We start from the raw sequence: 144,179 nt of genomic DNA, 5'->3' as shown, positions 1-144,179 counted from the left end.
ACAAAGGGGCCATCGAACTACTTAAGAAGTTGTACAACAAACCGCCAAACGAGATTCATGCTCGGCACCTTCCATTTTGTAAAGGCCCGGAATCTGCCCTACTCTGTAGAGGATGTCAGGTCAATAACTCGAAGCTGCCAGGTATGTGCTGAATGCAAGCCGCACTTCTACCGACCTGACAGGGCACATCTCATTAAGGCCACTCGCCCTTTTGAACGACTGAGTATTGATTTCAAGGGCCCCCTTCATTCGACAGATCGGAATGTGTACTTCCTCAACGTGGTTGACGAGTACTCCCGATTCCCTTTTGCCATTCTCTGTTCAGACATGACCGCTGCCACGGTTATCAAAGCCTTGCGGGATCTTTTCACCCTGTTCGGTTACCCCAGTTATATCCACAGTGATAGGGGTTCGTCGTTTATGAGTGACGACTTGAGGCAATACCTGCTCTCTAAAGGGATTGCCTCAAGTAGGACTACGAGTTACAACCCCAGGGGTAACGGGCAGGTCGAAAGAGAAAACGCTACAGTCTGGAAGACTGTTTTACTGGCGTTGAGGTCTAAGGGTCTTCCAGTCTCCCATTGGCAAGAGGTACTTTCTGATGCGCTCCATTCAATCCGGTCCCTCCTGTGTACGGCAACCAATGCTACCCCACATGAGCAGATGTTTACCTTCCCTAGGAAGTCTTCCTCTGGGACCTCACTGCCGTCTTGGTTGACGTACTCAGGACCTGTCCTCCTGCGGTGGCATGTTAGGGCCCGCAAGTCCGACCCTTTGGTTGAACAGGTCCATCTCCTCCGCGCCAACCCTCAATATGCCTATGTAGCATATCCTGATGGGCGAGAGGACACGGTCTCTATCCGAGATCTGGCGCCTGCAGGGGACCTGGAAACCCCCCGTCGCTCCCGCACCCCTGGTTAGGGACCCCTTGCCCTTTATCTCCCCTCCTGACACGGCGCGGGCAGTATCAGGACCACCACTTAATCCTCGTACTCCTGTGTACAGCTTGCTTGAGTCCAGGAGATTGTCGCCACCTCGGGGCGTTCCCGAGTCTAGGAGATTGTCGCCACCTCGTGGTCCACCCGTCCGCGAGGAACTGGAGGAGTCACTGGACACCACCTTGGAGAGAGGGTCATCACGGTCACCAGAACCGGCGCTACCGCCAGTGTTGAGGAGGTCGCAGAGACGGTGCGGACCTCCGATACGACTGAACTTGTGAATATATGGACAGTTCGTACTGTTTTTTTTTGCCCCACTGGCCTTTGTTTTTAAAGGAGGGGTGAATGTGGTGAACCATAGATGGTTACCACTATGGGTACTTGTACATATGTTACTCTTGTTACTGTTGGGGTTAGGGTTGGGGTGTTCCACCTGTTGGTATTGTTCTGTGGTACACTCTGGTTGGCTCCGCCTTCCTATAGGAGTATAAAGGTCACTGCTACTTCCTAGTGACCCTTTAGTCTGGGATTGTATTGTTAAGCAGTATGCTCCATTCTTGTTGCTAATAAAAGCCTTTATTTCCCGGGTACGATCCAGCCTCCCGAGTGAATTAATCGCGCATCACACCCCTCTCTATATTGAAATGATTCTCAGACACTCTTCTTAATATTACAGGGAGCTGGGGAGAATTTGATTTTGAGAGTTTGATACAAACACTGTGAGAGATTCGGGCTGAAAATGGCCATCCCCCCGGTCCTGAATCACAGTTGGTGTTGTGTGTGTGATGTCCACCCTCTGTGTATCAGTTGGGAAGAATCAGCTCACTCAGACACTGAGCCAGCAGTGACTCTCTGTGTCATGTTTACCTGTCCAAAGGCTGATCACAAACATCATCCCCAAAGCCCATTCACTAATCCTGCAAACTCACTGCCACTGATCCGGAACATTCCTCGATTCACTCAGAACTGGGCAAGGAAATGAAGAACCCTTGGCTTGTGTGAAAGCAGCACTGAACAGCAGAGGTTGCAGAGCGGGAACGCAGAAACTCCAGTGGAACTCAGGAGAATGGGGAAGGATTTGGGGCCTGGAGACTGATAAATGTCTGAGTGAGTTTCAGTTTCCCATTCCCTGTCACAGAATGTGAAACAGAGACAGAGCACGGTGGATATTACTGGGCTAGTAATCCAGGGGGTTACAGTAGTGTAGTGGTTATATTACTGGATTAGTAATCCAGGGGGATAGAGGAGTGTAGTGGTTATATTACTGGATTAGTAATCCAGGGGGATAGAGGAGTGTAGTGGTTATATTACTGGGCTAGTAATCCAGGGGGTTACAGTAGTGTAGTGGTTATATTACTGGATTAGTAATCCAGGGGGTTAGAGGAGTGTAGTGGTTATATTACTGGATTAGTAATCCAGGGGGATAGAGGAGTGTAGTGGTTATATTACTGGGCTAGTAATCCAGGGGGATAGAGGAGTGTAGTGGTTATATTACTGGATTAGTAATCCAGGGGGATAGAGGAGTGTAGTGGTTATATTACTGGATTAGTAATCCAGGGGGATACAGTAGTGTAGTGGTTATATTATTGGATTTGGAATCCAGGGGGTTAGAGGAGTGTAGTGGTTATATTACTGGATTAGTAATCCAGGGGGATAGAGGAGTGTAGTGGTTATATTACTGGATTAGTAATCCAGGGGGATAGAGGAGTGTAGTGGTTATATTACTGGATTAGTAATGCAGGGGGATAGAGGAGTGTAGTGGTTATATTACTGGATTAGTAATCCAGGGGGATAGAGGAGTGTAGTGGTTATATTACTGGATTAGTAATCCAGGGGGATACAGTAGTGTAGTGGTTATATTATTGGATTTGGAATCCAGGGGGTTAGAGGAGTGTAGTGGTTATATTACTGGATTAGTAATCCAGGGGGATAGAGGAGTGTAGTGGTTATATTACTGGATTAGTAATCCAGGGGGATACAGTAGTGTAGTGGTTATATTATTGGATTTGGAATCCAGGGGGTTAGAGGAGTGTAGTGGTTATATTACTGGATTAGTAATCCAGGGGGATAGAGGAGTGTAGTGGTTATATTACTGGATTAGTAATCCAGGGGGATAGAGGAGTGCAGTGGTTATATTACTGGATTAGTAATCCAGGGGGATAGAGGAGTGTAGTGGTTATATTACTGGGTTAGTAATCCAGGGGGATAGAGGAGTGTTTGTCATTGTACGAGCCATTTCAATCCATGTTAGTTTTGAAATTGCGATCAGATGATTAATTCAGAGTCTGTGTTAAATGTCATTGAGGTGTTCGGCAATTGAATTCAGCTTTAAACTCATTCATTACAATTCAGGGCAGAAACTGTCCAGTTCGGCCTGTCACCGGAATCCTAGCCGGCAGGACAGAAAAATTGGCTGAGCATTTAAAGGTCCGTGGAGCTCGGGTGGGAATTTCCGGTTTCAGGGCCTGAACGAGGGGGAAAGCCGTCCTTGGTCTCTGCGAAATTATAATGTGGAGATGCTGGCGTTGGACTGGGGTAAACACAGTAAGAAGTCTCACAACACCAGGTTAAAGTCCAACACATTTATTTGGTAGCAAAAGCCACTAGCTTTCGGAGGTAAGTGTCTGGTAAGTGGGAGTTCTGTTCACAAACAGGGCATATAAAGACACAAAATCAATTGACAAGATAAATGGTTGGAATGTGAGTCTTTACAGGTAATCAAGTCTTAAAGGTACAGACAATGTGAGTGGAGAGAGGGTTAAGCACAGGTTAAAGAGATGTGTATTGTCTCCAGCCAGGACAGTTAGTGAGATTTTGCAAGCCCAGGCAAGTTGTGGGGGGTTACAGATAGTGTGACATGAACCCAAGATCCCGGTTGAGGCTGTCCTCATGTGTGCAGAACTTGGCTATCAGTCTCTGCTCAGTGACTCTGCGCTGTCATGTGTCGTGAAGACCGCCTTGGAGAACAGTTACCCGAAGGTCAGAGGCCGAATGCCCTTGACCGCTGAAGTGTCCCCCACCAGAAAGAGAACACTCTTGCCTGGTGATTGTCGAGCGGTGTTCATTCATCCGTTGTTGTAGCGTCTGCATGGTTTCCCCAATGTACCATTGCCTCGGGTCATCCTTTCCTGCAGCGTATCAGGTAGACAACATTGGCCGAGTTGCAAGTGTATGTACCGTGTACCTGGTGGATGGTGTTCTCACGTGAGATGATGGTATCCATGTCGATGATCCGGCACGTCTTGCAGAGGTTGTTGTGGCAGGGTTGTGTGGTGTCGTGGTCACTGTTCTCCTGAAGGCTGGGTAGTTTGCTGCGGACAATGGTCTGTTTGAGGTTGTGCGGTCGTTTGAAGGCAGGAAGTGGGGGTGTGGGGATGGCCTTGGCGAGATGTTCGTCTTCATCGATGACATGTTGAAGGCTCCGGAGAAGATGTCGTAGCTTCTCCGCTCCGGGGAAGTACTGGACGATGAAGGGTACTCTGTCCGCCGTGACCCGTGTTTGTCTTCTGAGGAGGTCGGTGCGGTTTTTCGCTGTGGCGCGTCGGAACTGTTGATCAATGAGTCGAGCGCCACATCCTGTTCTTATGAGGGCATCTTTCAGCGTCTGGAGGTGCCTGTTGCGATCCTCTTCATCCGAGCAGATCCTGTGCATTCGGAGGGCTTGTCCGTAGGGGATGGCTTCTTTAACGTGTTTAGGGTGGAAGCTGGAGAAGTGGAGCATCGTGAGGTTATCCGTGGGCTTGCGGTACAGTGAGGTGCTGAGGTGGCCGTCCTTAATGGAGATGCGTGTGTCCAAGAATGCAACCGATTCCGGAGAGTAGTCCATGGTGAGTCTGATAGTGGAATCGAACTAGTTGATGTCATCATAGAGTTGTTTCAGTGATTGTTCACCATGAGTCCAAAGGAAGAAAATGTCATCGATGTATCTAGTGTATAGCATCGGTTGAAGGTCCTGCGCGGTAAAGAGGTCTTGATCGAACCTGTGCATGAAGGTGTTGACAGATTGAGATGCGAATTTGTTCCTCATGGCTGTTTCGTGTGTCTGGACTCATCGATCGACAGTATCATCATCGTACCCATGTAACTATCTAAATGCTTTTTAAAAGATAAAATTGTACCCGCCTCTACTACTACCTCTGGCAGCTTGTTCCAGACACTCACCACCCTCTGTGTGAAAAAATTGCCCCTCTGGACACTTTTGTATCTCTCCCCTCTCACCTTAAACCTATGCCCTCTAGTTTTAGACTCCCCTACCTTTAGGAAAAGATATTGACTATCTACCTTGTCTATGCCCCTCATTATTTTATAGACCTCTATAAGGTCACCCCTCAGCCTCCTACGCTCCAGAGAAAAAGGTCTCAGTCTATCCAGCCTCTCATAACTCAAACCATCAAGTCCCGGTAGCATCCTCGTAAATCTTTTCTGCACTCTTTCTAGTTTAACAATATCCTTTCTATAATAGGGTGACCAGAATTGCACACAATATTCCAAGTGTGGCCTTACCAATGTCTTGTACAACTTCAACAAGACATTCTAACTCCTTTATTCAATGTTCTGACCGATGAAACCAAGCATGCCGAATGCCTTCTTCACCACTCTGTCCACCTGTGATTCCACTTTCAAGGAGCTATGGACATGTACTCCTCGATCTCTTTGTTCTGTAACTCTCCCCAACGCCCTACCATTAACTGAGTAAGTCCTGCCCTGGTTCAATCTACCAAAATGCATCACCTCGCATTTGTCTAAATTAACCTCCATCTGCCATTCGTCAGCCCACTGACCATAGTAGAGCTAATTACTCGCTTTTGCACTGTCGCATTGTTCATCCCACAGGCCAGTCTATCTCACAACATATCATTCAGGGGTAGCCTGTATTCACAGTGTTCTGCCAAAGTTTGTATCCTGGTCAGAAATCCGATGACAGATTCCCCAGGAGTTCGCCCTGCCGTATTCAACCAGTATCGCTGGAGTATTATGGAAGGTTTTGGCACCAGGGGGATCCAGGTAGGTCAGCCTTTTTATTACACTAAATGTTGGGACCCTGCATACCATCAACAGGACAATAGGGTCTATCCAGTCTATCCAGCCTCTCCTTATAACTCAATCCATCAAGTCCCGGCAGCATCCTCGTAAATCTTTTCTGCACTCTTTCTGGTTTAATAATATCCTTTCTATGCACTTTCTGCATCTCGTCCTCCTCAATAATGTTGGCCCAAAAAAAGTAATCCACGCACTCTGGGTATTGGGCCCAGTCTTCTATTGCTCGCATCGTAGGCTTCAGGTTTTCCCCAAAAAGAGGTATTTTTTCTACTGGAGGATTACTTCATAAGTTCATGAGATATAGGAGCAGAATTAGGCCATTCGGCCCATCGAGTCCGCTCCATCTTTCGATCATGGCTGATATGCTCCTCATCCCCATTTTCCTGCCTTCTCCCCATAACCCTTCAACCCCATTACCAATTAAAAATCTGTCCAACTCCTCCTTAAATTTACTCACTGTCCCAGCACCCACCGCACTTTGGGGTAGCGAATTCCACAGATTCACAACCCTTTGGGAGAATAGTTTCTCCGCAACTTTGTTTTAAATTTGCTACCCCTTATCCTAAGACCTCTCGTCCTAGAATGTCCCACAAGAGGAAGCATCCACTCCACGTCTACTTTATCCATGCCTTTTATCATCTTGTACACCTCAATTTGATCTCCCCTCAGCCTTCTAAATTCCAGAGAGTATCGGCCTAAACTGTTCAATCTCTCTTCATACGACAAACCCCCTCATCCCTGGAATCAATCTAGTGAACCTCCTCTGAACTGCCTCCAATGCCACTGCATCTTTCCTCAAATACGGGGACCAAAACTGTGCACAATACTCCAGGTGCGGCCTCACCAATGCCTTGTATAGTTGCAACAATACTTCCTTAACTTTATATTCTATTCCTTTCGCTATAAATGCCAACATTCCATTCACTTTCTTTATTATCTGCTGTACCTGCATGCTAGTTTTCTGTGACTCATGAACGAGGACACCCAGATCCCTCTGCACCGGAGCACCCCAAAGTCTCCCCATTTAGATAATAAGTTGCCTTCCCATTTTTCCAACCAGAATGCATGACCTCACACCTATCCACGTTAAACTCCATCTGCAACATTATGGCCACTCTCCTAACCTATCAATATCCATTTGTAAGTTTCTTATTTCCTCATTACAACTTACTGTCCCGCCTATTTTTGTGTCATCTGCAAATTTGGCTGTAGAGCCTCTATCCCTGTATCCAAGTCATTAATATAGATTGTAAATCGCTGGGGCACAAGGACCGAACCCTGTGGCACCCTCACTAGTTACTTCCTGCCATCCAGAAAAAAAACCATTTATCCCAACCCTCTGTCTTCTGTCCATCAACCAGTCACCCATCCAAGCTAATAAATGACCCCAAATCCCATATGATCTAACCTTGTGAATTAACCTTTTGTGTGGCACCTTATCAAATGCCTTCTGGAAGTCCAGATATACGACATCCCTATTATTCACTTTGCTTGTTGCATCCTCGAAGAACTCTAGCAAGTTAGTCAAACATGATTTGCCTTTCATATAACCATGCTGCCTCTGATGGATTGCGTTTTGACTTTCCAAATGTCCTGATATTGCTTCCTTGATAATTGATTCTAACACTTTCCCAACAATAGATGTTAAACTAACTGGCCTATAATTTCCCACATTTTGCCTCCCTCCCTTTTTGAATAAGGCTGTTACATTAGCATTTTTCCAGTCCATTGGAACTTTGCCTGTGACCAGGGAATTTTGGAATATTATATGGAGATATGGATCCACTATCTCCGCCACCACTTCCTTTAATACCCTCTGGTGTCGGCCATCAGGCCTGGGGACTTGCATCGATAGTAGAGATGGTACAAAGGGAAGAGAAAAGCTCACTTAACTCCTCTTTGCCAATGGAATAATCTTACCGTCGCCAGTCTTTTGTCACCACCTACAGTGATATCTGAGCCATTCAATGGCTACAGAGTGCTAATCAGTCCCAAGTCTATCGACTGCCAGCCTGACTTGAGCCAGCTGGTTTTAAATCCCCCTACGGCTCCTTCCCTGTTGGGTGAGACTCCATTTGCCTAATAGCGGAGCTGGTATTCAGTGAGGGTCCCGGGAGATCTATTGATGATCCCCGTGGTCATCATAACAACAACCAACGATCTGGAACTTCATCCAAAATATCTCCCCATGATATAGAAGAGTGAAAACACGAAACTGTAGACCAATGAGCCTCACGCCGATACTGGGGGAAGTTGCTAGAATCTGTTAGCATGGATTTCATAACTCGGCAATTGGAAGGCAGTGGTATAATCAGACAAAGTCAGCACGGGTTTACAAAAGGGAAATCATGCTTGACAAATCTATTGATTTGATTTGATTGATTTATTATTTGATTTGATTTATTATTGTCACATGTATTGGTATACAGTAAAAAGCATTGTTCCTTGTGCGCTATACAGACAAAGCATACCGTTCATAGAGAAGGAAAGGAGAGAGTGCAGAATGTAGTGTTACAGTCATAGGTAGGGTGTAGAGAAAGATCAACTTAATGCAAGGTAAGTCCATTCAAAAATCTGATGGCAGCAGGGAAGAAGCTGTTCTTGAGTCGGTTGGCACATGACCTCAGACATTTGTATACTTTTCCCGAAGGAAGAAGGCGGAAAAGAGAATGTCCGGAGTGCGTGGGGTCCTTAATTATGCTGGCTGCTTTGCCGAGGAAGCGGGAAGTGTAAACAGAGTCAATGGTTGGGCGACTGGTTTGTGTGATGGACTGGGCTACATTCACAACCTTTTGTAGTTTCTTGCAGTCTTGGACAGAGCAGGAGCCATACCAAGCTGTGATACAAGCAGAAAGAATGCTTTCTTTGGTGCATCTGTAAAAGTTAGTGAGATTTGCAGCTGACATGCCAAATTTCCTTAATCTTCTGAGAAAGTAGACGCGTTGGTGGGCTTTTTTAACTATAGTATCAGCATGGGGGGACCAGGACAGGTTGTTGCTGACCTGAACATCTAAAAACTTGAAACTCTCGACCCTTTCTACTTCATCCCCGTTGAAGTAAACATGGGCATGTTCTCCTCTACGCTTCCTGAAGTCAATGACAATCTCGTTCTTTTTGTTGACATTGAGGGAGAGATTATTGTTGCCGCACCAGTTCACCAGATTCTCTATCTCATTCCTGTACTCTCTCATCATTGTTTGAGATCCGACCCACTACGGTGGTGTAGCCAGCAAACTTGAAAATCGAATTGGAGGAGAATTTGGTCACACCGTCATTGGGGGATTTTTTGATGGTGTAACTAATAGAGTTGACCGAGGAGAACCAGTGGATGTGGTTTATTTAGACTTTCAGAAGGCTTTCGACAAGGTCTCACATAACAGACTACTATGTAAAGTTAAAGCACATGGGATTGTGGGTCATGTCTTGAGATGGACAGAAAGTTGGTTCGCAGATAGGAAGCAAAGAGTTGGCATAAATGGGTCTTTTTCTGATTGGCAGTCAGTGACTAGTGGGGTTCCACAGGGATCTGTGCTGGGACCCCAACTGTTCACATTATATATTAATGATTTGGAAGAGGGAACTGAATATATTATCTCCAAATTTGCAGATGATACAAAGTTGGATGGGAGGGTGAGCTGTGAGGAGGATGCAGAGATGCTTCAGTGTGATTTGGACAGGTTGAGTGTGTGAGCATCTGCATGGCAGATGCAGTATAATGTGGATAAATGTGAGGTTATCCACTTTGGTAGCAATAATAGTGATGCGCGATTGATTCACACGGGAGGCTAGGACGTACCCGGGAATAAAGGCTTTTATTCACGACAAAATAGGAGCACACTACATAACAATATTATCCCAGACGAAAGGCTACTAGGAAGTAGCAGTGACCTTTATACTCCTGTACGAAGGCGGAGCCGAACGGAGTGTTCCACATAAACAGTAATAACAGGTGGAACACCCGAACCCTAACCCCAACAGTAACAAGAGTAACATATGTACAAGTACCCATAGTGGTGACCATCTATGGTTCACCACATTCACCCCTCCTTTAAAAACAAAGGCCGGTGGGGTAAGGAGACAATACGAACTGTCCACATGTTCACAAGTTCAGCCGTATCGGGGGTCCGCACCGTCTCTGCGACCTCCGCAGCACTGGCTCCAGTGCCGGTTCTGGTGACCGTGGTGACGACCCTCTCTCCGAGGTGGTGTCCACTGACTCCTCCAGTTCCTCTCCCGCCAGCCGACCTCGAGATGGCGACAATCTCCTGGACTCAGGCAAGCTGTACATGGGAGTAAAAGGATTAAGTTGAGGTCCCGATGCTGCCCGTGCCGTGTCAGGAGGGGAGAGAATGGGCAAAGGAATCCTAACGAGGGGTGCGGGAGTGACGGGGGGTTTCCAGGTCCCCTGCAGGCGCCAGATCTCTGATAGAGACCGTGTCCTCTCGCCCATCAGGATATGACACATAGGCATATTGAGGGTTGGCGTGGAGGAGATGGACCTGTTCAACCAAAAGGTCGGACTTGCGGGCCCTAACATGCCGCCACAGGAGGACAGGTCCTGAGTACGTCAACCAAGACGGCAGTGAGGTCCCAGAGGAAGACTTCCTAGGGAAGGTAAACATCCGCTCATGTGGGGTAGTGTTGGTTGCCGTACACAGGAGGGACCGGATTGAATGGAGCGCATCAGAAAGTACCTCTTGCCAACGGGTGACTGGAAGATCCCTAGACCGTAGCGCCAGTAAAACAGCCTTCCAGACAGTAGCGTTTTCTCTCTCGACCTGTCCATTGCCCCTGCGGTTGTAACTTGTAGTCCTACTTGAGGCAATTCCCTTAGAGAGCAGGTATTGCCTCAAGTCGTCGCTCATAAACGACGAACCCCTATCACTGTGGATATAACTGGGGTAAAAAGACTCCGCAAGGCTTTGATGACCGTGGCAGAGGACATGTCAAAACAGGGGATGGCAAAGGGGAATCGGGAGTATTCGTCATCAACGTTGAGGAAATACACATTCCGATCCGTCGAAGGAAGGGGCCCCTTGAAGTCGACACTCAGTCGTTCAAAAGGGCGAGTGGCTTTAATGAGGTGTGCACTGTCAGGCTGGTAGAAGTGCGGCTTGCACTCTGCACAAACCTGGCAGCTTCGAGTTATAGACCTGACATCCTCTATGGAATAGGGTAGATTCCGGGCCTTTACAAAATGGAAGAGCCGAGTGATCCCCGGATGGCAGAGATCATTGTGGAGGGCCTGTAACCGGTCCTCCTGCACACTGGCACATGTTCCACGCGACAGGGCATCTGAGGGCTCATTGAGCTTCCCCGGACGGTACATGATATCATAGTTGTAGGTGGAGAGTTCGATTCTCCACCTCAAGATTTTATCATTCTTAATTTTTCCCTTTAACGTGTTGTTGAACATAAAGGCCACGGACCTCTGGTCCGTGAGCAGGGTAAACCGTTTGCCAGCCAAATAATGGCGCCAATGCTGTACGGCCTCCACAATGGCCTGAGCCTCTTTCTCCACACAGGAGTGCCGAATTTCAGGGCCTTGGAGGGTGCGAGAGAAAAAGGCGATGGGCCTGCCCACCTGGTTAAGTGTGGCGGCCAGGGCGAAATCAGATGCATCGCTCTCCACCTGAAAGGGGATGGACTCATCGACAGCGTGCATCGTGGCTTTGGCGATGTCGGCTTTTATCCCTGCAAAGGCTAGGCGAGCCTCTGCTGTCAGGGGAAAAGAGGTAGATTTTATGAGCGGACGGGCTTTGTCCGCGTAATTGGGGACCCACTGTGCATAGTACGAGAAAAAGCCTAAGCATCTTCTCAGTGCTTTGATGCTAGTGGGTAGGGGAAGTTCAAGGAGGGGACGCATACGGTCTGGATCGGGGCCGATGACCCCGTTTTCCACCACGTATCCGAGGATTGCTAGGCGGTGCTTGCTGAATACACACTTCTCCTTGTTATAGGTCAGGTTCAGGAGAGTCGCAGTGCGTAAAAACATCTGGAGGTTGGCGTTGTGGTCCTGCTGGTCATGGCCGCAGATAGTGACGTTGTCCAGGTACGGGAAGGTAGCCCGTAGCCCGTTCTGGTCCACTATTCGGTCCATCTCACGCTGGAAGACCGAGACCCCATTAGTGACGCCGAAAGGGACTCTTAAGAAGTGGTAGAGACGGCCATCCGCCTCAAAGGCCGTGTATTTTCGGTCCTCTGGGCGAATGGGGAGCTGGTGGTAAGCTGACTTCAAGTCGATGGTGGAGAACACCCGGTACTGCGCAATCTGGTTGACCATGTCAGATATGCGCGGGAGAGGGTACGCGTCCAGCTGCGTGTACCTATTAATGGTCTGACTATAGTCTATGACCATCCGGGGCTTGTCTCCAGTCTTGACCACCACGACTTGTCTGCCTGACAGTTTGCACACGGAGAGCGCACCGTTTTACTGTATCCGGATGGATGAAGCTCTCCGTGCTCCCGCTGTCAAACAGGCAATGCGCCAGGCGCCCGTTTACCTCTATGTCCATCATGGACTTGTCGAGTCTGTGAGGCTTGGCCTGGTCCAGGATGATTGACGCCACTGTTGGATCCCGAGCGTAACTGCAGGCAGCTGAGATAGCCGACAACGAGGACCCCTGCTGGTCTTCTGCGGCCGGTGTCGACCAAAGTGGCTGCGCCCATGAATCGCACACGGTCGAGGATGTTGAAAACGGCGGCACCCGCAGGTCACACGTGGCTTGCATCGTCATCATAGGAAATGGCGGCGTCCGTGGATCGCACGTGGCTGAAGACATCGACGAGGCCGGAGACGAGGAGATTGATCCTGGGGAGTCACACGCAGCACTGCTGGGCTTGGAAGGGGTCTTTGCTCCGCACACCTTAGCATAGTGCCCTTTCTTCCCACAGGCGGAGCAAAACACCGTCCTGGCCGGACATCTTTGGCGAGGATGCTTCGCCAAACCACAGAAATAGCTCCGTGGGCCTCCAGGAGCTGCCGCAGCCGTCAGGTCTGAAGTTGAGAGCATTATCACGCAGTTCCGAGGAGCCGCCGGGTACAGTTGAGGCGGTGGCTGTGCTTGCCACGATGTTCCCACGTGGTCGGTGGGGTAGGTTTCAAGACTTCTGGAGGCCGTTTCCATTGCGTTGGCCAATTCTACCGTCTTAGCCAGGTCCAGGTTACCCTTCTCTAGCAGCCGCAGGCGAATATAGGATGAGCCGATACCCGCCACGAGCGCGTCCTGAATAAGGTCGTTGGTGTATTGAGTAGCCGACACCTCCTTGCAGTTGCAGGCTCTGGCTAGCTGTTGAAGTTCGCGCAGGTACTGTCCCGTAGTTTCACCGGGCTGCCGCCGTCGAGTGGCTGATAGGTGACGAGCATGAATTTCGTTCGGCTGTTTATTATACAGCTTCTTGAGTAATTCGATAGCATCTTTATAATTTTGGGAATCGCGAATTGTTGCATACACAGTGTCGCTCACCCTGGCGTGGAGGACCCGCAATCTGTCGGCGTCGGACTGGACTGCTGTCGAAGCACTTCAACCAATGGTCAAAAGTGTTCGACGCCCCAGCGGCACGCGGATCCAAGGTTAGCCGATCGGGCTTTCGCATCTGCTCCATTTTTTTTTGTTCGAACAAAATTTTCAGTATTTTGTTGTGAATAAAATTGATGCACGATTGATTCACACGGGAGGCTAGGACGTACCCTGGAATAAAGGCTTTTATTCACAACAAAATAGGAGCACACTACTTAAGAATATTATCCCAGACTAAAGGCTACTAGGAAGTAGCAGTGACCTTTATACTCCTGTAAGAAGGCGGAGCCGAACGGAGTGTACCACATAAACAATAATAACAGGTGGAACACCCAAACCCTAACCCCAACAGTAACAAGAGTAACATATGTACAAGTACCCATAGTGGTAACCATCTATGGTTCACCACAAATAGGAAGACAGATTTTTGGGTGTAAATTGAGAGGGGTGGATACTCATTGAGGCCTTGGTGTCCTTGTGCATCGATCGCTGAAAGTAAGCGCGGAGGTACAGCAGGCAGTAAAGAAGGCAAATGGTATGTTGGCCTTCATAGTGAGAGGATTTGAGTATAGGGATGTTTTGCTGCAATTGTACAGGGCATTGGTGAGGCCACACCTGGAGTATTGTGTGCAGTTTGGTGTCCTTATCTGAGGAAGGATGTCCTTGCTATAGAGGGAGTGCAGCGAAGGTTTACCAGGCTGATTCCTGAGATGGCAGGTCTGTCATATGAGGAGAAACTAAATCGGTTAGGATTATATTCACTGGAGTTTAGAAGAGTGAGAGGGGATCTCATAGAAACTTATAACATTCTAACAGGGTTAGACAGGGTAGATTCAGAAAGAATGTTCCTGATGGTGCAGGAGTCAGAACTAAGGGTCATAGTTTGCGGATAAGGGGTAAACCCTTTAGAACTAAGGTGAGGAGAAATTTCTTCACCCAGAGGGTGGTGAATGTGTGGAATTCACTACCACAGAAAGTAGTTGAGGCCAAAACATTGTCTGAATTCAAGAAGAAATTAGATTTCGCTCTTGGGGCTAAAGGGATCAAGGGATCTGGGGGGAAGGGGGGAATCAGGATATTGAATTTGATGATCAGCCATGATCGTAATGAATGGCGGAGCAGGCTCAAAGGGCCGAATGGCCTCCTCCTGCTTCTAGTTTCTATGTTTCTGTGACTTGTAGATCTCGGAATGAAATTTAAACTCTAAATGATCATTTCAGTAAAGTACCATCTCAAGATTTTTGGATAACATTTATTTCTCGGTTTCCAATGTACTTAGCAATGATTTGAAATGATTTGTGGATTTAGTGAAATGTTTGTACAGTTTCACAGACGGGATTAGTGAGATGTGGGACTGTCACTTTGCTGTAACAGTTTTGTAATCTGGAGTTTGAAGATGAACGGAATTATGATACAGACGTTCCAATTCAATTGACCTTCAAAGGCACATTCTCTTGTTTATATAAAATTCCTCTAATCTTTAAAATCAATATTAAATACACGGTAATGAATTAAAGAAACATCTTATCATTTGGAGATGGCCACAGTTCATTTCAGAACAGATCCATCAGAGTTCAGTGATTTGGAAATTAACTTCTATTCTCCATTATCTTGATGCATCATGAAGATAAATCTGCCTTTTCACCTCTCAGAGATTGCTTCCTATTCTCTGTCTCAATGGCTCTCCAGGTTTTAGTACGCCTCATGTTTAAGCTGATCGTATCTCTCAGAAATGTCTGAAAACTACATTCTCAATATCTACAGTCAGTGCATTTCAGCGAAACAGGAAGTTTTCTCAATGTTTTTAAAGATTTATTTATCGGAGTGAGGACAGTTATTTCAGGCAGAACAAATAGCAGATACAGAATAAAATTCCCATCACCAAGGACTCACCGCTCTCTATCTCTGTAACTTCCTTCAGTCCCACAATCGTTCTGAGATCGTTGCGTTTCTCTAATTCTGGCTTCTTGTCCATTTCTGATTTTAATCTCTCTGCCAGTGGGGGGCCGTGCCGTCAGCTACCTGGGCCCTAAACTCTGGAATTACCTCCCTAACTCTTTCCTTCTCTTTACCAGTCTCACCTTCTTCAGGACATCCTTAGCACCTCCCTCTGTGACTGAGACTATAACCACCTGTCCTGAAACCTGCTCAGTGTTAATCTCATTTCTGATAACACTCCTGTCAAGCACATTGGGATGAGGCAGGTGCAATATAAATACAAGTTGTTGTTATACTGTCTCGTCAGGCACTCCCCTGGACAGGAAACCAACTTTAATCTCAACTCTCACCCCCAGTCCCATCACTAATTTACTCTGAACTCTAACCTCAGCACAAGCAGACATACTCTCTGTGTAAGGTCCATATTCCTCTCCTCTGATTTCCCTGCATTGGGCAGTTTGTGTGGAAAATGAGTTCACGGAATTTGTAACATTTCCAACTGAACCTTCAACTCTCCCAACCTCCAGGGAAATCCCGGAGAGTGGTGAGGGGTTGATCTGAAAATTTGCTGCTATCAGATGTTGCTTCCACCTCTCTGTTCAATATCGTTGCATTAGTTTCATTTCAGCTTGTTACAGATTGCTAATACAAAGTTTATTGTGTGGGGGATGTGATGTGTGGGACTCGGAGATTTCTGTGCTGTCAATAAAGAGTCCATCACATCGGAAACTCTGTGCATTTGGAATTACCTCCTCTGACCAATGTCTCAGTCACAAAGTGGAAATAGGTTTAAAAAACTGGCTATCCGGAGAGAGAAACTGTGAATCTGTTGATGGATGAGTGAGACTAAACCAATCCAACTATTGCAAGTGAGGAGAGAGTCATCGAAACATTTAATTGAATGACAGGAGCTGCGCTTGTGGCTGCTTCAGTATCAGGGAAGCAAAATCTTCCCCAGAACAAATAATCATTAACTGAGGAAAAATCGAGCATCTGTTCTCAGTGATCCGGTTAAACTGATCCTCCATTCCCAATCTGTTCCCAGTGATCCGGTTAAACTGATCCTCCATTTCCAATCTGTTCCCAGTGATCCGGTTAAACTGATCCTCCATTCCCAATCTGTTCCAGTGATCCGGTTAAACTGATCCTCCATTCCCAATCTGTTCCCAGGGATCCGGTTAAACTGATCCTCCATTCCCAATCTGTTCCCAGTGATCCAGTTAAATTGGTATTCCATTCCCCATTTGTTCCCAGTGATACGGTTTAACTGATCCTCCATTCCAAATCTGTTCCAGTGATCCGGTTAAATTGATATTCCATTCCCAATCTGTTCCCAGTGATCCCGGTTGTTAGTTTCAGGGTAATCCTCCATATTTTAAAAGGACTCAGGAGAAACCTGACAGTTTAAAAGTGGCCAACTCTGGCTGCTGGCTGATAAAAACCTCCCAGAAGGCTCGGCAGGACAAATATAACCTGCCTGTGGACTGTGCTCAGTAAAGGTGGGAGCCCCCTGAATACGCAAGTGGCCAGGTGCGGCAGAAAGGCAGACACACCAGTGATCTAATCATCAGAAGGACAAAGGGAGATGGAGACCAGCAGACGAACAGTAAACAGACCAGCAGGGAGACAATGGCCACGGAAATCGGCCCATCCACAGAAGACAAGAAGACCCATCCCACTAATGGGACACCGTTCAGGAAGCTCCGGAGGAGCATTAAGAAGACATTAAAATAACGACCCACGGGAGTCAAGGCAGTTCCAGCCTTTTGTGTTTGGACTTGACTCAATTAAACCGAGACTGCCGGCGATCCTTGAAAATCCATTGTCCTTGAAAATCACCTACGGGGGCAGGGAAGTTGGCTGTTAAATTAGGCTGAAGTTAAGATCAAGGGAGGCGGACAAGCCAAACCAAGCTCTCTTCCAGAATCGCAAGCTCATGTGCAGAGGTGAAGACCGACAGCAGCCCAGTTTCGACCCTGCACTGAGACATTCGAGCCCATCACAAAGGAACACCTTTTAGAATTGTGAGTATCCCAGCCAACCTTGTGGAGCTCCCAAGGATAGGATAGAGGTTGAGGCAAGGGGAGGGGTGGTGTATTGTAATTTTAAAGTTCAGTAATCTTGTTTTGAACTGTGTAAAGTAAGATTTTAAGTTGTACCCGTTCGCATTTCTCCCATAGTGATAGTATAAAGTATAAGTTTTATTCATGTGTGGTGGGGTATTGGAGAGGTTGATTCTATTGTTAAATAAATCACTGTCAGTTTTGAAACTCGTTTAGAGTCCGTCTTGCCTCTTGTTCTCTCATCAGTGCACTCTGACGAGGTCACAGTTTCAATATCCCTTCCCATAAATCCGGAGTCTGGAACCGAGGGTGATCTGAGCGATTCGAACCCACTCACTCAAGGGAGACTGCTGGTCAGAAGATAAAAAGGACTCTCTCTTGGAGACCTACTCGAGTGGAGTGGGTGCAGGGTGGCCGTTGTCCCACCGACAAGGGAGAGAACCACTCGGGCCTTGGTGGCGGTTCTGGGATGGCTGTGTGATATAAGTATCAGGTTACCGGTCAGGTATAAACGGTGAGCCTGGTTCAGCGCTCTCTCCTGCGGAGTTGCCCCAGTGCGGCATTCCCCGGCCTTTGAAATTTCAAGGCCTGTGAGAGAGAGACACTCGCAGCTATCGGCAGACCCCCAAATACCGGCCTGTAAGTGGAGTAAAGAGAAAGATCCCGCTACACGGTTAAACTGATCCTCCATTCCCAATCTGTTCCAGTGATCCGGTTAAACTGATATTCCATTCCCAATCTGTTCCAGTGATCCAGTTAAACTGATATTCCATTCCCAATCTGTTCCAGTGATCCAGTAAAACTGATATTCCATTCCCAATCTGTTCCCAGTGATCCCAGTTAAACTGGTTTTCCATTTCCAATCTGTTCCCAAAGCTCCGGTTAAACTAATCCTCCATTCCCAATCTGTTCCCAGTGATCCCAGTTAAACTGATATTCCATTCCCAATCTGTCCCAATGATCCCAGTTAAACTGATATTCCATTCCCAATCTGTCCCAATGATCCCAGACAAATTGATATTCCATTCCCAATCTGTTCCCAGTGATCCCGGTTAAACTGAGTTTCCGTTCCCAATCCGTCCCAGTGACCCTAGTTAAACTGATATTCTATTCCCAATCTGTTCCCAATGATCCCGATTAAACTGATATTCCATTCCCAATCTGTTCCCAGTGATCCGGTTAAACTGATCCTCCATTTCCAATCTGTCCCAGTGATCCCAGTTAAACTGATATTCCATTCCCAATCTGTCCCAATGATCCCAGATAAATTGATATTCCATTCCCAATCTGTTCCCAGTGATCCCGGTTAAACTGAGTTTCCGTTCCCAATCCGTCCCAGTGACCCTAGTTAAACTGATATTCTATTCCCAATCTGTTCCCAGTGATCCCGATTAAACTGATATTCCATTCCCAATCTGTTCCCAGTGATCCGGTTAAACTGATCCTCCATTCCCAATCTGTTCCAGTGATTCCAGTTAAACTGATATTCCATTCCCAATCTGTTCCCAGTGATCCGGTTAAACTGATATTCCATTCCCAATCTGTTCCCAGTGATTCCAGTTAACTGCCTCTGGTTAACATGCGGGTCCAGTCAGTAATTGGGAAGGTGAATGGAATCTTGTGCCGATTGCAGTGGGTGAGGAGAGGACTATCCACTGTCGGAAATCCCGCTACAACTGGACAGGACAATGATCGGACTGCAGCTGGCAGGAAGGAATTCCTTGTGTTGGAAACCGCTCAGAGAAGTTTCCCTCGGCTGAATCCTGGGATGTAAGGGTTTGTTTTCCGAGGAAAGTTTGAGTAGATTGAGTCAATACTCATTGGAGTTGAGGAAATTGAGAGGTGTTTCAATGAAACATACGGGATTGTGTGGAGGCTTGACAGGGTGGTTGGTGAAAGGATGTTTCATCTCAAACTGTGGGAAAAGTTTCGGAATGAGGGGTTGATGCGCGATTAAATCACTCGGGAGGCGAGATTGTACCCAGGAAATAAAGGCTTTTATTACTGACAAGAATGGAGCACACTATATACAATACAATCCCAGACTAAAGGGTCACCAGGCAGTGCAGTGACCTTTATACTTCCCCAGGTAGGCGGAGCCAACTGGAGTGTACCACAGAACAATATCAACAGGTAGAACAGCCCAACCCTAACCCCAACAGTGACAACAGTAACATATCTACGAACACCCATAGTGCTGACCATCCATGGCTCAGCACTCATAGTGGCAACCAACTATGGTTCACCACATTCACCCCTCCTTTAAAACAAAGGCCGGTGGGGCAAAAAAAAAACAGAACAACTGTTCATATATTCACAAGTTCAGTCGTATTGGAGGACCGCACCGTCTCTGCAACCTCCTCAACACTGGCGGTAACGCCGGTTCTGGTAACCGTGGTGACCTTCTCTCCAAGGCGGTGTCCAGTGACTCCTCCAGTTCCTCACGGACAGGTGGACCACGAGGTGGCGACAATCTGCTGGACTCGAGCACGCCTTGAGGTGGTGACAATCTCCTGGACTCAGGCAAGCTGTACACAGGAGTAAGAGGATTAAGTGGTGGTCCCGATACTGCCCGCGCCATGTCAGGAGGGGAGATAAAGTGCAAGGGGTCCCTAACCAGGGGTGCGGAAGCGACTGGGGTTTCCAAGTCCCCTGCAGGTGCCAGATCTCTAATAGAGACCGTGTCCTCTCGCCCGTCAGGATATGCCACATAGGCATATTGAGGGTTGGAGTGGAGGAGATGGACCTGTTCAACCAAAGGGTCGGACTTACGGGTCCTAACATGCCGCCGCAGGAGGACAGGTCCTGAGTGCGTCAACCAAGACGGTAATGAGGTCCCAGAGGAAGACTTCCTAGGGAAGGAAAACATCCTCTCATGTGGAGTAGTGTTGGTTGCCGTACACAGGAGTGAGCGGATAGAATGGAGCGCATCAGAGAGTACCTCTTGCCAACGGGAGACTGGAAGATCTTTAGACCTCAACGCCAGTAAGACAGCCTTCCAGACTGTAGCATTTTCTCGTTCAACCTGTCCGTTACCCCTCGGGTTGTAACTAGTAGTTCTACTTGAGGCAATCCCTTTTGAGAGCAGGTATTGCCTCAAGTCGTCACTCATAAATGACGAGCCCCTATCACTGTGGATATAGCTGGGGTAACCGAACAGGGTGAAAAGATCCCGTAATGCTTTGATAACCGTGGCAGTGGTTGTATCAGAACAGGGAATGACAAAAGGGAATCGTGAGTAATCGTCAATCACATTGAGGAAGTACACGTTCCGATCTGTCGAGGGAAGGGGGCCCTTGAAGTCCACACTTAGTCTTTCGAAAGGGCGAGTGGCTTTAATGAGGTGTGCCCTGTCAGGTCGGTAGAAGTGCGGTTTACATTCAGCACATACCTGGCAGCTTCGGGTTATGGACCTGACATCCTCCACTGAGTAGTGTAGATTCCGGGCCTTTACGAAATGGAAGAGCCGAGTGACCCCCGGATGGCAGAGATCATTGTGGAGGGCCTGTAATCGATTCGCCTGCACACTGGCACATGTTCCACGCAACAGGGCGTCTGAGGGCTCATTGAGCTTCCCCGGACGGTACATGATATCATAATTGTAGGTGGAGAGTTCGATTCTCCACCTCAAGATTTTATCATCTTTGATCTTACCCCGTAACGTGTTGTTGAACATGAACGCCACGGACTGCTGGTCCGTGAGCAGGGTGAATCGTTTTCCCGCCAAGTAATGGCGCCAATACCGAACGGCCTCCACAATGGCCTGGGCCTCCTTTTCCACCGCAGAGTGCCGAATTTTGGGGCCTTGGAGGGTGCGAGAGAAAAAGGCGACGGGCCTGCCTGCCTGGTTAAGTGTGGCGGCCAGGGCGAAATCAGATGCATCACTCTCCACCTAAAAGGGGATGGACTCATCGACAGCGTGCATCGTGGCTTTTGCGATATCGGCCTTTATCCCTTCAAAGGCTAAGCGAGCCTTTGTTGCTGGGGGAAAGGAGGTAGACTTGATGAGCGGACGGGCTTTGTCCGCATAATTGGGAACCCACTGTGCATAGTATGAGAAGAAGCCTAAGCATCTTCTCAGTGCTTTGGTGCTAGTGGGCAGGGGAAGTTCCAGGAGGGGACGCATACGGTCTGGATCAGGGCCAAGGACCCCGTTTTCCACCACGTATCCGAGAATTGCTAGGCGGCGCTTGCGAAATACACACTTCTCCCTGTTGTAGGTCAGATTCAGGCGAGACGCAGTGCGTAAAAATCTAAGGAGGTTGGCATCGTGGTCCTGCTGGTCATGGCCGCAGATAGTGACGTTATCCAGGTACGGGAAGGTAGCCCGCAGCCCGTTCTGGTCCACCATTCGGTCCATTGCACGCTGGAAGACCGAGACCCCATTCGTGACGCCAAAGGGAACCCTTAAAAAGTGATAAAGACAACCATCCGCCTCAAAGGCCGTGTATTTTCGGTCCTCTGGGCGAATGGGGAGCTGGTGGTAAGCTGACTTCAAGTCAATGGTGGCGGACACCCGGTACTGCGCAATCTGGTTGACCATGTCAGATATGCGCGGGAGAGGATACGCATCCAGCTGCGTATATCTATTAATGGTCTGACTATAGTCTATGACCATCCGGGGTTTGTTTCCAGTTTTAACCACCACTACTTGCGCTCTCCATGGACTAGAGCTAGGTTGGATGATCCCTTCCCTGAGGAGCCGCTGAACTTCAGATCGAATAAAGATCTGATCCTCAGCACTGTAACGCCTGCTCTTGGTTGCGATGGGCTTGCAGCCTGGCACGAGATTCTCGAATAAAGATGGTGGGGTAATTCTGAGTGTCGAGAGGCTACACGTGGAGCATGCTGGGCAATTTGGAGGCTGCTGTGCTCCCACTGAAAGTGGAGGGAGTGGCCTATCGTACTGCAGGGTTACACTCCTCAGGTGGACCATCTAGTCTAGTCCCAGGAGCATCGGAGCGCAAAGGTGCGGTAACACAAGGAGCCTGAAGTTCTCGTAAACTGTGCCCCGCACCGTCAGGTTGACCACGCAGCTCCCTAGCACGGTAACAGACCGGGACCTCGACGCCATCGAAATTGTCTGGCTGACAGTCCGTACTCGGAGACCGCACCGTTTCATGGTGTCAGGGTGAATGAAGCTCTCCGTGCTCCCGCTGTCAAACAAACAATGAATTTGGCGTCCATTTACCTCTATGTCCATCATAGACTTGTTGAGTCTGTGAGGCTTGGCCTGGTCCAGGATGATTGACGCCACCGTTGGGTCTTGGGTGCCACTGCAGGCAGCTGAGATGGTTGATGATGATGACCCCTGCTGGTCATCTGCGGTCGGTGCCGACCAAAATGGCTGCGCCCATGGATCGCACGTGGTCGGTGGCGGTAAAAGTGGCGGCCCTGCAGGTCGCACGTGTCTTGCGTCTCCGTCGTCAGGAATGGCGGCACTCTGGAATCGCACGTGGTGGAAGACCTCGAAGACGCTGGAGACAAGGAGACAGGCTCAGGAGAATCACACGCCGCGCTGCTATGCTTGGAGAGTGGTTTGGTCCTGCAGACTTTGGCATAATGCCCTTTCTTTCCACACGCGGAGCACAATACCATTCTAGCTGGACATCGCTGCCAAGGGTGTTTCACCAATCCACAGAAGTAACACCGCGGGCCTCCTGGAGCTGCTGCCGTCGTCAGGTCCGAGGTTGGAAACACAATCGCGCAGTTTTTCGGAGCCGCTGAATAAAGTAGAGTCGGTGGCTGTACTTGCCACGATGTTCCCACGTGGTCGGTGGGGTACGTTTCTAGACTTCTGGAGGCCGTCTCCATAGCGTCGGCCAATTCTACTGTCTTAGCGAGATCTAGATTACCTTGCTCTAGCAGCCGAAGGCGAATATACGACGAGCCGATTCCCACCACGAACGCATCGCGAATTAAGTCGTTCGTATACTGGGCTCTGGCTAGCTGCTGACATTCACACAGGTACTGTCCTGTCGTTTCGCTGGGCTGCCGCCGTCGAGTGGCTAGAAGGTGTCGAGCATGGATCTCGTTTGGCGGTTTGTTGTACCGTTTCTTAAGTAGTTCGATGGCCTCTTTGTAGTCTTGGGCATCGTGGATTGATGAGTATACGGTGTCGCTTACCCTCGCGTGGAGGACCCGCAGTCTATCGGCGTCGTTTTGAATGGCTGTTGAGGCATCGATGTAGTCTTGAAAACACTTTAACCAATGGTCGAAAGTGTTTGACGCTCCTGCCGCACGTGGATCTAGTTTAAGCCGCTCGGGTTTCAACATTTGCTCCATGGTTTTTCAAAATTTTGTCAGTTATAAAATTGATGCGCGATTAAATCACTCGGGAGGCTAGATTGTACCCGGGAAATAAAGGCTTTTATTACTGACAAGAATGGAGCACACTATATACAATACAATCCCAGACTAAAGGGTCACCAGGCAGTGCAGTGACCTTTATACTTCCCCTGGTAGGCGGAGCCAACTGGAGTGTACCACAGAACAATATCAACAGGTAGAACAGCCCAACCCTAACACCAACAGTGACAACAGTAACATATCTACAAACACCCATAGTGCTGACCATCCATGGCTCAGCACTCATAGTGGTAACCAACTATGGTTCACCACAGGGGTCTTCCATTTGAGATGGTGAGTAAGAGGAATTTCTCTCTGAGAGAGTTGATCGTCTGTGGAATTCTGTTCCACAGTGAGCGGGGGAGGCTGAGTGGTTGAATATATTCACAGCGGAGTTAGACAGGTTTCTGATCAGCAGAGTTAAGGGTGATGGGGACGGGGCAGACAGAAATCTGCAGCTTAGATCAGTTGTGATTTTATTGAATGGTCAAGCAGACTCGGGCCGAATGGCCTACACCTGCTCCTGTTTCTAATGTTCTTCTGTTCCTGTAACCAATCTCCTTACAGCTCTCGTTAGCTTTCTTCTCTGACAAATATCTCATGGGAACCTGGTTCATCTGCGCAAGTGATGAATCTCTGGAAAAGGTCAGGCAAGTCGAGAGGGCTGTTAAATAACACGTGGGATCCTAGACTTTACAAACTGAGGCTTAGAGAATAACAGAAAGGGAGTTCCGCTGATTCACTGCTCAGACCCAGCTGAAAGTGTATCCAATTCTGGACTGCAAACTTTAGGAAGGATTTCCAGCCCTAGAACATAGAACATAGAACATAGAACATTACAGCGCAGAACAGGCCCTTCGGCCCACGATGTTGCACCGACCAGTTAAAAAAAAAAACTGTGACCCTCCAACCTAAACCAATTTCTTTTCGTCCATGAACCTATCTACGGATCTCTTAAACGCCCCCAAACTAGGCGCATTTACAACTGATGCTGGCAGGGCATTCCAATCCCTCACCACCCTCTGGGTAAAGAACCTACCCCTGACATCGGTTCTATAACTACCCCCCCTCAATTTAAAGCCATGCCCCCTCGTGCTGGATTTCTCCATCAGAGGAAAAAGGCTATCACTATCCACCCTATCTAAACCTCTAATCATCTTATATGTTTCAATAAGATCCCCTCTTAGCCGCCGCCTTTCCAGCGAAAACAATCCCAAATCCCTCAGCCTCTCCTCATAGGATCTCCCCTCCATACCAGGCAACATCCTGGTAAACCTCCTCTGCACCCTAGGAGAGGGTGCGGAGGAGATTTATCAGAACGTTCCCAGGGATGAGGGACTTCAGTGAATGTGGAGAGATTAGAAACATAGAAGAGGGGAGCAAAAGAGGCCATTCAGCCCTTTGAGCCTGTACCACCATTCAGTATAACCATGGTTGATCATACACTGTCAGTATCCCACTCCCGCTTTCTCTCCAGACCCCCTGATCCCTTTCGCCACAGGGGCCACGTCCAGCTCCCTCTTGAACATATCTAACAAACCGGCCCCAACAGCCTTCTGTGGGAGAGAATTCCACAGGTTCACAACTCTCTGAGTGAAGAAGTTCTTCCTCATCTCAGTCCTGAATGGTTTACCCTGTATTCTTAGACTGTGACCCCCTGGTTCTGCACTTCCCCAACATCAGGAACATTCTTCCCACATCCAGCCTGTCCAGCCCCATCAGGATTTTATATTTTTCTATGAGATCCCCTCTCATTCTTCTAAATTCCAGTGAGTACAAGCCCAGTCGATCCAGTTTCTCTTCATATGTCAGTCCTGCCATTCCAGGAATCAGTCTGGTGAACCTTCGCTGGACTCACTCAATAGCAAGAATGTCCTTCCTCAGACTAGGAGACCAAAACTGCACACAATACTCAAGGTGTGGCCTCACTAAGGCCCTGTATAACTGCAGCAAAAAATCTTTACTCCTATCTCAAATCCTCTTGCTATGAAGGCCAGCATGCCATTAGCTTTCCTCACTGCCTGCTGTATCTGCATGCCAACCTTCAGCGACTGTTCCACCATGACACCCAGGTCATGTTGCACTTCCCCTTTTCCTAAACTGCCACCATTCAGATAATAATCTTCCTTCCTGTTTTTGCCACCAAAGTGGATAACCTCGCATTTATCCACATTATGTTGCATTTGCCAAGTATTTGCCCACTCAGCCAGCCTGTCCAAGTCACCCTGCAGCCTCTTAGCATCCTCCTCACAGCACACACTGCTATCCAGCTTAGTGTCATCTGCAAATTTGGAGATGTTGCGTTCAATTCCTTCATCTAAATCATTAATGTATATTGTGAATAACTGGAGTCCCAGCACTGAACCCTGCGGTACCCGATTAGCCACTGCCTGCCAGTCTGAAAAGGGCCTGTATATTCCCACTCTCTGCTTCCTGTCTGCCAACCAGTTTTCTATCCACATCAATACATTACCCCCAATATCATGAGCTTTAATTTTGCTCACTAATCTTTTGTGTGGGACCTTGTCAAAAGCCTTTTGAAAGTCCAGATACACAACATCCATTGGTTCACCCTTGTCCACTCTACTGGTCACATCCTCAAAAAATTCCAGAAGATTTGTCAAGCACGACTTCCCTTTAGTGAATCCATGCTGACTTGGACCAATCCTGTCACCGCTTTCCAAATGCTCACCATTTTCTCCACCGATGTCAGGCTAACCGGTCTATAATTCCCCGTTTTCTCTCTCCCTCCTTTTTTAAAAAGTGGAGTTACATTAGCTACCCTCCAATCTACTGGAGCTCTTACAGAGTCTATAGAATGCTGGAAACTGATCACCAATGCATCCACTATTTCTAGAGCCACTTCCTTGAATACTCTGGGATACAGAGCATCAGGCCCTGGGGACTTATCAGGTTTTAATCCCAGCAATTTCCCCAATACAATTTTCTGACTAATAAGGATTTCCTTCAGTTCCTTGTTCAAGCTAGACCCTCTGCCCCCAAGTAGTTCTGGGAGGTTATTTGCGTCCTCCTTAGTGAAGACAGATCCAAAGTATTTGTTCAGCTGGTCTGCCATCTCTTTTTTGCCCATTATGAATTCACCTGTTTCTAACTGAAAGGGACCTACATTTGTCTTTGCCAGTCTTTTTCTCTTCACATATCTATAGGACCCTCTGCAATCAGTTTTTATGTTTTCTGCAAGTTTACTCTGGTATTCTATTTTCCCTTCTGAATTAAATGCTTTGTCCGTCTCTGCTGGATTTTAAATTTCTCCCAGTCCTCAGGTTTGCTGCTTTTTTGGGCCAATTTATCTGCCTCCTCTTTGCCTCTAACACTATCCCTGATTTCCCTTGTTAGCCACGGATGAGCCGTGTTCCCCGTTTTACTCTTGCGCCAGACAGGGATGTACAGCTGTTGAAGTTCATCCAGGTGTTCTTTAAATGTCTGCCATTGCCTATCCACTGTCAACTCCTTAAGCATCCTTTGTCAGCTTATCCTAGCCAATGCACGTCTCATACCATCAAAGTTAGCTTTCCTCAAGTTCAGGACTCCAGCCTCAGACTTAATGGGGATTGTCCTCCATTCACTGGACAGATCGAGACAGTCGCTCGGCGACAAATATCAACTTTTAAATTCCTGGCGGTGTGTGGATTCTATCTGTCAGATGATGGGGTGGCACGGTGACACAGTGGCGAGCACTGCTGCCCCACAGCACCAGGGACTCAGGTTCAATTCCCAGCTGTGTGGAGTTTGCACGTTCTCCCCGTGTCTGTGTGGGTTTCCTCCGGGTGCTCTGGTTTCTTCCCACACTCCAAAGATGTGCGGGTTAGGTAGATTGGCCATGCTAAATTACCCCTTAGTGTCGGGGGGATTAGCTAGGGTAAATGCATGGGGTTATGGGGATAGAAGCTGGGTGGGATTGTGGTTGGTGCAGTCTCGATGGGCTGAATGGCCTCCTTTTGCACTGTAGGATTCTATGATTCTATGATGATGTGTGGCTTTGGTGAAGGATGGAAACGATCCATTCTGAAGCGTGAAGAGCAGGTCAGTGATGGGCAAACTAAACATCCAAACACACATTGCAATATTCAGCTTTTATCACAGACACTGGTGTGACAGAAGGAAAGAGCTCGCCTTTCGATAGAGTTTCACCACCACAGTTTATTAAAGCATTTCACCCAGAATGAAGTCGTTTTGAATTGGAATCATTGTGGGAATGAAGGAACCGTGCCTGCCAACGTGTCCACAGAAAGTCATGAGGGGTCATAGGTTCAAGGTGAGGGGCAGGAGGTTTCGGGGGGGTGTGAGGACAAACCATTTTACCCAGAGGGTGGTGAGGGTCTGGAATGCGCTGCCTGGGAGGGTGGTGGAGGCGGGATGCCTCACATCCTTTAAAAAGTATCTGGATGAGCACTTGGTACATCCTAACATTCAGGGCTATGGGCCAAGTGCTGGCAAGTGGGATTAGGTGGGAGTTCACGTGTTTCTAATGTGTTGGTGCAGACTCGATGGGCTGAAGGGCCTCTTCTGCACTCTATGATTCCATGGTTCTAAGATCCCGTAACGAGCAAAGACCATATAATCTGTAATATTGATGTTGGTTCTCAGAAAGAACCCTGCTGCTCTCCTTCAAACAGTTTCAGTGGTGGCGTGGCCCCTTTAAGGGGGTGTTCCCAAAGGTCGATGCGGTTGGCAGTGGCAAGATGAGAAGCTGTGCCAATCGAGGGTGAGGGGGCGTATCCCAGGGGTGGGTGGGGGAATCGTCATTGGAGTCAGGAAGGAGTAGCGTTCTGTCACACAGTTATTCTGTCTGACCCTGTTGTAAATACAGTTAACTTTCATTGGCAATAAGGCCTTTTGATCCTTAGCCGCATTGGGTCGACCACCATTCATTACAGTGACCCTGGGTTCATTTGTATACACCTGAGAGGACACATACTGACCCTCTGACAGTGCGGCACTCCCTCAGTGCTGACCCTCTGACAGTGCGACATTCCCTCAGCACTGACCCTCTGACAGTGCAGCACTCCCTCAGCACTGACCCTCTGACAGTGCGGCACTCCCTCAGTACTGACCCTCTGACAGTGCAGCACTCCCTCAGCACTGACCCTCTGACAGTGCAGCACTCCCTCAGTACTGACCCTCTGACAGTGCGGCACTCCCTCAGCACTGACCCTCTGAAAGTGCAGCACTCCGTCAGTACTGACCCTCTGACAGTGCAGCACTCCCTCAGTACTGACCCTCTGACAATGCAGCACTCCCTCAGCACTGACCCTCTGACAGTGCAGCACTCCCTCAGTACTGACCCTCTGACAGTGCGGCACTCCCTCAGTACTGACCCTCTGACAGTGCAGCACTCTCTCAGTACTGACCCTCTGACAGTGCGGCACTCCCTCAGTACTGACGCTCTGACAGTGCGGCACTCCCTCAGTACTGACCATCTGACAGTGCAGCACTCCCTCAGTACTGACCCTCTGACAGTACGGCACTCCCTCAGTACTGACCCTCTGACAGCGCGGCACTCCCTCAGTACTGACCATCTGAAAGTGCAGCACTCCCTGAGCACTCACCCTCTGACAGTGCGGCACTCCCTCAGTACTGATCCTCTAACTATGCGGCACTCCCTCAGTACTGGCCCTCTGACTGTGTGGCACACCCTCAGTACTGACCCTCTGACAGTGCAGCACTCCCTCAGTACTGACCCTCTGACAGTGCGGCACTCCCTCAGTACTGACCCTCTGACAGTGCAGCACTCCCTCAGTAATGATCCTCTGACAGTGCGGCACTCCCTCAGTACTGACCCTCTGGCAGTGCGGCACTCCCTCAGTACTGACCCTCTGACAGTGCAGCACTCCCTCAGTACTGACCCTCTGACAGTGCAGCACTCCCTCAGTAATGATCCTCTGGCAGTGCGGCACTCCCTCAGTACTGACCGTCTGACAGTGCAGCGCTCCCTCAGTACTGACCCTCTGACAGTGCAGCACGCCCTCAGTACTGACCCTCTGACAGTGCCGCACTCCCTCAGTAATGATCCTCTGACAGTGCGGCACTCCCTCAGTACTGACCCTGTGACAGTGCAGCACTCCCTGAGCCTCTGATTTATATCCACAATCTTCTTTCTCAGAGGTGAGCGTGTTACTCACTGACTTACAGCTGACACCTAAAGTTCAGCTTTCCTTTCAATAAATCTTTCTGATTTCTCTGAACCATCTTTGGACTGTGGGAGGAAACCAGAGCACCCGGAGGAAACCTACGCAGACACGAGGAGAATGTACAAACTTCACACAGACAGTGACCCGAGCCGGGAATCGAACCCAGGTCCCTGGAGCTGTGAAGCAGCAGTGCTATCCTCTGTGCCGCTTTGCCACCCGTCTTCAACCCCTCGAGGGTGGCATCCTCATTTTGAAGGTGTTCCTTTTCATCTCTTCCAGTGCCCAAGCGCTGTGAGGCAACAGTGCTAACCAGAGGGTCCAGATAGTACCAGTGTCTACTCAGGATTTGATTTGATTTATTATTGTCACAGGTATTAACTTACAATGAAAAGTATTGTTTCTTGCCCGCTATACAGACAAAGCATACCGTTCATTGAGAAGGAAATGAGAGAGTGAGAATGTAGTGTTACAATCATAGCTAGGGTGTCGAGAAAGATCTACTTCATGCAAGGTAGGTCCATTCAAAAGTCTGACAGCAGCAGGGAAGAAGCTGTTCTTGAGTCGGTTGGTACGTGACCTCAGACTTCTGTCTCTTTTTCCCGACAGAAGAAGTTGGAAGTGCAAATGTCTGGAGTGCGTGGGATCATTAATTATGCTGGTTGCTTTGCCAAGGCAGCGGGAAGTGTAGACAGAGTCAATGGATGGGAGGCTGGTTTGCGTGATGGATTGGGCTACATTCACGAACCTTTTGTAAGTTCTTGCAATCTTGGACAGAGCAGGAGCCATACCAAGCTGTGATACAACCAGAAAAAATGCTTTCAATGGTGCATCTGTAAAAGTTGGTGAGAATTGTCTCTGACCTGCCAAATTTCCTTAGTCTTCTGAGAAAGTAGAGGCGTTGGTGGGCTTTCTTATTTATTGTGTCAGCATGGGGGGACCAGGACAGGTTGTTGGTGATCTGGGCACCTAAAAACTTGAAGTTCTCGACCCTTTCTACATCATCCCCGTTGATGTAGACAGGGGCATGTTCTCCTTTACACTTCCTGAAGTCAATGACAATCTCCTTCGTTTTGTTGACATTGAGGGAGATCCATTGACCTTTGGAGTGGCACAGTGGCACAGTGGTTAGCACTGCTGCCTCACAGTGCCAGAAACCTGGCTTCAATTCCGACCTCGGGTCACTGTTTGTGTGAAGTTTGCACGCTCTCCCTGTGTCTGTGTGGGTTTGCTCCGGGTGCTCCACTTTCCTCCTACACTCCAAAGATGTGTAGGTTAGGTGGATTGCTGTGCTAAATTGCCCTTTAGTGTCAAGGGAATTAGCAGGGTAAATACGTGGGTTATGGGTGTGATCTTTGTTGGTGCATGCTTGATGGGCCGAATGGCCTCCTTTTGCACTTTTATTCTTTTTATTCATTTGTGGGACATGGGCGTCGCTGGCTGGCCAACATTTATTGCCCATCCCTAGTTGCCCCTTGAGAAGGTGGTGGTGAGCTGCCTTCTTTAATCGCTGCAGTCCTCGTGCTGTGGGTTGACCCACAATGCCGCTAGGGAGGGGATTCCAGGATTCTGATCCAGTGACTGCGAAGGAACGGAGATTTATTTCCAAGTCAGGACAGTGAGTGACTTGGAGGGGAACTTACAGGTGGTGATGTTCCCCATGCACTGTCGGGATTCTATGAAATAATGGAGGAGCTGAGGTGATACCAAACGGCAATCTTTGACACCAGAGCCAGCCTTTGTGTGTCACGGTTGTCAGAAGTTCCTGTGACTTCTTCTCCACATTTATCTGTGAGTGTGCCTGGCTCAGGTCAACTTGCTGAAATGTTGTCCTCCTGCCACCCCTGCCTAATAGATATGGTGCAGACTGTACCTTCAAACATTTTGCCTGGCTTCCAGCTTTTATTTTTGGTTTGATTGCAATGTCCTTCACGCTTCTCCTTCACCATCAGAAAACCACGAGGTCTGATTCTCCATTGGTCATCATCTTGACTTCAGCTCAGTTCAGTTGAATCTTCTCCAGCCGCGTACGGCCCATCGACGCCGGATAGTTCCCCTTCATGACGTGTAGAGGCAAGTCTGTTGTTTGTGCATTGAACTGTACAGCCACTTCCCTGTGGCCCTTCAGGGGAATCCCTTCTCCTGTGTACGTCTCTCGGGCACAATCCTTGATAGCCTGAAGGGAATGTGTCGGAGCTTTTCATTGTGGATAGTTTCTGACACCAGAGACACTGCTGTCCAAGTGTCAGCTCCCATCCTTGCTGGCTGTCCTTCCAGTGGAGTGGCCCAGTATCTATGTGTAGTGGTGGTGATGACCAGCACAGAGCACTGTGAGTGCCTGGACAATTTTGACTCTGTGTACAGCTTGGACATTGCTCCTTTCTATTTGTTTCGATTTTCTTTTGGTTTGTTCCAGCTTTTTATTTTTATTCACAGTTTGCTTTTTCTTCCTGCAAGCAAGGTCCATGTGTCCTTTGTTCCACAGCTTTAATATTCCATGTCTTTACACCGGCATTCAGCAGCAGAGTTTGCACATTGGTACCATACGGACTTCCAGATTCTGGGTGTCAATTCAGTGGATATTTTTGTGTATTCAAGGACACAAACCCAATTGCTGAGCTTCTTTAGCAGTCAGTTCCATCGAAACAGCAATTTTGAGGGCCTTTTACACAGTAAGATTACTCTCAGTTAACAAATGTTTTAGTGTTGCTTCACTCCATAGACCACAAACAAATCTGTCCCAAATAATGTCATTCAGCACATCTCCAAACTCACAATATTCAGTGAGAATACTCCCCCTCCTCTAGGCTTATTTTATGAAACCTAAAGTGTTTTGCAATTACCAGGGGAATTGATGAAGCATGAGTTTAAAGAATGTCCATGATCTGTTTGTTCATTTTAGTGCCGGGTTTGTCACTGCAGAGGAATTACAAGTTTATCGTGTAGCATGCTCAGGAAAGTGGGCATCATAATCATAGAATCATACAATGCAGAAGAGGCCCTTCAGCCCATCAAGTCCGCACCGACACATTAGAAACACCTGAATTCCCACCTAATCCCATCTGCCAGCACTTGGCCCAGAGCCCTGAATGTGATGATGTGTCAAGTGCTCATCCAGGTACTTTTTAAAGGATGTGAGGCAACCCGCCCCCACCACCCTCCCAGGCAGCGCATTCCAGACCATCACCACCCTCTGGGTAAAATGTTTTTCCTCACATTCTCCCCTAAACCTCCTGCCCCTCCCCTTGAACCTATGTCCCCTCGTGACTGACCCTTCAACTAAGGGGAATATCTGCTCCTTATCCACTCTGCCCATACCTCTCATAATCTTGTACACCTCGATCAGGTCGCCCCTCAGTCTTCTCTGCTCCAATGAAAACAACCCAAGCCTACCCAACCTCTCTTCATAACTTAAACGCTCCATCCCAGGCAGCATCCTGGTGAATCTCCTCTGCACCCCCTCCAGTGCAATCACATCCTTCCGATAATGTGGTGACCAGAACTGCACACAGTGCTCCAGCTGTGGCCTCACCAAAGTTCTATACAACTCCAACATGACTTCCCTGCATTTGTAATCTATACCTCGATTGATAAAGGCAAGTGTCCCAAATTCCTTTTTCACCGCTTTAACATGCACTTCCGCTTTCAGAGATCTGTGGACAAACACGCCAAGGTCCCTTTGTTCCACAGAACTTCCTAGTGTCCTACCATTCATTGAATACTTCCTTGTCAAATTACTCCTTCCAAAGTGTATCATCTCACACTTTTCAGGGTTAAATTCCATCTGCCACTTATCCACCCATTTGACCATTCCTTCCATATCTTCTTGAAGCCCAAGACACTCTGACTCACTGTAATCCACCCATCCAATCTTTGTATCATCCGCAAACTTACTAATCCTAACCCCCACATAGTCTGTAAGACCATAAGACATAGGAGCAGAATGAGGCCACTCAGCCCCTCGAGTCTGCTCCGCCATTCAATCATGGCTGATATTTTTCTCATCCCCATTCTCCTGCCATTTCCCCATAACCCTTTGCCCAGAGGCCTTTGACAAGGTCCCTCATGGCAGACTGGTGCAGAAGGTGAAGTTGCATGGGATCAGAGGTGAGCTGGCAAGGTGGATACAGAACTGGCTCAGTCAAAGAAGACAGAGGGTAGCAGTGGAAGGGTGCGTTTCTGAATGGAGGGCTGTGACAAGTGGTGTTCCTCAGGGATCAGTGCTGGGATCTTTGCTGTTTGTAATATATATAAATGATTTGGAGGAAAATGTAACTGGTTTGATTAGTAAGTTTGCAGACGACACAAAGGTTGGTGGATTTGTGGATAGCGATGAGGACCATCAGAGGATACAGCAGGATATAGATCAGTTGGAGACTTGGGCAGAGATGGGCCGGCGCACTGAGTTTAAAAATTGGCAAGTCATGTTGCAGCTTTATAGAACTTAAATTAGGCCGCACTTGGAATATAGTGTTCAATTCTGGTCGCCACACTACCAGAAGGATGTGGAGGCTTTGGAGAGGGTACAGAAAAGATTTACCAGGATGTTGCCTGGTATGGAGGGCATTAGCTATGAGGAGAGGTTGGAGAAACTTGGTTTATTCTCACTGGAGCGACGGAGGTTGAGGGGTGACCTGATAGAAGTCTACAAGATTATGAGAGGCATGGACAGAGTGGATAGTCAGAAGCTTTTTCCCAGTAGTATATCAGTCCTGGGTAATCTCGACAATGTCCAGTAATATATCAGTCCTGGGTAATCTCTACAATGTCCAGTAATATATCAGCCCTGGATAATCTTATCTCTGCCATGTTCAGTGATATATCAGTCCTGATTAAGCAGATTTGAGTTAAATAATCTCCAATTAGTGCCTCATAATTGTCTCAGTGCCGACACATTAGGAACAGATTCAGTCGAGTTATTTTGTGTGAATACAAATCACCTCAATGAACACTGGCTGAATGCTAATCAAAACCAACCTAAACACTGATGTACATTTTACTGACATCCCATAATGACCCAGCTCTCACTGTGTTACTGGACTATTTCCACCGCCTGTGAGTGAAGCCCACTGCAGGCGAACAGCCCAACAGGATTCAGCCTGGAAAGTGTGGCTGGAATCTGGAGCCTGGGATTGTGGGTGATACTAATTCCCTTTTTAAAGCCGGGACATTGAGAGGTTATTTATTCCGGAGTCAATCCCAGCTTAGCCATACTCTGCACTAACTGTGCCGGGGGGGGAGGGGGGTGGGGGGCGCGGGGTTTGACACCATAGAGAGGTGATCATTTCCAGCAGATGAAAGAACCTGAGTTTCAATCCCAATAAATTAACTTTGCATCAAATAATCTCCAGTAATGAGCTGCTGTGATTGACATCGATTGGAGCCAGCAGCTGAATTATTCATGCTGGGAAATTATATCCACACTTCTTAATTGGCAATAAAAACATCAATAGTTATTCCTTAATTTTAACAAATTTGTTCCATTAGAACTGGTGATGCCCAAAGAACAACACATCCTGATTATTGCCCCTCCGATCCCCACTATTACCATCCACACCCTGATTACTGTCCCTCTGAACCCCACTATTACCATCCACACCCTGATTACTGTCCCTCTGAACCCGACTATTACCATCCACACCCTGATTACTGTCCCTCTGAACCCCACTATTACCATCCACACCCTGATTACTGTCCCTCTGAACCCCACTATTACCATCCACACCCTGATTACTGTCCCTCTGAACCCCACTATTACCATCCACACCCTGATTACTGTCCCTCCGAACCCGACTATTACCATCCACACCCTGATTACTGTCCCTCCGAACCCCACTATTACCATCCACACCCTGATTACTGTCCCTCCGAACCCCACTATTACCATCCACACCCTGATTACTGTCCCTCCGAACCCCACTATTACCATCCACACCCTGATTACTGTCCCTCCGAACCCCACTATTACCATCCACACCCTGATTACTGTCCCTCCGAACCCCACTATTACCATCCACACCCTGATTACTGTCCCTCTGAACCCCACTATTACCATCCACACCCTGATTACTGTCCCTCTGAACCCCACTATTACCATCCACACCCTGATTACTAAGTTGACTATTACCTCCCGTGTCCTCTCTCTGTCACTCCCACTGTTACTCTGTGTATTTCTGCTGTTTTATAATTAAATCATTGTGATGTAGAAACAGCTCCAGCTCTGATATCCGTGATTTCAGGAGTTGGCACTGATTCTGGAGTTGACGTGACAGTAACTGACGGAAGGTGATTGGGAAGAATGTTTAGTGTAAGGATGGGTTTGAAGACTGTCAGTAATGAGGAAGGTGTTTTTATGGATAGTTATTATTGGGATTCCTGGACACAGGGACACTGTCACACCGCAATCTGCAATGTGCTCCCAACACTAACCACTCACTCCCTGTTCTGTCAATCTCCGGATGTGACCAAAATAAATTAAAATTCAGGAATCCCTCGAGGATAGAAATCCAATTTCTACAAACAATCCAGCAAATGGAAAAAAGATGCCTTTTAATTTGAAAGTGTTTCCAGTGACAGGAGGGTGGGTAACCAGAGGGACACAGATTGAAGAGAATCGGGAAAAGAACCAGAGGGGGAGATGAGGGGAGTTTATTTGATGCAGTGAGTTGTTGTGATCTGGAATGTGCTGCCTGAAAGGGCGGTGGAAGCAGATTCAATAATAACTTTCAAAAGGGAATTGGGGAGATGGTAAAGGGGGAAATTTGTAGAGAAACAGAGAAGGAGCCGGGGGAGTGGGACTAATTGGAGAGCTCGTTCATGGAGACAGCACAGATACAATGGGCCGAGTGGCCTCTTTCTGTTCAGGAAGGTTCTATATTGTGATGATATTTGAGGAGAGAGTTAAGAAGAGCCAGGAGGGTACATGAGAAGTCTTTGGCAGGTAGGATCAAGGAAAACCCTAACCCTACAATAAATGGCAGAGGCATCAGGAGTATAGAAACACAGAGGGACCTAGGTGTGCAAGTCCACAAATCCTTGAAGGTGGCAACACAGGTGGAGAAGGTGGTGAAGAAGGCATATGGTATGCTTGCCTTTATAGGACGGGGTATAGAGTATAAAAGCTGGAGTCTGATGATGCAGCTGTATAGAACGCTGGTTAGGCCACATTTGGAGTACTGCGTCCAGTTCTGGTCGCCGCACTACCAGAAGGACGTGGAGGCACTGGAGAGAGTGCAGAGAAGGTTTACCAGGATGTTGCCTGGTATGGAGGGTCTTAGCTATGAGGAGAGATTGGGTAGACTGGGGTTGTTCTCCTTGGAAAGACGTAGAATGAGGGGAGATCTAATAGAGGTATACAAGATTATGAAGGGTATAGATAGGGTGAACAGTGGGAAGCTTTTTCCCAGGTCGGAGGTGACGATCATGAGGAGTCACGGGCTCAAGCTGAGAGGGGTGAAGTATAACTCAGACATCAGAGGGACGTTTTTTACACAGAGGGTGGTGGGGGCCTGGAATGCGCTGCCAAGTAGGGTGGTGGAGGCAGGCACGCTGACATCATTTAAGACTTACCTGGATAGTCACATGAGCAGCCTGGGAATGGATGGATACAAACGATTGGTCTAGTTGGACCAAGGAGCGGCACAGGCTTGGAGGGCCGAAGGGCCTGTTTCCTGTGCTGTACTGTTCTTTGTTCTTTGTTCTTTGTTTTTCTATAGATATGTCAGGAATAAAAGAATGACTGGGGTAAGATTAGGGCCAGTCAAGGACAGTAGTGGAAAGTTGTGCGTGGAGCCTGAAGAGATAGGAGAGGCATTAAATGAATATTTTTCGTCAGTATTCACGCAGGAAAAAGACAATGTTGTCGAGGAGAATACTGAGATCCAGGCTATTGGACTAGACGGGATTGAGGTTCATAAGGAGGAGGTGTTAGCAATTCTGGAAAGTGTGAAAATAGATAAGTCCCCTGGGCCGGATGGGATTTATCCTGGGATTCTCTGGGAGGCTAGGGAGGAGATTGCAGAGCCTTTGGCTTTGATCTTTATGTCGTCATTGTCTACAGGAATAGTGCCAGAAGACTGGAGGATCGCAAATGTTGTCCCTTTGTTCAAGAAGGGGAGTAGGGACAACCCTGGTAATTATAGACCGGTGAGCCTTACTTCTGTTGTGGGCAAAGTTTTGGAAAGGATTATAAGAGATAGGATTTATAATCATCCAGAAAGGAATAATTTGATTAGGGATAGTCAACACGGTTTTGTGAAGGGTAGGTCGTGCCTCACAAACCTTATTGAGTTCTTTGAGAAGGTGACCAAAGAGGTGGATGAGGGTAAAGCAGTTGATGTGGTGTATATGGATTTCAGTAAAGCATTTGATAACGTTCCCCATGGTAAGCTATTGCAGAAAATATGGACGCATGGGATTGAGGGTGATTTAGCGGTTTGGATCAGGAATTGGCTAGCTGTAAGAAGACAGAGGGTGGTGGTTGATGGGAAATGTTCATCCTGGAGTTCAGTTACTAGTGGTGTACCGCAAGGATCTGTTTTGAGGCCACTGCTGTTTGTCATTTTTATAAATGACCTGGATGAGGGCGTAGTAGGATGGGGTAATAAATTTGCGGATCACATTGAAGTCGGTGGAGTTATGGACAGTGCGGAGGTTGTTGCAGGTTACAGAGGGACATAGATAAGCTGCAGAGCTGGGCTGAGAGGTGGCAAATGGAGTTTAATGCGGAAAAGTGTGAGGTGATTCACTTTTCAAGGGGTAACAGGATTGCAGAGTACTGGGCAAATGGTAAGATAATTGGTAGTGTGGATGAACAGAGAGATCTTGGTGTCCATGTGCATAGATCCCTGAAAGTTGGCACTCAGGTTGATAGGGTTGTTAAGAAGGCGTACGGAGTGTTCGCTTTTATTAGTCGAGGGATTGTGTTTTGGAGCCAGGAGGTCATGTTGCAGCTGTACAAATCTCTGGTGCGGCCGCACTTGGAGTATTGCGTACAGTTCTGGTCGCCGCATTGTAGGAAGGATGTGGAAGCATTGGAAAGGGTGCAGAGGAGATTTACCAGGATGTTGCCTGGTATGGTGGGAAGGTCTTATGAGGAAAGGCTGAGGGACTTGAGGTTGTTTTTGTTAGAGAGAAGAAGGTTAGGAGGTGACTTAATAGAGGCATACAAGATGATCAGAGGATTAGATAGGGTGGATAGTGAGAGCCTTTTTCCTCGGATGGTGATAGCTAGCACGAGGGGACATAGCTTTAAATTGAGGGGTGATAGATATAGGACAGATGTCAGATGTAGGTTCTTCACTCAGAGAGTAGTAAGGGTGTGGAATGCCCTGCCTGCAGCAGTAGTGGACTCGCCAACATTAAGGGCATTTAAATGGTCATTGGATAAACATATGGATGATAGTGGAATAGTGTAGGTTAGAGGGGCTTTAGATTGGTTTCACAGGTCAGCGCAACATCGAGGGCTGAAGGGCCTGTACTGCGCTGTAATGTTCTATGTTTTATGTTCTATGAGATGATGAGGGGGTTGTTCAGACACTGTCTGATTTGTCAATTGTTTCTATTGAATGTTGACCATCCAATCATTTGAAATTGAGGCATTATATTGTTCCATACGGTGTGGTCCAATCGCCTCAGCTCCTGGACACTCACTATATATCCCAGTCTGAGTGTGGAGGAGCTGTATGATTCAGTCCCTCTGTCCCTGGGACACTCTGGGACTGAGGGTTCATGAAGAGGGAACTCAGATTACACACACACTCGTCCCCAACAGCCCGAGGAACCTGGAAGATTGATGCAGTTTATTTTTAGACACAGACTAAATCTAACCGGTCCCGGGCTGATATTAAAAAGAAAGATTTCACACATTCCCATCACTGAGAATCACAGCCTTGAGTCCAGGGCATGGAAGCTGGGAGACAAATTGTCTTTTTATACTGGACTCCCCCTGTCAGCGTCTCACAGAACAGGGTGAGAAATCTTTAACCTCTGAAGGTGCAGAGCTGTCTGAGAATGGCCGCTGACACATTCACACTTAGCAGTAGATGCATTTCAGAGACAGATTCACCTGAGGTGTCAGCATGACTCAATGGACATCAGTCTGACTGCTGATTCTCCAAGGTTGTGGCTTCAAATCCCACTCCAGAAATTCAAGTGAAAATCCGAGGGCAGGTTTGAAAGATCAACCCTAATTCCAGTTTGGAAAGAGACAAGGTTACCTTGATAAGGAACCATTTCCTTTCAAGCTGACAGATAGATTTAATCCTGGGGTAAAGTTTCGAAACAAGCTTTCTAAAATATTAATCTCTAATCTCATCCTTCATTCTGATGCTAAAGGATTGGTTTGAAAATCACTGAATACTTTCCAGCGATTGGAGGATTTTGCTGAATATTTTCTCCAAATGTCTCCTGTTTATTAAGGATCTTGTTCGGTTCGATTGTAATGTTAGAATCACACTCGTTTTACATTACATCGACAGAACCTAAATTTAATCAAGACCACAGCACAATTGCAGTACAAGAACCATGAATAGGACAGGAAACGATATCGAAAACTGTCTGTGGATCGTCAACACAAGAGACATTGACCAAGAAATTAATCCTCTTAAAATAATTCAATCATCCTCCCCCTTCATAAATATCCATCATTTCTTGCAAATTAATTTAATTCCTTCTCCAAATTCCCGATCTAAGCCCTCCTCCAATATCTAATCCTCTCTGATATAAAAACCTGATCCACTTTCCCTGAATATGAAATCTCAGTAATCAGTTGTGTCTCAAAGTCCCCAATCTTTGCTCCTTCAGTTTCCTGTTTGGGTCCAGATGCCCAGATGTGTTTTCTGTTTGCAGATGTTGTAGGTTCCATGAATCACTGACCACAAGGGCCTTCAACAAGGTCATTTATGGGACAGCTCTCCCGCGCGCACGTGTGCGTGTGTGTGTGAGGGGTGTGGGTGTGTGTGTACATGTGGGTGTGTGTGTACATGTGGGTGTGTGTGTGTGGGGGGGGTCATGGGTGTGTGTGTGGGTGTGTGGGGGGGTGTGGGTATATGTATGTGTGTGTGAGTGTGTGTGTGTGTGTGTGTGTGTGGGTGTGTGGGTATGTGTGTGTGTGGGTGTGTGTGGGTGGGTGTGTGTGTGGGTATGTGTGTGTGTGTGGGTGTGGGTGTGTGGGTGTGTGTGTGTGGGTATGTGTGTGCGTGTGTGTATGTGGCTGTATGTGTGTGTTGTGGGTGTGTGTTGTGTGTGTGTGTGTGGGTATGTGTGTGCATGTGTGCGTGTGGGTATGTGGCTGTGTGTGTTGTGGGTGTGTGTGTGTGGTTGTTGGTATGTGTGTGCGTATGTGTGTGTGGGTATGTGGCTGAATGTGTGTGTGCGTGTGTGTTGTGGGTGTGTGTGTGTGTGTGTGTGTGTGGTTGGGGGGGCGCGTGGGGTGTGGGGGATGGGGGAGCGGTGATGCCGGGAGGCCTGTTGATAGTTTCCAGATAAATCTCAATGTTATAATGAGCTCCCCCCACCTCTCCCCCCGTGTGGACTGCATTCTCTTCAGCACAGCTCTCGGATTCACTCCATCATGTTGACATTGTGCTCCCTCTTTCCATCAGGCTCCGAAACATCAAGACATGAACTCACGATGAGCATTGCTCAAAACTGTATCGGAAATAACCCAATCTGATTGATTCACCGAGGTACACACACACACACACACACTCACATACCCACACAGCCCCCCACACACACACACTCACACACACACCCACACACACACACACTCACACACATACCCACACACACCCCCACACACACACACTCACACACACACCCACACACACACACACTCACACACACACTCACACACACACCCACACACACACATACCCATACACACACCCACACACACACACACACACTCACACACACACTCACACACACACCCACACACACACATTCATATACCCGCACACCCCCCACACACCCACACACACACCCATAACCCCCCCCCCCCACACACACACATCCCTAGGGTAAGGGGTTTGGATGGGGAGGAGTTTCTTAGGTGTGTTCAGGAGGGTTTCCTGACACAGCATGTGGATAAGCCGACAAGAGGAGAGGCTGTACTTGATCTGGTACTGGCTAATGAGCCTGGACAGGTGTTGGATCTCTCAGTGGGGGAGCATCTTGGGGATAGTGATCATAGCTCTATCTCCTTTATGCTAACATTGGAAAGAGATAGGATCAGGCAAGCTAGGAAAGTGTTTATCTGGAGTAAGGGGAAATATGAAGCCATCAGGCAGGAGATTAGAGGCGTAAATTGGAAGGAGGCATTCTCGAGGAAAAGTACCGAAGTAAGGTGGCAGATTTTCAAGGAATGTTTGTCTGGAGTTCTGCATGACAACGTTCAGATGCAGACACCCCCAGACGCTGAAAAATGCCCTCATAAGAACAGGATATGGCGCTCGACTCATCGATCGACAGTTCCGACGCGCCACAGCGGAAAACTGCACCAACCTCCTCAGAAGACAAACACGGGTCACGGTGGACAGAGTACCCTTCGTCGTCCAGTACTTCCCCGGAGCGGAGAAGCTACGGCATCTCCTCCGGAGCCTTCAACATGTCATTGATGAAGACGAACATCTCGCCAAGGCCATCCCCACACCCCCACTTCTTGCCTTCAAACAACCGCACAACCTCATCAGACCATTGTCTGAAGCAAACTACCCAGCCTTCAGGAGAATAGTGACCACGACACCACACAACCCTGCCACAGCAACCTCTGCAAGACGTGCCGGATCATCGACACGGATGCCATCAGCTCACGTGAGAACCAGGTGAGTACCATCCACCAGGTACATGGTACATACTCTTGCAACTCGGCCAATGTTGTCTACCTGATACGCTGCAGGAAAGGATGTCCCGAGGCATGGTACATTGGGGAAACCATGCAGACGCTATGACAACGGATGAATGAACACCGCTCGACAATCACCAGGCAAGACTGTTCTCTTCCTTTTGGGGAGCACTTCAGCGGTCACGGGCATTCGGCTTCTGATACTCGGGTAAGCATTCTCCAAGGCGGCCTTCACAACACAGAGTCGCTGAGCAGAGACTGATAGCCAGGTTCCGCACACATGAGGACGGCCTCAACCGGGATCTTGGGTTCATGTCACGCTACCTGTAACTCCCTCAACTTGCAAAGTCACACTGGAGACAATACACATCTCTTTAATCTGTGCTAATGCTCTCTCCACTCACATTGTCTGTGCCTTTAAGACTTGATTAGCTGTAAAGACTCGCATTCCAATCATTATTCATTATTCTGTAAATTGAGTTTGTGTCTTTATATGCCCTGTTTATGAACAGAACTCCCACTTACCTGACGAAGGAGCAGCGCTCCGAAAGCTAGTGGCTTTTGCTACCAAATAAACCTGTTGGACTTTAACCTGGTGTTGTTAGACTCCTTACTACGTTCCGATGAGATAGAGAGGTGTTGGTAGGTTACGGGAACCGTGGTGCACGAAAGCTGCGCTGAACCTAGTGAGAAAGAAAAGGAAAGCGTACAAAAGGTTCAGAGAGCGAGGCGATGATAGGGATCTAGATGAGTATACGGCTTGTAGGAAGGGACTTAAGAAAGAAATTAGGAGAGCCAGAAGGGGTCACGAGAAGGCCTTGGCAGGTATGATTAAGGAGAACCCTAAGGCGTTCTATAAATATGTGAAGAGTAAAAGGATGAGATGTGAAGGAATAGGACCTATAAAATGTGAAGGTGAGAAAGTCTGTACGGAACCTGAAGAAATAGCAGAGGTGCTTAATGAATATTTTACCTCGGAATTCACGGTGGAAAAAGACCTGGGTGGTTGTACTACAGGATTGAGGCGGACTGAAAAGATTGAGTATGTGGACATTAAGAAAGAGGATGTGTTGGAAATTTTGAATAGCATCAAGATAGATAAGTCGCCGGGACCAGATGGGATGTACCCCGGGTTACTGTGGGAGGCGAGGGAAGAGATTGCAGAGCCTCTGGCGATGATCTTTGCGTCGTCGATGGAGACGGGAGAGGTTCCCGGAGGATTGGAGGATTGCGGATGTGGTTCCTATATTCAAGAAAGGGAATAGGGACAGCCCAGGTAATTACCGGCAGGTGAGTCTAACTTCAGTGGTTGGTAAATTGCTGGAGAAGATCCTGAGGGACAGGATTCATGAACATTTAGAGAAGTTTAGTATGCTCAAAAGTAGTCAGCATAGCTTTGTCAAAGGCAAATCGTGCCTTACGAGCCTGGTGGAGTTCTTTGAAAATGTGACTAAACACATTGACGAAGGATAAGCGGTAGATGTGGTTTATATGGACTTCAGCAAGGCGCTCGATAAGCTCCCCCATGCAAGACTTCTCGAGAAAGTGAGAGGGCATGGGATCCAAGGGGCTGTTGCCTTGTGGATTCAGAACTGGCTTGCCTGCAGAAGGCAGAGAGTGGATGTAGATGGGTCTTTTTCTGAATGGAGGTCGGTCACCAGTGGAGTGCCCCAGGGATCTGTTCTGGGACCCTTGCTGTTTGTTATTTTCATAAATGACCTGGATGAGGAAGTTAAGGGATGGGTTGGTAAGTTTGCCGACGACACGAAGGTTGGTGGTGTTGTGGATAGGTTGGAGGGATGTCAGAAGCTGCAGCGTGACATAGATAGGATGCAAGACTGGGCAGAGAAGTGGCAGATGGACTTCAACCTGGATAAATGTGTAGTGTTCCATTTTGGCAGGTCAAATGGGATGAAAGAGTATAATATCAAGGGTAAGACTCTTAGCAGTGTAGAGGATCAGAAGGACATTGGGGTCCAGGTCCATAGGACTCTTAAATCGGCCTTGTAGGTAGAGGAGGTGGTTAAGAAGGTGTATGGTGTGCTGGCCTTCATCAATCGAGGAATTGAGTTTAGGAGTCGGGGGATAATGATGCAGCTTTATAAGACCCTCGCCAGACCCCACTTGGAGTACTGTGCTCAGTTCTGGTCGCCTCATTACAGGAGGGATGTGGAAATGATTGAAAGGGTGCAGAGAAGATTTACAAGGATGTTGCCTGGATTGGTTGGCATGCCTTATGAGGATAGGCTGAGGGAGCTCGGTCTTTTCTCCTTGGAGAGACGAAGGATGAGAGGTGACCTGACAGAGGTGTACAAGATGATGAGAGGTATAGATCGGGTGGATTCTCGGAGACTTTTTCCCAGGGCTGAAATGGCTGCTACGAGAAGACACAGGTTTAAGGTGCTGGGGAGTAGATACAGAGGAGATGTCAGGGGTAAGTTTTTCACTCAGAGGGTGGTGGGTGAGTGGAATCGGCTGCCGTCTGTGGTGGTGGAGGCAAACTAAATAGGGTCTTTTAAGAGACTTCTGGATGAGTACATGGGACTTAATAGGATTGAGGGTTATAGGTAAGCCTATATATAAGCCTAGGTAGGTAGGGACATGACCGGCGCAACTTGTGGGCCGAAGGGCCTGTTTGTGCTGTATCTTTTCTATGTTCTAAGTACTGCTCTGATAAACCATCCAGCACACACTCCAAACATTCACAATCTACAACATTGGCAATCATTACTTATAATGTGGAGATGCCGGTGTTGGACTGGGGTGAACACAGTAAGAGTTTTAACAACACCAGGTTAAAGTCCAACAGGTTTATTTGGTAGCAAATACCATTAGTTTTCGGAGCGCTGCTCCTCCGTCAGATGGAGTGGAAATCTGCTCTCAAACAGTGCAAACAGACACAAAATCAAGTTACAGAATACTGATTAGAATGCGAATCTCTACAGCCAACCAGATCTTAAAGATACAGACAATGTGAGTGGAGGGAGCATGCTCCCTCATACTGTGATTTACATTCCCACTGCAGTTTGCCCATGGACCCATCCAGATGCCTCTTAAATGTTGCTAATGTGCCTGCTTCCACCACCTCCTCTGGCAGCGCGTTCCAGGCACCCACCACCCTCCCCCGCACATCTCCCTTAAACTTTCCCCCTCTCACCTTGAACCTGTGCCCGTTGTAATTGACATTTCGACCCTGGTAAAAAGCCTCTGACTATCCACGCTGTCTGTGTCTCTCATCATTTTGTAACCTCTATCAGGTTTCCCCTCAGCCTCCGTCTTTACAGCGAAAACAATCGCAGTTTATCCAACCTCTCCTCATAGCCAACACCCTCAAGACCAGGCAACATCCTGGTGAACCTTCTTTGCACTCTCTCCAAAGCTTCCATGTTCTTCTGCTAGTGTGGCAACCAGAACTGCTCACAACACTCCAAATGCCGTCTAACCAAGGTTTTATATCGCTGCAACATGATTTGCCAATTCTTGTACTCAATGCCACAGCTGATGAAGGCAAGCATGCCGTATGCTTTCTTAATCACCTTGGCCACCTGTGTTGCCACTTTTAAGGAACTGTGGGCCTGCCGCCCAGATCCCTCTGTACGTTAATGTTCTTAAGGGTTTCGCCTCGTACAGTATAATCCACACTTAAATTTGATCCTCCAAAATGCATCACTTCCCATGTGTCCAGATTAAACTCCATCTGCCATTTCTGTGCCCAAGTCTCCAGTCTATCTGTATCCTGTTGTATCCCCTGACAATCCCCGGCACTGTCAGCAACTCCACCAATCTTTGTGTCATCCGCAAACTTACTAATCAGACCACTCACATTATCCTCCAGATCACTTATATATACTACAAACAGCAGAGGTCCCGGCACCGATCCCTGTGGAACACCACTAGCTACAGATCTCCATTCTGAAAAACACCCTTCCACCGCTACTCTCTGTCTTCTATAACCAAGCCAGTTCTGTATCCATCCAGCCAGCCCACCCCGAATCCCATGTGATTTTAGTTTTTGTACCAGTCTGCCATGTGGGACTTTGTCAAACGCCTTACTAAAGTCCATATAAACCACATCCACAGCCCTTCCCTCATCAATTATCTTTGCCACCTCTTCACAAAACTCAATCAAGTTGGTGAGACAAGACTCTCTCTGTACAAAACCATGCTGCCTGTCACTAAATAGCCCATTTTCTTCCAAATGTGCATATATCCTGTCTCTCAGTATCTTCTCCAAAAGCTTCACCACCAATGACGTCAGGCTCACTGGCCTATAATTCCCTGGATTATCCCTGCTTCCTTTCTTAAACAAGGGAACAATATTGGCTATTCTGGAACCTCGCCTGTGGTCAAAGATGATGTGAAGATATCTGTTAAGGCCCCGGATATTTCTCCCCTTGCCTCCCGCAGTAACCTGGGATCGATCCCATCCGGCCCTGGGGGTTTGTCGACCTTAATGCAATTTAGCATAGTCAACAATTCCTCCTTCGATATATTGACATTCTCTAGAGCGTTCACACACCTATCTCTGAACTCAACATCCGTCATGTCCTTCTCCTTGGTCAATACCAATACATAGTACTCATTAAGGATCTCACCCACTTCCTGTGGCTCCATGCACAACTTCCCTCCATTGTCCTTGAGTGGGCCTACTCTTTCTCTTGCTATCCTCTTGCTCCTAATATATACATAAAATGCCTTGGATTCTCCTGTTTGCTGAAGACATTTCATGGTGGGAAGATCCCCCAGAGGGAGGGGGAAGATTCTCTGGGGTGGGGCTCTTTGCTCGTGGGGCTGGTGTTCCCTGTGGGGTGTGGATGGAGTACCATATCCTTGGGGAGAGGAGGTTCCCCTTGGGAGGAGGGTGGGTGGTTCCCATATCCATGGGTGCGCTGTTCCCTGGGGGGTGATTCTGTATCCGTGGGGTCATTCTGTAAGTCAGGACGCCCCAGTTTCTTTGGAGCTGAAGTGCTGAAATAAAGAACAAAGAAAATTACAGCACAGGAACAGGCCCTTCAGCCCTCCAAGCCTGCACCGACCATGCTGCCCGACTGAACTAAAACCCCCTACCCTTCCGGGGACCATATCCCTCTATTCCCATCCTATTCATGTATTTGTCAAGACGCCCCTTAAAAGTCACTACCGTATCTGCTTCCACTACCTCCCCTGGCAGCGAGTTCCAGGCACCCACCACTCTCTGTGTAAAAAATCTGCCTCATGCATCTCCTTTAAAACTTGCCCCTCACACCTTAAACCTGTGCCCCCTCGTAATTTACTCTTCCACCCTGGGAAAACCTTCTGACTATCCACTCTGTCCATGGGACTTGTCTCCCAGTTTGTTTTCAAGCTGTTGTGAAATCCAGGGTGGCACAGTGGCACAGGGGGTGGCACTGCTGCTTCACAGCTCCAGGGACCTGGTTCGATTCCTGGCTTGGGTCACTGTCTGTGTGGAGTTTGCACATTCTCCTCGTGTCTGCGTGGGTTTCCTCCGGGTGCTCCAGTTTCCTCCCACAGTCCAAAGATGTGCGGGTTAGGTTGATTGGCCATGCTAAAATTGCCCCTTAATTTCCTGAGATGCGCAGGTTAGAGGGATTAGTGGGTAAAATATGTAGGGATATGGGGATAGGGCCTGGGTGGGATTGTGGTCAGTGCAGACTCGATGGGCTGAATGGCCTCTTTCTGTGCTGTAGGGTTTCTATGATTTCTATGAATTGTTGACGGCACATCTGGGGGCAGCCTTTCCCACTGAGTTAACACTCTGAAGAGAAAAGAGAACATTCTGCCCTGACTGTCTGTGCTTCAATGAATCCATCATTAGGTCATTGAAAGAAATGTGTGCGATGGACGCGGACAGCTGTAACTTTCCCGTGTATTCTCTGTGAGAACCTTTATTCAACGGGTTGCGAGTGGCAGCCTGGAGTGTAAATAAAAAACAGCCTGGACCTGCTGTGTCTGACAACAGCCCACAATTCACTCAGCAATATTTCACTCAGTTTGACAGGAATTACAGGTTTCAAACCTGCCCAGCTCCCCGAGGTATCCGCAATCTAACCACGAGATGGAAAGGGTCAACACTATTCAATCCCTCTTGAAGAGAAATTATGACTTTCCAACAGTGCTTTTGACATCTCGAACCAGCCACTGTAACGTGGATTAGCCCCATCAGAACTGCTGACAGATAGAAAACATCACCCTCAACTTATCATCTTGCTGAAGAAACCCCAGGCTGGGCAGCCAGACTCCGGAATGTTCTGCATCGAGACCTGTCGGACAGACAGTGTCAAGCTTCCATTTAGCATCAGAGGAAGCAGACTGCAACTCTGCCCCGGGGAAACCAGGGTTTGGATCAGGGACCGTGATAGAGAAGGGTCAGTGGGGGTGTGATGCGTGATATAACTCACGAGGCTAGAGGTACTCGGGGAAATAAAGGCTTTTATTGACTACAACAATAGAGCTACCATATATAATACACGATCCCAGACTAAAGGGCCCCAGACGGAGCAGTGACCTTTATACCTCTCCCAGGAGGCGGAGCCCGACTGGGATGTACCATAATAACTATATTACAGGTAGAACAGCCCAACCCTAACCCCAACAGTAACATATCTACAGACTCATAGTACTGGCCAGACCCTGGCTCAGCACTACCTGGTGGGAACCAACAATGGTTCACCACATTCACCCCTCCTTTGAAAACAAGGGCCGGCGGGGTACAAAACACAGAACAATTGTTCATCAGTCTATAAGTTCAGACGGTCTGGGGGACCGCACCGTCGTTGTGACCTCCTCAACACCGGCGATGACACCGGTGTAGGCACTCGCGGTGGCGTTCTCCCCAAGGCGGTGTCCAACGGCTCCTCCAATGTCTCACGGGCTGGTAGACCCCGAGGTGGTGACAATCCGCTGAACTCGGGCACGCTTTGAAGTGGCAACCATCTCCTGGACTCAGGCAAGCTGTACACGGGAGTAAAAGGGTTAAGTGATGGTCCCGATGCTGCCCGCGCCGTGTCAGGAGGGGAAACAATAGTTGGGGGGTCTCTAACAGGAGGTATGGGAGCGACAGGGGTTTCCAAGCCCCCTGCTGGCGCCAGGTCTCGAATCGAGACCGTGTCCTCTCGCCCGTCAGGGTATGCCACATAGGCATACTGAGGGTTGGCGTGGAGGAGATGGACCTGTTCAAACAAAGAGTCGGACTTGCGGGTCCTAACATGCCGCCGCAGGAGGACAGGTCCTGAGTACGTCAACCAAGACGGTAATGAGGTCCCAGAGGAAGACTTCCAAGGGAATGAAAACAGTCTCTCATGGGGAGTAGCGTTGGTTGCCGTACACAGGAGTGAGCGTATGGAGTGGAGCGCATCAGGGAGCACCTCTTGCCAACGGGAGACTGGAAGGCCTTAAGACTTCAACGCCAGTAAGACAGCCTTCCAGACTGTAGCATTCTCACGTTCAACCTGTCCGTTACCCCGAGGGTTGTAGCTCGTGTTTCTACTAGAGGCAATTCCGTATGAGAGCAGGAATTGCCTCAAGTCATCGCTCATGAACGACGAGCCCCTATCGCTATGGATGTAACAGGGGTACCCGAACAGGGTGAAAAGATCACGAAATGCCTTGATAACCGTGGCAGCGGTCATATCGGAACAAGGAATGACAAAGGGGAATCGTGAGTACTCATCAACCACATTGAGGAAGTACACGTTCCGATCTGTCGAGGGAAGGGGGCCCTTAAAATCTACACTCAGTCTTTCGAATGGACGAGTGGCCTTAACAAGTTGTGCCCTGTCAGGTCGGTAGAAGTGCAGTTTGCATTCCGCGCATACCCGGCAGCGTCTGGTTATAGACCTGACATCCTCCACCGAGTAGGGTAGATTCCGGGCTTTTATGAAGTAGAAGAGTCGAGTGACCCCCGGATGGCAGAGGTCATTGTGGAGAGCCTGCAATCGATTCTCCTGCATACTAGCGCATGTTCCACGCGACAGGGCATCCGAGGGCTCGTTGAGTTTCCCTGGACGATACATGATGTCGTAATTATAGGTGGAGAGTTCGATTCTCCACCTCAAGATCTTATCGTTTTTGATCTTGCCCCGTAACGTGTTGTTGAACATAAACGCCACGGACCGCTGGTCCGTGAGCAGGGTGAACCGTTTTCCCGCCAAGTAATGGCGCCAATGCCGGACGGCCTCCACAATGGCCTGGGCCTCCTTTTCCACCGCCGAATGTCGAATTTCGGGGCCTTGGAGGGTGCGAGAGAAAAAGGCGACGGGCCTGCCCGCCTGGTTAAGTGTGGCGGCCAGGGCGAAATCCGATGCATCACTCTCCACCTGGAAGGGGATGGACTCATCGATAGCGTGCATCGTGGCTTTCGCGATGTCGGCTTTTAGTTTTTCAAAGGCCAAACGAGCCTCTGGTGCTAGGGGAAAAGAGGTAGACTTGATGAGCGGACGGGCTTTGTCCGCGTAATTGGGAACCCACTGTGCATAGTAAGAGAAGAAGCCTAAGCATCTTCTCAGTGCTTTTACGCTAGTGGGCAGGGGAAGTTCAAGGAGGGGACGCATACGGTCTGGATCAGGGCTAATGACCCCGTTTTCCACCACGTATCCGAGGATAGCTAGGCGGCGCGTGCGAAATACACACTTCTCCCTGTTGTAGGTCAGATTCAGGCGAGATGAAATGCGTAGGAATCTAAGAAGATTGGCATCGGGGTCCTGCTGGTCATGGCCACAGATGGTGACGTTATCCAGGTACGGGAAGGTAGCCCGCAGTCCGTTATGGTCCACCATTCCGTCCATAGCACGCTGGAATACCGAGACCCCATTCGTGACACCAAAAGGAACCCTTAGAAAATGGTACAAGCGACCATCCGCCTCAAAAGCCGTGTATTGTCGGTTCTCTGGGCGAATGGGGAGTTGGTGGTAGGCAGACTTTAGGTCGATGGTGGAGAACACCCGGTACTGCGCAATCTGGTTGACCATGTCAGATATGCGCGGGAGGGGATACGCATCCAGCTGCGTGTATCTGTTAATGGTCTGACTGTAGTCAATGACCATCCGGGGTTTGTTCCCACTCTTGACCACCATGACCGGCGCTCTCCAAGGACCAGCGCTAGGTTATATGATCCCTTCCTTGAGGAGCCGCTGAACCTCAGATCGAATGAAGATCCGATCCTCAGCGCTGTAACGCCTGCTATTAGTCGCGATGGGCTTGCAGCCTGGCATGAGATTCTGGAATAAAGAGGGTGTGGTAATCTTAAGCGTCGAGAGGCTACAGATGGAGTGCGTTGGGCAATTTAGAGGCTGCGAGTCTCCCACTGAAAGCGGAGGGAGTGGCCCACCATACTGTAGGGTTACACTCTTCAAGTGGACCATGAAATTTAGTCCTCCGAGTATTGGCGCGCAAAGGTGCGGTAACACCAGGAGCTTGAAGCTCTCGTAAACCGTGCCCTGCACCGTCAGATTTACCACGCAACTCCCTAGCACGGTGACAGACCGGGACCTTGACACCATCGAAATTGTCTGCTTGACAGGCTGAATCCGGAGGCCACACCGCTTCACGGCGTCTGGGTGAATGAAGCTCTCCGTGCTCCCGCTGTCAAACAGACAATAAATCGTGCGTTTGTTTACCTGTATGTCCATCATGGACTTGTCGAGTCTGTGAGGCTTTGCCTGGTCCAGGATGATCGACGCCACCGTTGGTTCATGGGCGCCACTGCAGGCAGCTGAGATGGATGATGACGACCCCTGCTGGTCATTCGCGGTCGGTGCCGACCAAAATGGCTGCCCCCATAGGTCGCACGTGGGCGATGGCGCCAAAACCAGCGGCCCCTGGTGGTCGCGCGTCTCTTGCGACTCCGTCGTCTGGAATGGCGACGTCCTGGCCTCGCACGTGGAAGAAGCCCTTGACGATGCCGACGACGAGGAAACCGGCTCCGGGGAGTCGCAGGCCGCACTGCTGTTCCTGGATGTAAGTTTGGATCGGCATACCTTCGAATAATGCCCCTTCTTGCCGCAGGCGGAGCACAACACCGCTTTAGCGGGACATCGCTGCCGAGGGTGCTTCACTCCCCCACAGAAGTAACACCGCGGGCCGCCTGGAGCTGCTGCCGTCGTCAGGCCCGAGGGTGGGAACGCAATCACGCAGTTTTTCGGTCCCGCTGGATGAAGTGGGGTCTGTGACTGCCCCTGCCACACTGTCTCCACGTGGTCGTCGGGGTACATCGCCAGACTTTTGGAGGCAGTTTCTAGCGCATCCGCTAGCTCTATGGACTTAGTGAGATCGAGATTACCTTGCTCCAACAGCCGAAGGCGGATATAAGACGAGCCGATTCCCGCCACAAACGCATCTCGAGCGAGGTCGTTCATGTTCTGGTCTGCCGACACTGCTTTGCAGTTACAGCCCCTGGCTAGCTGTAGGAGCTCGCACGCGTACTGTTCCGTCGTTTCGCCGGGCTGCCGCCGTCGAGTGGCTAAGAGATATCGAGCATGCATCTCGTTCGGCGGTTTAATGTAGCACTTCTTAAGAAGCTCGAGGGCCCCTTTGTAGTTGGTGGTCCCACGGATCGCTAAATATACAGCGCGCCTACCCTCGCGTGGAGGACCCGGAGTCTGTCGGCGTCAGTGGTGACCGCTGCGGAGGCTTCGAGGTAATCCTGAAAGCATTTCAACCAGTGGTCGAAGGTGTTCGAGGCGCCCGCCGCACGTGGGTCCAACGTCAGCCGTTCGGGTTTAAGCATTTGCTCCATGTTCTCTGTGTCATTTTTTTTTCAACGAAGAGAGTTCAATTGTAGTCAATAAAATTGATGCGCGATATAACTCACGAGGCTAGAGGTACTCGGGGAAATAAAGGCTTTTATTGACTACAACAATAGAGCTACCATATATAATACACGATCCCAGACTAAAGGGTCCCAGACAGAGCAGTGACCTTTATACCTCTCTCAGGAGGCGGAGCCCGACTGGGATGTACCATAAGAACTATATTACAGGTAGAACAGCCCAACCCTAACCCCAACAGTAACATGCAGAACAGCCCAACCCTAACCCCAACAGTAACATATATACAGACTCATAGTACTGGCCAGACCCTGACTCAGCACTACCCGGTGGGAACCAACAATGGTTCACCACAGGGTCTCACTGAATACATACCCCAGAAGGCACAATAAGGTGAAACAGAAGAGATCTTAATCTCATTCTTCTCAGCAAGCCACCTATCGGGCATCTGACTGAACCAGACGCTGAAAACTGAGTATCTGAAACACCAAATCCACAAACTGCAACTCCAGACCAGGAAAATTAAACACAACAGCTGAGACAAACACTCCCCCAAACTAAAAAACAAGATCGCAAATCCTCCAGATCATCTGAATCTGTAAAGTCTGACCCTTGCGGGGAGAAGGGCGGCACGGTAGCACAGTGGTTAGCACTGCTGCTTCACAGCTCCTGGGCCTGGGTTTGATTCCCGGCTCAGGTCGCTGTCTGTGTGGAGTTTGCACATTCTCCTCGTGTCTGCGTGGGTTTCTTCCGGGTGCTCCAGTTTCCTTCCACAGTCCAAAGATGTGCGGGTTAGGTTGATTGGCCATGCTAAAAAATTGCCCCTTTGTGTCCTGAGATGTATAGGTTAGAGGGATTAGCGAGTAAATATGTAGGGATATGGGGGTAGGGCCTGGGTGGGATTGTGGTCGGTGCAGACTCGATGGGCCGAATGGCCTCTTTCTGCACTGTAGGATTCTATGATTCTATGATTCTATGATAAGGGATAGCAATGTTATTGTAAATATCTTTGAATAGAGGTTTGGGGGGAATGGGAGGGTGTAGCATTAGGGTGGGTTAATGTGGGTAAACAGCACTGCCCACATTGTGATGTAGATAGGGGTGGCACAGTGGCACTGCTGCCTCAGCGCACCAGCGACCTGGGTTCAATTCCTGGCTTGGGTCACTGTTTGTCTGGAGTTTGCCTGTTCTCCCCGTGTCTGCCTGGGTTTCCTCCGGGTGCTCCGGTTTCCTCCCACAGTCTGAAAGACGTGCTGGTTCGGTGTATTGGCCATGCTAAATTCTCCCTCCGTGTACCCGAACAGGTGCCGGAGTGTGGCAACTAGGGGATTTTCACAGTAACTTCATTGCAGTGTTAGTGTCAGCCTACTTGTGGCTAATAAGTAAACTTGAAACTTTAAAAACAGTGGGTTGAATGGTGAGATTCTTTGATGTTCGGAATCCAAAACTTCCCGACTTGTGTGACATTAATAAATAAACTAAACTAAACATGGGAGTAACAGAATGTAGGAGTGAGGCTGGTAGAATCAGCATGAAGTTAGTTAGCACCGTATCCTGTGTGTATTTATACAATTGTGTGTTATTGATAAACAGTTGTTTATTTATTTATTTGTGTCACAAGTAGGCTTACATTAACACTGCAATGGAGTTACTGTGAAAATATGCCACCCTGCTGCCACAATGCGTCACATTACACTTTCATCTCCTTACTTGAGAAAGGATATATTGGCACTGGAGGGGATGCAGAGGAGATTCACGAGGTTGATTCCGGAGTTAAGAGGGTTGGCTTATGAGGAGAGACTGAGTAGACTGGGGCTATACTCATTGGAATTCAGAAGAATGAGGGGAGATCTTATAGAAACATATAAGATTATGAAGGGAATAGATAAGATAGAAGCAGGGAAGTTGTTTCCACTGGCGGGTGAAACTAGAACTTGGGGGCACAGCCTCAAAATAAGGGGAAGCAGATTTAGGACTGAGTTGAGGAGGAACTTCTTCACACAAAGGGTTGTGAATCTGTGGAATTCCCTGCCCAGTGAAGCAGTTGAGGCTACCTCATTGAATGTTTTTAAGGCAAGGTTAGATAAATTTTTGAACAGTAAAGGAATTAAGGGTTATGGTGAGCGGGCGGGTCAGTGTAGCTGAGCCCACAAAAAGATCAGCCATGATCTTATTGAATGGCGGAGCAGGCTCGAGGGGCCAGATGGCTCCTAGTTCTTATGTTCTTAATGTTTCCCTCCCTCCTCTTCTGACCAAAAAAAGGCACAGACATTACAGGTCAGAAAGTGACACGGGGCCAGAGGGCGCACCTGGTTGGTGAGTAAGTCCTGGAGGATATTTCCAAACCATATTAAATTGAAACTCATTGTTTAGCCAAGGGGGGGGAATTATTTGCCTTATTTCTTTTCTTTCTTCTTCATTCATTCGTGGGACATGGGTGTCGTTGGCTAACCAGCAGTTATTGCCCATCCCTAGTTGCCCTTGGAGGGCAGCTGAGAGTCAAACACATTGCTGTGGCTCTGGAGTCACATGTAGGCCAGACCGGGTAAGGACGGCAGATTTCCTTCCCAAAAGGACATTAGTGAACCGGATGGGTTTTTCCGACAATCGACAATGGTTTCATGGGCATCAGTAGATTCTTAATTCCAGATTTTTAAAAATTGAATTCAAATTCCACCGTCTGCCGTGGCGGGATTTGAACCGGGTCCCCAGAACATGATCTGAGTTTCTGGATTAATCGTCCAGCGATAACACCACGACGCCATCACTTCCCCAGTTAAAAAAAAATCTTATAAAGATTTAAAACTTGAAGAGTTTATTCACGGCAGGAGAACTTGAATCTGCGGTTTGCTCTTCTTACTCCATGTGGGAGGCTGGGGACATTTCCAGTACCCGGGGCCAGCTGCAGCTCCTGGAAGCTGGAGTTTCGGAGCTGGAACGGCGGCTGGGAGCACTGTGGAACATCCGAGAGTCTGAGAACATCGTGGACAGCACGGATAGAGAGGTGGTCACACCGCAGCTGAAGGGACTTGAGGAAGGAAGGAAGGGAATGGGTGACCACCAGGCAGTCCAGGAGATGTAGACAGGTAGTTCAGGAGTCCCCTGCGGCCTCACTCGAAAATGGGTATTCCAAATTTGGAGGCTGAAGGGAGCGCTGGTTCCTCCAGGGAGTGCAGACAGAGCCAAGCTTCCGGACCACAAGCAGCCTTTCTGTACAGGAGTGGGGGAAGAAGGCAGGGCAATAGTAATAGGGCATCATATAGTCAGGGGTACAGATAGACGCTACTGTGGCTGTCAATGTGACTCCAGGATGGTGTGTTGCCTCCCTCGTGCTGGGGTCCAGGATATTATTGAACGGCTGCAGTGCATTCTGAAGTGGGAGGGTGATAAGGCAGAGGTCATGGTTCATGTTGGTCCCAATGACATAGACAGGGAGAGGGATGAGGTCTTGCAGCAAGAATTCAGGGAGTTGGGCAGTTGACTAAAAAGCGGAACCTCTCGGGTTGTAATCTCAGGATGACTCCCAGTGCCACGTGCGCGCGAGCACAGAAATCGGAGAATAGCACAGATGAATGCGTGGCTTAAGAGTTGATTTGATTTGATTTGATTTATTATTGTCACAAGTATTGGTATACTGTGAAACATATTGTTTCTTGCGTGCTATACAGACAGAGCATACCGTTCATAGAGAAGGAGAGAATGCAGAATGTAGTGTTACAGTCACAGCTAGGGTGTACAAAGAACAAACAACAAAGAAAATTACAGCACAGGAACAGGCCCTTCGGCCCTCCAAGCCTGCACCGACCATGCTGCCCGACTGAACTAAAACCCCCTACCCTTCCGGGGACCATATCCCTCTATTCCCATCCTATTCATGTATTTGTCAAGACGCCCCTTAAAAGTCACTACCGTATCCGCTTCCACTTCCTCCCCCGGCAATGAGTTCCAGGCACGCACCACACTCTGTGCAAACAATCCGCCTTGTACATCTCCTTTAAACCTTGCCCCTCGCACCTTAAACCTATGCCACCCAGTAATTGACTCTTCCACCCTGGGAAAAAGCTTCTGACTATCCACTCTGTCCATGCCTCTCATAATCTTGTAGACTTCTATCAGGTCTCCCCTCAACTCCTGTCGTTCCAGTGAGAACAAACCAAGTTTCTCCAACCTCTCCTCATAGCTCTGTATTGGGACCTCTGCTGTTTGTGATTTATATAAATGATCTGGAAGAAGGTGTAACTGGGGTGATCAGTAAGTTTGCGGACGACACAAAATTGGCAGGACTTGCAGATAGTGAGGAGCATTGTCAGAGGCTACAGAAGGATATAGATAGGCTGGAAATTTGGGCAAAGAAATGGCAGATGGAGTTCAATCCTGATCAATGCGAAGTGATGCATTTTGGTAGAAATAATGTAGGGAGGAGCTATACGATAAATGGCAGAACCATAAAGGGTGTCGATACGCAGAGGGACCTGGGTGTGCAAGTCCACAGATCCTTGAAAGTGACGTCACAGGTGGAGAAGGTGGTGAAGAAGGCATATGGCATGCTTGCCTTTATAGGACGGGGCATAGAGTATAAAAGTTGGGGTCTGATGTTGCAGATGTATAGAACGTTGGTTCGGCCGCATCTGGAATACTGCATCCAGTTCTGGTCGCCACACTACCAGAAGGAAGTGGAGGCTTTGGAGAGAGTACAGAGGAGGTTTACCAGGATGTTACCTGGTATGAAGGGGCTTAGTTATGAGGAGAGATTGGGTAAACTGGGGTTGTTCTCCCTGGAAAGACGGAGGATGAGGGGAGACTTAATAGAGGTGTATAAAATTATGAAAAGCATGGATAGGGTGAACGGTGGGAAGCTTTTCCCCAGGTCGGTGGTGACGTTCACGAGGGGTCATAGGTTCAAGGTGAGGGGGGGGAGGTTTAACACGGATATCAGACGGACATATTTTACACAGAGGGTGGTGGGGGCCTGGAATGCGCTGCCAGGCAAGGTGGTGGAGGCGGACACACTGGGAACGTTTAAGACTTATCTAGATAGCCATATGAACGGAGTGAGAATGGAGGGATACAAAAGAATGGTCTAGTTTGGACCAGGGAGCGGCGCGGGCTTGGAGGGCCGAAGGGCCTGTTCCTGTGCTGTATTGTTCTTCTTTGTTCTAATGCCCTCCATACCAGGCAACATCCTGGTAAATCTTTTCTGTACCCTCTCCAAAGCCTCCACATCTTTCTGGTAGTGTGGTGACCAGAATTGAACACTATATTCCAAGTGCGGCCTAACTAAGGTTCAATAAAGCTGCAACATGACTTGCCAATTTTTAAACTCAATGCCCTGGCCGATGAAGGCAAGCATGCCGTATGCCTTCTTGACTACCTTCTCCACCTGCATTGCCACTTTCAGTGACCTGTGTACCTGTACACCCAGATCCCTTTGCCTATCAATACTCTTAAGGGTTCTGCCATTTACTGTATATTTCCTATCTGTATTAGACCTTCCAAAATGCAATACCTCACATTTGTCCGGATTAAACTCCATCTGCCATCTCTCTGCCCAAGTCTCCAACTGATCTATATCCTGCTGTATCCTCTGATGGTCCTCATCGCTATCCGCAAATCCACCAACCTTTGTGTTGCCCGCAAACTTACTAATCAATCCAGTTACATTTTCCTCCAAATCATTTATATATATTACAAACAGTAAAGGTCCCAGCACTGATCCCTGAGGAACACCACTTGTCACAGCCCTCCATTCAGAAATGCACCCTTCACTGCTACCCTCTGTCTTCTATGACTGAGCCAGTTTTGTATCCACCTTGCCAGCTCACCTCTGATCCCAGGCGACTTCACCTTCTGCACCAGTCTGCCATGAGGGACCTTGTCAAAGGCCTTACTGAAGTCCATGTAGACAACATCCACTGCCCTACCCTCATCAATCATCTTCATCACTTCCTGGAAAAACTCGATCAAGTTCGTGAGACACGACCTCCCCTTCACAAAACCATGTTGCCTCTCGCTAATACGTGAGAGAAAATACGTGAGAGAAAATACGTGTAGAGAAAGATCAATCTTCAGCCACCACAAGTAGAGGGTGGCAAACGTTGTGCTTTTGTTTAAAAAGGGCTGCAGTGAAGATCCTGGGAATACAGGCCAGTGAGCCTCACATCTGTGCTGGGTAAGTTGTTGGAAGGTATTTTGAGAGACAGGATCGACAGGCATTTGGAGATGCAAGGACTGATTAGGGACAGTCAGCATGGCTTTGTGAGTGGAAAATCATGTCTCACAAATTTAATTGAGTTTTTTGAAGGGGTAACCAAGAAGGTAGATGAGGGCAGTGCAGTTGATGTTGTCTACATGGACTTTAGCAAGGCCTTTGACAAGGTACCGCATGGTAGGTTACGAAGAACAAAGAACAACGAACAAAGAAAATTACAGCACAGGAACAGGCCCTTCAGCCCTCCAAGCCTGCACCGACCATGCTGCCCGACTGAACTAGAATCCCCTACCCTTCCGAGGACCAGATCTCTCTATTCCCATCCGATTCATATATTTGTCAAGACGCCCCTTAAAAGTTACTATCGTATCTGCTCCCACTACCTCCCCCGGCAGTGAGTTCCAGGCACCCACCACCCTCTGTGTAAAAAATCTGCCTCGTACATCTCCTTTAAACCTTGCCCCTCGCACCTTAAACCTGTGCCCCCGAGTAATTGACTCTTCCACCCTGGGAAAAAGCTTCTGACTATCCACTCTGTCCATGCCCCTCATAATCTTGTAGACTTCTATCAGGTCTCCCCTCAACCTCCGTCGCTCCAGTGAGAACAAACCAAGTTTCTCCAACCTCTCCTCATAGCTAATGCCCTCCATACCAGGCAACATTCTGGTAAATCTTTTCTGTACCCTCGACAAAGCCTCCACATCCTTCTGGTAGCGTGGCGACCAGAATTGAACACTATATTCCAAGTGCGGCCTAACTAAGGTTCTATAAAGCTGCAACATGACTTGCCAATTGTTAAACTCAATGCCCCGGCCGATGAAGGCAAGCATGCCGTATGCCTTCTTGACTACCTTCTCCACCTGCATGGCCACAATCAGTGACCTGTGTACCTGTACATCCAGGTCCCTCTGCCTATCAATACTCCTAAGGGTTCTGCCATTTGTTTTTGCCATCTGCCATTTCTGCCAGGCTGTTGCATAAGGTTAAATCTCACGGGATCCAGAGTGAGGTAACAAAATGGACACAAAATTGGCTTGATGACAGAAGACATCAAGGTGGTTTTAGAGGGTTGTTTTTCAAACTGGAGGCCTGTGGCCAGCGGAGTGCCTCAGGGATCAGTGCTGGGCCCACTGTTATTTGTCATTTATATTAATGATTTGGATGAGAATATAGGGGGCATGGTTAGTAAGTTTGCAGATGACACCAAGATTGGTGGCATGGTGGACAGTGAGGGAGGTTATCTCCAATTGCAGCGGGATCTTGATCAATTGGGCCAGTGGGCTGACGAATGGCAGATGGAGTTTAATTTAGATAAATGTGAGGTGATGCATTTTAGAACCATAGAACCATAGAAAATTACAGCTCAGAAACAGGCCTTTTGGCCCTTCTTGTCTGTGCTGAACCATTTTATGCCTAGTCCCACTGACCTGCACTTGGACCATATCCCTCCACACCCCTCTCATCCATGAACCCGTCCAAGTTTTTCTTAAATGTTTACCACTTTATCCGGCAGCTCATTCCACACTCCCACCACTCTCTGCGTGAAGAAGCCCCCCCTAATATTCCCTTTAAACTTTTCTCCTTTCACCCTTAACCCATGCCCTCTGGTTTTTTTCTCCCCTAGCCTCAGCGGAAAAAGCCTGCTTGCATTCACTCTATCTATACCCATCAAAATCTTATACACCTCTATCAAATCTCCCCTCAATCTTCTACACTCCAGGGAATAAAGTCCCAACCTATTCAATCTCTCTCTGTAACTCAGCTTCTCAAGTCCCGGTAGATTTTGGTGGATTGAACCAGGGCAGGACTTATTCAGTTAATGGAAGGGCATTGGGGAGAGTTATAGAACAAAGAAATCTCGGGGTACAGGTTCATAGCTCCTTGAAAGTGGTGTCACAGGTGGACAGAGTGGTGAAGAAGGCATTCGGCTTGGTTTCATTGGTCAGAACATTGAATACAGGAGTTGGGACATCTTGTTGAAGTTGCACAAGACATTGGTAAGGCCACATTTGGAATACTGTGTGAAGTTCTGGTCACCCTGTTGTAGAAAGGATATTAAACTAGAAAGAGTGCAGAAAAGATTTACCAGGATGTTACTGGGACTTGATGGATTGAGTTATAAGGAGGAGCTGGATAGACTGGGACTTCTTTCCCTGCAGTGTCGGAGGCTGAGGGGTGATCTTAGGGGTGATCTTCGATGAGGTCTATAAAATAATGAGGAGCATTGATCAGCTCATAGTTAACATCTTTTCCCAAAGGTAGGGGAGTCTAAAACTTAAGGGCATAGGTTTAAGATGAGAGGGGAGAGATACAAAAGGGTCCAGAGGGGCAATTTTTTCACACAGAGGGTGGTGAGTGTCTGGAACAAGTTGCCAGAGGTAGTAGTAGAGGCAGGTACAATTTTGTCTTTTAAAATGTGTTTAAACAGTTACATGAGTAAGATGGGTATAGAGGGATATGGGCCAAATGCGGGCAATTGGGACTAGCTTAGTGGGTAAAAGAAAGGGCGGCATGGACAAGTTGGGCTGAAGGGCCTGTTTCAATGTTGACCACTCCATGGGGGGAATTTTACCATTTTGAGTCTACGTGGCGAATCTGGGCGTCAAATAGATCCGCGCCGGGAATCCGCTTTCCAGCGCACCCATACGTGTTTTGCCGGCTCCGGCCCGTTCCGCGCTGTGGGCGGGGCTTAGCGCTGGCGGACTGATCGGAGCTCTGAACCGCGCATGCGCCGTTCGAACAAAATCTGACAGTGCACCCAAGCGCGGAATAAAAAGCAGAAAGTGGAGAGAGCGGCTCTCCGACGATCATCCTCTGGTTGGGGTGGGCGGGGGGGTGTGGGGGGGGGGGGGGGGGGGGGGGGGGGTGGGGGGGGGGGGGTGGAGGGGGTGGGGGGCGGGAGGAGATAGGGTGTGACGTCTCCTCCTCTGGTCAGGGGGGGCGGTTCCGCTGCCTGTCTGGCGGATCGGGCCAGAAGACGGTAAAGTGGGATTTGGTGGTAGAATTGGGCGCGCGGTTCATTAAGTCGATTTAAATGCATGCAAATGCATTTAAATCGTCGGGCCGCCCAATTCGGGCGCGCGCCGGACCCGCGCCCAAATCAGGTGTTGGTAAAGCCGCGATCTGCTCGTAATCGGGTGCAGATCGCGGTATAGGCCCGACGCCCAACTTTACCGCGATTTCGTGCCCGAAAACGGGCGCAAAATCTTGGTAAAATCTGGCCCTATGACTCCAACTTAATGTGAGGTAGGTCCTTTCAAAAATCTGATGGCAGCAGTGTTGAGGATGATTGTGGAGGAGGTGTTGTTGCCTATCCTTACTGATTGTGGTCTGTGAGTTAGGAAGTTCAGGATCCAGTCACAGAGGGAGGTGCCGAGGCCCAGGCCACGGAGTTTGAAGATGAGTTTCGTCGGAATAATGGTGTTGAAGGCTGAGTAGTAGTCAATAAATAGGAGTCTGACATCGGCATCCTTGTTATCTAGGTGGCCCAGGGTTGAGTGCAGGGCCAGGGAGATGGTGTCTGCTGTGGCCCTGTTGCGGCGATAGGCAAACTGTAATGGATCGGGCAGTCCGGGAGGCTGGAATTGATCCGTGCCATAACTAACCTTTCGAAGTACTTCATAATGATGGATGTCAGAGCCACCGGCCGATAGTCGTTAGGGCATGCTGCTTGGGTTTTCTTAGGTACCGGGATGATGGTTGTCTCCTTGAAGCAGATAGGGACCTCAGATTGTTGTAAAGAGAGGTTGAAGGTGTCTGTGAATACCCCCGCCAGCTGATCTGCGCAGGATCTGAGTGCTCGTCCGGGTACCCCATCTGGGACAGTCGCTTTTTGTGGGTTGATCTTCAAGAAAGCTGCTCTGACATCTGCAATGGTGACCCCAGATACAGGTTCATCCAGAGCTTCCAGGATGGAGGGCGTGCTCTCGCTGACCTCTTGCTCAAAACGGGTGTAGAATGCATTGAGCTCATCAGGGAGAACATAAGAAATAGGAGCACGAGTAGGCCATCTGGCCATTCGAGCCTGCCCCGCCATTCAACAAGATAATGGCTGATCTGAAGCGAATCAGTTCCACTTACCCACCTGCTCCCCATATCCCCTAATTCCCTTATCGATCAGAAAACTATCTACCCGTGATTTAAACATATTCAACGAGGAAGCCTCCATCATTTTGGTGATAGTGACCACAATTCGGTTACGTTCACCTTAGTGATGGAAAGGGATAGGCATGAACCTCGGGCCAGTGGTTTTAGCTGGGGGAAGGGTAATTATGAGGCTATTAGGAGAGAATTAGGAAACATAGGTTGGACTAGGAGATTACAGGGACTGGGAACGTCCGACATGTGGAGTTTTTTCAAGGAGCAGCTACTGCGAGTCTGTGATAGGTATGTCCCTGTCAGGCAAGGAGGAATTGGTAGGGCTAGGGAACCGTGGTGCACCAAAAAAGTTTCTTTGTTGGTTAAAAAGAAAAAGGAGGCTTATGTTCGGATGAGACGTGAGCACTCGGGTAGTGCACTAGAAAGCTTTAGATTGGCTAAGAGGGAGTTGAAGAGCGAGCTTAGAAGGGCTAAAAGGGGACATGAGAAGACTTTGGCGGATAGGGTTAAAGAGAATCCTAAGGCGTTCTATAGGTATGTCAAGAACAGAAGGTTGGTTAGGGCAAGTTTAGGGCCAGTTATAGATGGCAGAGGGAAGTTATGTGTGGAACCGGAGGAGATTGGTGAAGCATTGAACCAATATTTCTCTTCGGTGTTCACGCAAGGGGACATGAATATAGCTGAGGAGGACACTGGGTTGCAGGGGAGTAGAATAGACAGTATTACAGTTGATAAGGAGGATGTGCAGGATATTCTGGAGGGTCTGAAAATAGATAAATCCCCTGGTCCGGATGGGATTTATCCAAGGATTCTCTGGGAGGCAAGAGAAGTGATTGCAGAGCCTCTGGCTCTGATCTTCAGGTCGTCGTTGGCCTCTGGTATAGTACCAGAAGATTGGAGGTTAGCGAATGTTGTCCCATTGTTTAAGAAGGGGAACAGAGACTTCCCCGGGAATTATAGACCGGTGAGTCTCACTTCTGTTGTCGGCAAGATGTTGGAAAAAATTATAAGGGATAGGATTTATAGTTATTTGGAGAGTAATGAATTGATAGGTGATAGTCAGCATGGTTTTGTGGCAGGTAGGTCGTGCCTTACTAACCTTATTGAGTTTTTTGAGAAAGTGACCAAGGAGGTGGATGGGGGCAAGGCAGTGGACGTGGTATATATGGATTTTAGTAAGGCGTTTGATAAGGTTCACCATGGTAGGCTTCTGCAGAAAATGCAGATGTATGGGATTGGGGGTGATCTAGGAAATTGGATCAGGAATTGGCTAGCGGATAGGAAACAGAGGGTGGTGGTTGATAGTAAATATTCATCATGGAGTGCGGTTACAAGTGGTGTACCTCAGGGATCTGTTTTGGGGCCACTGCTGTTTGTAATATTTATTAATGATCTGGATGAGGGTATAGTTGGGTGGATTAGCAAATTTGCTGATGACACCAAAGTCGGTGGTGTGGTAGACAGTGAGGAAGGGTGTCGTAGTTTGCAGGAAGACTTAGACAGGTTGCAAAGTTGGGCCGAGAGGTGGCGGATGGAGTTTAATGCGGAGAAGTGTGAGGTAATTCACTTTGGTAGGAATAACAGATGTGTTGAGTATAGGGCTAACGGGAGGACTTTGAATAGTGTGGAGGAGCAGAGGGATCTAGGTGTATGTGTGCATAGATCCCTGAAAGTTGGGAATCAAGTAGATAAGGTTGTTAAGAAGGCATATGGTGTCTTGGCGTTTATTGGTAGGGGGATTGAATTTAGGAGTCGTAGCGTTATGTTGCAACTGTACACAACTCTGGTGCGGCCGCACTTGGAGTACTGTGTGCAGTTCTGGTCCCCACATTACAGGAAGGATGTGGAGGCTTTGGAGAGGGTGCAGAGGAGGTTTACCAGGATGTTGCCTGGTATGGAGGGGAGATCCTATGAGGAGAGGCTGAGGGATTTGGGATTGTTTTCGCTGGAAAGGCGGCGGCTAAGAGGGGATCTTATTGAAACATATAAGATGATTAGAGGTTTAGATAGGGTGGATAGTGATAGCCTTTTTCCTCTGATGGAGAAATCCAGCACGAGGGGGCATGGCTTTAAATTGAGGGGGGGTAGTTATAGAACCGATGTCAGGGGTAGGTTCTTTACCCAGAGGGTGGTGAGGGATTGGAATGCCCTGCCAGCATCAGTTGTAAATGCGCCTAGTTTGGGGGCGTTTAAGAGATCCGTAGATAGGTTCATGGACGAAAAGAAATTGGTTTAGGTTGGAGGGTCACAGTTTTTTTTTTAACTGGTCGGTGCAACATCGTGGGCCGAAGGGCCTGTTCTGCGCTGTAATGTTCTATGTTCTATGTTCTATCACTTCAATGGGCAGAGAATTCCAGAGATTCACTACCCTCTGAGAGAAAAAGTTCCCCCTCAACTCTGTTCTGAACCGGCCCCCCCTTATTTTGAGGCTGTGCCCTCTAGTTCTGGTTTCCCTTCTAAGTGGAAAGAATCTCTCCACCTCTACCCTATCCAGCCCCTTCATTATCTTATATGTCTCTATAAGATCACCCCTCATCCTTCTAAACTCCAACGAGTACAGACCCAATCTGTTTAATCTCTCCTCATAAGCTACACCCCTCATCTACGGTATCAACCTGGTGAACCTTCTCTGCACTCCCTCCAAGACCAATATATCCTTTCGCAAATAAGGGGACCAAAACCGCACACAGTACTCCAGTTGCGGCCTCACCAGTGCCTTGTACAGTTGCAGCAAGACCTCCCTGCTTTTATATTCTATCCCCTTCGCGATAAAGGCCAACATTCCATTCGCTTTCTTGATCACCTGCTGCACCTGCAGACTGAGTTTTTGCGATTCGTGCACAAGGACCCCCAGGTCCCTCTGCACAGTCGCACGATGTAATTTTTCTCCATTTAAATAATATTCCAATTTACTATTATTTCTTCCAAAGTGGATAACCTCACATTTGCTAACGTTATATTCCATCTGCCAGATCCTCGCCCACTCACTCAGCCTATCCAAATCTCTCTGCAGACTTTCCGCGTCCTCCATGCAATTCGCTTTCCCACTCACCTTCGTGTCATCAGCAAACTTGAATACCCTACATTCAGTCCCCTCCTCCAGATCATCTATGTAAATGGTAAACAATTGAGGCCCCAGCACCGATCCCTGCGGCACGCCACTGGTCACCAACTGCCAACCAGAAAAGCACCCATTTATCCCAACTCTCTGCTTCCTGTTAGATAGCCAATCCCCAATCCACGCCAACACCTTACCCCTAACTCTGTGTACCCCAATCTTCTGCAGCAACCTTTTGTGAGGCACCTTATCGAACGCCTTCTGGAAATCTAAAAACACCACATCCACCGGTTCCCCTCTGTCAACCGCACTAGTGACATCTTTATAAAAGTCCAGTAGATTCGTCAAACACGACTTTCCCTTCATGAATCCATGCTGCGTCTGCTTGATCGAACCATTCTTATTCAGGTGCTCTGTTATTTCCTCTTTAATAATGGACTCTAGCATCTTCCCAACTACGGATGCTAAGCTAACCGGCCTGTAGTTACCCGCCTTTTGTCTACTTCCTTTTTTAAACAGCGGCGTAACAGTAGCTGTTTTCCAGTCAGCCGGCACTACCCCAGAGTCCAGCGAATTTTGATAAATTACTACTAACGCATCTGCTATTACCTCAGCCATTTCTTTCAGTACCCTGGGATGCATTCCATCCGGGCCCGGGGACTTGTCTACCTTCAGTCCTATTAGTCTACCAAGCACCACCTCCTTAGTAACAGTAATTGTATTAAGGACCTCCCCTCCCACCAACTCTCGATCTCTAATATTCAGCAAACTATTTGTGTCTTCCACCGTGAAGACCGACACAAAGAACTTATTTAAAGTCTCAGCCATTTCCTCGTTTTCCACTATTAAATCCCCCCTCTCATCTTCCAAGGGTCCAACATTCACTCTAGCCACTCTATTCCTTTTTATATACTTGTAAAAACTTTTACTATCAGTTTTTATATTTTGAGCTAGTTTAGTTTCATAATCTATCTTTCCTTTCTTAATCGCTTTCTTAGTCGTTCTTTGTTTTTCTTTAAAGCTTTCCCAATCCACTAATGCTCCACTATTTTTGCCCACTCTGTACGCATCTGATTTTATTTTAATACTCTCCTTTATTTCCTTCGTTATCCACGTCCGGTTATCCTTTTTCTTACAGTCCTTCTTTATCACCGGAATATATTTTTGCTGAGTACTTAAAAAAATCTCCTTAAAAATCCTCCACTGTTCCTCAGCTGTCCTACCTACCAGTCTGCTCGCCCAGTCTACATTAGCCAATTCCGCCCTCATCCTATTGTACTCCCCTCTGTTCAAGCAGAGGACACTGGTTTGGGACCCTACTTTCTCACCCTCCATCTGTATCAGAAATTCCACCATATTATGATCACTCATCCCAAGAGGATCCTTCACAAGAAGATCCTTAATCCTTCCTGTCTCATTGCACAGAACCAGGTCCAAGATAACTCGCTCTCTCGTAGGTTCTGTAACATACTGTTCAATGAAACAATCCCGACAGCATTCCAAGAACTCTTCCTCAAGCCCTCCACGTCCAATTTGAGTCGACCAATCAATATGTAGGTTAAAATCCCCCATGATTATTGCCGTTCCACTTTTGCACGCATCCATTATTTGCTTGTTTATAGCCCTCCCCACCTCTAAGTTATTATTTGGGGGCCTATAGACCATGTCTACCAGTGTCTTTCTCCCCCTACTATTCCTTATCTCCACCCACAACGATTCCACGTTTTGCTCCTTAGAGCCTATGTCGTCTCTCACTACCGTCCTGATATTATCCTTTATTAACAAAGCTACCCCACCTCCTTTTTCTACCTGTCTATCCTTCCTAAATGCCTGATAACCCTGTATATTCAGTTCCCAGTCCCGGTCACCCTGCAACCACGTTTCTGTGATGGACACTAGATCATATTCATTTGTAAGGATTTGTGCCATCAACTCATTTACTTTGTTTCGAATGCTTCGTGCATTCAGGCAAAGTGTCTTTATGCCAGCCTTTATCTGGACCCAGTTTGTTGAAGCGCTACTAACATCTCCCAAGCCCTCTCCTCCTTTAGCTAGTTGTTTATTCACTATACTCCTGGCATTAGAGTAGACACCTCTCAATCCTATGGTCTGACCTCTCCCCTTCTCTGTTCCCAGTCCACCTGCCCTCTTGCACTGCCTATAACCCTTCTCTGTTTGCGAGCTACCTTCCTCACTCTCAGTCACATCGCTTTGATCCCCTCCCCCCAACCTATCTAGTTTAAACTCTCCCCAGTAGCCTTAGCCAACCTTCCTGCCAGGATATTGGTCCCCCTGGGATTCAAGTGCCACCCGTTTTTAGTGTACAGGTCACACCTGCCCCTAAAGAGGTCCCAATGGTCCTGGAACCTGAATCCCTGCCCCCTGCACCAGTCCCTCAGCCACACATTCATCCTCCACCTCACTCCATTCCTTTCCTGGGTGCGTTGGAGCCGGCGATTTTACATGCCTTCATCTTGTAGGCTGTTATGCCTTGCAGACCTTGCCATAGTCGGCGGGGAGGTGCAGGAGGGAGGGTTTTAGATTCTTGGATCACTGGGACCATTTCTGGGGAAGGTGGGACCTGTACAAGCGGAACGGTCTACATCTGAACCAGAATGGGACTAACATCCTTGTCATTTTTGTATTGCTGTTGGGAGGAGTTCAAACTAATTTGGCAGAGGGAGGGGGACACAGACTGTGAGCAGAATAAGGAACAGAATCACACAGCAAAACAAACCAGTCAGAGGGAGTGCAGCTGTATTAGGTTTCAGGGGAGTAAGGCCAGGCTGGATCGCCTTTACTCTAACACAAGGAGAATTGCAGGCAAAACGGATGAGTTGAGGGCGATGATTGACACGTGGCAGTGTGATATAGCCACCATCACAGAGACATGGTTAAAGGACACGATTGGCAACTCAACATTCCGGGATATAGAATCTTCAGGTGAGACGGGGAGGGGCAAAAGGGGAGGAGGCATTGTATTATTAGTTAAGGAGGCAGTTACTGCAGTAACTGTTGGACTTTAACCTGGTGTTGTGAGACTTCTTACTGTGCTTACCCCAGTCCAACACCGGCGTATCCACATCATGGCTGCTATCGACACCACAAACCACCGGCTCAAAGAGGAGAGGATCTCCAAGAAGATCGCGCATAACATTGACTCATCTGATGAAGGAGCAGCGCTCTGAAAGCGCGTGATTCCAAATAGACCTGTTGGACTTTAACCTGGGATTGTGAGATTTCTTACTGCAGTGAGGAGAGATGATATCTTGGAAGGGGCATCAAATGAAGCTTTGTGGGGACAGCTTAGCAATAAAAAAGGGACAGCCGCATTGTTAGGTGTTTATTACAGACCCCCCCGATAGTCAGAGGGATATTGAGGAGCAAATCTGTGCTCAGTTTGTGGAGGTGTGTAAATACATAACAATAGGGTTATTAGGTGATTTCAACTTTCCTAAATTAACGAGGATATACAAAGTGTTAAGGGTTTAGATGGAGTAGATTTCTTGAAATGTGGACAGGAGAACTTTTAAAATCAATATGTGGAGGATCCAACAAGGGAGGGAGCTGTGCTGGACCTGATTCTGGGGAATGAAGCCGGACAGGTGGTTGAGGTGATGATGGGGGAGCATTTTAGTGATAGCGATCGCAACACGGTATAATTTCAGCTTGTTATGGACAAGGAAATAGGCAAGCTGCAAAAAAAGTTTTGAATTGGGGAGAACGGAGTTTAGTAAAATAAGACAGAATCTGACAGAGGTAGATTGGAAACAGCTGCGAGCAGGAAAATCTACAGAAGAGCAGTGGGGGGCATTCAAAAAGGAAATGGGGAGGGTGCAACCCCAGCATGTTCCCTCCAGGGTGATAGGGAGGAATAACAAACCCAGAGAACCATGGATAACCAGAGATATTCAGGATACAATGAGAAGGAAAAGAAAGGCTTTTAAAAAGTACAACAGGAGCTAATCAATGGAGGCATTAGCGAGGTATAGAAAGTGCAGGGTGGAGCTTAAGAAATCAATTAGGAATGCAAAGAGGGGAGATGAGAAAACACAGGCTGGTAAAAGTAGGGAAGATCCCAAGATATTCTATAAGTATATCAATGGGAAGAGAATGACCAGGGGAAGAGTGGGGCCCCTTTGGGACCAAGGGGGCAATCTGTGGGTGGAGCCAGAGGACATTGGCAGAGTGTTGAATGAATATTTCACATCCGTCTCCACCCAAGAGAATGAGGACGATGGTGTGGAATTCAGGGAGAGAGACTGTGAGGTTCTTCAGCAAATTAACATTGGGAAGGACAAGGTATTGGAGGCGTTGGCAGCCTTAAAAGTGGATAAGTCTCCAGGTCCAGATGAATTGTGTCCCAAGCTGCTGTGGGGGGCAAGGGAGGAGATTGCAGGGCTCTGACCCAAATTTTCAATTCCTCTCTGGCCATGGTGGAGGTAAACACAGTAAGAAGTTTAACAACACCAGGTTAAAGTCCAACAGGTTTATTTGGTAGCAAAAGCCACACAAGCTTTCGGAGCTCTTAGCCCCTTCTTCAGGTGAGTGGGAATTCTGTTCACAAACAGAGCTTATAAAGACACAGACTCAATTTACATGAATAATGGTTGGAATGCCATTATTCATTATTCCCAACCATTATTCATGTAAATTGAGTCTGTGTCTTTATAAGCTCTGTTTGTGAACAGAATTCCCACTCACCTGAAGAAGGGGCTAAGAGCTCCGAAAGCTTGTGTGGCTTTTGCTACCAAATAAACCTGTTGGACTTTAACCTGGTGTTGTTAAACTTCTTACTGTGTTTACCCCAGTCCAATGCCGGCATCTCCACATCATGGTGGAGGTGTCAGAGAACAGCTAATGTGGTTCCGCTATTTAAGAAGGGTTGTAGAAATATACCAGGGAACTACAGACCAATAAGTCTCACGTCAATGGCAGGGAAAATATTAGAGAAACTTATGAGAAGAGCATCTATCTCCATTTGGAGAGGCAAAGCTTGATCAGGGATAATCAGCATGGCTTCGTCAGAGGGAGGTCATACCTAACAAATTTGATTGAATTTTTTGAGGAGGTGACCAGGTGTGTAGATGAGGGGAGTGCAGTCGATGTAGTTTATATGGATTTCAGCAAAGCCTTTGACAAGGTCCCACATGGGAGACTTGTAAAGAAGGTAAATTCACATGGGATACAGGGTAATTTGATAAAATGGATTCAAAACTGGCTCAGTTGTAGGAGACAGAGGGTGATGACAGAAGGCTGCTTTAGTGACTGGAAGTCAGTGTCCAGTGGCGTACCACAGGGATCTGTGTTGGGTCCCCTATTATTTTTCATTTATATAAATGACATTGATGACTATGTGGGGTGTAGGATTAGTAAGTTTGCGAATGACCTTGGCGTGTTTGTCCACAGATCTCTGAAAGTGGAAGGACATGTTAGTAGGGTGGTGAAAAAGGCAGATGGGACACTTGCCTTCATCAATCGAGGCATAGATTACAAACGCAGGGAAGTCATGTTGGAGTTGTGTAGAACTTTGGTGAGGCCACAGCTGGAGCACTGTGTGCAGTTCTGGTCACCACATTATCAGAAGGATGTGATTGCACTGGAGGGGATGCAGAGGAGATTCACCAGGATGCTGCCTGGGATGGAGCGTTTAAGTTATGAAGAGAGGTTGGATAGGCTTGGGTTGTTTTCATTAGAGCAGAGAAGACTGAGGGATGACCTGATCGAGGTGTACAAGATTGAGAGACATGAACAGAGTGGATAAGGAGCAGCTGTTTCCCTGAGTTGAAGGTTCAGTCACGAGGGGACACAGGCTCAAGGTGAGGGGCAGAAGATTTCAGGGGGAATTGAGGAAAAACATTTTTACCCAGAGGGTGGTGATGGTCTGGAATGCGCTGCCTGAGAGGGTGGTAGAGGCAGGATGCATCGCATCCTTTAAAAAGTACCTTGATGAGCACTTGGCACATCATAACATTCAGGGCAATGGGCCAAGTGCTGGCAGATGCGATTAGGTGGGAGCTCAAGTATTTCTACTGTGCCGGTGCAGACTCGATGGGCTGAAGGGCCTCTTCTGTGCTGTATCTTTTTAAGAGTTATTATTCAACCTAACAAGCCTCTAGACCTCCGTGAGACAACACCCGACAAACCAAAACCCAACAAATCAACATCCGACAAATCAGCACCTAACAAATCAGCACCCGACAAATCAGCACCCAACAAATCAGCACCCGACAAATCAACACCCGACAAATCAACACCCGACAAATCAACACCCGACAAATCAACACCCGACAAATCAACACCCGACAAATCAACACCCGACAAATCAACACCCGACAAATCAACACCCGACAAATCAACACCCGACAAATCAACACCCGACAAATCAACACCCGACAAATCAGCACCCGACAAATCAACACCCGACAAATCAACACCCGACAAATCAGCACCCGACAAATCAACACCCGACAAATCAACACCCGACAAATCAACACCCGACAAATCAAAAGCCGACCAATCAACAGCCGCCAAATCAACACCCGACAAATCATCACCCCACAAATCAACACCAGACAAATCAACACCCGACAGGTCATCACCCAGCAAATCATCACCCGACAATTTGCCGGGAGAGTGGCAAATGTGGTTCCTCTGTTTAAGAAAGGGAATAGAAATGACCCTGGTAATTATAGGCCGGTTAGTCTTACTTCGGTAGTCGGTAAGTTGATGGAAAAGTCCTCAGGGATAGGATTTACGACCATTTAGAAAGATGCAGCTTAATCAGGGATAGTCAGCGCGGATTTGTGAAGGGCAAGTCTTGCCTCACAAATTTGATAGAATTTTTTGAGGAGGTAACTAAGTGTGTTGATGAAGGTAGGGCAGTTGATGTCATATACATGGATTTTAGTAAGGCGTTTGATAAAGTCCCCGACGGTCGGCTTATGAAGAAAGTAAGGATGTGTGGGATTGAGAGAAGTTTGGCTGATTGGATAGGTAACTGGCTATCTAACAGAAGACAGAGGGTGGTGGTGGATGGAAAATTTTCGGACTGGAAACCAGTTACCAGCGGAGTGCCACAGGGATCAGTGCTTGGTCCTCTGCTATTTGTAATTTTTATAAATGACTTGGAGGAGGGGGCTGAATGGTGGATCAGTAAATTTGCTGATGACACCAAGATTGGTGGAGTAGTGGATGAGGTGGAGGGCTGTTGTAGGCTGCAAAGAGATATAGATAGGATGCAGAGCTAGGCTGAAAAATGGCAAATGGAATTTAACCCTGACAAATGCGAGGTGATTCATTTTGGTAGGACTAATTTAAATGTGGATTACAGGGTCAAAGGTAGGGTTCTGAAGAATGTGGAGGAACAGAGAGATCTTGGGGTTCATATCCATAGATCTCTGAAGGTTGCCACTCAAGTGGATAGAGCCGTGAAGAAGGCCTATAGCGTGTTGGCGTTCATTAACAGGGGGTTGGAGTTTAAGAGCCGTGGGGTTATGCTGCAACTGTACAGGACCTTGGTGAGACCACATTTGTAATATTGTGTGCAGTTCTGGTCACCTCACTACAAGAAGGATGTGGAGACACTGGAAAGAGTGCAAAGGAGATTTACCAGGATGCTGCCTGGTTTGGAGGGTAAGTCTTATGATGAAAGGTTGAGGGAACTTGGGCTTTTCTCTTTGGAGCGGAGGAGGTTGAGAGGAGACTTGATAGAGGTTTATAAGATGATGAGGGGGATAGATAGAGTGAACGTTCAAAGACTATTTCCTTGGGTGAATGGAGCGGTAACTAGGGGGCACAACTATAGGGTTCATGGTGGGAGATATAGGAAGGATGTCCGAGGTAGGTTCTTTACTCAGAGAGTGGTTGGGGTGTGGAATGGACTGCCTGCAGTGATAGTGGAGTCAGAAACTTTAGGGACATTTAAGAAGCTATTGGATAGGCACATGGAGTACTTCGGGATGATAGGGAGGAAATAGCTTGATCTGGGTTTCAGATAAAGCTCGGCACAACATCGTGGGGCGAAGGGCCTGTTCTGTGCTGTACTGTTCTATGTTCTATGACAAATCAACACCCGACAAATCAACACTCGACAAATCAACACCCGACAAATTCACACCCGACAAATCAACACCCGAGAAATCAACACCCGACAAATTAACACCCGACAAATCAACACCCGACAAATCAACACCCGACAAATCAGCACCCGAGAAATCAACACCCGACAAATTAACACCCGACAAATCAGCACCCGAGAAATCAACACCCGACAAATTAACACCCGACAAATCAACACCCGACAAATTCACACCCGACAAATCAGCACCCGAGAAATCAACACCCGACAAATTAACACCCGACAAATCAGCACCCGAGAAATCAACACCCGACAAATCAACACTCGACAAATCAACACCCGACAAATTAACACCCGACAAATCAGCACCCGAGAAATCAACACCCGACAAATTAACACCCGACAAATCAACACCCGACAAATCAACACCCGACAAATCAACACCCGACAAATCAACACCCGACAAATCAACACCCGACAAATCAACACCCGACAAATCAACACCCGACAAATCAGCACCCGACAAATCAACACCCGACAAATCAGCACCCGACAAATCAACACCCGACAAATCAACACCCAACAAATCAACACCCGACAAATCAACACCAGACAAATCAACACCCGACAAATCAACACCCGACAAATCAGCACCCGACAAATCAGCACCCGACAAATCAACGTCCGACAAATCAACACCCGACAAATCAACGTCCGACAAATCAACACCCGACAAATCAACACCCGACAAATCAACACCCGACAAATCAACACCCGACAAATCAACACCCGACAAATCAACACCCGACAAATCAACACCCAACAAATCAACACCCGACAAATCAACACCCGACAAATCAACACCCGACAAATCAACACTCGACAAATCAACACCCGACAAATCAACACCCGACAAATTAACACCCGAGAAATCAACACCCGACAAATTAACACTCGAGAAATCAACACCCGACAAATTAACACCCGACAAATCAACACCCGACAAATCAACACCCGACAAATCAACACCCGACAAATCAACACCCGACAAATCAACACCCGACAAATCAACACCCGACAAATCAACACCCGACAAATCAACACCCGACAAATCAACACCCGACAAATCAACACCCGACAAATCAACACCCGACAAATCAACACCCGACAAATCAACACCCGACAAATCAACACCCGACAAATCAACACCCGACAAATCAACACCCGACAAATCAACACCCGACAAATCAACACCCGACAAATCAACACCCGACAAATCAACACCCGACAAATTAACACCCGAGAAATCAACACCCGACAAATTAACACCCGACAAATCAACACCCGACAAATTAACACCCGACAAATTAACACCCGACAAATTAACACCCGACAAATCAACACCCGACAAATTAACATCCGACAAATCAACACCCGACAAATTAACACCCGACAAATTAACACCCAACAAATTAACACCCGACAAATCAACACCCGACAAATTAACATCCGACAAATTAACACCCGACAAATCAACACCCGACAAATTAACATGCCAGCAGAGGAATTATGAGCAGAAGTCGACAAATTCAGCCCTTTGAGCCTTTTCCGCCATCCAATCAGATCATGGCTGATTTCTCCCTGGTCTCTCTCCACCTGTTCCCCACATCCCCTTGTTCCTTTTCTATTAGAAAGATATCTATCTCCTTTCTCCTCATCTAACAACTCTCGACTTATACCTGTGATCTCTTGTTCCAGATTGCCCCACAAGGGGAAACAGTTGGTCTACATATACTTTATCCAATCCCTTTTAAAATTTCATATACAACATCCCTCCATACAGAGGAACCCATTCACACCTGTTTCTGGTCTCAGTCTGATCTCCTGTCCCTGTTGTGTCCGTCGCTACATTTATATTAAACTGCTCCGTGTTCAGCAGCTGAGATATGACAGCTCAGAGACAGTTCAATGTTATGATACTGTTTTAATCTGAGACTAGCTGACCCTCAATAATCTGTTTCAAGCTTCTGCTTAAACGGAACAACACTGAACATGTGAACATTTTCTTTCAAAAAGATTTCTGCCTCTGGCAGCTAATTAAAGCTGAACTCTCAAATAGCTGATAATTTGTGGGCTCCGTGTTCTCCCTTTGATGCTCAGTTCTGCTTCCAGACCACATTTGACTCAGAGGGATGTGTTCCTGGGATAATTAATTTCTAATTGTGTGAACCCGGCTCCCCCACACCATCAGATTTAGAAACACTGGCTGCTCTCTCAGATCCTCAAACACAGCCTCGTGTGGGAATAACAACACCTGAGAGAAAATTAAACTGCCCCAAAATTTAACCCCTTCTCACAGCCTCCTTCTGACTTTCTCCTTCTGCCTGATGTTGTGGGGGATTAATGGATGTGATTGAACCCTGGCCGGGCAGGGATATTAATCACACAATTCCAGTCACTAATCTGTCAATCCACTTCACTCACTGAGATCAAAGAGTTCAGTGTTGTGGGATTGAGTTGTGACCGGTGAACAAAGGGAACACAGTCTGGAACACAAACTGTACTGGGGTCACTGTCTCTCCCGCTCATTCTGTCTCTGAGAGATGGGAATCTCAGAGTTTAACCCCATTATTATTTCACTTCTCTTCGGAAAGGATGAGATGGTGAGGGAGGAATGGGAATGGGCTTCAATGCACAGAGAACTTTCTGGAACCAGAGAGAGCTGTGAGATTCAAGCCCTCATTAAAAGGCAGGCAGAATTGCCCAGATATTGACAGTTTGAGAAACAGGATAGTATCTGGCAGGCAGAGAACTGATTAGAGAGGGGAGAGAGACGGAGAGTTTCTCTGTGACTGGGGTTAGACACTGAGATGGAGTCAGTGCCCTGAATTACACCCAGTGCCCGATTGATGGTTGAAAGATTCTGTGGGCAGCTTTTCTTGTCCCTCGGGTGCTTGTTACTGTTCTATTTACAGCTGAGAATGATCTTACTGCCCTCACATCACAGAGTTATTGCTCCATTAGCTGCCTGGCCTCGCTATTTCCCAGTATAACGTTGCTGACTCTGTGAATATCCAGACATCTCATTACATCCCCGATCAAATCAACAAGTAACCCAAATTAAAACTATTCACATTAAAAACATAGAACAGAGAACATTACAGCGCAGTACAGGCCCTTCGGCCCTCGATGTTGCGCCGACCTGTGAAACCAATCGAAAGCCCATCTAACCTACACTATTCCAATACCATCCATATGTTTATCCAATGACCATTTAAATGCCCTTAATGTTGGCGAGTCCACTACTGTTGCAGGCAGGGCATTCCACGCCCTTACTACTCTCTGAGTAAAGAACCTACCTCTAACATCTGTCCTATATCTCTCACCCCTCAATTTAAAGCTATGTCCCCTCGTGCTAGCCAACACCATCCGAGGAAAAAGGCTCTCACTGTCCATCCTATCTAACCCTCTGATCATCTTGTATGCCTCTATTAAGTCATCTCTTCACCTTTTCTCTCCAATGAAAACAGCCTCAAGTCCCTCAGCCTTTCCTCATAAGACCTTCCCACCATACCAGGCAACATCCTGGTAAATCTCCTCTGCACCCTTTCCAATGCTTCCACATCCTTCCTATAATACAGCGACCAGAACTGTACGCAATACTCCAAGTGCGGCCGCACCAGAGATTTGTACAGCTGCAACATGACCTCCTGGCTCCGAAATTCAATCCCTCTACCAATAAAAGCTAACACACCGTACGCCTTCTTAACAACTCTATCAACCTGGGTGCCAACTTTCAGGGATCTTTGCACATGGACACCGAGATCTCTCTGTTCATCCACACTACCAAGTATCTTACCATTAGCCCAGTACTCTGTATTCCTGTCACTCCTTCCAAGGTGAATCACCTCACACTTTTCCGCATTAAACTCCATTTGCCACCTCTCAGCCCAGCTCTGCAGCTTATCTATGTCCCTCTGTAACCTGCAACAACCTTCCGCACTGTCCACAACTCCACCGACTTTAGTGTCATCCGCAAATTTACTAACCCATCCTTCTACACCCTCATCCAAGTCATTTATAAAAATGACAAACAGCAGTGGCCCCAAAACAGATCCTTGCGGTACACCACTAGTAACTGAACTCCAGGATGAATATTTCCCATCAACCACCACCCTCTGTCTTCTTACAGCTAGCCAATTTCTGATCCAAACCGCTAAATCACCCTCAATCCCATGCGTCCATATTTTCTGCAATAGCTTACCGTGGGGAACCTTATCAAATGCTTTACTGAAATCCATATACACCACATCAACTGCTTTACCCTCGTCCACCTCTTTGGTCACCTTCTCAAAGAACTCAATCAGGTTTGTGAGGCACGACCTATGGAAAAGGAAGAATTTGACTAATTTCCTCAAATCTCCATCCGGCACCGGTTTAAAAAGATAGGGAGGGGAGTAGGGGCTGGAGGAGGTTACAGAGATAGGGAGTGGTGTAGGGTCTGGAGAAGGTTACAGAGATAGGAAGGGGTGTAGGGGCTGGAGGAGGTTACAGAGATAGGAAGGGGTATAGGGGCTGGAGGAGGTTACAGAGCTAGGGAGGGGTGTAGGGGGTTACAGAGATAGGGAGGGGCTGGAGGAGGTTACAGAGATTGGGAGGTGTGGAGGAGCTTACAGAGATAGGGAGGGGTGTAGGAGGTTACAGAGATAGGGAGGGGCTGGAGGAGGTTACAGAGCTAGGGAGGGGTGTAGGGGGTTACAGAGATAGGGAGGGGCTGGAGGAGGTTACAGAGATTGGGAGGTGTGGAGGAGCTTACAGAGATAGGGAGGGGTGTAGGAGGTTACAGAGATAGGGAGGGGCTGGAGGAGGTTACAGAGATAGGGAGGTGTGGAGGAGGTTACAGAGATAGGGAGGGGTGTGGGGGCGGGAGGAGGTTACAGAAATAGGGAGGTGTGTAGTGGCAGGAGGAGGTTACAGAGATAGGGAGGGGTGTAGGGACTGGAGGAGGTTACAGAAATAGGGAAGTGTGTAGCGGCTGGAGGAGGTTACAGAGATAGGGAGTGGTGTAGGAGCTGGAGGAGGTTACAGAGATTGGGAGGGGTGTAGGGGCTGGAGGAGGTTACAGAGATACGGAGGGTTGGAGGAAGATACAGAGATAGGGAGGGGTAGAGGAGGTTACAGAGATAAGGGTGTCGGGGCTGGAGAAGGTTACCGAGATAGGGAGGGGTGTAGGAGGTTACAGAGATAGGGAGGAGCTGGAGGAGGTTACAGAGATAGGGAGGGGTAGAGGAGGTTCCGGAGATAGGGAGGGGTGCAGGGGCTGGAGGAGATTACAGAGATAGGGAGGGGTGTTGGGGCTGGAAGAGGTTACAGAGATAGAGATGGGTGTAGGAGGTTACAGACATGGGGGGGTGGAGGAGGTTACGGAGATAGGGAGGGGTGCAGGGGCTGGAGGAGGTTACAGCGATAGGGAGGGTGTAGGAGCTGGAGGAGGTTACCGAGATAGGGAGTGGTGGAGGAGGTTACAGAGATAGGGAGAGATGGAAGAGGTTACAGAGGTAAGGGTGTAGCGACTGGAGGAAGTTACAGAGATAGGGATGGGTGTAGGAGGTTACAGACATGAGGGGGTGGAGAGGTTACGGAGATAGGGAGGGGTGCAGGGGCTGGAGGAGGTTACAGAGATAGGGAGGGTGTAGGAGGTTACAGACATGGGGGGGTGGTGAGGTTACGGAGATAGGGAGGGGTGTAGGGGCTGGAGGAGGTTACAGAGATAGGGAGGGGTGTAGGGGCTGGATGAGGTTTCAGAGGTAAGGGTGTAGGGGCTGGAGGAGGTTACAGAGATAAGGGTGTCGGGGCTGGAGGGGGTTACAGAGGTAAGAGTGTAGGGGCTGGAGGAGGTTACAGAGATAAGGGTGTAGGGGCTGGAGGAGGTTACAGAGATAGGGAGGGGTGTAGGGGCTGGAGGAGGTTACAGAGATAGGGATGGGTGTAGGGGCTGGAGGAGGTTACAGAGGTAAGGGTGTAGGGGCTGGAGGAGGTTACAGAGATAGGGAGGGGTGTAGGAGCTGGAGGAGGTTACAGAGATAGGGAGGGGTGTAGGGGCTGGAGGAGGTTACAGAGATAAGGGTGTAGTGGCTGGAGGAGGTTACAGAGATAGGGAGGGGTGTAGGGGTGGAGGAGGTTACAGAGATAGGGAGGGGTGTTGGGGCTGGAGGAGGTTACAGAGGTAAGGGTGTCGGGGCTGGAGGAGGTTACAGAGATAAGGGTGTCGGGGCTGGAGGAGGTTACAGAGATAAGGGTGTCGGGGCTGGAGGAGGTTACAGAGATAAGGGTGTCGGGGCTGGAGGAAGTTACAGAGGGTGTAGGGTCTCGCCGACATAAGGAAAGCTTCAATCACACTTCACTGAAGCGGTTATCTTCATTCCAGGAGTTTATCTGTAACAATCTGACTGCCTCCAGCTACACAGAGAGCAGCTGGCTGCAGGAATCTGGGAGTTTAATATAATATTGAAGTGTTGTGATGTCTGGGGCCAGAGGAATAAATGGCTCAAGCTGCTGTTTATTGGTTTATTACATTCTGGAAGATCGCCCTGGTAACAACACAGAATCAGTAAAGATGTAATGTACCTCGCAATCAATCGCAACAGGAAGGACATTAAGGAAGATGAGATGGCTTTTTCACAGAAATATCGAATCTTACAGCACAGAACGAGGCCACTCAGTCCTTCGGATCTGTGCTGTCCCTGTGAAAGTATTGTCCTATTATAACCACAGCCCCCTCCCCCCCAATCCCCGGCTCTTCCCCATTGTCCTGGAAAGATTCACTTTTCCAGTGTTTCTCCAATTCCCTTTTGAAAGTTATTATTGAATCTGCTTCCACCGCCCTTTCAGGCAGCACATTCCAGATCACAACAACTCACTGTGTCAAATAAACTCCCCTCATCTCCCCCTCTGGTTCTTTTCCTGATTCTCTTCAATCTGTGTCCCTCTGGTTACCCACCCTCCTGTCACTGCAAACACTTTCTCCTGAATTACTCCATCTAAACTCTTCCTGATTCAATGAGTGTGGAGAAGCTGGGATTGTTCCTGAGGTGGAGATGCTGGCGTTGGACTGGGGTAAACACAGTAAGAAGTCTCACAACACCAGGTTAAAGTCCAACAGGTTTATTTGGTAGCAAATACCATAAGCTTTCGGAGCGCTGCCCCTTCGTCAGATGGAGTGGAAATGTGCACATCCTCGGATGGACCTATTACAAGGGGGCATAACTATAGGGTTCGTGGTGGGAGATACAGGACGGATATCAGAGGTAGGTTCTTTACGCAGAGAGTGGTTGGGGTGTGGAATGGACTGCCTGCAGTGATAGTGGAGTCAGACACTTTAGAAACATTTAAGCGGTTATTGGATAGGCACATGGAGCACACCAGGATGATAGGGAGTGGGATAGCTTGATCTTGGTTTCAGATAAAGCTCGGCACAACATCGTGGGCTGAAGGGCCTGTTCTGTGCTGTACTGTTCTATGTTCTATGTTCCTGAGAGCAGAGAAGGTTAAACAGAGACTGAACAGAGGTGTTCAAAATCAGGAGGGTTATAATTCAAATGATTATATCAATAATGTAATGATAATGATGATGAAGCGAAGAGATTACCCCCAACTCCATGAACATTCGTCAGGAACAACAGCCCTTCCCGTGTTACCTCAGTGAAGGTTTTTAAAAATCCAAATCTTCCTAATCCAGCATTTCCCCTTTCTTCGCCCTGTGTGTTTCATCCTCAAAGAATTCAACTGGATTTGACAAATCTAATTTTCATTTCACAAAACCATGCTGTCTCTGACTAATCAGATTATGATTAAGAAACATCAACAATGGTTGACTTGTGGCTCCTGGAGTCTCCGTGAGGGAGAGACACGTGTAGAGATTGAAGTCTATATCCATTAACTGAACCAGTCTCAGAAATGTCAAGTGTTCCTCAGAGAAAATGGTTAATGATCCATTTCGTTCACAAGTGTCTCCTTATTCAGCAAGGACAAGGAGCTGGTGGAGTTTCTCAGAGACAGTAAGAAGGCGTGAATGGAAGAGAAAAGCAGAGTGATCAAAAACAGAGTGAAGGAAGAGAAAAGCAGAGTGATCAAAGACAGAGTGAAGGAAGAGGCTTTAAAGATTGAGTTTGGAAAATGCTGCCGGTGTCTGCAATGGGGGAGGATGTGATTGTTTTATTCAAGGAAGGGTGAGTAAGCGAGCTCTCAATGAGTGCCCTCCCTACTGTGATCTCTCCCACTCCAGCACAGGGAGATCCCAGTCCCTAAAGTTCTGTGTCTGTCCTTTCAGGAACATTGTCCTGGGGATAGACTGGAGAGAGATAACCAGGTCTAGACTGTTCATTGCTGAGAGATTTCTCAGACTCTGATTAGAAGTGAAAATGGAACAAGATGTGGAACAGAGCAGGAGCAGGATTTCGAGAAAGATCCAATGGAAGAGCTAGCACCAGAGCAGAGGCAATGGGCCGAATGGCTGCCTCTGTACTGTGAGTCTATATTGGAGCTGATGAGACAGCAGCGATAGAATCTATTGAAGTGACTGAGGCTGCGCTCAGGGTCAGGGGAGCTGTGTTGTGACCATCACAGGAATTTATGTGGCTTCAGGAGTTTAATTCCAGTATTGTTGTAATGGAAGAAGTGACGAAGGTCGTGAACAGGGGAATGTTATGGATGTAACACAATCCGCAATTAAACATCTCCCGAGACTGTTTGTAAATCTTTATTCTCAGAGTGAGGGAGTCACTCACAAAGCCAGCATTTATTGCCCAATCCTAATTACCCCGAGCAGGTGCTGGGGAGCTGCCTTCTTCAACCCACTGCTGTGAGGTTTGATACCACTGGGGGTCTGGCTGGACCCCTCAGAGGGAAGCTGATGGGGAACCACTTTCTGTGGATTAATAGCCCAGTAACAGAACCACCACATTTACACAAAATCTCTCCCCAACAGCAGTGTGGGGGAGCAGAGTCTCCACAGGAATCAATATGACTTCCAGTGATTCCAAACACTGACAGATTGCCCTCATGTTTGTTTGATTGGGAAACTCTGTTTCTCAGTTAAATTGTAGTGATTTCAGATTCCTTTTCACAATCTGACCACAATGTCCAAACTGGGGGCTTTTTGCTGTATTTTATCGGCCTGTTTATTCCTCTCTCTTCATCTGTGCTGTGATCGGATTCCATCAGGAAACCTCTCTTCAGTGACAGCACTTTTCAAGGTTATCTCTGGGATGGTTCATGGAAAATTCATGTTCCGACCATTCTTTAAACAGTGAGGAGATTAAACGTCACCTCCTGGGCTTTGTGTCTCCTCCGACAGTTTGTGTCTCGAATGAAGGCAACGAGGAAATAAAAATCATCCCAAGAAGTGAAGAGGAGAAAATAATCCTGGGATAATTCCCACACAAGATGTGAGTGGGGTGTGGGTGAATTGGGAACATTCTGGAAGAGTTGAGGGGAGAGTGGATTCATGTCTCTAATCTCCAGAAAATCCTCTGTGACTGATAATGTCAGTAAGAAGTCTCACAACACGAGGTTAAAGTCCAACAGGTTTATTTGGTAGCACGAGCTTTCGGAGTGTCACTCCTTCTTCAGGTGAGTGGGAGCTGTGTTCAGAAACAGGGTATACAAAGACACAAACTCAATTTACAAGGTAATGGTTGGAATGCAAGTCTTTACAGGTAATCAAGTCTTAAAGATACAGACAATGTGAGTGGAGAGAGCGTTAAGCACAGGTTAAAGAGATGTGTATTGTCTCCAGACAGGACAGTTAGTGACCACGACACCACACAACCCTGCCACAGCCACCTCTGCAAGACGTGCCGGATCATCGACACGGATACCATCATCTCACGTGAGAACACAATCCACCAGGTACATGGTACCTACTCTTGCGACTCGGCCAATGTTGTCGACCTGATACGCTGCAGGAAAGGATGTCCCGAGGCATGGTACATTGGGGAGACCATGCAGACGCTACGACAACGGATGAATGAACACCGCTCGACAATCACCAGGCAGGAGTGTTCCCTTCCAATCGGGGAACATTTCAGCGGTCACGGGCATTCGGCCTCTGATCTTCGGGTAAGCGTTCTCCAAGGCGGCCTTCACGACACACGACAACGCAGAGTCGCTGAGCAGAGACTGATAGCCAAGTTCCGCACACATGAGGATGGCCTCAACCGGGATGTTGGGTTCATGTCACACTATCTGTAACCCCCACAACTTGCCTGGGCTTGCAAAATCTCACTAACTGTCCTGTCTGGAGACAATACACATCTCTTTAACCTGTGCTTAACCCTCTCTCCACTCACATTGTCTGTACCTTTTTTTAAGACTTGATTACCTGTAAAGACTCGCATTCCAACCATTATTTTGTAAATTGAGTTTGTGTCTCTATATGCCCTGTTTGTGAACAGAACTCCCACTCACCTGATGAAGGGGCAGCGCTCCGAAAGCTTGTGCTATCAGATAAACCTGTTGAACTTTAACCTGTTGTTGTGAGACTTCTTACTGAGACTACCCCAGTCCAACGCCGGCATCTCCACATCACCGATAATGTCAGCATCTCAGGGTGTGCACTCTTCCTCCCAGAGTGAAAAGGTTTATATATCCCACACCCAATGGAATTGTAGAATTAATAAACCCTCCCCATGCCCCCCTATCCCCCCTCTACCCTCACTGTAAAAATATTTTTGTGTATTTTGTGAACAGTTTGTGAATCTCTGTCGTTAATTCCTCAGGGATAAAATTAAACTGCTGTTTAACAGGATAATCTCGAATATTATCCCCAACAACGTCACAGTACATCAGGAAGATCATCACCATCCCTCAGTAATATCTTACCCTGCTCGACTCCCTCCCTCCCTCACCTCCTCAACGCTCCCTCCCCTCTCCCTCATCTCCACTCCGCCGTAACCCCCCCACATAAACCTCCCCCCCTTCTCTCCCACCTCCTCCCTAACCCCCCAACATTCCTTCCCCTCCTCTATTCTGCCACCCCCCTCCCTCCCTCACTCTCCCAACTCCTCCCTCCCTCCTTCACTCTCCCACCTCCTCCCTCCCTCCTTCACTCTCCCACCTGCTCCCTCCCTCCCTCACTCTCCCACCTCCTCGCTCCCTCACTCTGCCACCTCCTTCCTCCCTCACTCACTCTCCCACCTCCTCCCTCCCTCCCTCCCTCCCTCCCTCCCTCTCTCCTTCACTCTCTCACCTCCTCTCTCCCTCCCTCCCTCACACTCCCAGCCCCTCCTTCCTTCCCTTCACTCCCTCCCTCACTCTCCCACCTCCTCCCTTCCTCCTCCTCCCTCCCTCCATCACTCTCCCATGTCTCCGAGAGGATTGGGAAATCTTTAAAGGTCAGCAGAAAGCCACGAAAAAAGCTATAAAGAAAAGTACGATGGATTATGAGAGTAAACTAGCTCAGAATATAAAAACAGAGAGCAAAGGTTTCTACAAATATATAAAACGAAAAAGAGTGGCGAAAGTAAACATTGGTCCTTTCGAGGATGAGAAGGGGGATGTAATAACTGGAAATGAGAAAATGGCTGAGGCATTGAACAGGTATTTTGTGTCGGTCTTCACAGTGGAAAACACAAATAACATGCCAAAAATTGATGACAGGAAGGCTATGGCAGGTGAGGACCTAGAAACTATCATTATCACGAAAGAGGTAGTGTTGGGCAAGTTAATGGGGCTAAAGGTAGACAAGTCTCCTGGTCCTGATGGAATGCATCCCAGGGGACTAAAAGAGATGGCGGGAGAAATGGCAAATGCACTAGTGGTAATTTACCAAAATTTGCTGGACTCTGGGGTGGTTCCCGCAGATTGGAAAACAGCAAATATGATGCCACTGTTTAAAAAGGAGGTAGACAAAAGGCAGGTAACTATAGGCCGGTTAGCTTAACTTCTGTAGTAGGGAAATTGCTTGAATCTATCATCAAGGAAGAAATAGCGAGACATCTGGATATAAATTGTCTCATTGGGAAGACGCAGCATGGGGTCATGAAGGGAAGGTCATGTTTGACTAATTTGGTGGAATTCTTTGAGAACATTACATGTGCAGTGGACAATGGGGAACCTGTGGATGCGGTGTATCTGGATTTCCAGATGACATTTGACAAGGTGCCGCACCAAAGGCTGCTACATAAGATAAAGGTGCACAGTGTTACGGGTAATGTATTAGCATGGATAGAGGATTGGTTAACTAACAGAAAGCAAAGAGTGGGGGTAAATGGGTGTTTTTCTGGTTGGCGATCAGTGACTAGTGGTGTGCCTCAGGGATCAGTGTTGGGACCGCAATTGTTTACAATTTACATAGATGATTTGGAGTTGGGGACCAAGTGTAGTGTGTCAAAATTCGCAGATGACACTAAGATGGGTGGAAGAGCAAAGTGTGGAGAGGACGCTGAAAGTCTGCAAAGGGATATAGATAGTCTAAGTGAGTGGGCGAGGGTCTGGCAGATGGGGTACAATGTTGGTAAATGTGAGGTCATTCATTTTGGTAGGAATAACAGCAAAATGGACTATTATTTAAATGGTAAAAAATTGCAGCATTCTGCTGTGCAGAGGGACCTGGGTGTCCTTGTGCAGGAATCTCAAGGAGTTGGTTTGCAGGTGCAGCAGATAATTAAGAAGGCAAATGGAATTTTGTCCTTCATTGCTAGAGGGATGGAGTTTAAAAACAGCGAGGTTATGTTGCAGCTGTATAAGGTGCTGGTGAGGCCACACCTGGAGTACTGTGTACAGTTTTGGTCTCCTTACTTGAGAAAGGATATACTGGCACTGGAAGGGGTGCAGAGGAGATTCACTAGGTTGATTCCGGAGTTGAGATGGTTGGCTTATGAGGAGAGAGTGAGTAGACTGGGGCTAAACTCATTGGAATTCAGAAGAATGAGGGGAGATCTTATAGAAACATATAAGATTATGAAGGGAATAGATAAGATAGAAGCAGGGAAGTTGTTTCCACTGGCGGGTGAAACTAGAACAAGGGGCATCACCTCAAAATAAGGGGAAGCAGATTTAGGACTGAGTTGAGGGGGAACTTCTTCACACAAAGGTTTGTGATTTGCTGTTTGTGATTTATATAAACGATCTGGAAGAAGGTGTAACTGGGGTGATCAGTAGGTTTGCGGACGACACAAAAATGGCTGGACTTGCAGATAGTGAGGAACATTGTCAGAGGCTACAGAAAAATATCGATAGGCTGGAAATTTGGGCAAAGAAATGGCAGATGGAGTTCAATCCTGATAAATGCGAAGTGATGCATTTTGGTAGAACTAACGTAGCGGGGAGCTATACGATAAATGGCAGAACCATAAAGGGAGTAGATATGCAGAGGGACCTGGGTGTGCAAGTCCACAGATCCTTGAAGGTGATGTCACAGGGGGAGAAGGTAGTGAATAAGGCATATGGCATGCTTGCCTTTATAGGACGGGGCATAGAGTATAAAAGTTGGGGTCTGATGTTGCAGTTGTACAGAACGTTGGTTCGGCCGCATTTGGAATACTGCACCCAGTTCTGGTCGCCACACTACCAGAAGGATGTGGAGGCTTTAGAGAGAGTGCAGAGGAGGTTTACCAGGATGTTGCCTGGTATGGAAGGGCTTAGTTATGAAGAGAGATTGGGTAAACTGGGGTTGTTCTCACTGGAAAGATGGAGGATGAGGGGTGATGTAATAGAGGTGTATAAAATTATGAAAGGCATAGATAGGGTGAACGGTGGGAAGCTTTTTCCCAGGTCAGTGATGACGTTCACGAGGGGTCATAGGTTCAAGGTGAGGGGGCGGAGGTTTAACACAGATATCAGAAGGACGTATTTTACATAGAGGGTGGTGGGGGCCTGGAATACGCTGCCGGGAAAGGTGGTGGAGGCGGACACACTGGGAACGTTTAAGACTTATCTAGATAGCCACATGAACGGAGTGGGAATGCAGGGATACAAAAGAATGGTCTAGTTGGGACCAGGGAGCGGCACGGGCTTGGAGGGCCGAAGGGCCTGTTCCTGTGCTGTATTGTTCTTTGTTCTTTGTTCTTAAAGGGTTGTGAATCTGTGGAATTCCCTGCCCAGTGAAGCAGTTGAGGCTACCTCATTGAATGTTTTTAAGGCAAGGACAGATAAATTTTTGAACAGTAAAGGAATTAAGGGTTATGGTGAGCGGGCAGGTAAGTGGAGCTGAGTCCACAAAAACATCAGCCATGATCTTATTGAATGGTGGGGCAGGCGCGAGGGGCCAGATGGCCTACTCCTGCTCCTAGTTCTTATGTTCTAACCGTCCCCTCTTCCCCACCCCCCAGACTGCTTCTAATTGAGAGAGACTCCCCCAGGAAGAGCACTGATTGGTTGGGGATTTAATGGCTGTTAATTCTCCAGGCGCGAGCGTGTGAGTGAAGTGATGTTCCTGGAGATATCTGGAAAATGTCAAGTGAATCTTGACTCCATATTCCACCTGACAGAGCGATCGATGGGCTGAACTCTGTCCCTCGGTGTAATTACAATTCACTCCTCAAAGCTCCAGCTCTTGTCAAAGTCTCGCATCCTAATGATGAAATTCTTTCTATTTGTCTCTGTCGATAAACCATCCAATCAAAAACCTCAAAGACTCGTCATTTCAAAGAGGAATCTGAGAAATTTCACCCTCAAGATTCCTGCTTTTCAACAAATGGTTTTGTTTCCTGTGGAATATTAACAATAACTTGCATTTATATAGCACCTGTAATAGAGTAAAGCTTCCCAAGGTGCTTTGCAGGAATGCTATTGGACAAGATCTGACACTGATCTGCATGAGGAGATGTTCCAAACAGGGGGTCAAAAGCATGGTTGAAGAGGTAGGTTTTAAGGAGCATTGTGAAGGAGGGGGTTCGATGGGCTGAATGGCCTAGAACATAAGAACATAAGAAATAGGAGCAGGAGTAGGCCACCTAGCCCCTCGAGCCTGCCCCGCCATTCAATAAGATCATGGCTGATCTGAAGTGAATCAGTTCCACTTACCCGCCTGATCCCCATAACCCTTAATTCACTTATTGATCAGAAATCCATCCATCCGTGATTTAAACATATTCAACAAGGAAGCCTCCACCACTTCAGTGGGCAGAGAATTCCAGAGATTCACCACCCTCTGAGAGAAGAAGTTCCTCCTCAACTCTGTCCTAAACTGACCCCCCTTTATTTTGAGGCTGTGCCCTCTAGTTCTGGTTTCCTGTCGAAGTGGAAAGAATCTCTCCACCTCTACCCTATCCAGCCACTTCATTATCTTGTTCCTGTGCTGTAAGCTTCCCTGCGTCTAGACCGTTGCTGCCATTTGTTCGAGTTTATTTTTTGTAACTGAAAGCTGGAGACAGTTTTCTCCCCGTGTTTGCCATGTTGTTAATCTCATTGTGTCTTCACCGCACTCTGATATCGGGAGTGTTGTGTTTTTGTGTTCAAAAGGAGTGAGTTTGAAAAGCGGAGATGGGGTTAATCAGAAAGGAGGTGATTCTCTCTGTCTGGAATTTCAGAGGCTGAAGATAGTGTTCTACCTGTGAGTGTTCCTGTGATTTCTGGACTATCCTTGTCTGAAAATCTCTGTAGCTGTCATCTATTGTTGAATCTCAGTGACCTTCCCTGCTATTATCACAGTTCATGCGAATCCTCAGAAACCATTTTCACATTCTCCAGCTGGCTCCAGTTGTCGTGTTTCTCTGAAATAGAAAGATTGGATTTCTGCCATCCCCAGTGATGATAATCTTCACCCGGTGGTGAACAGTTTCAATCCTGTCCCAATCTATCCGCTCTCCCTCCCGGATTGATTCTTACTCCACCACAGCGACAGGACTCACCTTTTACAGAAAAACATAAAAAATAGGAGCAGGAGTAGGCCATCTAGCTCCTCGAGCCTGCCCCGCCATTCAATAAGATCATGGCTGATCTGAAGTGGATCAGTTCCACTTACCCGCCTGATCCCTATAACCCCTAATTCCCTTACCGATCAGGAATCCATCTATCCGTGATTTAAACATATTCAGTGAGGTCGCCTCCACCACCTCAGTGGGCAGAGAATTCCAGAGATTCACCACCCTCTGAGAGAAGAAGTTCCTCCTCAACTCTGTCCTAAACTGACCCCCCTTTATTTTGAGGCTGTGCCCTCTAGTTCTAGTTTCCTTTCTAAGTGGAAAGAATCTCTCCACCTCTACCCTATCCAGCCCCTTCATTATCTTATAGGTCTCTATAAGATCCCCCCTCAGCCTTCTAAATTCCAACGAATACAAACCCAATCTGCTCAGTCTCTCCTCATAATCAACACCCCTCATCTCTGGTATCAACCTGGTGAACCTTCTCTGCACTCCCTCCAAGGCCAATATATCCTTCCGCAAATAAGGGGACCAATACTGCACACAGTATTCCAGCTGCGGCCTCACCAATGCCCTGTACAGATGCAGCAAGACATCTCTGCTTTTATATTCTATCCCCCTTGCGATATAGGCCAACATCCCATTTGCCTTCTTGATCACCTGCTGCACCTGCAGACTGAGTTTTTACGTCTCATGCACAAGGACCTCCAGGTCCCTCTGCACAGTAGCATGTTGTAATTTCTTTCCATTTCGATTATAATCCATTGGTCAGAATCTGAAATGCGGGTGAGTTCGACTCAATTTCTGCGGTTTTAAACAGTCCACAACTTGGTGGTTAAGTTAGTAAAATATACCAATATCACCATCGATAAGTAAATAATTTCAGTAATTGTTTTATCCACATTCGGGATGGCGGGGAGGTGATGTGTCAAGGCTGCAGCATATAGGGGCTCCTGGATAATGTTGTGATCTGGGGCAAACATGTCTGCAGTAAGTGTCTGCAGCTCGAGGAACCTCGGCTCAGAGTCATCGAGCTGGAGGCTGAGCTGCAGACACTGCGACACATCAGGGAAGGGGGAGAGTTACCTGCACACTTTATTTCAGGAGGCAGTCACACCCCTTAGATTTGGGTCTCCTGGCTTGGTTGGTGATCAGGGAAAGTGGGGCAGGTAAGGAGATCCAGAGGGCAGGAGCATTGGCCCCTGCAATTCTTCAGCAGCTTTGAGGTTCTCTCAGCTTGTTTGGGTGAGGGTCGGGGCACTCACATTCCAATCACTATTCTGTAAATTGAGTTTGTGTCTTTATCTGCCCTGTTTGTGAACAGAATTCCCACTCACCTGACGAAGGGGCAGCGCTCTGAAAGCTTGTGGCTTTTGCTACCAAATGAACCTGTTGGACTTTAACCTGGTGTTGTGAGACTTCTTAGTGTGTTTACCCCAGTCCAACGCCAGCATCTCCACATTGAGGGTCAGGGCGGCAGGATGGACGAGCTGACTGACCATGGTGCTGTGGCGCATAACAAGGCAGTGGTCATTAGGGACAGCATCATGAGGGGGATGGACACTGTTCTCTGTCGCAAGGAGCGAGAGTCCAGGCGGCTGTGTTACCAGCCCAGTGCCAGGGTTCGGGACATCGGCTCTGGGCTGGAGAGGAACAGGCAGTGGGGCGGGGTGGGGAGGGGGTGGGTGGGAAGCCATGGTCCATGGAGGCAGCAATGACATAAGCAGGGCAAGGAGGGCTGTTCTGCACAGTCTGTGTAAAGAGCTTGGCACCAGATTCACAAGCAGAACCTCAAAGAGATTTCTGGATGATTACCTGAGCGACATGCAAATTGGCACAGGACAAATCAGATTGGAGAGACGAATGCGAGTCTCAAAGATAGGTGTGGGAGAGGCAGGCTCCAGTTTGTGGGACACTGGCACCAGGACTGGGGAAAGTGGGGGCTCTATCACTGAGATCAGCTACACTGGAACAGTGCTGGAGCTGATGTTCCAGTGAGCTTCATAACGAGGAAAGTAGAGAGAGTTTCAAACTGACTGACATCCTTGCGGGACATTTTGCCAGTGCTGTTGGGAGGAATTTAAACTAATTTGGCAGGGGGAGGGGACACAGACTGTGAGCAGAATAAGGAACAGAATCACACAGCAAAACAAACCAGTCAGAGGGAGTGCAGCTGTATTAGGTTTCAAGGGAGTAAGGCCAGGCTGGATCGCCTTTACTCTAACACCAGGAGAATTGCAGGTAAAACGGATGAGTTGAGGGCGATGATTGACACGTGGCAGTGTGATATAGCCACCATCACAGAGACATGGTTAAAGGAAGGACACGATTGGCAACTCAACATTCCGGGATATAGAATCTTCAGGTGAGACGGGGAGGGGGTAAAAGGGGAGGAGGCATTGTATTATTAGTTAACATAGAACATTACAACGCAGTACAGGACCTTCGGCCCTCAATGTTGCGCCGACCTGTGAAACCAATCGAAAGCCCATCTAACCTACACTATTCCAATATCATCCATATGTTTATCCAATGACCACTTTAATGCCCTTAACGTTGACGAGTCCACTACTGCTGCAGGCAGGGCATTCCACGCCCTTACTACTCTCAGAGTGAAGAACCTACCTCTGACATCTGTCCTATATCTACCACCCCTGAATTTAAAGCTATGTCCCCTCGTGCTAGCCATCACCATCCGAGGAAAAAGGCTCTCACTATCCACCCTATCTAATCCTCTGATCATCTTGTATGCCTCTATTAAGTCACCTCTTAACCTTCTTCTCTCTAACGAAAACAGCCTCAAGTCCCTCAGCCTTTCCTCATCAGACCTTCCCACCATACCAGGTAACATCCTGGTAAATCTCCTCTGCACCCTTTCCAATGCTTCCACATCCTTCCTATAATGCGGCGAGCAGAACTGTACACAATACTCCAAGTGTGGCCGCACCAGAGTTTTGTACAGCTGCAACATGACCTCATGGCTCTGAAACTCAATCCCTCTCCCAATAAAAGCGAACACTCTGTACGCCTTCTTAACAACCCTATCAACCTGGGTGCCAACTTTCAGGGATCGATGCACATGGAGGCAGTTACTGCAGTAAGGAGAGATGATGGGGACGATTCTCCCAGCCGCTGGGAGGATCTCCGATCTTCGGGTAAGCGCACTCCAAGGCGGCCTTCACAACACTCAACCCAGAATCGCTGAGCAGAAACTAACAGCCAAGTTCCGCACACATGAGGACGGCCTCAACCGGGATCTTGGGTTCATGTCACACTATCTGTAACCCCCCATGACTTGCCTGTGCTTGCAAAATCTCACTAACTGTCCTGGCTGAAGACAATACACATCTCTTTAACCTGTGCTTAACCCTCTCTCCACTCACATTGTCTGTACCTGTAAAGACTTGCATTCCAACCATTATCTTGCAATGGAGTCTCTGTCTATGTATGTCGTGTTTGTGAACTCAACTCATCACTCACCTGATGAAGGAGCAGTGCTCCAAAAGTTCCTGATTACAAATAAACCTGCTGGACTTTAACCTGGTGTTGTGAAACTTCTTACAGTTTCTACATAGATTGGGTGGATTAGCCATCGTAAAAGCATGGTGTTACAGGGATAAGGTGGCGGGGAGGTCCTGGGTAAGATATTCTTTCAGAGAGTCAGTGCAGAGTCGATGCGCTGAATAGTCTCTTTCTGCATTGTAGGGATTCTATGATTCTTTGGGTCGATGCGGTAAAGAGTGGAGACAAGGCAAAGGAGAAAGCTACTAACCTGGGAAATGATAAACAGACCATGACTGGAAGGCACAGAGTAGAAATCTAAGAGTCAATCAGCAGGTAAGGCTGGAGCTACAAAAATAACAAAATGACAAAACCAAAGGCTCTGCATCTAAACACATTACATTTGAAACAAAACCGCTGGTGGAAGGGTGACTCTGTTCATTAATGATGGTGTTCGCACAGCAGAGAGAAATAATCTCAGACAAATCCCAACGAGAAATTGCAAGGAGAGGGACCAGTATCTTTGGTGAACTCAAAAAGTTAAAGGCAGTGTTAAACTGAAGGAAAAAGCATGTATTTGTATAAAGGTGAGAGACAGGAAAAAATATAAAGTACACCACAGAATAACAAAAAGTTTAATAAGGAAGGAAAGAAACTAGAGTCGGAGAGAAAGTTAGCCATGAATATGAAGATGGACAGTGAGCATTACTATTGGGGTTTAAGAAAGACAAGAGTTAACAACGTGAACACTGGTCCCATAGAAAGTGCATCTGGGGAATTGGGAATGGAAAGCAGGACTACGGCAGATATACAGATATCCTGCATCAGCCTTCACTATAGAACTCACCAGTACTATCCCAGAAATAGCTGCAAATCGGGAAATGGAAAGGAGGGAGGAACTGAGGAAAATTGCAGTCACCGGGGGAGAGGCACTGAGCAAATTGTTGAGTTTGCGGTTAACAAATCCCCGGGTCTGAATAGACTTCACCCTCAGGGCTTGAAAAATTTGGCTAATGAGATCATTGGTGCATTGGATTTAATTTTCCAAAATTCCCTAGGTTCGGAAAAGGTTCCACTAGATTGGGAAATAGTGAATGTAAATTCTTTATTCTCAAATTTTTTCGCATCGGTCCTAACAGTGGAACACAATATTTACACCATTATTCCGACAAAACTCACCTCCAAACTCCATGGTCTGGGCCTCGGCTCCTCCCTCTGCGACTGGATCCTGAACTTCCTAACCCACAGACCACAATCAGTAAGGATAGGCAACAACACCTCCTCCACGATCACCCTCAACACCGATGCCCCACAAGGCTGTGTTCTCAGCCCCCTCCTTATACACCTATTACTGTGTGGCCAAATTCCCCTCCAATTCGATTTTCAAGTTTGCTGACTGTGGTGAACCATCGTTGGTTCTCACTGGATAGTACTGGGCCAGGGCTGGCCAGCACTATAGGAATGTATATAGGTTACTGTGGGATTGTACTAATGTTGTTGTTGGGCTAGGGTGGGATTGATACACCTGTGGTTGCTACTGTTGTGGCACATCCCAGTCGGGCTCCGCCTCTTGGGAGAGGTATAAGACCCCCTGCTCGGACGGGACCCCTTCAGTCTGGGATAGTGTGTTAAAGTTCTGATAGTTCCATTGTTAGTTAACAAAAGCCTTCTTTTACCGAAGCTTTGAGCCTCGAGTCCAATTGATGCGCATCACTGACGACACCACCATAGTGGGTCGGATCTCAAACAATGATGAGACAGAGAACAGGAATGAGATAAAGACCGGGATTCTCCCCAAAAAATTCTAAATCCCCAAAACTGGAGTAACTCCTGTTGATTGTATTTGTGAGATTTCCAGAATGAATCTCCAATACTCTGTGCATCATCGAGTGCCTCAGCGGAATTCAGTCTGGAAATCTGGGGGTGGGGCCTATTCCTGTCAGAGAGGCAGCTGCATAGCGCTGAGAGAGACACTGCACATGTGCCAGTCTTTCAGAGGGGACACCAGTGCATGCGCAGTGCCCACACTGCTGGCTCTCAATCACTGGCCAGTCCCACGATGTCGCAATGACAGCCTTGCAGAACACTCCATCCCCCGATCGCTGGAATCCCAGACCTCTCCGGGCCAACACTGATGTCCCCCCTGCCCTCCAACTACCCCCCAACCCCGGCCAGTCCTGGTCTCCCATACCCACCCCTCCCCCCTCCTCCCCCCCACCCCCCACCAACACCCCTACTTTCTGAAATTTGGCATGTCCACTATGATTCTCGCCAACTTCTACAGATGCACCATAGAAAACATTCTTTCTGGGTGTATCACAGCTTGGTATGGCTCCTGCTCCGCCCAAAACCGCAAGAACAAAGCCCAGTCTTTACACTAGTTTGGCAGGGGAGTGGGACCCAAAGCAGTAGGGAGACAGAGAGAAGGATCAGGACAGCATGGAAGTTAAAGAGAGCACATTAAGTAGTAAAGGCAGTGTCAGTAATCCTAGTACTGGACAGATCAGGCAAAAGCAAGACAGAGAGCAAGGGAAGTCCAGATTAAACTGCATTTATTTCAATGCAAGAGACCTGATGGGCAAGGCAGATGAACTCAGGGCATGGATGGATACGTGGGACTGGAATATTATAACAATTACTGAAACATGGCTCAGAGAGGGACAGGACTGGCAGCTCAATGTTCCAAGGTACAGATGCTATGGGAAAGATAGAACAGGAGGTAAGATTAGTTGACATAGAACATAGAACATTACAGCGCAGTACAGGCCCTCCGGCCCTCGATGTTGCGCCGACCTGTGAAACCAATCGAAAGCCCATCTAATCTACACTATTCCAATATCATCCATATGTTTATCCAATGACCATTTAAATGCTCTTAATGTTGGCGAGTCCACTACTGCTGCAGGCAGGGCATTCCACGCCCTTACTACTCTCTGAGTGAAGAACCTACCTCTGACATCTGTCCTATATCTATCACCCCTCAATTTAAAGCTATGTCCCCTCGTGCTAGCTATCACCATCCGAGGAAAAAGGCTCTCACTATCCACCCTATCTAATCCTCTGATCATCTTGTATGCCTCTATTAAGTCACCTCTTAACCTTCTTCTCTCTAACGAAAACAGCTTCAAGTCCCTCAGCCTTTCCTCATAAGACCTTCCCACCATACCAGGCAACATCCTGGTAAATCTCCTCTGCACCCTTTCCAATGCTTCCACATCCTTCCTACAATGCGGCGACCAGAACTGTACACAATACTCCAAGTGCGGCCGCATCAGAGTTTTGTACAGCTGCAACATGTCCTCCTGGCTCCGAAACTCAATCCCTCTACCAATAAAAGCTAACACTCCGTACACCTTCCTAACAACCCTATCAACCTGGGTGCCAACTTTCAGGGATCTATGAACATGGACACCGAGATCTCTCTGTTCACCCACACTACCAAGTATCTTACCATTAGCCCAGTACTTTGTAATCCTGTTACTCCGTCCAAAGTGAATCACCTCACACTTTTCCGCATTGAACTCCATTTGCCACCTCTCAGCCCAGCTCTGCAGCTTATCTATGTCCCTCTGTAACCTGCAACATCCTTCCGCACTGTCCACAACTCCACCGACTTTAGTGTCATCCGCAAATTTACTAACCCATCCTTCCACACCCTCATCCAGGTCATTAATAAAAATGACAAACAGCAGTGGCCCCAAAACAGACCCTTGCGGTACACCACTCGTAACTGAACTCCAGGATGAACATTTCCCATCAACCACCACCCTCTGTCTTCTTACAGCTAGCCAATTCCTGATCCAAACCGCTAAATCACCCTCAATCCCATGCCTCCGTATCTTCTGCAATAGTTTACCGTGGGGAACCTTATCAAACGCTTTACTGAAATCCATATACACCACATCAACTGCTTCACCCTCATCCACCTCTTAGGTCACATTCTCAAAGAACTCAATCAGGTTTGTGAGGCACGACCTACCCTTCACAAAACGGTGTTGACTATCCCTAATCAAATTATTCCTTTCTCGTTGGCAGTAATAGGGCAGTTAATGTCATATACATGGATTTTAGTAAGGCGTTTGATAAGGTCCCCCATGGTCGGCTTATGATGAAAGTGAGGAGGTGTGGGATAGAGGGAAAGTTGGCCGGTTGGATAGGTAACTGGCTGTCTGATCGAAGACAGAGGATGGTGGTGGATGGAAAATTTTCGCATTGGAGGCAGGTTGCTAGCGGAGTGCCGCAGGGATCAGTGCTTGGTCCTCTGCTCTTTGTGATTTTTATTAATGACTTAGAGGAGGGGGCTGAAGGGTGGATCAGTAAATTTGCTCATGACACCAAGATTGGTGGAGTAGTGGATGAGGTGGAGGGCTGTTGTAGGCTGCAAAGAGACATAGATAGGATGCAAAGCTGGGCTGAAAAATGGCAAATGGAGCTTAACCCTGACAAATGTGAGGTGATTCATTTTGGTAGGACTAATTTAAATGTGGATTACAGGGTCAAAGGTAGGGTTCTGAAGACTGTGGAGGAACAGAGAGATCTTGGGGTCCATATCCACAGATCTCTAAAGGTTTCCACTCAAGTGGATAGAGCTGTGAAGAAGGCCTATAGTGTGTTAGCTTTTATTAACAGGGGTTTGGAGTTTAAGAGCTGTGGGGCTATGCTGCAACTGTACAGGACCTTGGTGAGACCACATTTGGAATATTGTGTGCAGTTCTGGTCACCTCACTATAAGAAGGATGTGGAAGCGCTGGAAAGAGTGCAGAGGAGATTTACCAGGATGCTGCCTGGTTTGGAGGGTAGGTCTTATGAGGAAAGGTTGAGGGAGCTAGGGCTGTTTTCTCTGGAGCGGAGGAGGCTGAGGGGAGACTTAATAGAGGTTTATAAAATGATGAAGGGGATAGATAGAGTGAACGTTCAAAGACTATTTCTTCGGGTGGATGGAGCTATTACAAGGGGGCATAACTATAGGGTTCGTGGTGGGAGATATAGGAAAGGATATCAGAGGTAGGTTCTTTACGCAGAGAGTGGTTGGGGTGTGGAATGGACTGCCTGCGGTGATAGTGGAGTCAGACACTTTAGGAACATTTAAGTGGTTATTGGATAGGCACATGGAGCACACCAGGATGATAGGGTATGGGATAGCTTGATCTTGGTTTCAGATAAAGCTCGGCACAACATCGTGGGCCGAAGGGCCTGTTCTGTGCTGTACTGTTCTATGTTCTATGTCTAGTTGATTATAAATTCCATCTCTTATAATCCTTTCCAAAACTTTGCCCACAACAAAAGTAAGGCTCACTGGTCTATAATTACCAGGGTTGTCTCTACTCCCCTTCTTGAACAAGGGGACAGCATTTGCGATCCTCCAGTCTTCTGGCACTATTCTTGTAGACAATGACAACCTAAAGATCAAAGCCAAAGGCTCTGCAATCTCCTCCTTAGCCTCCCAGAGAATCCTGGGATAAATCCCATCCGGCCCTGGGGACTTATCTATTTTCACACTTTCCAGAATTGCTAACACCTCCTCCTTATTAACCTCAATCCCATCTAGTCCAATAGCCTGTATCTCAGTATTCTCCTCGACAACATTGTCTTTTTCCTGTGTGAATACTGACGAAAAATATTCATTTAGGGCCTCTCCTATCTCTTCAGGCTCCACGCACAACTTCCCACTCCTGTCCTTGACTGGCCCTAATCTTACCCTAGCCATTCTTTTATTCCTGACATACCTATAGAAGGCTTTAGGGTTTTCCTTGATCCTACCTGCCAAAGACTTCTCATGTCCCCTCTTGGCTCTTCTTAGATCTCTCTTTAGGTCCTTCCTGGCGAACCTGTAACTCTCAAGCACCCTAACTGAGCCTTCACGTCTCATCTTTACATAAGTCTCCTTCTTCCTCTTCACAAGAGATTCAACTTCTTTAGTAAACCACGGTTCCCTCGCTCGACCACTTCCTCCCTGCCTGACAGGTACATACTTATCAAGGATATGCAGTAGCTGTTCCTTGAACAAGCTCCACATTTCAATTATGCCCATCCCCTGCCGTTTCCTTCTGCACCCTTTCCAATGCTTTCCAATAGATAAGGCAAAGGAGGATCCAAAGGGATTCTACAAATACATAAAGGCCAAAAGAGTAACAAGGGAGAGAGTAGGGCCTCTTAAGGATCAACAAGGTCGTCTATGTGTGGAAGCACAAGAGATGGGTGAGATCCTAAATGAATATTTCTCATCAGTATTTACTGTTGAGAAAAGCATGGATGTCAGGGAACTTGGGGAAATAAATAGTGATGTCTTGAGGAGTGTACATATTACAGAGAAGGAGGTGCTGGAAGTCTTAAAGCGCATCAAGGTAGATAAATCCCCAGGACCTGATGAAGTGTATCCCAGGGCATTGTGGGAGGCGAGGGAGGAAATTGCGGGTCCCCTCGCTGAGATATTTGAATCATCGATAGTCACGGGTGAGGTGCCTGAAGATTGGAGACTGGCAAATGTTGTGCCTTTGTTTAAAAAGGGCTGCAGGGAAAAGCTTGGGAACTACAGGCCAGTGAGCCTCACATCTGTGGTGGGTAAGTTGTTGGAAGGTATTTTGAGAGACAGGATCTACAGGCATTTAGAGAGGCAGGGACTGATTAGGGACAGTCAGCATGGCTTTGTGAGTGGAAAATCATGTCTCACAAATTTAATTGAGTTTTTTGAAGGGGTAAACAAGAAGGTAGATGAGGGCAGTGCAGTTGATGTTGTCTACATGGACTTTAGCAAGGCCTTTGACAAGGTACCGCATGGTAGGTTGTTGCATAGTGTAATGGAAAATTTTAACATAAAGAATAAAGCAGACCACAGGCCAGGATGGCCAAGCTTGGGCTAGTTCAATAAGGAGGGACTAAAATGATTAAAACTCAAGGTTGAGCAGCTGCACAAGGGGGCGTTTGAGAAACAGCAGAAGCGAGCAGAATGATTGAAACTGGCTAAATGAGGAAGATAAGGAAATACAGCAGAAGGAAGAAAAACAATTCCCTAATACGGAATGGAAAAGTACTGATATTGTATTAGCTTATTACTGCCTGTGTGTCTGTGTAGCATAGCAGCAGAATAGGTATAAAGACTGTCATTTGCTGTACTCGGGCGCGCCTTCCTCCCCACTCTCTCAAGTGACAGGAGGAACGCGACCTCTGCAGAGTAAAATAAATGTTGTCCCTATCCATGACTGACTGTCTCTGAATCCTATTTTTCCACCACAGTTCTTGGGGGCTTGTCCGGGATCCCGTGTTTGAGGAGGGCACCAGGGAACTCCGGGGAGGCGTTTGCGCTGACGCCTTGAGGGCTTTTCACCTCATCTTAAGCGCAAAAATTGGCTACCGAGCGCGAGAGGACCAGGGAGTTCACTGTGTCGCCTCGGCAACGGGATCCGAACTAAAATCTGTGGTAAGGATTTTATTTATTCAGTTGTTCAAATTACGAAATTGGGAACTTGTTGGACATTCTTACAGTGACAGGGTAGGTTTAGACTTGGATCTACCGACGGGTTGGACCCGTAAAATACCCAAAAGAGGGGGTATTGGTTTGTTGGTTTCGGAAAACCTTCTGGTTTGCTGGTTTACGAAAACCACGCTGCCCAGGTGGACGCGCCTGGGTGAGGTGACCTCCGGAGGAAAAATCAAGTCAAAAGGATAGGTTGGACCTAGATTCTGAGATCACTGTAAGATTGTGCCACTGTCACTAATAAGAGACCGGTCATGGGTAACAGCAACGGCAAGGGGTCTGTGAATACTATCATTTTAAACAGCCCGAGCGAGCGATACCTGGCGATCAATTACGGACAGGATTCCGTACGCCAGGTAGAAATGTGGGTGAAGGAGTGTGGTTTTCCCGAAGGGGGGAGTTTTAGTGTCAGACAATTAGAATTGTTAAGGGCCAGACTGGAGCAGAAGGAGACAGAAAGTGAGAAAAAAGGGAAGAAAAAGGTAAAGATAGATTGAGTGGCATTTAATATGTGGAAGGCTGAGGCAGAACTACGTGATAGACAGTCACGACTGAAACCCAGAGAGACTGCACGGGAACTTAATAATCTCCAGTGTCATAAGTCTGTTTCAGGATACCCCATTAAGGATGATCCCGACCTGGAGGGCTGCCCCCCCGCGTCCAACGGCTCCTCTTCAGGGACAAGGGGTCCAAGTGGGTCCGGCCCCGCAATCGCCGCAAGGAAGGACGGGTCCACCGCCATACAGTGAACCGCCGCCCGCACTGCCCTCTGCTTCGACAGCGCATGGGATCCAACTCTACCCAGACATTGACTCCCCAGTGTCCCATCATACCCGAGGTAAGGTGGCTGAGGGATCTAAGGTCGCTCCTCAGAATGCCCTGAAATCGTCAGAGGACGAAGAAGGAAAAGATGAAGTCCTGGATAGTGTCCTTACAGCCCCAATGGTGGAAGTGGCAGGTCCTGACGGGGCACCCCTACTCATTCACCGAAAATGGACGATGAAGGACATTAAATGTGCCTATGAACAACTGCCAGATCCCCGAGAAACGGGGGGCCAAAAATTTGCAGAAGAAGTACGCAGGTTCTGTCTCGAGTTTCGCCCCACCTCACAAGAAATGCGTCGCTTACTGGGCAGAAAGTTAGGAGCCGACATCTCTAAGATTAGATACAACTGGCCGGATGGAAATGTACGAGCCGGCCAGGTCCAGCAAGACCATGCTGACAACGGGCCTTATAATGCTTTTGTCGCGGGACAAAGATTGCCATGTGTAAGCAGCGTGATAGAGAAACTGTATCCCAGTATCTGACCCGACTCACAGAGATCCACAATGCTCACAGCGGACTTACAGCACCAGCTGACATGAACGCAGCTGAGGTAACCCCGTACGAGGCACACCTGCGGAACAGTTTTATGAATAGACTGCATGAGGACATTGCTAAGATTGTGAGAAACACATGCATCACATGGGATACAGGAAAACTTAATTTAATTGAACAGCATGCCATACACGCTGAGAAGTTATTAGTGCAAGAAAAGGCAAAACGGAACAAAAAGAGGGAGGACCAAACTCACCAGACACAGTTAACTATGATGCAAATGGTGTCACAGACTTCAGAAAGAGGAAGAGGCAGAGGAGGCCGATGGCGAGGACGAGGAAGAACGGATGGGTGCTTCACATGCGGAGGTAAAGACCACTGGGCAAGAGATTGCCCGACAAAGGAAAAGGGCCACGAGACGAGGGTAAGGAAGCTGATGAAGCTAACTCACTAGGAGAAGAAGGAGCGGACGAGAGGGGTATGCCTGAAGGAGAGGGTGAGTCCAAAACTTTAATGCTTTGCAATGAAGAATCGCTTAAGCTAACTGTTCATACTAACCGACTCGAACAAATTACACGGGCTGAACAGGACGTGGCGTGCGGGCCTGAATTACAAGATACATTCGTTAGGGAGAGGGAGGAATTTTATAAACGAATGCCAGAGTATGCATTGACTGTTGAGGGAGAGAGCCTTACGTTTTTAGTCGACTCCGGCACGGGGAACTCTGTAATACAGGTCGGTCAGCTAAAAACAACAGTTAACATGAGCGGGAGGTATCTGAACTCCAGAGGAGCATCTGGCGTCATAGTGAAAGAGCAGTTCACAGCACCTTTAGAATGTGAAACCGACGGTGGAGAACACTTTAAGTTTGCATTTTTACCCTCCAGATGTTGTCCGATAAATCTCATGGGACGAGATTTAATAGGGAGGTTGAGGCTTAACTTAATTAGTACCCCAGAAGGATTGCGAGTGACAGAAGGGGAGGACGGATTCCAAGGCGTTAAATTTGATGCCAGACCTCTGATATGTGTTTATGAATGGAGATTGACTCCAACTGCTGTGAGTTCAGTGAACCGAGCGCTCATGGGGGAAGCACACGCATGCGTTAACCCTACTAACACTGACTTTAAGTCAGAAGAAAATTTGCATTGCACAGCACACATTCATTTTGGGGGACCAGATAACTGGTATGAAAGTGAATGGTTTAGAAAGATGCAGAGGTCTGAGATGCTCTTGTTGCAGGAGCTGTATTGGGATGAACATAGGTGTGCAGCCAGTGTGGGCTTGTCAACAATAAGCCTGAGATCGGGAGCACCACACCCCTTTACGATAGAAGGGTCATATCCCCATGTATCGCTGGCGAAAGGGCGTGGTGAACTGTGGAGGAGTTTGGGACCATCGATCCTTAGGAATCTTAAAACTAGTGACTGGGTGCTGACTTCGGATACAGCAGTATGGTTCAGTGCCAGAATACAAACATATAGAAAATGTCTTAATTGGTTATCCCAAGCGGAGAGAGTAGTGGAAATAATCCCTGTCTCAGGGACGAAACATAAGGACACAAATCAGTGTTTTGTGCAAATGACTGCCGATGATCCACGGTTGCAGACGGTTCCCGGGGAGCTTTGGGTGATGGGAAAGCATGATGTAGGTCTAGTGCGAAATTGTGAACCTATAAGAATTACCCCAAAATCTGATTATAGGCCATGCAAGACACAGTATCCATTAAAACTGGAAGCGGTGGAGGGAATCACTCCAGTATTTAATTCATTGTTGAAAACAGGGATCATAGTACCCTGTGAAAATTCACCGGTGCGTACGCCAATTTTCCCTGTGCGCAAGGCAACACTTCCAGGGGAACCTGAGGAGTGGCGATTTGTGCAAGATTTGCAAGCAGTCAACGGTGCAGTTGTGCCGCGAGCCCCTAACGTTCCGAATCCGTAAACCATTTCAGCGCAGATTCCACCCGAGAGCAGATGGTTCTCGGTAGTAGACCTTGCGAATACATTTTTTAGTATACCTGTCCACCCAGATAGTCAGTACTGGTTTGCTTTTTTGTTTAAAGGAAAGTCCTATACATTCACCAGGCTGTGCCAGGGATATTGTGAGTCCCCCACGATCTATAATGAGGTACTGAAAAGGAGTTTAGAACCGCTGGTCTTGTCCTCTGGGACAGCTCTCCTGCAGTATGTGGATGACTGCCTGATTGCGGCTCCCACCAAGGAACAATGTGAAAGGGACACAGTGACACTGTTGTGTCACCCAGCTAGAGAAGGACACAAAGCGAGTCTCTCCAAGTTACAATTTGTACAAGAACAAGTAAAGTTTCTGGGGCATCTGATATCAGGACAGGGTAAAGCTCGAGAGCAAAGTAGAGTAAAAGCAATCCAGGAAATCCCAAAGCCAAAGACGAAAAAACAATTGTTGTCCTTTCTGGGCATGTGCTCATATTGTCGAACCTTTGTCCTCAATTATGCCGTTCTCGAGGCCCCTCTGAGTGGCATAGCCCATGGAAAGGGCTTACAGGCTCATGGTGTACTTAACTGGACCCCTGAAGCAGAGCAGGCATTCAGAGATTTGAAGCTAGCATTGCAGACTACACCAACCCTAGGACTGCCCAATCCAGATAAGCCTTTCACTCAAGCAGTGGATGAAAAGAGAGGTTGCACGACATCGGTGCTGCTGCAAGAGCATGGGGGAAAGCTCAGACCGGTGGCGTATTTCTCCGCTAAACTAGATCCAGTAGCGGCGGGGCTGCCCACCTGCCTGAGGGCAGTTGGGGCGGCTGAGAAAGCAGTAAACGCTTCTAGAGATATTGTGGGTTACGGTGACTTAACACTGCTCGTACCACATGCGGTCTCACTTCTCCTCTTAGAACAAAAAACAGTTCACATGTCCGCAGCCAGATGGCTAAGGTATAACACGGTGCTATTGGAAATGCCAAACATCACAGTCAAAAGGTGCACCGTACTTAACCCTGCCACTCTCCTCCCCACTGCAGATGATGGGGAACCACACGATTGTGTTGCCCTGACACATGAGGTTTGCAGTCCAAGACCTGACCTGCAGGACATTCCGTTACAAAATCCCGACCTGGAACTGTTTGTGGATGGATCTGCATTCAGGGACCAGGAGACGGGCCAAAACCGGGTGGGATATGCTCTAGTTACGCTACATGACACAGTAAAACCCAAACCACTCCCCAGACATTTGTCAGCGCAGGCTGCAGAGCTTGTGGCCCTCACGGAGGCATGTAAACTCGCAAAGGGAAAGTCCGTTACTATCTATACTGATAGTAGATATGCCTTTGGGGTGACCCATGATTTTGGGACACTATGGAAACATAGAGGCTTCTTAACGTTAACGGGCAAGCCGATCACACATCATGCGCTGATTCCTGATCACTTGGAGGCAGTCCTTTTACCCAAAGTTATAGCAGTCTGTAAGTGTGATGCGCACACTGGAAAGGCTGATCCAGTCTCACAGGGAAACGCCAGAGCAGATGCGACGGCAAAAGCAGCGGCACAGAAGGCCATTAGTGATAATGCAAACATGCCAATGTTACCAGTTTCTACCCCAACAGCGGACCGACAGGATTTGCAGACACAAACCTCGCCGGGTGAGAAGAGGGAATGGTCAAAGACGGGAGGTAAGGTACAAGGAGGCATGGTACGGCCCCAATGGAGAGCCATGCTTGCCAAAAGCATTGTTCTCAAACTATGCTAAATTGACACACGGGAAGGACCATGTGTCAAAAGGGGGGATGTTCAGGAGTATCTCTGCATACTGGTACACTCGGGGCTTCACTAATTACTCTCAAAGATTTTGTGAATGATGTGTCATCTGTGCTACTAATAATGTAGGAAGAGGAATAAAGATGAGTCACGGAGCGCACCCAGAACCACAAGGACCCTTCGAACATTTTATTCATACGTTAGGAACAAAAGGGTTGTCAGGGAAAAAATCGGACCTCTCAGGGACAAAAGTGGGGAATTATGCTCAGAGCCCAAAGAAGTAGGGGAGATCCTAAATGAATACTTTGCGTCGGTATTCACAAAGGAGAGGGATGTGTTGACTGGGAGTGTCTCGGAGGGGAGTGTTGAAGCGTTGGAGAAAATCTCCATTACAAGGGAGGAAGTGTTAGGTTTGTTAGAGAATATAAAGACTGACAAATCCCCAGGGCCTGCTGGAATCTATCCAAGGCTGCTCAGGGAGACGAGAGATGAAATCGCTGGGCCTCTGACACAAATCTTTGTCTTGTCACTGGACACAGGTGAGTTCCCAGAGGATTGGAGGATAGCCAATGTGGTCCCGTTATTTAAGAAGGGTAGAAAGGATAACCCGGGTAATTATAGGCCGGTGAGCTTGACGTTCGTGGTGGGGAAGTTGTTGGAGAAGATTCTTAGAGATAGGATGTATGCGCATTTAGAAAGGAATAAACTCATTAACGATAGTCAGCATGGTTTTGTGAGAGGGAGGTCATGCCTCACTAACCTGATGGAGTTTTTTGAAGAAGTGACTAGAATGGTTGACGAGGGAAGGGCCGTGGATGTTGTCTATATGGACTTTAGTAAAGCGTTTGACAAAGTCCCTCATGGTAGGCTGGTGAAAAAGGTTGGATCTCATGCGATAAAGGGGGAGGTGGCTAGATGGGTGGAGAACTGGCTTGGTCACAGAAGACAGAGGGTGGTAGTGAAAGGGTCTTTTTCCGGCTGGAGGCCTGTGACTAGTGGTGTTCCGCAGGGCTCTGTATTGGGACCTCTGCTGTTGGTGATTTATATAAACGATCTGGAAGAAGGTGTAACTGGGATGATCAGTAAGTTTGCGGACGACACAAAATTGGCAGGACTTGCAGATAGTGAGGAGCATTGTCAGAAGCTACAGAAGGATATAGATAGGCTGGAAATTTGGGCAAAGAAATGGCAGATGGAGTTCAATCCTGATCAATGCGAAGTGATGCATTTTGGTAGAAATAATGTAGGGAGGAGCTATACGATAAATGGCAGAACCATAAAGGGTGTAGATACGCAGAGGGACCTGGGTGTGCAAGTCCACAGATCCTTGAAGGTGACGTCACACGTGGAGAAGGTGGTGAAGAAGGCATATAGAACATAGAACATTACAGCGCAGAACAGGCCCTTCGGCCCACGATGTTGCACCGACCAGTTAAAAAAAAAAACTGTGACCCTCCAACCTAAACCAATTTCTTTTCGTCCATGAACCTATCTACGGATCTCTTAAACGCCCCCAAACTAGGCGCATTTACTACTGATGCTGGCAGGGCATTCCAATCCCTCACCACCCTCTGGGTAAAGAACCTACCCCTGACATCGGTTCTATAACTACCCCCCCTCAATTTAAAGCCATGCCCCCTCGTGCTGGATTTCTCCATCAGAGGAAAAAGGCTATCACTATCCACCCTATCTAAACCTCTAATCATCTTATATGTTTCAATAAGATCCCCTCTTAGCCGCCGCCTTTCCAGCGAAAACAATCCCAAATCCCTCAGCCTCTCCTCATAGGATCTCCCCTCCATACCAGGCAACATCCTGGTAAACCTCCTCTGCACCCTCTCCAAAGCCTCCACATCCTTCCTGTAATGTGGGGACCAGAACTGCACACAGTACTCCAAGTGCGGCCGCACCAGAGTTGTGTACAGTTGCAACATAACGCTACGACTCCTAAATTCAATCCCCCTACCAATAAACGCCAAGACACCATATGCCTTCTTAACAACCTTATCTACTTGATTCCCAACTTTCAGGGATCTATGCACACATACACCTAGATCCCTCTGCTCCTCCACACTATTCAAAGTCCTCCCGTTAGCCCTATACTCAACACATCTGTTATTCCTACCAAAGTGAATTACCTCACACTTCTCCGCATTAAACTCCATCCGCCACCTCTCGGCCCAACTTTGCAACCTGTCTAAGTCTTCCTGCAAACTACGACACCCTTCCTCACTGTCTACCACACCACCGACTTTGGTGTCATCAGCAAATTTGCTAATCCACCCAACTATACCCTCATCCAGATCATTAATAAATATTACAAACAGCAGTGGCCCCAAAACAGATCCCTGAGGTACACCACTTGTAACCGCACTCCATGATGAATATGGCATGCTTGCCTTTATAGGACGGGGCATAGAGTGTAAAAGTTGGGGTCTGATGTTGCAGATGTATAGAACGTTGGTTCGGCCGCATTTGGAATACTGCGTCCAGTTCTGGTCGCCACACTACCAGAAGGATGTGGAGGCTTTGGAGAGAGTACAGAGGAGGTTTACCAGGATGTTGCCTGGTATGGAGGGGCTTAGTTATGAGGAGAGATTGGGTAAACTGGGGTTGTTCTCCCTGGAAAGACGGAGGATGAGGGGAGACTTAATAGAGGTGTATAAAATTATGAAAGGCATAGATAGGGTGAACGGTGGGAAGCTTTTCCCCAGGTCAGTGATGACGTTCACGAGGGGTCATAGGTTCAAGGTGAAGCGGGGGGAGGTTTAACACAGATATCAGAAGGACATTTTTACACAGAGGGTGGTGGGGGCCTGGAATGCGCTGCCAGGCAAGGTGGTGGAGGCGGACACACTGGGAACGTTTCAGACTTATCTAGACAGCCATATGAACGGAGTGGGAATGGAGGGATACAAAAGAATGGTCTAGTTTGGACCAGGAGCGGCGCGGGCTTGGAGGGCCGAAGGGCCTGTTCCTGTGCTGTATTGTTCTTTGTTCGAACATATTCAGATGGACTTTATCGAACTCCCCTCAAGCGAAGGGAAAAAAATACTGCTTGGTGATGGTTGATATGTTCTCTAAGTGGATAGAGGCATTCCCTACAGTTAGACAAGATGCTAGTGCAGTTGCCAAGGCTCTGCTGACGGAAACAATCCCACGGTGGGGTATACCAGAAAAGATCAGTAGCGATAATGGCACACATTTTGTGAACCAGGCGCTTAAGCAAGTGGGGGAATGCTTGGGTCTAGACCTCAGACAGCATTGTGCATACCACCCAGCAAGTGGGGGAGCAGTAGAGAGGGAAAACGACACCTTAAAGAACAAGTTAGCAAAATGCTGTGATGAGATGGGAACGCCATGGACAAAAGCCCTGCCCGTGGTGTTAATGTACATGAGAACCAGGATAAGGGGAAGAGCTAACTTGAGGCCATTTGAGATACTCTTTGGCAGACCACCTAACACTGGGATTGGGCCAAAACCTGTTATAAGAACCCTAACCAGTCATTGTGAGGATGAAATGCTACATTATTGTGCAAAACTTTCTGCAGTTGTTTCTCAAGTACAGGCCCAAGTGAAGGAAGCCCTACCACGACCAGCAGAGGGAAAACTGCATGACCTACGACCAGGCGAGTGGGTAGTGATAAAGGATTTTAGAAGGAAGAGTTGGAAAGCCAGAAGGTGGTTGGGACCATTCCAGGTGCTCCTTGTGACGCAGACAGCGGTAAAGGTAGCAGAGAGGGCTACGTGGGTTCACGCCAGCCATTGCAAGCGAGTCCCAGAACCCCAGCAAGCACCAGACAAGGCAACATGAAGCGGGCAGGATCGCACCCCATGAAACTCCTGATTCTCCTGGCGGAGTGAGGAGGCGTCTGCAAACTGCTGAATAAATCCTGCTGTTTTTATATACCTGACGAACATGAGAACATAACTAATGTCATTAAGCATATGAGAGAGGCCATTCGTGTGCCCCCGGCAGCAGACAGTGCTTGGTTTGCTTGGCTCACCCAGCTGTGGGGAGGCTGGGGGTACTGGATGATACATGTAATGATACCAGTAGTGATCGGGTTTATATTCCTCCTGTGCATGGGACCGTGCGTCTGCCAGTTTTTGCAAAGAATGATTACAACAAGCCTGTCTCGTGACTACCAAATGCTGAGACAATCTGACTCGAAGGAAATGGAAGAGGCAGTTGAATGGATACCTCCGTCCAGAGACGAACTGTCAATGGACTAAATGCTTATAATGTATCACTGTTGTGTGACAATCATTCCCTATATCATATACCAAAGATTAATGATGGCATTGCAATGGTAATACCTGATTAATGTACTTTGAGTAAAATACTGTACAAAGCTAAGAGAATGTAAATAACGCTTGAGTAGCTTGGTAAGATTAAGCATTAAAATTTTAATAAGGTATTGTCATAAAATGACAAAAAGGGGGGAATTGTAATGGAAAATTTTAACATAAAGAACAAAGCAGACCACAGGCCAGGATGGCCAAGCTTGGGCTAGTTCGATAAGGAGGAACTAAAGTGATTAAAACTCAAGGTTGAGCAGCTGCACAAGGGGGCGTTTGAGAAACAGCAGAAGCGAGCAGAATGATTGAAACTGGCTAAATGAGGAAGATAAGGAAATACAGCAGAAGGAAGAAAAACAATTCCCTAATACGGAATGGAAAAGTACTGATATTGTATTAGCTCATTACTGCCTGTGTGTCTGTGTAGCATAGCAGCAGAATAGGTATAAAGACTGTCGTTTGCTGTACTCGGGCGCGCCTTCCTCCCCACTCTCTCAAGTGACAGGAGGAACGCGACCTCTGCAGAGTAAAATAAATGTTGTCCCTATCCATGACTGACTGTCTCTGAATCCTATTTTTCCACCACAATAGGAATAAATCTCACAGGATCCAGGGTGAGATATCTAAATGGACACAAAATTGCCTTGATGTCAGAGGCCAGAGGGTGATTGTAGAGGGTGGTTTTTCAAACTGGAGGCCTGTGACCAGCGGTGTGCCTCAGGGATCAGTGCTGGGCCCACTGTTATTTGTCATTTATATTAATGACTTGGATGAGAATATTGGAGGCATAGATAGATAGATAGAACAGTACGGCACAGAACAGGCCCTTTGGCCCACGATGTTGTGCTGAGCTTTATCTGAAACCAAGATCAAGCTATCCCACTCCCTACCATCCTGGTGTGCTCCATGTGCCTATCCAATAACCGCTTAAATGTTCCTAAAGTGTCTGACTCCACTATCACTGCAGGCAGTCCATTCCACACCCCAACCACTCTCTGCGTAAAGAACCTACCTCTGATATCCTTCCTATATCTCCCACCATGAACCCTATAGTTATGCCCCCTTGTTATAGCTCCATCCACCCAAGGAAATAGTCTCTGAACGTTCACTCTATCTATCCCCTTCATCATTTTATAAACCTCTATTAAGTCTCCCCTCAGCCTCCTCCGCTCCAGAGAGGACAGCCCTAGCTCCCTCAACCTTTCCTCATAAGACCTACCCTCCAAACCAGGCAGCATCCTGGTAAATCTCCTCTGCACTCTTTCCAGCGCTTCCACATCCTTCTTATAGTGAGGTGACCAGAACTGCACACAATATTCCAAATGTGGTCTCACCAAGGTCCTGTACAGTTGCAGCATAACGCCACGGCTCTTAAACTCCAACCCCCTGTTAATAAAAGCGAACACACTATAGGCCTTCTTCACAGCTCTATCCACTTGAGTGGCAACCTTTAGAGATCTGTGGATATGGACCCCAAGATCTCTCTGTTCCTCCACAGTCTTCAGAACCCTACCTTTGACCCTGTAATCCACATTTAAATTAGTCCTACCAAAATGAATCACCTCACATTTATCAGGGTTAAACTCCATTTGCCATTTTTCAGCCCAGCTTTGCATCCTATCTATGTCCCTTTGCAGCCTACAACAGCCCTCCACCTCAACCACTACTCCACCAATCTTGGTGTCATCAGCAAATTTACTGATCCATCCTTCAGCCCCCTCCTCTAAGTCATGGTGAACAAGTTTGTGGATGACCTCAAGATTGGTGGCATAGTGGACAGTGAAGAAGACTATCTTGGATTGCAATGGGATCTTGATCAATTGGGCCAGTGGGCTGACGAATGGCAGATGGAGTTTAATTTAGATAAATGCGAGGTGATGCATTCTGGTAGATTGAACCAGGGCAGGACTTACTCAGTTAATGGTAGGGCGTTGGGGAGGGTTATAGAACAAAGAGATCTAGGGGTACATGTTCATAGCTCCTTGAAAGTGGAGTCACAGGTGGACAAAGTGGTGAAGAAGGCATTCAGCATGCTTGGTTTCATTGGTCAGAACATTGAATACAGGAGTTGGGACACCTTGTTGAAGTTGTACAAGACATTGGTAAGGCCACACTTGGAATACTGTGTGCAGTTCTGGTCACCCTATTACAGAAAGGATATTATTGAACTGGAAAGAATGCAGAAAAGATTGACGAGGATGCTACCGAGACTTGATGGTTTGAGTTATAAGGAGAGGCTGGATAGAGTGGGACATTTTTCTTTGGAACATAGAATGCTTCGGGGTGATCTTATAGAGGTCTATAAAATAATGAGGGGCACAGATCAGCTAGATAGTCAATATATTTTCCCAAAGGCACGGGAGTCTAAAACTAGAGGGCGTAGGTTTAAGGTGAGAGGGGAGAGATACAAAAGGGTCCAGAGGGGCAATTTTTTCACACAGAGAGTGGTGAGTGTCTGGAACAAGCTGCCAGAGGTAGTAGTCGAGGCGGGTACAATTTTGTCTTTTAAAAAGCGTTTAAACAGTTGTAAGATGGGTATAGAGGAATAGGGCCAAATGCAGACAATTGGGACTAGCTAAGTCATTAAAAAAAGGGTGGCATGGACAAGTTGGGCCAAAGGGTTTGTTTCCATGCTGTAAACTCTATGACTCTATAACAGTCCATCACTCAAACCAGCCTCCCATCCATTGACTGTCTACACTTCCCGCTGCCTCGGTAAAGCAGCCAGCATAATTAAGGACCCCACGCACCCCGGACATTCTCTCTTCCACCTTCTTCCATCGGGAAAAAGATACAAAAGTCTGAGGTCACGTACCGACCGACTCAAGAACAGCTTCTTCCCTGCTGCCATCAGACTTTTGAATGGACTTACCTTGCATTAAGTTGATCTTTCTCTACACCCTAGCTATGACTGTAACACTACATTCTGCACTCTCTCCTTTCCTTCTCTATGAACGGTATGCTTTGTCTGTATAGTGCGCAAGAAACAACACTTTTCAGTGTATGTTAATACATGTGACAATAATAAAGCAAATTAAACAATAAGAGCATTCCAAAAATACTACACGTCTGTACCAATAACATGGGTAAAAATAGGAATGAGGTCCTTAAAGTAGAATATAGGGAGCTCGGAAATCAGCTGAAAAGTCAGACCTCGAAGGTCGTGATGTCAGAATTACGCCCAGTGCCACGTGCTGGTCAGGTGCTACCAATACAAACTGGACGGGTTACACCGGGGGAGTATTTGCCGGTCTGATATCCTCGGGGGAGTATTTGCCGGTTATATTGAGTGCCTGGGCTGCCCCCATCGTACCTGTCAAGAAACATGTTTGTATTTGTGGTGATTTTAAAACCACCATAAATCCTGCGCTAATTAATACCCGCTTCCTTTAATTGAAGATTTATTTGCTGGGTTATCAGGTGGACAGATTTCAGCAAGACTGATCTTTCACAAGCATATTTACAGTTGAATGTAGCCGCTGAATCATAGTCACTGCTTACCATCGTTACTCATTAAGGTCTTTCTTGTTGTCTGGGCTGGAGCATTCCAGCAGTGAGGAGAGGCTGAATAGGCTGGGGTTGTTCTCCTTGGAGCCGAGAAGGCTGAGGGGGACCTGAGTGAGGTGTACAAAATTATGAGGGTCATAGATAGGGTAAATAGGAAGAAGCTTTTCCCTTCAGTCGAGGCTCAATAACCAGGGGGCATCAATTTCAGGAAAGGGACAGGATATTTAGAAGGGATTTGAGGAAAACTGTTTTCACCTAGTGGGTGGGGAGGGTCTGGAATGCGCTGCCTGGGAGGGTGGTGGAGGCGGGATGCCTCACATCCTTTAAAAAGTATCTGGATGAGCACTTGAAATGTTATAACATTAAAGTTTATGGCCCAAGTGCTGGAAGGTGGAGATTTGTTGGTGCAGATTCGATGGGCTGAAAGGTCTCATTCTGAGCTGTAAAACTCTGTGACTAGCTTCTCCACACCAATCGAGATTGTTGATAAACTAATTCATGTTTTCATTGGCTATTTTCTCCCTCATTGAACTTCACCCTGTCAATCATTAATTTTGGGCAGAGATTGAAATAATTGTCAAAATCGCATCGGACTGCTTCAGAAAAAGATAAAGTCTTATCAGCCTCCTAACTTGCTATCATATCATCAGTGATCGCTCCCTCAGCATGAAGAAAGGTACTGACCAGATATTTGGCCACAGACCTGAAGCAGCTCTGTACCGCCTGGACCAGTTGTCCCATTCCCAGGCCTGTTCTGAGCCTCCCGCACTCGAGAATGGTCCTGGGAGAACCGAGGTGGAATCCATGTTTCTGGTGAACTCTGGGATTGTTCCTGTCTTTGCTCCTGCTTCTCCCCCTGATGGTTGCAGTTTCGGGTTTGTGCTCACTGCTGTCTGTGCTCTGGGGCTTGTGAGACAGCTCACACCCACTTCCCCTGCCACGTCCCAATGTCTCGGTGCGTCTGGAAGCTTTCACTCCTCTTTCTTCAAGGTTGCCTTTTCTTGCCAAGCCCTCGACCGACCTTCAGACTTTGCTGTTCGTTCACTCGCTGTCACCATGTTCTGTTGTGTGATCGGGCTGGAGACACGATTTGGGGATTGCTGTGTCTCTTAACAGCATACTGCTTGAGTCCGTGGTGTTTTTGCGTGGAACTCTGTGCGTACAGACAATAGTTACACATTTAGACGGTCAGTACTGAGGGAGTGCTGCACTGTCAGAGGGTCAGTACTGAGGGAGTGCTGCACTGTCAGAGGGTCAGTACTGAGGGAGTGCTGCACTGTCAGAGGGTCAGAACTGAGGGAGTGCTGCACTGTCAGAGGGTCAATACTGAGGGAGTGCTGCACTGTCAGACGGTCAGTACTGAGGGAGTGCTGCACTGTCAGAGGGTCAGTACTGAGGGAGTGCTGCACTGTCAGAGGGTCAATACTGAGGGAGTGCTGCACTGTCAGAGGGTCAGTACTGAGGGAGTGCTGCACTGTCAGAGGGTCAGTACTGCGGAAGTGCCGCACTGTCAGAGGGTCAGTACTGAGGGAGTGCCGCACTGTCAGAGGGTCAGTACTGAGGGAGTGCCACAGTGTCAGAGGGTCATTACTGAGGGAGTGCCGCACTGTCAGAGGGTCAGTACTGCGGAAGTGCCGCACTGTCAGAGACCCAGTACTGAGGGAATGCTGCACTGTCAGAGGGTCAGTGCTGAGGAAGTGCCGCACTGTCAGAGGGTCAGTGCTGAGGGAGTGCCGCACTGTAAGAGGGTCAGTGCTGAGGGAGTGCCGCACTGTCAGGGGATCAGTGCTGAGGGAGTGCTGCACTGTCAGAGGATCAGGACTGAGGGAGTGCCGCACTGTCAGAGGGTCAGTGCTGAGGGAGTGCTGCAGTGTCAGAGGGTCAGTACTGAGGGAGTGCTGCACTGTCAGAGGGTCAGTACTGAGGGAGTGCAGCACTGTCAGAGGGTCAGTCCTGAGGGAGTGCGGCACTGTCAGAGGGTCAGTGCTGAGGGAGTGCTGCACTGTCAGATGGTCAGTACTGAGGCAGTGCGGCACTGTCAGAGGGTCAGTACTGAGGGAGTGCTGCACTGTCAGAGGGTCAGTACTGAGAGAACGCTGCACTGTCAGAGGGTCAGTGCTGAGGGAGTGCTGCACTGTCAGAGGGTCAGTGCTGAGGGAGTGCCGCCTGTCAGAGAGTCAGTACTGAGGGAGTGCCGCACTGTCAGAGGGTCAGTACTGAGGGAGTGCCGCACTGTCAGAGGGTCAGTACTGAGGGAGTGCCGCACTGTCAGAGGGTCAGTACTGTGAGGGTTGGATCAGATTGGTCAGTTTGCATTGCTGCTGGAATGTCTGAGATTCTCAGTGAAGTAGTTGCTTTTGTCCGTGGCAGTGATGTGTGTGAGAGAGTGCGGGATTGTGTCTGATGCTCACTGTCACTCACATCTAAACATTGAATCGAGTGTTTGGAGAGAGGCTGCAGGTCGTTTTGGGATGTTTTCAATCACAGAATAATCTGATTTGTTGTTGTGAAATGTGTCTTTCTCTTATTGCGATTTCAGTGATTTGTCAAAAATGTTGAGAATGTGGAAATAGTCAGCTGGAGAAATCTGTGTTTAAACTGGGCTGTGGAATGAGCTGGGGATAATTCACTGCAACACAAAAGAACATAAGAACATAAGAAATAGGAGCAGGAGTAGGCCATCTAGCCCCTCGAGCCTGCCCCGCCATTCAATAAGATCATGGCTGATCTGATAGTGGTTCAGGTCCACTTACCCGCCCGCTCCCCATAGAACATAGAACATAGAAAGCCACAGCACAAACAGGCCCTTCGGCCCACAAGTTGCGCCGATCATATCCCTACCTCTAGGCCTATCTATAGCCCTCAATCCCATTAAATCCCATGTACTCATCCAGAAGTCTCTTAAAAGACCCCAACGAGTTTGCCTCCACCACCACCGACGTCAGCCGATTCCACTCACCCACCACCCTCTGAGTGAAAAACTTACCCCTGACATCTCCTCTGTACCTACCCCCCAGCACCTTAAACCTGTGTCCTCTCGTAGCAACCATTTCAGCCCTTGGAAATAGCCTCTCAGAGTCTACCCTATCCAGACCTCTCAACATCTTGTAAACCTCTATCAGGTCACCTCTCATCCTTCGTCTCTCCAGGGAGAAGAGACCAAGCTCCCTCAACCTATCCTCATAAGGCATGCCCCCCAATCCAGGCAACATCCTTGTAAATCTCCTCTGCACCCTTTCAATGGCTTCAACATCTTTCCTGTAATGAGGTGACCAGAACTGCGCGCAGTACTCCAAGTGGGGTCTAACCAGGGTCCTATAAAGCTGCAGCATTATCTCCCGACTCCTAAACTCAATCCCTCGATTAATGAAGGCTAGTACGCCGTACGCCTTCTTGACCGCATCCTCCACCTGCGAGGCCGATTTAAGAGTCCTATGGACCCGGACCCCAAGGTCCTTCTGATCCTCTACACTGCTAAGAATGGTACCCTTCATATTATACTGCTGCTTCATCCCATTGGATCTGCCAAAATGGATCACCACACACTTATCCGGGTTGAAGTCCATCTGCCACTTCTCCGCCCAGTCTTGCATTCTATCTATGTCTCGCTGCAACTTCTGACATCCCTCCAAACTATCCACAACACCATCTACCTTGGTGTCGTCAGCAAACTTACCAACCCATCCCTCCACTTCCTCATCCAGGTCATTTATGAAAATGACAAACAGCAAGGGTCCCAGAACAGATCCCTGGGGCACTCCACTGGTCACTGACCTCCATTCAGAGAAAGACCCCTCCACAGCCACTCTCTGCCTTCTGCAGGCAAGCCAGTTCTGGATCCACAAGGCAACAGCCCCTTGGATCCCATGCCCTCTCACTTTCTCAAGAAGTCTTGCATGGGGGACCTTATCGAACGCCTTGCTGAAGTCCATATAGACCACATCCACCGCTCTTCCTTCGTCAATGTGTTTGGTCACATTTTCAAAGAACTCAACCAGGCTCGTAAGGCACGACCTGCCCTTGACAAAGCCGTGCTGACTACTTTTGATCATACTAAACTTCTCTAGATGATCATAAATCCTGTCTCTCAGGATCCTCTCCATCAACTTACCAACCACTGAGGTTAGACTCACCGGTCGGTAATTTCCCGGGCTGTCCCTGTTCCCTTTCTTGAATATAGGGACCACATCTGCAATCCTCCAATCCTCCGGAACCTCTCCCGTCTCCATCGACGATGCAAAGATCATCGACAAAGGCTCCGCAATCTCCTCCCTCGCCTCCCACAGTAACCTGGGGTACATCCCATCCGGTCCCGGCGACTTACCAACCTTGATGCCATTCAATAGTTCCAACACATCCTCTTTCTTTATGTCCACATGCTCGATCCTTTCTGTCCACCGCAAACCAGCAGTACAACCACCCAGATCCCTTTCCACCGTGAATACCGAGGTAAAGTATTCATTAAGCACCTCCGCCATTTCTAACGGTTCCGCACAAACTTTTCCCCCTTCACCTTTTAAGGGTCCTATGCCTTCACATCTCATCCTTTTACTCTTGACATATTTGTAGAAAGCCTTGGGATTCTCCTTAATCTTACCCGCCAAGGTCTTCTCATGACCCCTTCTCGCTCTCCTAATTTCTTTCTTAAGCTCCTTCCTACATCCCGTATACTCCTCTAAATCCTTAACACCTCCTAGCTCTCTGAACCTTCTGTACGCCTCTCTTTTCTTATTCACCAAGTTCATCACAACCTTCGTGCACCACGGTTCCCGTACCCTACCAACACCCCCCTGTCTCATCGGAACGTTGTCATGCAGAGCTCCAGACAAACATTCCTTGAAAATCCTCCACTTTCCTTCGGTACTTTTCCCCAAGAATGCCTCCTTCCAATTTACCCGTCTAATTTCCTCCCTGATGACACTGTATTTCCCTTTACTCCAGAGAAACACTTTCCTAGCCTGCCTGATCCTATCTCTTTCCAATGCTATCGTGAAGGAGATAGAATTATGATCGCTATCCCCAAGATGCTCACCCACCGAGAGATCCTCCACCTGTCCAGGTTCATTAGCCAGCACCAGATCAAGTACAGCCTCTCCTCTAGTAGGCTTATCCACATACTGTGTCAGGAAACTCTCCTGGACACACCTAACAAACTCCTCTCCATCCAAACCCCTAGCCCTAGGGATATTCCAATCTATGTTTGGGAAATTAAAATCTCCCATCACGACAACTCTGTTATTCCTACATCTCTCCAGGATCTGTTTCCCCATCTGCTCCTCAACATCTCTGTTACTATTGGGCGGCCTATAGAAAACACCCAGCAAAGTTACCGACCCCTTCCTGTTCCTAACCTCCACCCACAGAGACTCCGTAGTCAATCCCTCCACGGCGTCCGCCTTCTCTACAGCCGTGACACTATCCCTGATCAACAGTGCCACCCCCCCCCCCTCTCTTGCCTCCCTCCCTGTCCTTCCTGAAACATCTAAAACCCGGCACCTGAAGCACCCAGTCCTGTCCCTGAGACATCCAAGTCTCCGTAATGGCCACCACATCACAATTCGAAGCAGCAATCCACGCTCTAAGCTCATCCACTTTATTCACTACACTCCTGGCATTAAAATAGACACATCTCAGACCTTCAGCCTGAGCACTTCCCTTCTCCATCACTCGTCTAATCTCCCTCTTACCCTGTCTACATTCCTTATCTATTTGCAAGCTAACCTCCTCGCTCTCAGTCCCCTCATTTCGATTCCCTCCCCCCAACCTTTCTAGTTTAAAGTCTCTCCAGTAGCCTTAGCCAACCTTCCCGCCAGGATATTGGTCCCCCTGGGATTCAAGTGCCACCCGTCTTTTTTAAACAGGTCACACCTGCCCTTAAAGAGGTCCCAATGATCCAAGTACCCAAATCCTTGTCCCTTGCTCCAGTCCCTCAGCCACGCATTCATTCTCCACCGATTCCTGTTCTCACTCTCCCGCGGCACAGGCAGCAATCCCGAGATTACTACCTTTGCATTCCTCTTTCTCAGCTGTCTACCTAACTCCCTATATTCTCTTTTCATGACCCCTTCCCTCTTCCTACCTATGTCAGCAGTACCTATGTGCATCACGACCTTCGGCTCCTCTCCCTCCCCCTTCAGGATTTCTGGGACTCGACCAGAGACATCCCGGACCCCTGCACCAGGGAGGCAAACCACCATCCGAGAGTCCCATCTGTGTCCGCAAAAACGCCTATCTGACCCCCTCACCGTAGAGTCCCCAATTAGCACTACCCTCCTTTCCTTACCCTTTTGCACTACTGGGCCAGGCTCAGCTCCAGAGACACTGCCACCGCTGCTTCCCCCAGGTGGGCTGTCCTCCCCAGTAGTACTCAGACAGGAGTACTTATTATTAAGGGGCACATCCACCGGGGTGCTCACCATCAACCGAGCTTTCTCCTTCCTCACTGTTACCCAGTTACCCTCCTCCCGTGGTCCCGGTGTGACCACCTGCCGATAGCTCCTGTCAATGACCTCCTCACTATCCCTAACCCGGCGAAGGTCCTCGAGCTGCAATTCCAGTTCCCCAACATGGTCCCTTAGGAACCGCAGCTCAACACACCCAGCACAGATATGGTCGTCCGGGAGGCTAGGAGCCTCCAGGACCTCCCACATCCTACATTGGGAACAACATACTGGCCTCACACTCATAATTGCCCCTTTAAACACACAGGGAAAAAAAAAAGTGAATGAAAATTTTAAACTTACCTTTCCTCCTCCTGTTTTCTCCAAAGCCCTGCTCTCACTGGGTCTTTTTTTTTAGGTTAGAGGAGGAGGGAGGGTGGGATACTCTACAAGTGTAGAGTATCGGGATTCCTCTCTGTTCCAATTTATTGGGGAAAAAAAATCTCTCTCCCAGACCTCCCTGCGCGACCACTTCCGGGTTTAGATATTTTAAAAAAACCCGCGAAAAAGTAAGTTAAAAAATAAAAGCGCTTACCCGCAGCACTCCTCTCGCGAATCTCTCCCTCTCTGCTGTACTTCCAAGAAGCAATGCTGTCCTTCCATAACCCTTAATTCCCTTATTGATCAGAAATCTATCAACCTGTGGCTTAAACATATTTAATGAGGGAGCCTCCACTGCTTCAATGGGCAGAGAATTCCAGAGATTCACTACCCTCTGAGAGAAGAAGTTCCTCCTCAACTCTGTTCTAAACTGACTCCCCCTTATTTTGAGGCTGTGTCCTCTAGTTCTTGTTTCCTTTCTAAGTGGAAAGAGTCTCTCTGCCTCTACCCTGTCGAGCCCCTTCATTATCTTATATGTCTCTATAAGATCTCCCCTCAGCCTTCTGAACTCCAACGAGTACAGGCCCAATCTATTCAATCTCTCCTCATAAGCTAACCCCCTCATCTCCGGTATCAACCTGGTGAACCTTCTCTGTACCCCCTCCAAAGCCAATATATCCTTCCGCAAATAAGGGGACCAAAATTGCACACAGTACTCTAGTTGCGGCCTCACCAGTACCTTGTACAATTGCAGCAAGACCTCCCTGCTTTTATACTCCATCCCCTTCGCGATAAAGGACAACATTCCATTTGCCTTCTTGATCACCTGCTGCATCTGCAAACTGAGTTTTTGCAATTCATGCACAAGGACCCCCAGGTCCCTCTGCACAGTAGCATGTTGTAATTTTTGACTATTTAAATAATAGTCCATTTTACTATTATTCCTTCCAAAGTGGATAACCTCACACTTGTCAACGTTATACTCCATCTGCCAGATCCTCGCCCACTCACTTAGCCTATCCAAATCTCTCTGCAGACTTTCCGCATCCTCCACGCAATTCACTTTCCCACTCATCTTTGTGTCATCCGCAAACTTTGTTACCCTACACTCGGTCCCCTCCTCCAGATCGTCTATGTATATGGTAAACAGTTGAGGCCCCAGCACCGATCCCTGCGGCACGCCACTAGTCACCAACTGCCAACCAGAAAAGCACCCATTTCTTCCAACTCCCTGCTTCCTGTTAGATAGCCAATCCTCAATCCACACTAACACTTTACCCCCAACTCCGTGTACCTTGATCTTCTGCAGCAACAAAGAACAAACAAAGAACAAAAAACAATGCAGCACAGGAACAGGCCCTTCGGCCCTCCAAGCTCGTGCCGCTCCCTGGTCCAAACTAGACCATTCTTTTATATCCCTCCATTCCCACTCCGTTCATATGGCTATCTAGATAAATCTTAAACGTGGCCAGTGTGTCCGCCTCCATCACCTTGCCTGGCAGTGCATTCCAGGCCCCCACCACCCTCTGTGTAAAATATGTCCTTCTGATATCTGTGTTAAACCTCCCCCCCTTCACCTTGAACCTATGACCCCTCGTGAGCGTCACCACCGACCTGGGGAAAAGCTTCCCACCGTTCACCCTATCTATGCCTTTCATAATTTTATACACCTCTATTAAGTCTCCCCTCATCCTCCGTCTTTCCAGGGAGAACAACCCCAGTTTACCCAATCTCTCCTCATAACTAAGCCTCTCCATACCAGGCAACATCCTGGTAAACCTCCTCTGTACTCTCTCCAAAGCCTCCACGTCCTTCTGGTGGTGTGGCGACCAGAACTGGACGCAGCATTCCAAATGCGGCCGAACCAATGTTCTATACATCTGCAACATCAGACCCCAACTTTTACACTCTATGCCCCGTCCTATAAAGGCAAGTATGCCATATGCCTTCTTCACCACCTTCTCCGCCTGTGATGTCACCTTCAAGGATCTGTGGACTTGCACACCCAGGTCCCTCTGCGTATCTACACCCTATACGGTTCTGCCATTTATCGTATAGCTCCTCCCTACATTATTTCTACCAAAATGCATCACTTCGCATTCATCAGGATTGAACTCCATCTGCCATTTCTTTGCCCAAATTTCCAACCTATCTATATCCTTCTGTCGCCTCTGACAATGCTCCTCACTATCTGCAAGTCCTGCCAATTTTGTGTCATCCGCAAACTTACTGATCACCCCAGTTACACCTTCTTCCAGATCGTTTATAACCTTTTGTGAGGCACCTTATTGAACGCCTTCTGGAAATCCAAAAACACCACATCCACCGGTTCCCCTCTGTCAACTGCACTCATTACATCTTCATAAAAATCCAGTAACTTCGTCAAACACGACTTTCCCTTCATGAATCCATGCTGCGTCTGCTTAATCGAACCATTTTTTTCCAGGTGTCCTGCTATTTCTTCTTTCATGATGGATTCCAGCAATTTCCCAAATACGGACGTTAAGCTAACCGGCCTGTAGTTACCCGCCTTTTGTCGACTTCCTTTTTTAAACAGCGGCGTAACATTAGCTGTTTTCCAATCAGCCGGCACTTCCCCAGAGTCCAGCGAATTTTGATAAATTACAACCAACGCATCTGCTATTACTTCTGCCATTTCTTTCAGTACCCTGGGATGCATTCCATCCGGGCCCGGGGACTTGTCTTTCTTTCGTCCCATTAGCCTACCAAGCACCACCTCTTTAGTAATAGTGATCGTTTTAAGGACCTCACCCCCTACAGTCCCACGACCGTCAATTTTCGGTAAACTATTTGTGTCCTCTACCATGAAGACCGACACAAAAAACTTGTTAAAGGCCTCGGCCATTTCCTCGTTTCCCATTATTAAATCCCCCTCCTCATCTTCTAAGGGTCCAACATTTACTTTAGCTACTCTTTTCCTTTTTATATATTTGTAAAAACTTTTACGATCAGTTTTTATATTTTGTGCTAGTTTAGTTTCATAATCTATCTTCCTTTCTTTATCGCTTTCTTAGTAGTTCTTTGTTGTTTTTTAAAGCTTTCCCAATCTTCTAATTCCCCACTAGTTTTGGCCACTCTGTCCTCATCAGTTTTTAATTTAATACTCTCCTTTATTTCCTTAGTTATTCACAGCTGGTTATCCCTTTTCTTACATTCCTTCTTTATCACAGGAATATATTTTTGCTGAGTACTGAGAAAAATCTCCTTAAGAATCCGCCACTGTTGCTCAGCTGTCCTACCAACTAGTCTGCGCTCCCAGTCTACATTAGCCAATTCTGCCCTCATCCTATCGTACTCCCCTCTGTTAGAACATAGAACTTCGAAAAGCCACAGCACAAACAGGCCCTTCGGCCCACAAGTTGCGCCGAACAATTTCCTCGTTGGAGGACGAGAGGGAGGAGTTAATAGTGGGAAATGAGGATATGGCTGAGTCTTTAAATAAGTTTTTTGTGTCGGTCTTCACGGTGGAGGACACAAATAGTTTGCCAAATATTAACGATAGAGGGTTGGCAGCAGGAGAAATACTGAATACAATTAATGTTACCAGAGAGGCAGTGCTGGGTAGACTAATGGGACTGAAGGTGGACAAGTCCCCGGGTCCGGATGGAATGCATCCCAGGGTATTGAAAGAAATGTCAGAGGTAATAGTGGATGCGTTGGTGATTATTTATCAAAACTCGTTGCATTCTGGGGTAGTGCCGGTTGATTGGAAAACGGCTAATGTTACGCCGCTGTTTAAAAAAGGAAGGAGACAAAAGGCGGGTAACTATAGGCCGGTCAGCTTAACGTCTGTAGTAGGGAAAATGCTGGAATCCATTATTAAAGAGGAGATAGCAGGGCATCTGGATAGAAATGGTTCGATCAATCAGATGCAGCATGGATTCATGAGGGGAAAGTCGTGCTTGACGAACATGTTGGATTTTTATGAAGATGTGACTAGGGCGGTTGATGGAGGAGAACCGGTGGATGCGGTGTTTTTGGATTTCCAAAAGGCGTTTGATAAGGTGCCCCATAAAAGGCTGCTGAAGAAGATTAGGGCACACGGAGTTGGGGGTAGTGTGTTAAAGTGGATTGGGGACTGGCTATCCGACAGGAAGCAAAGAGTTGGAATAAATGGGTGTTTTTCCGGTTGGAGGAAGGTAACTAGTGGCGTGCCGCAGGGATCGGTACTCGGGCCGCAACTGTTTACCATTTATATAGATGATCTGGAGGAGGGGACGGAGTGTAGGGTAACGAAGTTTGCAGACGACACAAAGATAAGTGGAAAAGTGAATCGTGTGGAGGACGGAGAAGATCTGCAGAGAGATTTGGACAGGCTGAGTGAGTGGGCGAGGATACGGCAAAAGGAGTATAACGTTGAGAAATGCGAGGTTATACACTTTGGAGGAAATAATAACAAATGGGATTACTATCTCAATGGAAACAAATTAAAACATGCTACTGTGCAAAGGGACCTGGGGGTCCTTGTGCATGAGACGCAAAAGCCCAGTCTGCAGGTACAACAGGTGATCAAGAAGGCAAATGGGATGTTGGCCTATATTGCGAGGGGGATAGAATATAAAAGCAGGGATGTCTTGATGCACCTGTACAGGGCATTGGTGAGGCCGCAGCTGGAATACTGTGTGCAGTATTGGTCCCCTTATATGAGGAAGGATATATTGACATTGGAGGGAGTGCAGAGAAGGTTCACCAGGTTGATACCGGAGATGAGGGGTTTGGATTATGAGGAGAGGCTGAGGAGATTGGGTTTGTACTCGTTGGAGTTTAGAAGGATGAGGGGGGAGCTTATGGAGACTTATAAGATAATGCGGGGGCTGGATAGGGTGGAGGCGGAGAGATTCTTTCCACTTAGTAAGGAAGTTAAAACTAGAGGACACAGCCTCAAAATAAAGGGGGGTCGGTTTAAGACAGAGTTGAGGAGGAACTTCTTCTCCCAGAGGGTGGTGAATCTCTGGAATTCTCTGCCCACTGAGGTGGTGGAGGCTACCTCGCTGAATATGTTTAAAGCGCGGATGGATGGATTCCTGAGCGGTAAGGAAATTAAGGGTTATGGGGATCAGGCGGGTAAGTGGTACTGATCCACGTCAGATCAGCCATGATCTTATTGAATGGCGGGGCAGGCTCGAGGGGCTAGATGGCCTACTCCTGCTCCTATTTCTTATGTTCTTACCTTCTCGGCTCCTCTATAACCCTCTATCTGACTAACCTTCATGAACCTATCCAAAAGTCTCTTAAAAGACTCAATCGAATCCGCTTCCACCACCACTACCAGCAGCCGATTCCACGCACCCACCACCCTCTGAGTGAAAAACCTACCCCTAACATCTCCTCTATACCTACTCCCCTGCACCCTAAACCTGTGGCCTCTCGTGACAACCATTTCAGCCCTGGGTAAAAGCCTCTGAGAATCCACTCTATCAATACCCCTCAACATCTTATACACCTCTATCAGGTCACCTCTCCGTTTGCCTCTCCAAGGAGAAAAGACCTAGCTCTCTCAACCTATCCTCATAAGGCATACCACTTAATCCTGGCAACATCCTCGTAAATCTCCTCTGCACCCGTTCTATGGCTTCCACATCCTTTCTGTAATGAGGCGACCAGAACTGGGCACAGTACTCCAGGTGGGGTCTGACCAGGGTCCTATACAGCTGCAGCATTATCTCTCGATTGCAAAACTCAATTCCTCAATTCCTCTATTGATGAAGGCCAGTATTCCATATGCCTTCTTAGCCACAGCCTCTACCTGCGACGTCGCTTTGAGCGTCCTATGAACCCGGACCCCAAGATCTCTCTGTTCTTCCACACTGCCAAGCGTCTTACCCTTAATATTATATTCTTCCATCCTATTCGACCTGCCAAAATGAACCACCACACACTTATCTGGGTTGAAGTCCATCTGCCACTTCTCCACCCAGAGGACACTGGTTTGGGACCCTAATTTCTCACCCTCCATTTGTATTAGAAATTCAACCATATTGTGATCACTCATTCCAAGAGGATCCCTCACAAGAAGATCATTAATTTTACCTGTCTCATTACACAGGACCAGATCCAAGATAACTCGCTCCCTCGTAGGTTCTGTAACATACTGTTCGAGGAAACTATCGCGGCAGCATTCTAAGAACTCTTCCTCAAGTCCACCATGTCCGACTTGAGTCAACCAATCAATATGCAGGTTAAAATCCCCCATGATTATTTCTGTTCTGTTTTTGCACGCATCTATTATTTGCTTGTTTATAGCCCGACCCACCTCAAAGTTATTATTTGGGGGCCTATAGACCACGCCCACCAGTGACTTTCTCCCCTTACTATTCCTTATCTCCACCCACAACGATTCCACATTCTGCTCCTTAGAGCCTATATCGTCTCTCACTCCCGCCCTGATGTTATCTTTAATTACATTCCAGTTTTAGAATGGACTTGCTCTGAATGCAGCGTGAGGCGAGGATTGGAATCCTCCTGCCTCAGACCGCTCCCTCATTCTCCTCCTCTCTATCCTCACTGCACAATCCAGACATTTCATGCCCACACACCCAGCTTTCAAATCCAAAACAGAGCGCTGAGCTTTCAAAATGTCGATTGGACAGCACAGAAACAGGCCATTCGGCCCGACTGCTTCATACTGCCCCGTATGATCCACTCGCTGAAATTCCTCCTGAATTCATAGAAACATAGAAGATAGGAGCAGGAGGAGGCCATTTGGCCCTTTAAGCCTGCCCCACCATTCATTACGATCCTGGCTGATTGGCCAACTAAATGGCATAATCCTATTCCTAATTCCTGATGGGATCATTTCGGGATTCTCTGATATTTATTGCCCCTGAGTTCCGATCTCCCCACAGGTGGAAACATCTTCTCCCCATTTATCTGATCAAAACCCTTTTGTAATTTTATAGACTTTATCTGGTCACCCTTGAGTCTTCTCTCAGAGAAAAGATCTCCAGCCTGTCCAGCTTTTCCTGATGGCTTTAACTCTCACTCTCAACGAGTATTTGACTGGATAATTTGTGATACGGTTGATAACTCCAAATATTAGAACAAAATGGCCCAGTCAATGAAAGATAAAATCTCAGCTGGCTGATCTGATGGCAATTTGAATATTTCTGGTGAAAATGTGCTCATGTTGGAAGTGCTGTTCCTGTCTTTGTCACAAACTCAGCGGCACGGTGGCACAGTGGTTAGCACTGCTGTCTCACAGCGCCAGGGACCTGGGTTCAATTCCCAGCTTGGGTCACTGTCTGTGTGAAGTCTCCCCGTGTCTGTGTGGGTTTCCTCCAGGTGTTTCCTCCCACTGATTAGGTGCATTGACCCGAACAGGCGCTGGAGTGTGGCGACAAGGGGATTTTCACAGTAACTTCATTGCTGTGTTAATGTAAGCCACTTGTGACGAATAAATAAACTTTACTTTGTTTGAGAGTCTGCTCTGGGAATCAGTCACTGATGCTGGTATATTCCGGGAAGCTCTCAGTATCCACCCTGTGGCAGGGCGAACAGCGGGCTGTTACCTGTGACAGTCCACCATCTTGCTCAGGAAGGTGAAAGGTCAGTGCTGTTTACCTGGGCAATATCTGATGGATAAAACCCCCCATTCTCACAACCAATGGTGGACAACAGGAATGAACTGTTGATTGGGGGAGGGGAGGCAGTGGTTTTAAATGACACATCAATTTGTTGTGGTTCTGTCAGTGTTTAAACACATGTGCTGTTTGATAAATCATTCATGGGACTGACATCCATTCTGTGGAGTCCATGTGGGACACCAGTGTGTGATTAAAGGACTCGATGTGACTCGCGGCTCCGGTTTGACCAGGGCTCAGTGAACAGGGTGAAGGAGCTGCTGACATGTCGCTTTCTCCTGGGGAGGGATTGGACTTTCCGAGGGAATTCACATTCTCCGATATCCATCGCTCCCACTGTGAATGGGAAATAATCCCAAACAAAGTCAGAGATTGAGACAAACATTCCATTAATGAGCAGCGGTAAATGAATGGAACCTTTGGACATTTACTTTCTAAAATGGCCTGGCAGAATGTGATTGATGAATCCATCACATTCTCAAGTCTCTCACAGGCTGATGGAATGTTGGTCTTGATCCCGGAGTCTGGAACACAAAGGGAAGGAATGGAAGATTCTAGAAAGTTGGTGAGTATCAATCTGGAGAAACTGGGTTCGGTTCTGGGCCCCATACCTCAGGAAGGGGATACTGGCCTTAGCGAGGGGACAGAGTAGATTCACCAGAATGAGGCTGGGGCTACTCGGGGAAGATGGCAGCATTGTGGTACTGTCACTGAGCTTGTATTCTCTTGAATCTAGATTACCGTGTGATCTCATTGAGATATTGGGCAGAATTCACCCCACCCTCGCTGCCAGCGAGAAGGGAGAATTTGTTGCTCAGCCAAAACTCCTTTCACTGCGGAGGGACTGGAGAATCCCAGCCGTGGGTGAGGTCGGAGAATTCCAGAAATTAAAACAGAGTCAATGATGTGATAGTGTCGATGGAGACAAACTATTTCCTCTGGAGGGGGTGAGTCCAGAACATTAAAATCAGGTCATTGAGGGGTCGTCCAGATGTCATTCAGGGGTGATGTCAGGAAGCACTTCCTCACGGGCGGCACAGTGGCACAGTGGTTATCACTGCTGCCTCACAGCGCCAGGGATCTGGGTTCAATTCCCGGCTTGGGTCACTGTGTGGAGTCTGCACATTCTCCCCGTGTCTACGTGGGTTTCCTCCAACAGTCGAAAGACTTGCGGGTCAGGTGGATCGGCCATGCTAAATTGTCCCTTAGTGTCAGGGGGACTAGCTAGGGTAAATGCATGGGGTTATGGAGATAGGGTCTGGGTGGGATTGTGGTCGATGCAGACTCGATGGGCTGAATGGCCTCCTTGTGCACTGTAGGATTCTATGAGCAAAGGGGAGTGGAAATCTGGAACTATCCCTACAAAGGTTGTAGATTCTGGGGGTGAATTGGAGCTCCAAGATTATGATGGGTGGGTTTTATTGGGTAAGGTTACCGAGGTGTGTGATGGTGTTCAGAGTCTCTGGAACTCCCAGATTGAATGTCCCACAGTCTGAAACTCAGAGAGTTTAACAGCAACACTTCCCAGGTCAATGCAAACCGTGTGACTCCTGTACCATGTGGAGTGATGAGAATTTCTACCCCTGCTTAAAACAACAAGCTATAAAGGGATCTGCCTGTGGGCCAATCACTAACAAGCCAATATGTTAAACAGAGTAAAGAGTGAGTGTTTGAAAATGAAACCAGATCAGGTCTGGAAGCTGCTCCCCAACTCTGCATTCACACAGATTGGTTTTTATATCTTGATTTCACTGTTTGCTGTTTACAGGGAACGCTGTCATTAACAAACTGTCTTTAAAGTTCACACAGACACAAGTCACAGTCCAGAGGATTCCAGTTCCAGACTGTCTTTTTCAAACCATTTCTCTGTCTCCACAATTTATACTTTATTCCCTGAACACATTTTGCTCTCACATTAATGGACTTGTTCACAGTTTCTCACTGGGATCAGTAACAGTTTGTGACTGTGTTTCTCACACCTTATCACCTGCATTCATCTCTCTGTCTCTGTCTTGTGATGTGATTGGAGAGACTCATTAGTGACTCCAGTTCATTCCCTCAGTCTCTGCTATTAGGGAGATCTGATAGATCAACTGTGAACACAACACTCGAGTGAGGGAGATCGATGGACCAGAAGCTGACTTACACAATTAACCCTTCAGTTACCTCACTCTGCCGAATGCTGCAACTTCCTCCAGACCCTACACAACTCCCTATCTCTGTAACCTCCACCAGCCCCGACACCCGTCCCTATCTCTGTAACATTCAACAGCTCCGACAGCCCACTCTATCTCTGTAACCTTCTCCAGCCCCTACACCCCTCCCTATCTCTGTAACATTCGACAGCTCCTACACCCCTCCCGATCTCTGTAACATTCTACAGCTCCGACACCCCACTCTATCTCGGTACCCTCCTCCAGCCCCTACACCCCTCCCTATCTCTGTAACCTCCTCCAGCCCTGACACCCCCTCCCTATCTCTGTAACCTCCTCCAGCCCCCTATACCCCTCCCTATCTCTGTAACCTCCTCCAGCCCGTACACCCCTTCCTATCTCTGTAACTTCCTCCAGCCCCTACACCCCTCCTTATCTCTGTAACCTCCTCCAGCTCCTACACCCCTCACTATCTCTGTAACATTCTCCAGCCCCTACACCCACTCTCTATCTGTCACCTCCTCCAGCCCCTACACAACTACCTATCTCTGTAACTTCCACCAGCCCCTACAGAACACCATATCTCTGTAACCTCTGCCAGCCCCTGCACCCCCTATCTATCGCTGTAACCTCCGCCAGTCCCTACACAATTCCCTATCTCGATAACCTCCTCCAACCCCGACACCCCTCCCTATCTCTGTAACCTCCTCCAGCCCCTACACCCCTCCCTATCTCTGTAACCTCCTCCAGCCCCTACACCCCTCCCTATCTCTGTAACCTCCTCCAGCCCCTACACCCCTCCCTATCTCTGTAACCTCCTCCAGCCCCTACACCCTTCCCTAGGTCTCTAACCTGCTCCAAACCCACAACCTTCCGAGGGGTTTGCATTCTTCCTGTTCCAGCTTCTTCTGCATTTCTGATCTTAATCCCCCAACCACTGGTGTTCATGCCAGAAGACTTTCAGACACAGGAGCAGAAATAGGCCATTCGGCCCATCGAGCCTGATTCGCCATTCAATGAGATCATGACTGATCTGGTGTGATAATCCGCAACTCCACTTTCCCGCCTTATCCCCATAACCCTCGATTCCCTTACTGATTAAAAATCTGTCTGTCTCAGCCTTTAACATCCTTAATGACCCAGCCTCTACAGCCCTCTGCGGGAAAGAATTCCACAGGTTCACTCCCCTCTGAGAGAAGAAATTCCTCCTCATCTCTGTCTTCACCGGGTGACCCCCTCACTCTGAGATGATGCCCTCTGGTCCTAAACTCTCCCACAAGGGGAAACAGCCTCTCAGCATCGACCCTGTCAAACCCCCTGAGAATCCGATATGTCTCAATAAGGTCGCCTCTCATTCTTCTCAACCCCAATGAGTTCAGATGTAACCCACTCAACCTCTCCTTATGAGAAAATCCCCCCACAGCCGGGATCAACCGAGTGAACCTTCTCTGGACTGCCTCCAATTCCAGTATATTTTTCCTTCGAAAAGGGACCAAAACTGTTCACAATATTCCAGGTGTGGTCGAGCTCGTGCTGTGTAGTTTTTGCAAGACTTCCCTATTTTTATCCTCCATTCCCTCTGAAATAAAGGCCAATATCCCATTTGCCTTTCCTATTCCCTGCTGAACTTGCACACAAGCTTTTTGTGATTTATGTACAAGGATCCCTCAGCTGTCTGAGCTCCAACTCTGAGAAATTCCCTCGTTAAGTGCCTTCCAGTCTGTCTCTCTCTCTCTCTCCTTTAAAACTTCCTTCAAACTTCCCTCTTTATCCCATCCTTCAATCCCGAACACCCCCTCACGTGACTGGGTGCCAGGACTGAGTCTGACTGGCATTCCTGTCAAACACCTTGTGATGCGGAAGCATCTTTAAGGTGCTAGATAAATGTAGCTTGTTGTCTTGCTTTCACTGTGACTCAGTCAGTTCGATGTAAATGCAGGAAAACCAATCTGTCCCCACATGTCATCCACTCAGTAACCAATCAGCACTGAGCCTTTAATAAGCAGCAGTGAAGCTGAGAGAAAGAAAAGGTTTGAGATGAGGAACAGAGAACGACAGCACGTTACAACCACAACCTCCTCCCACTGCTCACACACCCAGCCAGCCTCTTACACACAGCCTGAATTATTCATTGATACTCAAGAAAAGATTCAAGCTGCATCAAGGTGGTGTGGTGAAGCTTGAGAATGAGAGAGGGAGAGAGAGGCAGTGACTGTGGACAGACAGACTTGTGTCACACTCACTCTCACCTCTGAGAGCATTCGAACACAAAGCTCTCCTGACTTTCAGTGCTTGTGTCTAGTGACAGGTCCTGAGGGGAACAGCCCAGCAGCGCAGCCCTGTCCCCTCTCTCGCTCCCTCTCCGTTACTGAAAGATCCCTTGAGAGGAAACGAGAAGAACTCGGGATCCCCAACAGAGCGACTGGGAGAGAGCAGCAGGAGACCAAACTGTTTCACAACGAAAGTCTCTGGATCAGTGAGGGTAAGTCTCCCAGCTTCTCTCTCACTGCCTGTACCTCTGTTTCCCTCACTGTCTCTCTCTCTCTCTGTCTCTCCTTCTCTCTCTCTCTCTCTCAAACACTAACTCTCAGTCTCTATTTCTCTCCAACTCTTTCGCTCTCTCTGTCTCCTACTCTCCATCTCTCTCTTCACCAATCTCTTTAATCTTTCTCCTTCTGTCTCTCTGTATCTGTTTGTCTCACTGTCTCTCGCCCCTCTCTCAATCTATCCATCTCCTCCTCCGCTCTCTCTCCCTCTCTCTCCTTCTGTCTCTCCCTCTTCCTCAGTTTCCTTCTCTTTCTGCCTCTCTTTTGCTCTTTCTCTCTCCGTCTCTCTCACTCTGTCCATTTTTCTCTCTCTATACCTGTTTATTTCTCTTTGCTTCTCACTCTTTCTCTTGCTCTCTATCTTCTCCTTCTGCCTCTCTCTGTCCCTCAGTTTCTGCGTCGGATTTTCCAGACGCGCTCAGCCCAAAACAGGAACATTCTGCCCGAGGTCAATGGATCTTTGCATGGTCCGCTCCCTCGCCCGCTCCGATCCCCCGTGGATAGGAAAACTCCACCCTCTCTCTTGCTCACTCTGCCTCTCTCTCCATCTTTGTGTTGCTCTTTTTCTATCAAATTTTGCCTGTCTCTTTCTGGTCCGCTCTTGCTCTCTCACTCTTGCTCTCTCGCTCTCTTGCTCTCTCTCGCTCTCTCTCGCTCTCTCACACTCTCTCTCGCACTCTCTCTCTCTCACGCTCTCTCACTCTCTCTCTCGCACTCTCTCTCTCTCACGCTCTCTCACTCTCTCTCTCGCACTCTCTCTCTCTCACGCTCTCTCTCTTTCTCACTCCCTCTCTCTCTCGTGCTCCCTCTCTCTCGTGCTCCCTCTCTCTCGCGCTCTCTCTCGCGCTCTCTCTCGCGCTCTCTCTCGCGCTCTCTCTCGCGCTCTCTCTCGCGCTCTCTCTCGCGCTCTTTCTCGCGCTCTTTCTCGCGCTCTCTCTCGCGCTCTCTCTCGCGCTCGCTCTCTCTCGCGCTCTCTCTCTCTCGCGCTCTCTCTCTCTCGCGCTCTCTCTCTCTCGCGCTCTCTCTCTCTCGCGCTCTCTCTCTCTCGCACTTCCTCTCTCTCACTCCCTCTCTCTCACTCCCTCTCTCTCGCGCTCTCTCTTTCTCACTCCCTCTCTCTCGCTCCTTCTCTCTCGCTCGCTCGCTCTCTCTCTCAGTCTTCCCCCTCTCTCTTTCTCCCTCTCTCTCCCCCTCTCCCTCTCTCTATCCTGTGAGTTTGGGGAATCTGATGCTCGGACTGTCCCAGTCAGACACAATCATCCTCCCCTCCCTGTTACATCCAATGGAGATGTTGGAGAGTAAAGGGAAAGTCTTGCATTTCTATAGCGCCTTTCACCACCTCAGACCGTCCTTAAACACTTTACAGCCAATGAGAATCTTGTGAAATGTAGTCACTTTTGTAACGTAGGAAACACAGCAGCGAATTTACACACAGCAAGATCCCACACACAGCATTGAGACAATGACTAAATAAACAAATCAGGACTGGCACGATGGGCTGAATGGTCTCCTGTTCTGGAAGATTCTTTAAGAAAAGCAGCCGGCTGATTTCTGACGGTGCTTTGTGTCCAATTGGATTTATTAACCACACACAGCAACAAGTCTTGGTGAAAATAACCAGTGAAAAATCTCCGAGGAATAAATCATCTTGATGGAGATAGATTCCTAGGAAGATTAAACTTCCAGTGATAAGATCAGAGACATCATGGTGAACCATTTGGCCCATCCAGCTCATGGGTGATGTGACTGTGTCTCAACTCCACTTTTCTGTCTGTCCCCAGAATGTTTGACTCCCCTCGCCACCCCCCCCCCTTGCAGCCCCCCACCAACCCCCCCACCAACCCCCTCCCCCCCACCACCCCCCCTCCCCCCCCCCCCCCCCGCCCACCCCATCTAACTCGGCCTTGAACACCCCAGGGGAAGAGAATCCCATTCTCATTGACGAATGTTGCTGACAGCTTGTTTCACTGATCCCCCTACCCAGATATTCCTCATGTATTTAGTGCCCAGGGTCACCCGATACCTGGAAACCAGGACTCAATCCAGTGTGAATCCTGAATTCCTGTGTGTGGATGGGACAAAGAGACTGAGACAGGAGAAAGTCATCAACTCCACTTCCTCCCCGCATCGTGACATTGAGTCAATGAAACTCTGCTCGATGGGTTCAGTGAGCCTTTCACTCTCTCTGTTTCTGTTCAGTCATTCTGTCCGTCTCTCTCCTTCTCCTGGGAAATCTCACACTCACTGTCCGCCCTCAACACACTGTCTTCCTCTCCGTCTCCTCATTGACACCTGGACAGGATATTGGGATCTTACTGTGTCCAGACTGACTGTCAGATGGATTGTGGCTGAGAGCAGGGTCATTGATGGGTTGGGGGGGGAAGGACAGTTCCTGGTTTAGTGCTCACGGATCTTCAGGGAATCTCTCCTGAAGCCCCAGCGATGCCGATGAATTGTGAGGGTTCAATTCTCAAACCTGTCGGTTGTGAAACTCCCCCGCTGAGATTCGCAGTTTGATCAGTTTCCGGTTTTACACCCAACACCCGCCATCTTAGCAGAGGAATCAGACAGGATTGGGATATAGGAACAAGAGACCATTCAGCCCCTTGAGCCTGTTACACAGGAACAGGAGGAGGCCATTCAGCCCCTCGAGCCTGTTACACAGGAACAGGAGGAGGCCATTCAGCCCCTTGAGCCTGTTACACAGGAACAGGAGGAGGCCATTCAGCCCCTTGAGCCTGTTACACAGGAACAGGAGGAGGCCATTCAGCCCCTTGAGCCTGTTACACAGGAACAGGAGGAGGCCATTCAGCCCCTTGAGCCTGTTACACAGGAACAGGAGGAGGCCATTCAGCCCCTTGAGCCTGTTACACAGGAACAGGAGGAGGCCATTCAGCCCCTTGAGCCTGTTACACAGGAACAGGAGGAGGCCATTCAGCCCCTTGAGCCTGTTACACAGGAACAGGAGGAGGCCATTCAGCCCCTTGAGCCTGTTACACAGGAACAGGAGGAGGCCATTCAGCCCCTTGAGCCTGTTACACAGGAACAGGAGGAGGCCATTCAGCCCCTTGAGCCTGTTACACAGGAACAGGAGGAGGCCATTCAGCCCCTTGAGCCTGTTACACAGGAACAGGAGGACGCCATTCAGCCCCTTGAGCCTGTTACACAGGAACAGGAGGAGGCCATTCAGCCCCTTGAGCCTGTTACACAGGAACAGGAGGAGGCCATTCAGCCCCTTGAGCCTGTTACACAGGAACAGGAGGACGCCATTCAGCCCCTTGAGCCTGTTACACAGGAACAGGAGGAGGCCATTCAGCCCCTCGGACCTGAACCACATTTCAATCAGATTGTAACTGATTTACTGCATTGAGCTGTCTGCGCTCCACACTCTGCCATACACAAACCCAATTAAATTCATCAGCCGCAATCCTGAAGTTAACCCCCAGATACTTGCTGCCGCCATTGCATTCACATTATTCACTCTGATTTTCCTCTGCTTTTGTCCCACTCACAGCCCCTGCTGCCACCATGCTGTGTATTCTTGTTGTCTTTTGGTTCCCAGGTGTTGGTAATAACCACACTTTAAGCTGGGAAAGATAGAGTCATAGAGGTTTACAGCATGGAAATAGGCCCTTCGGCCCAACTTGTCCATGCCGCCCTTTTTTTAAATAAACCCCTAAGCTAATCCCAATTGCCCACATTTGGCCCATATCCTTCTATACCCTTCGTACCCATGTAATTATCTAAATGCTTTTTAAAAGACAAAATTGTACCCGCCTCTACTACTACCTCTGGCAGCTTGTTCCACCACCCTCTATGTGAAAACACTGCCCCTCTGGACACTTTTGTATCTCTCCCCCTCACCTTAAACCTATGCCCTCGAGTTTTAGACTCCCCTACCTTTGGGAAAAGATATTGACTATTTACCTTGTTGATGCCCCTCATTATTTTATAGACCTCTATAAGGTCACCCCTCAGCCTCCTACGCTCCAGAGAAAAAAGTCCCAGTCTCTTCAGCCTCTCCTTATAACTCAATCCATCAAGTCCCGGTAGCATCCTAGTAAATCTTTTCTGCACTCTTTCTAGTTTAATAATATCCTTTCTATAATAGGGTGACCAGAATTGCACACAGTATTCCAAGTGTGGCCTTACCAATGTCTTGTACAACTTCAACGAGACGTCCCAACTCCTGTATTCAATGCTCTGACCAATGAAACCAAGCATGCTGAATGCCTTCTTCACCACTCTGTCCACCTGTGACTCCACTTTCAAGGAGTTATGAACATGTACCCCTCGATCTCTTTGTTCTGTAACTCTCCCCAACACCCTACCATTAACTGAGTAAGTCCTGCCCTGGTTCAATTTACCAAAATGCATCACCTCGCATTTGTCTAAATTGAACTCCATCTGCCATTTGTCAGCCCACTGGCCCAATTGATCAAGATCCCGTTGCAATTGGAGATAACTTTCTTCACTGTCCACTATGCCACCAATCTTGGTGTCATCTGCAAACTTACTAACCATGCCCCCTATATTCTCATCCAAATCATTAATATAAATGACAAATAACAGTGGGCCCAGCACTGATCCCTGAGGCACACCGCTGGTCACAGGCCTCCAGTTTGAGAAACAACTCTCTACATTTGGAATACTGCATCCAGTTCTAGTCGCCACACTACCAGAAGGACATGGAGGCTTTGGAGAGAGCACAGAAAAAGTTTAACAGGATGTTGCCTGGTATGGAGGGTCTTAGCTATGAGGAGAGATTTGGTAAACAGGGGTTGTTCTCCCTAGAAAGACGGAGGATGAGAGGCGACCTAATAGAGGTGTATAAAATTATGAAGGGCACAGATAGGGTGAACATTGGAAAGCTTTTTCCCAGGTCGGAGGTGACGAACACAAGGGGTCACGGGTTCAAGGTGAGGGGGGCAAGGTTCAACACAGATGTCAGGGGGACGTATTTTACACAGAGGGCGGTGGGGGCCTGGAATGCACTGCCAAGCAAGGTGATTGAGGCGGACACGCTGGGATCGTTTAAGACTTATCTAGATAGCCACATGAACAGACTGGGAATAGAGGGATACAAAAGAATGGTCTAGTTGGGCACATGAGCGGCGCAGTCTTGGAGGGCCGAAGGGCCTGTTCCTGTGCTGTTTTGTTCTTTGTTCTTTGTCCTAACCACCCTCTGGCTTCTGTCAAGAAGCCAATTTTGTATGCATTTCGATCCCTCACCCTGGGTCCCGTGAGATTTCACCTTCTGCAACAACCTACCATGCGGAACCTTGTCAAAGGCCTTGCTAAAGTCCATGTAGACAACATCAACTGCACTGCCTTCATCTACCTTTTTGTTACCCCTTCAAAAAACTCGATTAAATTTATGAGACATGATTTTCCACTCACAAAGCCATGCTGACTGTCCCTAATCAGTCCTTGCCTCTCTAAATGCCTGTAGATCCTGTCTCTCAAAATACCTTCCAACAACAAGCCCACCACAGGCGTGAGGCTCACCGGCCTGTAGTTCCCAGGCTTTTCCCTGCAGCCCTTTTTAAACAAAGGCACAAGATGAGGGCTCGCAGTGTTTGATATTCATCGTGCTGCCTTTGGACAAAAGGAGAACCCGTTTGAATTGATTTGTCACAGGATTCTCTGATAAAGTCAGGAAAAGTGTCCCCTTTGGCCAGATTTTTGCCAACTCACTGAACCTCTTGACAATTTACTTTCCTACCTATCTTTGTGTCATCAGCAAATTTAGCAATCCACAGCCTCTTCAAGTTATTTATATAAATTTTCAACAGTTGAGGTCAAAGAACAAAGAACAAAGAAAATTACAGCTCAGGAACAGGCCCTTCGGCCCTCCAAGCCTGCACTGACCATGCTGCCCGACTGAACTAAAACCCCCTACCCTTCCGGGGACCATATCCCTCCATTCCCATCCTACTCATGTATTTGTCAAGATGCCCCTTAAAGCTCACTATCGTATCTGCTCCCACTACCTCCCCCCGCAGTGAGTTCCAGGCACCCACTACTCTCTGTGTAAAAAACTTGCCTCGTACATCTCCTTTAAACCTTGCCCCTCGCACCTTAAACCTGTGCCCCCTAGTAATTGACTCTTCCATCCTGGAAAAAAGCTTCTGACTATCCACTCTGTCCATGCCTCTCATAATCTTGTCGACTTCTATCAGGTCTCCCCTCATCCTCCGTCGCTCCAGTGAGAACAAACCAGGTTTCTCCAACCTCTCCTCATAACTAATGCCCTCCGTACCAGGCAACATCCTGGTAAACCTTTTCTGTACCCTCTCCAAAGCCTCCACATCCTTCTGGTCGTGTCGCGACCAGAATTGAACACTATATTCCAAGTGCAGCCTCACTCAGGTTCTATAAGGTTCTATAAGGTTCTATAAAGCTCCAACATGACTTGCCAATTTTTAAACTCAATGCCCCGGCCGATGAAGGCAAGCATGCCGTATGCCTTCTTGAATAGCTTCTCTACCTGCATTGCCACTTTCAGTGACCTGTGTACCTCTACTTCCAGATCTCTTTGCCTATCAATGCTCTTAAGGGTTCTGCCATTTACTGTATATTTCCTATCTGTATTAGACCTTCCAAAATGCATTATCTCACATTTGTCCGGATTAAACTCCATCTCCCATCTCTCCGCCCATGTCTCCAACTGATCTATATCCTGCTATATCCTCTGATCGCTATCCACAAATCCACCAACCTCTGTGTCATTTGCAAACTTACTAATCAAACCAGTTACATTTTCCTCCAAATCATTTATATATATTACAAACAGCAAAGGTCCCAGCGCTGATCCCTGAGGAACGCCACTTGTCACAGCCCTCCATTCCGAAACACACCCTTCCACCGCTACCCTCTGTCTTCTCTGACTGAGCCAGTTTTGTATCCACCTTGCCAGCTCACCTCTGATCCCAATGTGACTTCACCTTCTGCACCAGAAAAAAAGATCACAGCACTGATTGGTGGGTCACACCTCTCATTACATCCTGTCAATCAGAAAAAGACCCATTTATGCCTATTTTCTGCTTCCTGTTAGCGAGCCAGTCTTCAATCCATGCCAATATGTCACCCTCTACAGCATGAGCTTTTATTTTCCACAATAACCTATGACATTATACCTTATCAAATGCCTTCTGGAAATCTAAGCACAGTACATCTACCAGTTACCCTTTATCCACGTGTGACTCCTTCAAAAAACTCCATAAATTGGTTAAACATGATTTTCCTTTCACAAAACCATGTTGACTCTGCCTGATTGGCTTGATTTTTTCCCAGGTCCCTGCTATAACATCTTTAATAATGGCTTCTAGCATTTTCCCTGGGACAGATGTTCGGCTAATTAGCCTATCGTTTGTTGCTTTCTGTCTCCTTCCCTTTTGGAATAAAGGAGTTACATTCACTATTTCCCAAGCTAATGGAACCTTCCCTGAACCGATGGAATTTTGGAAATTTAAAACCAATGCATCAACTATCTCACTGTCCACTTCTTTCAACACCTTAGGGTGCAGCCGAACCAGACCCAGAGATTGGTCAGTCTGCAAACTCAACAATTTGCTCAGTGCCTCTTCCCCGGTGACTGTAATTTTCCTGAGTTCCTCCCTCCCTTCCATTTCCCGATTTGCAGCTATTTTTGGGATAGTACCTGTGTCCTCTGCAGTGAAGACTGATGCAAAACGTCTGTTTAATTTATTTACCATCTCCTTATTTGGCTTTATCAATTCCCCAGACACACTTCCCACTGGACTAATGCTCACTTTATTAATGCATTGCTTATTTAAATATTTATAGAAACTCTTACTCTCTGTCTCTATATTACAAGCAAACTTTCTCTCGTACTCTAATTTTTCTCTCCTTATTAATCTTTTAATCATTCTTTTATATTCTGTAGAATCTTCTGACCTGCCACTAACGGTTCTGTGATTAGATGATTTTTCTTTAAGTTTGATATTTATCTGTAATCTAGTTAGGCAGGGATGATAGGCCTCCCATATTTTTCTCATTGGAATGTATCCGTTCTATGTATTCTGAAATATCTCTTTCAATCTTTGCATTTGATTTAATTTGATTTATTATTGTCACATGTATTAACATACAGTGAAAAGTATTGTTTCTTGCGCGCTATACAGACAAAGCATACCATTCATAGAGAAGGAAAGGAGAGAGCGCAGAATGTAGTGTTACAGTCATAGCTAGGGTGCAGAGAAAGATCAACTTAATGCAAGGTAAGTCCATTCAAAAGTCGGATGGCAGCAGGGCAGAAGCTGTTCTTGAGTCGGTTGGTACGTGGCCTCAGACTTTTGTATCTTTTTCCTGACGGAAGAAGGTGGAAGAGAGAATGTCCGGGGTGCACGGGGTCCTTAATTATGCTGGCTGCTTTTCCCCGAGGCAGCAGGAAGTGTAGACAGAGTCAATGGATGGGAGGCTGGTTTGCGTGATGGATTGGGCTACATTCACAACCTTTTGAAGTCTTGGACAGAGCAGGAGCCATACCAAGCTGTGATACAATCAGAAAGAATGCTTTCTATGGTGCATCTGTAAAGGTTGGTGAGAGTTGTAGCTGACATGCCAAATTTCCTTAGTCTTCTGAGAAAGTAGAGGTGTTGGTGGGCTTTCTTAACTATAGTGTCGGCATGGGGGGACCAGGACAGGTTGTTGGTGATCTGGACACCTACAAACTTGAAGCTCTCGACCATTTCTACTTCGTCCCCATTGATGTAGACAGGGGCATGTTCTCCTTTACACTTCCTGAAGTCAATAACAATCTCCTTCATTTTGTTGACATTGAGGGAGAGATTATTGTTGCTGCACCAGTTCACCAGATTCTCTATCTCATTCCTGTTCTCTTTCTCGTCATTGTTTGAGATCCGACCACTAGGGTGGTGTCATCAGCAAACTTGAAAATCGAATTGGAGGGGAATTTGGCCGCACAGTCATAGGTGTATAAGGAGTATAGTAGGGGGCTGAGAACACAGCCTTGTGGGGCACCGGTGTTGGGGATGATCGTGGAGGAGGTGTTGTTGCCTATCCTTACTGATTGTGATCTGTGAATTAGGAAGTTCAGGATCCAGTCGCAGAGGGAGGAGCCAAGGCCCAGGCCACGGAGTTTGGAGATGAGTTTCATGGGAATAATAGTGTTGAAGGCTGAGCTGTAGTCAATAAATAGGAGTCTGCCATAGGTGTCCTTGTTATCTAGGTGTTCCAGGGTTGAGTGCAGGCCCAGGGAGATGGCGTCTGCTGAGGACCAGGAGGCTGGAATTGATTTGTGCCATGACTAACCTTTTGAAGCACTTCATTATGATAGATGTCAGAGCCACCGGCTGATAGTCATTAAGGCACGCTGCTTGGCTTTTCTTTGGTACTGGGATGATAGTCCATTGTCACTCGACATTTCATGAGGGTTCTTCATTTCTCTTTATTCTTCAGTGTGATGTGAGCGTTGTTGGCAAGGCCTGCATTTATTACCCATCCCTTGAACTGAGTGCTTTGCAAGGCCATTTCAAAGGACAGCAGAGACTCAAGCACGTCACTGTGGGTCTGGAGTCACATGTCAGCCAGACTGGTTAGGACAGCAGATGGGGTTTTACGACAGTGGTTTCATGGTCAGCGTTACTGAGACTTGCTAACATGGTGGGATTCGAACGCCTGTCTCCACAGCGTTAGCCTGGCCTTCTGAACTTCTAGCCCAGTGATATTACCACAATGTTACATTTTGAGGATAATGTGATGATGTGTTAATGAGGTGATGACCCACACAGTTTATTGAATTGCTGATGTGAATCAAGAGTCATTGTCACCGATTAACATAAGAACATAAGAACTAGGAGCAGGAGTAGGCCATCTGGCCCCTCGAGCCTGCTCCGCCATTCAATAAGATCATGGCTGATCTTTTCGTGGACTCAGCTCCACTTACCCGCCCGCTCACCATAACCCTTAATTCCTTTACTGTTCAAAAATGTATCTATCCTTGCCTTAAAAACATTCAATGAGGTAGTCTCAACTGCTTCACTGGGCAGGGAATTCCACAGATTCACAACCCGTTGTGTGAAGAAGTTCCTCCTCAACTCAGTCCTAAATCTGCTTCCCCTTATTTTGAGGCTATGCCCCCTAGTTCCAGTTTCACCCGCCAGTGGAAACAACTTCCCTGCTTCTATCTTATCTATTCCCTTCATAATCTTTTATGTTTCTATAAGATCTCCCTTCATTCTTCTGAATTCCAATGAGTATAGCCCCAGTCTACTCAGTCTCTTCTCATAAGCCAACCCTCTCAACTCCGAAATCAAACCAGTGAATCTTCTCTGCACCCCCTCCAGTGCCAGTATATCCTTTCTCAAGTAAGGAGACCAAAACT

The sequence above is a fragment of the Mustelus asterias genome, chromosome 8, assembly GCF_964213995.1.
Source record: "Mustelus asterias chromosome 8, sMusAst1.hap1.1, whole genome shotgun sequence".
NCBI lineage: Eukaryota > Metazoa > Chordata > Chondrichthyes > Carcharhiniformes > Triakidae > Mustelus > Mustelus asterias.
This window is presented reverse-complemented; position numbering follows the sequence as displayed.